Consider the following 142,636-nt stretch of genomic DNA (forward strand, 5'->3'; position numbering starts at 1 on the left):
TACTTTCCAGTCCCAGGGACTCTAAACTAACTCTTGATGGCCTTGGTTTGCAGTGAAATGGAGACAGCAAATTTTTTTGAAAGCTCACCTTCAAGCTTCTGGGCCGAAATATAGCCCACTTTACTTTAATACTGAAAAAGTAGCCGAGACCCCCTTACGCGCATCGTGCTTTTGACAAACTTCGGGTGGATTTCCCGGAACTTGGGGGATATTTTCCAGTCCCTTGGACGCTAAACTAGGTGCCGATGGCCTTGTTTTGCAGTGAAATGGACACAGCAAAGCTTTTTGAACGCTCACTTTCGAGGTTGTGGGCCGAAATATAGCCACACTTCACTTTAAGACTGAAACAGTAGCCGAGACCACGTTTCGCGCATCGTGATTTTGATCAACTTCGGCTCGATTTCCCCGAACTTGCGAAGTATTTTCCAGTCCCGGGGAGTGTAAACTAACTCGTGCTGGTTTTGGTTTGCAGTGAAACGGAAACAGAAAAAGTTTTTGAACGCATCCTTTCGAGCTTCTGGACCGAAATAGAAACCCACTTCACTTGAAGATTGAAAGAGTAGCCGAGAGCGCCTTACGTGCATCGTGATTTTGAGCAACTTCGGCTGGATTTGCCGGAACTAAGGGGATATATTCCAGTTCTGAGGACTCTAAACTAATTCCTGATGGCCTTGGTTTGCAGTAAAACGGACCCAGCAAAACTTTTTGAACGCTCAATTTCGAGCTTCTGGGCCAAAATATAGCCCCCAATTACTTTAACACTGAAAGAGTAGCCGAGACCGCCTTACGCGCATCGTGATTTTGACAAACTTCGGGTTGATTTCCCGTAACATGGGGGATATTTTCCAGTCCCGGGGACTCTCAACTAACTCCTGCTTGTCTTGGTTTGCAGTGAAATGGACAAAGCCAAAGTTTTTGAACGCTCACTCTCGAGCTTCTGGGCCGAAATAGAGCCCCATTTTACTTTAAGACTGAAAGAGTAGGCGAGACCGTCTTGGGCGAATCGTGATTTTGACCAATTTCGCGTTTATTTCCCGAAACTTGGGGGATATATTCCAGTCAAAGGGACTCTAAAGTAACTCCTGATGGCCTTGGTTTTCAGTTAAATGGACAGAGCACAACTTTGGAGCTTCTGGGAAGAAATATAGCCCCACTTTACTTTAAGACTGAAAGAGTAGATGAGAGCGCCTTACGCGCATCGTAATTTTGACGAACTTCGAATGGATTTTTCGGAACTTGGGGGATATTTTGCAGTCCCTTGGAGGCTAAACTAAGTCCTGATGGCCTTGTTTTGAAGTAAAATGGACACAACAAAACTTTTTGAACGCTCACTTTCTAGCTTGTGGGCCGAAATATAGCCACACTTCACTTTAGGACTGACACAGTAGCCGAGACCACGTTACGCGCATCATGAATTTGATCAACTTCGGCTCTATTTCCCGGGACTTGGGGGATATTGTCCTGTCCCAGGGACTCTAAACTAACTTCTGATGGCCTTGGTTTGCACTGAAAGTGACAGAGCAAAACTTTTTAAACACTCACTTTCGAGCTTCTGGGCCGAAATATTGCCCAACTTCAGTTTCAGAGTCAAAGAATAGCCGAGACCACCTTACGCACCTCGTGATTTTGACCAACTTCGGCTCGATTTTCCGGAACTTGGGGGATATTTTGCAGTCCCGAGGACTCTTAAGTAACCCCTGATGGCCTTGTTTTGCATTGAAATGGATACAGCAAAACTTTTTGAACGCTCAGTCTCGAGCTTCTGGGCCGAAATATAGCCCCACTTCACTTTAAGACTGAAAGAGTAGCCGAGACCGTCTTGCGCAAATCGTGATTTTTATCAACTTCGGGTCGGTTTCCCGGAACTTTGGGGATATATTCCATTTCCGCTGGCTCTAAACTAACTCCTGATGGCCTTGGTTTTCAGTGAAATGGACAAAGGAAAGCTTTTTGAGCACTCTCTTTGTAGCTTCTGGGCCGAAATAGAATCCCACTTTACTTTCAGACTGAAATAGTAGCCGAGACCGCCTCACGCGCATCGTGAGTTACACCAAATTCAGCTCGATTTCACGCAACTTTTGGGATATTTTCCAGTCCGGAGGACTGTAAACTAACTCCAGATGGCCTTCGTTTTCACTGGAATGGGCACAGCATAACTTTTTGAACGCCCACTTTGGAGCTTCTGGGCCGAAATATAGCCCCACTTCCCTTAAGACTGAAAGAGTAGCCGAGATCGCCTTACGCGCATCGTGATTTTGACCATTTTCGGATCGATTTCTCGGAACTTGGGGGATATTTTCCAGTCCCGGGGATTCTAAACTAACTCCTGATGGCCTTGTTTTGCAGTGAAATGGACACAGCAAAACTTTTTGAACGCTCCCTTTCGAGCTTGTGGGCCGAAATATAGCCACACTTGACTTTAAGACTGAAACAGTAGCCGAGACCGCATTTCGCGCATCGTGATTTTGATCAACTTCGGCTCGCTTTCCCGGAACTTGGGGAATATTTTCCAGTCCCGGGGACCCTAAACTAACTTTTGATAGCTTTGGTTTGCAGTAAAATGCACACAGCAAAACTTTTTGAACGCTCACTTTGGAGCTTCTGGACAGAAATATAGCCCGACTTTACTTTAAGAGTGAAAGAGTATCCGAAACCGCCTTACGTATATCGTAATTTTGACGAACTTCGAACGGATTTCCCGGAACTTGGGGTATATTTTCCAGTCCCTTGGACGCTAAACTAAGTCCTGATGGCCTTGTTTTGAAGTGAAAAGGACGCAGCAAAACTTTTTGAACGCTCACTCTCTAGCTTGTGGGCCGTAATATAGCCACACTTAACTTTAAGACTGAAACAGTAGCCGAGACCACGTTACGCGCATCATGAATTTGATCAACTTCGGCTCCAATTCCCGGGACTTGGGGGATATTTTCCAGTCCCGGGGACTGTAACCTAACTCCTGATGGCCTTCGTTTGCATTGAAATGGACACAGCACAATTTTTTGAACGGACACTTTCGACATTCTGCGCCGAAATATAGCCCCACTTCACTTAAGACTAAAAGAGTAGCCGAGAGCGCCCTGCTCGCATCGTGAGTTTGCAAACTTCGGTTCGATAATCTGGAACTCTGGGGATATTTTCCAGTCCCAAGAACTCTAAACTAACTCCTGGTGGCCTTGGTTTGCAGTGAAATGGACAGAGCAAAACTTTTTGAACGCTCACCTTCGAGCTACCTGGCCGAAATAAAGCCCCACTCTACTTTAAGACTTAAAGAGTAACCGAGACCGCCTTACGCGCATTGTGATTTTGACAAACTTCGGGTGGATCTCCCGGAACTTGGGGAACATTTTCCAGTCCCTTGGACTCTAAACTAAGTCCTGATGGTCTTGTTTTGCAGTGAAATGGACACAGGAAAACTTTTTGAACGCTCCCTTTCGAGCTTGTGGGCCGAAATATAGCCACACTTGACTTTAAGACTGAAACAGTACCCGAGACCGCATTTCGCGCATCGTGATTTTGATCAACTTCGGCTCGCTTTCCCGGAACTTGGGGAATATTTTTCAGTCCCGGGGACCCTAAACTAACTTTTGATAGCTTTGGTTTGCAGTAAAATGCACACAGCAAAACTTTTTGAACGCTCACTTTCGAGCTTGTGGGCCGAAATATAGCCACACTTTACTTTAAGACTAAAACAGTAGCCGAGACCGCATTTCGCGCATCGTGATTTTGATCAACTTCGGCTCGCTTTCCCGGAACTTGGGGAATATTTTCCAGTCCCGGGGACCCTAAACTAACTTTTGATAGCTTTGGTTTGCAGTGAAATGCACACAGCAAAACTTTTTGAACGCTGACTTTCGAGCTTCTGGACAGAAATATAGCCCCACTTCACTTTAAGACCGAAAGAGTAGCCGAGACCACTTTAGGGGCATCTTGATTTTGACATACCTCGGCTCAATTTCCCGGACCTTGGGGCATATTTTCTTGTCCCGGGGATGCTAAACTAACTCCTGATGGCCTTGGTTTGCAGTGAGATGAACACAGCAAAACTTGTTGAACGCTCACTTTCGGGCTTCTGGCCCGAAATATAGCCCCACTTCACTTTAAGACTGAAAGAGTAGCCGAGACTACCTTACGCAAATCGTGATTTTGACCAACTTCGGCTCGATTTCCCGGAAGTTGGGGGATATTTTCCAGTCCCGGGGACTCTAAACTAGCTCCTAATGACTTTAGTTTGCAGTGAAATAAACACAGGGAAACTTTTTGAACTCTCACTTTCAAGCTCCTGGGCAGGAATAAAGCCTCACTTCACTTTAAGACTGAAACAGTAAGCGAGACCGCCTAACGCGCACCGTGATTTTGACCAACTTCGGCTAAATTTCCCTGAACTTGGAGGATATTTTCCAGTCCCGAAGCCTCTTAAGTAACCCCTGGTGGCCTTCGTTTGCATTGAAATGGATACAGCAAAACTTTTTGAAGCTCACTTTTGACCGTCTGGGCCGAAATATAGCCCCACTTCACTTTAAGACTGAAAGACTAGCCAAGACCGTCTTGCGCGCATCGTGATTTTGACTAACGTCTTCTCCATTTTCCGGAACTTGGGAAATATATTGCAGTCCCGTGGACTCTAAACTAACTCCTGATGGCCTTAGTTTGCAGTGAAATGGACACAGCAAATTTTTTGCAGCGCTCACTTTGGAGCTTCTGGGCCGAAATAGAGCCCCAGTTCACTTTAAGACTGAAAGAGTAGCCGAGGCCGCCTTAGGCGCATTGTGATTTTGACCACCTTTGGCTTGAGTTGCCAGAACTTAAAAGATATTTTCCAGTCCCGGGGACTCTAAACTAATTCATGATGGCCTTGGTTTTCAGTGAAATTCAGAGAGGAAAACTTTTTGAACGCTCACTTTCGAGCTTCTGGACCGAAATATAGCCCTACTTCAGTTTAAGACTGAAAGAGTAGCCGAGACCGCCTTACGCGAATCGTTATTTTGACCAACTTCGTCTCGATTTCGCGGAACTTGGGGGATATTTTCCAGTTCCGGGCACTGTAAACTACTTCCTGAGGGCCTTGCTTTGCAGTGATATGGGCACAGCATAACTTTTTGAACGCTCACTTTCGAGCTTCTGGGCCGAAATATACAGCCACGTCACTTTAAGACTAAAGGAGTAGCCGAGACTGCTTTACGTGCATCGTGATTTTGACAAACTTCGGCTCAATTTCCCGGGACCTGGGGGATATTTTGATGTCCCGGAGACTGTAAACAATCTGCTGATGTGGCTTGGTTGGCGGTGAAATGGACACAGCAAAACCTTTTGAACTTTCACTTTCTAGCTTCTGGGCCGAAATATAGCCCCAGTTCACTTTAAGAATGAAAGACTAACCGAGACCGCCTTACGCGCATCGTGATTTTGACAAAATTCGGCTCAATTTCCCCGAACTTGGGCGATATTTTCAAGTCCCGGGGACTCTAAACCAACTCCTGATGGCTTTGGTTTGCAGTGAAATGGACGCAGGAACACTTTTTGAAGGCTCAGTTTCGAGCTTCTGGGCCGAAATACAACCGTATTTCACTTTAAGACTCAAATAGTAGCCGAGACCGCCTTACGAGCATCGCGATTTTGACCAAGTTCAGCTCGATTTCCCGGAATTTGGGGGATATTTTCCAGTCCGGGGGACTTTAAACCAAGACCTGATGGACTTGGTTTGCAGTTAAATGCAGAAAGCGTAACTTTTTAAAGGGTCACTTTCGAGCTTCTGGGCCGAAATATAGCCCCACTTTACTTTAAGACTGAAAGAGTAGCCGAGACCGTCTTACGCGCATCGTGATTTTGACCAACTTCCGTTCGATGTCCAGGAACTTCGGGGATATATTCCAGTCCCGGGGACTCTAAACTAACTGCTGATGGCCTTGGTTTGCAGTGAAATGGACACAGCACATTTTTTTGAACGCTCACTTTCGAGCTTCTCGGCCGAAATATAGCCCTACTTCACTTTAAGACTGAAAGAGTAGCCGAGACCGCCTTACGCGCATCGTAATTTTGACCAACTTCGGCTCGATTTCCCGGAAGTTGGCGAATATTTTCAATTTCCGGGGAAGCTAAACTAACTTCCGATGGCCTTAGTTTGCAGTTAAATGGACACAGCAAAACTTTTTGATCGCTCACTTTCGAGCTTATGGGTCGAAATATAGCCCCACTTAACTTTAAGACTGAAAGAGTAGCCGAGACCGCCTCACGCGCATCGTGATTTTGGGATACTTCGGCTCGATTTCCCGCAAATAGGGGGATATTTTCCAGTCCCCGGGAATCTAAACTAACTCCTGATGGCCTTGGTTTCCAGTGAAATGGACACAGGAACACTTTTTGAACGCGCACTTTCGAGCTTGCTGGCCGAAATATAGCCCTACTTCTTTTTAAGACTGAAAGAGTAGGCGGGAGCGCCTTACGCGCATTGTATGTTTGAGGATCTTCGGCTCGATCTGGCGAAACTTGGGCGATATTTTCCAGTCCCAAAGTCTCTAAACTCACTCCTGATTGTCTAAGATGTGAGTGAAATAGAGACAAAAACTTTTGAACCCTTACTTTCGAGCTTCTGGAGTTAAATCTAAGCCCACTTTACCTTAAGACTGAAAGAGTAGCCGAGACCCCCTTAAGCGCATCGTGATTTTGACTAACTTCGGGTGGATTTCCCGTAACTTGGGGGATATTTCCAGTCCCTTGGACGCTAAACTAAGTCGTGATGGCCTTGTTTTGCAGTGAAATGGACACAGCAAACTTTTTAAACACTCAGTTTCGAGCATCTGGGCCGAAATATTGCCTCACTTCACTTTAAGACTGAAAGAGTAGCCGAGACCGCCGTACGCGCGTCGTGATTTTGACCAACTTCGGTTAAGTTTCCCGGAACTTGGGGGATATTTTCCAGTCCCGGGGACTCTAAACTGACCCCCGACGTCCTTGGTCTGCAGTAAAATGGACACAGCAAAGCTTTTTGAACGCTCACTTTCGAGCTTCTGGACCGAAATAGAACCCCACTTCACTTGAAGACTGAAAGAGTAGCCGAGACCACCTTACGCACATCGTGATTGTGACCAACTTCGGCTCGATTTACCGTAACTTGGGGGATATTTTCGAGTCCTGAGGACTCTTAACTAACCCCTGATGGCCTTGGTTTGCATTGAAATGGATACAGCAAAACTTTTTGAAGGCTCACTTTTGAGCTTCTGGGCCGAAATATAGCCCCACTTCACTTTAAGACTGAAAGCGTAGCCGAGACCGTCTTACGCGCATCGTGATTTTGACCAACGTCTTCTCGATTTTCCGGAACTTCGGAAATACATTCCGCTCCCGGGGACTCTAAACTAACTACTAATAGCCTTGGTTTGCAGTGAAATGGAGACAGTAATTTTTTTTGAGCTTTGAGCTTGTGGGCCGAAATAGAGCCCCACTTCACTTCAAGACTGAAGGAGTAGCCGACACCGCCTTAAGCGCACCGTGATTTTGACCAACTTCGGCTCGATTTGCCAGAACTTGGGGGATATTTTCCAGTCCCGGGGACTCTAAACTGACCCCCGACGTCCTTGGTCTGCAGTAAAATGGAGACAGCAAAACTTTTTGGACGCTCAATTTTGAGCTTGTGGGCCGAAATATAGCTCCACTTCACTTTAAGAGTGAAAGAGTAGCCGAGACCGCCTTACGCCCATCGTAATTTTGGCAAAATTCGGGTCGATTTCCGGGAACTTGGGGGATATTTTCCAGTCCCGCGGACTCTAAAGTAACTCCTGATGGCCTTGCTCTGGAGTGAAATGGACACAGCACAACTTTTTGAACGCTCACTTTCCAGCTTCTGGGCGGAAATATTACCCCAGTTCACTTTAAGAATGAAAGAGTAACCGGGACCGCCTTACGCGCATCATGATTTTGACCGACTTTGGCTCGATTTCCCAAAAAATGGGGGATATTTTCCGGTACCGGGGACTCTAAACTAACTCCTGATTGCCTTGGTTTGCGGTGAAATGGACACAGCACAACTTTTTGAACGCTCACGTTTGAGCTTCTGGGCCGAAGCATAGCCCTACTTCACTTTAAGACTGAAAGACTAGCCGAGACCGCCTTACGCGCATCGTGATTTTGGGCTACTTCGGCTCGATTTCCCGGAACTTGGGAGATAATTCCCAGTCCCGGGCACTCTAAACTAATTCCTGATGGCCTTGGTTTTCAGTGAAATGGACACAGCCAAACTCTTTGAAGGTTCACTTTCGAGCTTCTGGGCCGAAATATAGCCCCACCTCACTTTAAGACTGAAAGAGTAGCCGGGACCGCCTTACGCGCATGGTAATTTTGTCGAACTTCGGCTTGATTTCCTGGGACTTGGGGGATATTTTCCAGTCCCGAAAGCTCTAAACTAACTCCTGAATGCCTTGGTTTTTAGTGAAATGGACACAGGTAAAAGGGGCGCACGCTGGGTTTCCAGGTTGTAGGCCGAAATATAGCCCCACTTTATTTTAAGACTGAAAGTGTACACGAAACCGCCTTAAGCGCATCGAAATTTTTTGCCACTATGGCTCGATCTGCCAAAACTTGGGGGATATTTTCCAGTCCCGGGGACTCTACCCTAACTCTTGATGGCCTTAGTTTTCAGTCAAATGGTCACAGGTTACCGGAGCGCACGCTCGGTGTCGAGTTTCTAGGCCGAAATATAGCCCCAGTTCATTTTAAGACTGAAAGAGTAAACGAAACTGCCGTACGCTTATCGTAGTTTTAAGAAAGTATGGCTCAATTTGCCGAAACTTGGAGGATAGCTTCCAGTCTCGAGGATTTTAAACTATCTCCTGATGGACTTAGTTCTCAGTGATATGGACACAGGTAAAAGGAGAGCACGCTCGGTGTCGAGCTTGTAGAACCGAAAAATAGCCCCACTTCATTTTCGGAGTAAACGAGTAGCCGAGACCGCGTTACGCGCATCGTGATTTTGAGCATCTTTGGCTCGATTTGAGGGAATTCGGGGAATATTTTCCAGTCCCGAGGACTCTATGCTAATTCCTGATGAACATAGTTTTCAGTGATATGTACACAGGCAAAAGGAGCGCACGCTCGGTGTTGAGCTTGTCGGCCGAAATATAGCCCCACTTCATTTTAAGACTGAAAGAGTAGCCGAGACCGCCTTATGCGCATGGTGATTTTGAGCAACTTTGGCTCGATCTGCCAGAATTTGGGAAATATTTTCCAGTCCCAAGAACTCTAAACTAACTCCTGATGGCCTAAGATGTCAGTGAAATGGACACAGGTAAAATTAGCGGAGGCCCGGTCTCGAGCTTCTATGTCGAAATATAGCGCCCCTTAATTTTAAGACTGAAAGAGTAGCCGAGACCGCCTTACGCGCATCGTGATTTTGGGCCACTTTTGCTCGATTTCCCGGAAGTTGGCGAATAATTTAAAGTCCCGGGGACGCTAAACTAACTCCCGATGACCTTGGTTTGCAGTTTAATGAACACAGCAAAACATTCTGAACGCTCACCTTCGAGCTTCAGGGCCGAAATATAGCCCTACTTAAATTTAAGACTGAAAGAATAGCCGAGAGCCCGTTACGCGCATCGTAATTTTCATCAACTTCGGCGCCATTTCCTGGAACTTGGAGAATGTTTTCCAGTCCCGGGGACTCTATACTAATTCCTGATGGCCTTGGTTTGCAGTGAAATGGACACAGCAAAACTTTTTGAACGCTCACTTTCGAGCTTGTGGGCCTATATGTAGCCACACTTCACTTTAAGACTGAAACAGTAGCCGAGACCGCGTTACGCGCATCGTGATTTTGATCAACTTCTGCTCGCTTTCCTGGAACTTGGGGAATATTTTCCAGTCCCGGGGACTCTAAGCTAACTCCTGATGGCCATGGTTTGCAGTGAAATTCACACAGCACAAGTTTTTGAACGCACACTTTGGAGCTTCTAGGCCGAAATATAGTCCCACATCACTTACGACTTAAAGAGTAGCCGAGACCGGCGTGCGCGCATCGTGATTTTGATCAACTTCGGGTCGATATTCCGGAAGTTGGGGGATACTTTCCAGTCCCAGGGACTCTAAACTAACTCTTGATGGCCTTGGTTTGCAGTGAAATGGAGACAGCAAAACTTTTTGAAAGCTCACCTTCAAGCTTCTGGGCCGAAATATAGCCCACTTTACTTTAATACTAAAAAAGCAGCCGAGACCGCCTTACGCGAATCGTGATTTTCACCAACTTCGGGTGGATTTTCCGGAACTTGGGGGATATTTTCCAGTCCCTTGGACGCTAAACTAGGTGCCGATGGCCTTGTTTTGCAGTGAAATGGACACAGCAAAACTTTTTGAACGCTCACTTTCGAGCTTGTGGGCCGAAATATAGCCATACTTCACTTTAAGACTGTAACAGTAGCCGAGACCACGTTTCGCGCATCGTGCTTTTGATCAACTTCGGCTCGATTTCCCGGAACTTGCGAAGTATTTTCCAGTCTCGGGGACTCTAAACTAACTCGTGCTGGTTTTGGTTTGTAGTGAAACGGAAACAGAAAAAGTTTTTGAACGCATACTTTCGAGCTTCTGGACCGAAATAGAAAACCACTTCACTTGAAGACTGAAAGAGTAGCCGAGACCGCCTTACGTGCATCGTGATTTTGAGCAACTTCGGCTGGATTTGCCGGAACTAAGCGGATATATTCCGGTTCTGGGACTCTAAACTAATTCCTGATGGCCTTGGTTTGCAGTAAAACGGACCCAGCAAAACTTTTTGAACGCTCAATTTCGAGCTTCTGGGCCAAAATATAGCCCCCCATTACTTTAACACTGAAAGAGTAGCCGAGACCGCCTTACGCGCATCGTGATTTTGACAAACTTCGGGTTGATTTCCCGTAACATGGGGGATATTTTCCAGTCCCGGGGACTCTCAACTAACTCCTGCTTGTCTTGGTTTGCAGTGAAATAGACACAGCGAAAGTTTTTGAACACTCACTCTCGAGCTTCTGGGCCGAAATAGAGCCCCATTTTACTTTAAGACTGAAAGAGTAGGCGAGACCGTCTTGGGCGAATCGTGATTTTGACCAATTTCGCGTTTATTTTCCGAAACTTGGGGGATATATTCCAGTCAAAGGGACTCTAAAGTAACTCCTGATGGCCTTGGTTTTCAGTTAAATGGACAGAGCACAACTTTGGAGCTTCTGAGCAGAAAGATAGCCCCACTTTACTTTAAGACTGAAAGAGTAGATGAGACCGCCTTACGCGCATCGTAATTTTGACGAACTTCAAATGGATTTCCCGGAGCTTGGGGGATATTTTGCAGTCCCTTGGACGCTAAACTAAGTCCTGATGGCCTTGTTTTGAAGTAAAATGGACACAACAAAACTTTTTGAACGCTCACTTTCTAGCTTGTGGGCCGAAATATAGCCACACTTCACCTTAGGACTGACACAGTAGCCGAGACCACGTTACGCGCATCATGAATTTGATCAACTTCGGCTCGATTTCCCGGCACTTGGGGGATATTCTCCAGTCCCGGGGACTCTAAACTAACTTCTGATGGCCTTGGTTTGCACTGAAAGTGACAGAGCAAAACTTTTTAAACACTCACTTTCGAGCTTTTGGGCCGAAATATTGCCCCACTTCACTTTAAGACTGAAAGAGTAGCCGAGACCACCTTACGCACATCGTAATTTTGACGAACTTCGGCTCGATTTACCGGAACTTTGGGGATATTTTCCAGTCCTGAGGACTCTTAAATAACCCCTGATGGCCTTGGTTTGCATTGATATAGATACAGCAAAACTTTTTGAAGATCACTTTTGAGCTTCTGGGCCGAAATATAGCCCCACTTCACTTTAAGACTGAAAGACTAGCCGACACTGCTTTAAGCGCACCGTGATTTTGACCAACGTGTTCTCGATTTGCCGGAACTTGGGAAATACATTCCACTCCCGGGGACTCTAAACTAACTCCTGATTGTCTTGGTTTTCAGTAAAATGGACACAGTGAAACTTTTTGAACGCTCACTCTCGAGCTTCTGGACCAAAATATAGCCCCACTTTACTTTAAGACTGAAAGAGTAGCCGAGACCGTCTTGCGCAAATCGTGATTTTGACCAACTTCGGGTCGGTTTCCCGGAACTTGGGGGATATATTCCATTTCGCGGGCTCTAAACTAACTCCTGGTGGCCTTAGTTTTTAGTGAAATGGACAAAGGAAAGCTTTTTGAACACTCTCTTTCTAGCTTCTGGGCCGAAATAGAATCCCACTTCACTTTCAGACTGAAATAGTAGCCGAGACCGCCTCACGCGCATCGTGAGTTAGACCAAGTTCAGCTCGATTTCACGCAACTTTTCGGATATTTTCCAGTCCCGGGGACTCTAAACTAACTCCGGATGGCCTTGGTTTGCACTGAAATGTGCAGAGCATAACTTTTTGAACGCCCACTTTGGAGCTTCTGGGCCGAAATATAGCCCCACTTCACTTAAGACTGAAAGAGTAGCCGAGATCGCGTTACGCGCATCGTGATTTTGACCATTTTCGGATCGATTTCTCGGAACTTGGGGGATATTTTCCAGTCCCGGGGACTCTAAACTAGCTCCTGATGGCTTTGGTTTGCAGTGAAATGAACGCAGGGAAACTTTTTGAACGCTCACTTTCAAGCTCCTGGGCAGGAATAAAGCCTCACTTCACTTTAAGACTGTAACACTAAGCGAGACCGCCTAACGCCCACCGTGATTTTGACCAACTTAGGCTAAATTTCCCTGAACTTGGGGGATATTTTCCAGTCCCGAAGACTCTTAAGTAACCCCTGATGGCCTTCGTTTGCATTGAAATGGCTACAGCAAAACTTTTTGAAGCTCACTTTTGAGCTTCTGGACCGAAGTATAGCCCCACTTCACTTTAAGACTGAAAGACTAGCCAAGACCGTCTTGCGCACATCGTGATTTTGACCAACGTGTTCTCGATTTTCCGGAACTTGGAAATATATTGCAGTCCCGGGGACTCTAAACTAACTCCTGATGGCCTTGGTTTGCAGTGAAATGGACACAGCAAATTGTTTCCAGCGCTCACTTTGGAGCTTCTGGGCCGAAATAGAGCCCCACTTATCTTTAAGACTGAAAGAGTAGCCGAGGCCGCCTTAGGCGCATCGTGATTTTGACCAACTTCGGCTTGAGTTGCCAGAACTTAAAAGATATTTTCCAGTCCCGGGGACTCTAAACTAACTCATGATGGCCTTGGTTTTCAGTGAAATTCAGAGAGGAAACTTTCTGAACGCTCACTTCGAGCGTCTGGACCGAAATATAGCCCTACTTCACTTTAAGACTGAAAGAGTAGCCGAGACCGCCTTACGCGAATCGTTATTTTGACCAACTTCGTCTCGCTTTCGCGGAACTTGGGGGATATTTTCCAGTTCCGGGCACTGTAAACTACTTCCTGAGGGCCTTGCTTTGCAGTGAAATGGGCACAGCATAACTTTTTGAACGCTCACTTTCGAGCTTGTGGGCCGAAATATACAGCCACGTCACTTTAAGACTAAAAGAGTAGCCGAGACTGCTTTACGCGCATCGTGATTTTGACAAACTTCGGCTCGATTTCCCGCAACTTGGGGGATATTTTGATGTCCCGGAGACTGTAAACTATCTCCGGATGTGGCTTGGTTCGCGGTGAAATGGACACAGCAAAACTTTTTGAACTTTCACTTTCGAGCTTCGGGGCCGAAATATAGCCCGAGTTCACTTTAAGAATGAAAGAATAGCCGAGACCGCCTTACGCGCATCGTGATTTTGACCAACTTTGCCTCGATTTCCCGGGAAATGGGGAATATTTTCCGGTACCGGGGACTCTAAAGTAACTCCTGATTGTCTTGGTTTGGATTGAAATGGAGAGAGAAAAACTTTTTCAACGCTCCCCTTCGGGCTTCTGAGCTGAAATATAGCCCCAATTCAGTTTAAGACTGAAAGAGTAGCCGACACCGTCTTACGCGCATCGTGATTTTGACTAACTTCGGCTCGATTTCCCGAAACTTCGGGTATATATTCAAGTCCCAAGGACTCTAAACTAACCCCTGATGGCCTTGGTCTGCAGTGAAATAGACAGAGCAAATTTTTTTCAACGCTTACTTTCGAAATTCTGGGCCGAAATATAGCCCCACTTCACTTTAAGACTGAAATAGTAGCCGAGACCGCCTTAGACGCATCGTGATTTTGACCAACGTCGGCTTGAGTTGCCAGAACTTAAGGGATATTTTCCAGTCCCGTGGACTCTAAAGTAACTCATGATGGCCTTGGTTTTCAATTAAATTGAGAGAGGAAAACTTTTTGAACGCTCACTTTCGAGCTTCTGGGCCGAAATATACAGTCACCTCACTTTACGGCTAAAAGAGTAGCCGAGACTGCTTTACGCGCATCGTGATTTTGACAAACTTCGGCTCGATTTCCCGCAACTTGGGGGATATTTTGATGTCCCGGAGACTGTAAACTATCTCCGGATGTGGCTTGGTTCGCGGTGAAATGGACACAGCAAAACTTTTTGAACTTTCACTTTCGAGCTTCGGGGCCGAAATATAGCCCGAGTTCACTTTAAGAATGAAAGAATAGCCGAGACCGCCTTACGCGCATCGTGATTTTGACCAAAATTTGGCTCGATTTCCCGGGAAATGGGGAATATTTTCCGGTACCGGGGACTCTAAAGTAACTCCTGATTGTCTTGGTTTGGATTGAAATGGAGAGAGAAAAACTTTTTCAACGCTCCCCTTCGGGCTTCTGAGCTGAAATATAGCCCCAATTCAGTTTAAGACTGAAAGAGTAGCCGACACCGTCTTACGGGCATCGTGATTTTGACTAACTTCGGCTCGATTTCCCGAAACTTCGGGTATATATTCAAGTCCCAAGGACTCTAAACTAACCCCTGATGGCCTTGGTCTGCAGTGAAATGGACAGAGCAAATTTTTTTCAACGCTTACTTTCGAAATTCTGGGCCGAAATATAGCCCCACTTCACTTTAAGACTGAAATAGTAGCCGAGACCGCCTTAGACGCATCGTGATTTTGACCAACGTCGGCTTGAGTTGCCAGAACTTAAGAGATATTTTCCAGTCCCGTGGACTCTAAAGTAACTCATGATGGCCTTGGTTTTCAATTAAATTGAGAGAGGAAAACTTTTTGAACGCTCACTTTCGAGCTTCTGGGCCGAAATATACAGCCACCTCACTTTAAGACTAAAAGAGTAGCCGAGACTGCTTTACGCGTATCGTGATTTTGAAAAGCTTCGGCTCGATTTCCCGGGACTTGGGGGATATTATGATGTCCCGAGGAGTGTAAACAATCTGCTGATGTGGCTTGGTTCGCGGTGAAATGGACAAAGCAAAACTTTTTGAACTTTCACTTTCTAGCTTCTCGGCCGAAATATAGCCCCAGTTCACTTTAAGAATGAAAGAGTAGCCGAGACCGCCTTACGCGCATCGTGATTTTGACAAAGTTCGGCTCGATTTCCCCGAACTTGGGCGATATTTTCCAGTCCCGAGGAGTCTAAACTAACTCCTGATGGCCTTGGTTTGCAGTGAAATGAACACTGCAAAACTTTTTGAACTTTCACTTTCTAGCTTCTCGGCCGAAATATAGCCCCTGTTAACTTTAAGAATGAAAGAGTAGCTGAGACCGCCTTACGCATATCGTCATTTTGACAAAATCCGGCTCGATTTTCCCGAACTTGGGCGATATTTTTCAGTCCCGAGAAGTCTAAACTAACTTCTGATCCCCATGGTTTGCAGTGAAATTCACACAGCACAAGTTTTTGAACGCACACTTTCGAGCTTCTAGGCCGAAATATAGTCCCACATCACTTACGACTTAAAGAGTAGCCGAGACCGGCGTGCGCGCATCGTGATTTTGACCAACTTCGGGTCGATATTCCGGAGCTTGGGGGATATTTTCCAGTCCCGAGGACTCTTTAGTAACCCCTGATGGCCTTGGTTTGCATTGAAATGGATACAGCAAAACTTTTTGAACGCTCACTTTTGAGCTTTTGGGCCGAAATATAGCCCCACTTCACTTTAAGACTGAAAGAGTAGCCGAGACCGTCTTGCGCGCATCGTGATTTTGACCAACGTCTTCTCGATTTTCCGGAACTTGGGAAATACATTCCACTCCCGGGGACTCTAAACTAACTCCTAATAGCCTTGGTTTGCAGTGAAATAGACACAGTAATTTTTTTGAGAGTTTGAGCTTGTGGGCCGAAATAGAGCCCCACTTCACTTTAAGACTGAAGGACTAGACGACACCGCCTTAAGCGCACCGTGATTTTGACCAACTTCGGGTCGGTTTCCCGGAACTTGGGGGATATATTCCATTTCCGCTGGCTCTAAACTAACTCCTGATGGCCTTGGTTTTCAGTAAAATGGACAAAGGAAAGCTTTTTGAACACTCACTTTGTAGCTTCAGGGCCGAAATAGAATCCCACCTCATTTTCAGACTGGAATAGTAGCCGAGACCGCCTCACGTGCATCGTGAGTTAGACCAAGTTCAGCTCGATTTCACGCAACGTTTGGGATATTTTCCAGTCCGGGGTACTCTAAACTGACTCCGGATGGCCTTGGTTTGCACTGAAATGCGCACAGCATAACTTTTAGAAGGCTCTCTTTGGAGCTTCTGGGTCGAAATATAGCCCCACTTCACTTTAAGACTGAAAGAGTAGCCGAGATCGCCTTACGCGCATCGTGATTTTGACCATTTTCGGATCGATTTCTCGGAACTTGGGGGATATTTTCCAGTCTCGGGGACTCTAAACTAACTCCTGATCGCCTTGCTTTGCATTGAAATGGACAGAGCAAAACTTTTTGAACGCTCCCTTTCGAGCTTGTGGGCCGAAATATAGCCACACTTTACTTTAAGACTGAAACAGTAGCCGAGACCGCATTTCGCGCATCGTGATTTTGATCAACTTCGGCTCGCTTTCCCGGAACTTGGGGAATATTTTCCAGTCCCGGGGACCCTAAACTAACTTTTGATAGCTTTGGTTTGCAGTGAAATGCACACAGCAAAACTTTTTGAACGCTCACTTTGGAGCTTCTGGACAGAAATATAGCCCCACTTCACTTTAAGACTGAAAAGGTAGCCGAGACCGCTTTCGGAGCATCTTGATTTTGACCTACTTCAGCTCGATTTACCGGAACTTGGGGAATATTTTCCAGTCCCAGGGACGCTAAACTAACTCGTGATGGCCTTGTTTTGCAGTCAAACAACACAGCAAAACTTTTTGAACGCTCACTTTCGGGCTTCTGGGCCGAAATATAGCCCCACTTCACTTTAAGACAGAAACAGTAGCCGAGACCACTTTAGGGACATCGTGATTTTGACCAACCTCGGCTCAATTTCCCGGACCTTGGGGCGTATTTTCTTCTCCCGGGGACGCTAAACTAACTCCTGATGGCCTTGGTTTGCAGTGAAATGAACACAGCAAAAATTTTTGAACGCTCACTTTCGGGCTTCTGGCCCGAGATATAGCTAAGACTGAAAGAGTAGCCGAGACTACCTTACGCAAATCGTGATTTTGACCAACTTCGGCTCGATTTCCCGGAAGTTGAGGGATATTTTCCAGTCCCGGGGACTCTAAACTAGCTCCTGATGGCTTTGGTTTGCATCGAAATAAACACAGGAAAACTTTTTGAACGCTCACTTTCAAGCTCCTGGGCAGGAATAAAGCCTCACTTCAATTCAAGACTGAAATAGTAAGCGAGACCGCCTAACGCGCACAGTGATTTTGACAAATTTCGCCTAATTTCCCTGAACTTGAGGGATATTTTCCAGTCCCGAAGACTCTTAAGTAACCCCTGATGGCCTTCGTTTGCATTGAAATGGATACAGCAAAACTTTTTGAAGCTCACTTTTGAGCTTCTGGGCCGAAATATAGCCCCACTTCACTTTAAGACTGAAAGACTAGCCAAGACCGTCTTGCGCACATCGTGATTTTGACCAACGTGTTCTCGATTTTCCGGAACTTGGGAAATATATTGCAGTCCCGGGGACTCTAAACTAACTCCTGATGGCCTTGGTTTGCAGTGAAATGGACACAGCAAATTTTTTGCAGCGCTCACTTTGGAGCTTCTGGGCCAAAATAGAGCCCCACTTCACTTTAAGACTGAAAGAGTAGCCGAGGCCGCCTTAGGCGCATCATGATTTTGACCAACTTCGGCTTGAGTTGCCAGAACTTAAAAGATATTTTCCAGTCCCGGGGACTCTAAACTAACTCATGATGGCCTTGGTTTTCAGTGAAATTCAAAGAGGAAAACTTTTTGAACGCTCACTTTCGAGCGTCTGGACCGAAATATAGCCCTACTTCAGTTTAAGACTGAAAGAGTAGCCGAGACCGCCTTACGCGAATCGTTATTTTGACCAACTTCGTCTCGATTTCGCGAAACTTGGGGGATATTTTGCAGTTCCGGGCACTGTAAACTACTTCCTGAGGGCCTTCCTTTGCAGTGAAATGGGCACAGCATAACTTTTTGAACGCTCACTTTCGAGCTCTCTGGGACGAAATATACAGCCACGTCACTTTAAGACTCACAGAGTAGCCGAGACTGCTTTACGCGCATCGTGATTTTGACAAACTTCGGCTCGATTTCCCGCAACTTGGGGGATATTTTGATGTCCCGGAGACTGGAAACTATCTCCTGATGTGGCTTGGTTCGCGCTGAAATGGACACAGCAAAACTTTTTGAACTTTCAGTTTCGAGCTTCGGGGCCGAAATATAGCCCGAGTTCACTTTAAGAATGAAAGAATAGCCGAGACCGCCTTACGCGCATCGGCATTTTGACTAACTTCGGCTCGATTTCCCGAAACTTCGGGTATATATTCAACTCCCAAGGACTCTAAACTAATCCCTGATGGCCTTGGTCTGAGGTGAAATGGACACAGCAAATTTTTTCAACGCTTACTTTCGAAATTCTGGTCCGAAATATAGTCCCACTTCACTTTAAGACTGAAATAGTAGCCGAGACCGCCTTAGACGCATCGTGATTTTGACCAACGTCGGCTTGAGTTGCCAGAACTTAAGGGATATTTTCCAGTCCCATGGACTGTAAACTAACTCATGATGGCCTTGGTTTTCAGTTAAATTGAGAGAGCAAAACTTTTTGAACAATCACTTTCGACCTTCTGGGCCGAAATATACAGCCACGTCACTTTAAGACTAAAAGAGTAGCCGAGACTGCTTTACGCGAATCGTGATTTTGACAAACTTCGGCTCGATTTCCCGGGACTTGGCGGATATTTTGATTTCCGGGACACTGTAAACAATCTCCTGATGTGGCTTGGTTTGCGGTGAAATGGACACAGGAAAACTTTTTGAACTTTCACTTTCTAGCTTCTGGGCCGAAATATAGCCCCAGTTCACTTTAAGAATGAAAGAGTCGCCGAAACCGCCTGACGCGCATCGTGATTTTGACAAAGTTCGGCTCGATTTCCCCGAACTTCGGCGATATTTTCCAGTCCCGAGGAGTCTAAACTAACTCCTGATGGCCTTGGTTTGAAGTGAAATGAACACAGCAAAACTTTTTGAACTTTCACTTTCTAGCTTCTTGGCCGAAATATAGCCCCAGTTCACTTTAAGAATGAAAGACTAGCCGAGACCGCCTTACGCGCATCGTGATTTTGACAAAATTCGGCTCGATTTCCCCGAAATTGGGCGATATTTTCAAGTCCCGGGACTCTAGAGCAACTCCTGATGGCCTTGGTTTGAAGTGAAATGGACGCAGGAATACTTTTTGAACGCTCAGTTTCGAGCTTCTGGGTCGAAATACAACCGTATTTCACTTTAAGACTGAATAGTAGCCGAGACCGCCTTACGAGCATCGTGATTTTGACCAAGTTCAGCTCGATTTCCCGGAACTTGGGGGTTATTTTCCAGTCCGGGGGACTTTAAACTAACTCCTGATGGCCTTGGTTTGCAGTTAAATGCAGAAAGCGTAACTTTTTAAAGGGTCACTTTCGAGCTTCTGGGCCGAAATATAGCCCCACTTTACTTTAAGACTGAAAGAGTAGCCGAGACCGTCTTACGCGCATCGTGATTTTGACCAACTTCCGTTCGATTTCCCGGAACTTCGGGGATATATTCCAGTCCCGGGGACTCTAAACTAACTGTTGATGGCCTTGGTTTGCAGTGAAATGGACACAGCACATTTTTTTGAACGCTCACTTTCGAGCTTCTCGGCCGAAATTCAGCGCTACTTCACTTTAAGATTGAAAGAGTAGCCGAGACCGCCTTACGCGCATCGTAATTTTGACTGACTTCGCCTCGATCTCCCGGAAGTTGGCGAATATTTTCAATTCCCGGGGAAACTAAACTTACTTCCGATGGCTTTAGTTTGCAGTTAAATGGACACAGCAAAACTTTTTGAACGATCACTTTCGAGCTTATGGCTCGAAATATAGCCCCACTTAACTTTAAGACTGAAAGAGTAGCCGAGACCGCCTTACGCGCATCGTGATTTTGGGATACTTCGACTGGATTTTCCGCAAATAGGGGGATATTTTCCAGTCCCGGGGACTCTAAACTAACTCCTGATGGCCTTGGTTTCCAGTGAAATGGACACAGGAACACTTTTTGAACGCGCACTTTCGAGTTTGCTGGCCGAAATATAGCCCTACTTCTTTTTAAGACTGAAAGAGTAGGCGGGAGCGCCTTACGCGCATTGTGTGTTTGAGGATCTTCGGCTCGATCTGGCGAAACTTGGGAGATATTTTCCAGTCCCAAAGTCTCTAAACTCACTCCTGATTGTCTAAGATGTGAGTGAAATAGAGACAAATTTTTGAACCCTTACTTTCGAGCTTCTGGAGTTAAATCTAAGCCCACTTTACCTTAAGACTGAAAGAGTAGCCGAGACCCCCTTAAGCGCATCGTGATTTTGACTAACTTCGGGTGGATTTCCCGTAACTTGGGGGATATTTCCAGTCCCTTGGACGCTAAACTAAGTCGTAATGGCCTTGTTTTGCAGTGAAATGGACACAGCAAAACTTTTTAAACACTCAGTTTCGAGCATCTGGGCCGAAATATTGCCCCACTTCACTTTAAGACTGAAAGAGTAGACGAGACCGCTGTACGCGCGTCGTGATTTTGACCAACTTCGGTTAAATTTCCCGGAACTTGGGGGATATTTTCCAGTCCCGGAGACTCTAAACTGACCCCCGACGTCCTTGGTCTGCAGTAAAATGGACATAGCAAAACTTTTTGAACGCTCACTTTCGAGCCTCTGGGCGGAAATATTGCCCCAGTTCACTTTAAGAATGAAATAGTATCCGGGACCGCCTTACGCGCATCCCGATTTTGGGCGACTTCGGCTCGACTTCCCGGAATTTGAGAGATAATTCCCAGTCCCGGGCACTCTAAACTACTTCCTAATTGGTTTTCAGTGAAATGGACACAGCCAAACTCTTTGAACGTTCACTTTCCAGCTTCTGGGCCGAAATATAGCCCCACTTCACTTTAAGACTGAAAGAGTAGCCGTGACCGCCTTACGCGCATGGTAATTTTGTCGAACTTCGGCTTGATTTTCTGGGACTTGGGGGATATTTTCCAGTCCCGGAAGCTCTAAACTAACTCCTGAATGCCTTGGTTTTTAGTGAAATGGACACAGGTAAAAGGGGTGCACGCTAGGTTTGCAGGTTGTAGCCCGAAATATAGCCCCACTTTATTTTAAGACTGAAAGTGTACACGAAACCGCCTTAAGCGCATCGAAATTTTTAGCCACTATGGCTCGATCTGCCAAAACTTGGGGGATATTTTCCAGTCCCGGGGACTCTGCCCTAACTCTTGATGGCCTTAGTTTTCAGTCAAATGGTCACAGGTAACAGGAGCGCACCCTCGGTGTCGAGCTTCTAGGCCGAAATGTAGCGCCAGTTCATTTTAAGACTGAAAGAGTAAACGAAACTGCCGTACGCTTATCGTAGTTTTAAGAAAGTATGGCTCAATTTGCCGAAACTTGGAGGATAGCCTCCAGTCTCGAGGATTCTAAACTATCTCCTGATGGACTTAGTTCTTAGTGAAATGGACACAGGTAAAAGGAGAGCACGCTCGGTGTCGAGCTTGTAGAACCGAAATATAGCCCCACTTCATTTTCGGAGTAAACGAGTAGCCGAGACCGCCTTACGCGCATCGTGATTTTGAGCATCTTTGGCTCGATTTGCCGGAATTCGGGGAACACTTTCCAGTCCCGAGGACTCTATGCTAACTCCTGATGAACATAGTTTTCAGTGATATGTACACAGGCAAAAGGAGCGTACGCTTGGTGTTGAGCTTGTTGGCCGAAATATAGCCCCACTTCATTTTAAGACTGAAAGAGTAGCCGAGACCGCATTACGCGCATGGTGATTTTGAGATACCTTGGCTCGATCTGCCAGAATTTGGGAAATATTTTCCAGTCCCAAGGACTCTAAACTAACTCCTGATGGCCTAAGATGTCAGTGAAATGGACACAGGTAAAATTAGCGCACGCCCGGTCTCGAGCTTCTAGGTCGAAATATAGCGCCCCTTAATTTTAACACTGAAAGAGTAGCCAAGACCGCCTTATCCGCATCGTGATTTTGGGCCACTTTTGCTCGATTCCCGGAAGTTGGCGAATAATGTAAATTCCCGGGGACGCTAAACTAACTCCCGATGACCTTGGTTTGCAGTTTCATGAACACAGCAAAACATTCTGAACGCTCACCTTCGAGCTTCAGGGCCGAAATATAGCCCTACTTAAATTTAAGACTGAAAGAATCGCCGAGAGCCCGTTACCCGCATCGTAATTTTCATCAACTTCGGCGCCATTTCCTGGAACTTGGAGAATATTTTCCAGTCCCGGGGACTCTATACTAACTCCTGATGGCCTTGGTTTGCAGTGAAATGGACACAGCAAAACTTTTTGAACGCTCATTTTCGAGCTTGTGGGCCTATATATAGTCACACTTCACTTTAAGACTGATACAGTAACCGAGACCGCGTTACGCGTATCGCGATTTTGATCAACTTCTGCTCGCTTTCCTGGAACTTGGGGAATATTTTCCAGTCCCGGGGACTCTAAACTAACTCCTCATTGCCATGGTTTGCAGTGAAATTCACACAGCACAAGTTTTTGAACGCACACTTTGGAGCTTCTAGGCCCAAATATAGTCCCACATCACTTACGACTTAAAGAGTAGCCGAGACCGGCGTGCGCGCATCGTGATTTTGACCAACTTCGGGTCGATATTCCGGAACTGGGGGGGATATTTTCCAGTCCCAGGGACTCTAAACTAACTCTTGATGGCCTTGGTTTGCAGTGAAATGGAGACAGCAAAACTTTTTGAACGCTCACCTTTAAGCTTCTAGGCCGAAATATAGCCCACTTTACTTTAATACTGAAAAAGTAGCCGAGACCGCCTTACGCACATCGTAATTTTGACGAACTTCGGGTGGATTTCCCGGAGCTTGGGGGATATTTTCCAGTCCCTTGGACGCTAAACTAAGTCCTGATGGCCTTGTTTTGAAGTAAAATGGACACAACAAAACTTTTTGAACGCTCACTTTCGAGCTTGTGGGCCGAAATATAGCCACACTTCACTTCAGGACTGACACAGTAGCCGAGACCACGTTACGCGCATCATGAATTTGATCAACTTCGGCTCGATTTCCCGGGACTTGGGGGATATTCTTCTGTCCCAGGGACTCTACACTAACTTCTGATGGCCTTGGTTTGCACTGAAAGTGAAAGAGCAAAACTTTTTAAACGCTCACTTTCGAGCTTCTGGGCCGAAATATTGCCCCACTTCACTTTAAGACTGAAAGAGTAGGCGAGACCACCTTACGCACATCGTGATTTTGACCAACTTCGGCTCGATTTTCCGGAACTTGGGGGATATTTTCCAGTCGCGAGGACTCTTAAGTAACCCCTGATGGCCTTGTTTTGCATTGAAATGGATACAGCACAACTTTTTGAACGGTCACTTTTGAGCTTCTGTACCGAAATATAGCCCCACTTCACTTTAAGACTGAAAGACTAGCCGAGACCGTCTTACGCGCATCGTGATTTTGACCAACGTCTTCTCGATTTTCCGCAACTTGGGAAATACATTCCACCACCGGGGACTCTAAACTAACTCCCGATAGCCTTGGTTTGCAGCGAAATAGACACGGTAATTTTTTTTGAGCTTTGAGCTTGTGGGCCGAAATAGAGCCCCACTTCACTTTAAGACTGAAGGAGTAGCCGACACCGCCTTAAGCGCACCGTGATTTTGAACAACTTCGGCTCGAATTGCCGGAACTTGGGGGGATATTTTCCAGTCCCGGGGACTCTAAACTAACTCCTGATTGTCTTGGTTTTCAGTGAAATGGACACAGCGAACCTTTTTGAACGCTCACTCTCGAGCTTCTGGACCGAAATATAGCCCCACTTTACTTTAAGACTGAAAGAGTAGCCGAGACCGTCTTGCGCAAATCGTGATTTTGACCAACTTCGGGTCGGTTTCCCGGAACTTGGGGGATATATTCCATTTCCGCGGGCTCTAAACTAACTCCTGACGGCCTTGGTTTTCAGTGAAATGGACAAAGGAAAGCTTTTTGAACACTCACTTTGTAGCTTCAGGGCCGAAATAGAATCCCACTTCACTTTCAGACTGAAATAGTAGCCGAGACCGCCTCACGCGCATCGTGAGTTAGACCAAGTTCAGCTCGATTTCACGCAACTTTTGGGATATTTTCCAGTCCGGAGGAGTCTAAACTAACTCCGGATGGCCTTGGTTTGCATTGAAATGCGCACAGCATAACTTTTTGAACGCCCACTTTGGAGCTTCTGGGCCGAAATATAGCCCCACTTCACTTTAAGACTGAAAAAGTAGCCGAGACCGTCTTACGCGCATCGTGATTTTGACCATTTTCGGATCGATTTCTCGGAACTTGGGGAATATTTTCCGGTCCCGGGGACTCTAAACATATTCCTGATCGCCTTGCTTTGCATTGAAATGGACAGAGCAAAACTTTTTGACCCCTCACCTTCGAGCTTCCTGGCCGAAATAAAGCCCCATTTTACTTTAAGACTTAAAGAGTAACCGAGACCACCTTCCGCGCATTGTGATTTTGACAAACTTCGGGTGGATCTTCCGGAACTTGGGGAACATTTTCCAGTCCCTTGGACCCTAAACTAAGTCCTGATGGCCTTGTTTTGCAGTGAAATGGACACAGGAAAACTTTTTGAACGCTCATTTTCGAGTTTGTGGGCCGAAATATAGCTACACTTTACTTTAAGACTGAAACAGTAGCCGAGACCGCATTTCGCGCATCGTGATTTTGGTCAACTTCGGCTCGCTTTCCCGGAACTTGGGGAATATTTTTCAGTCCCGGGAACCCTAAACTAACTTTTGATAGCTTTGGTTTGCAGTGAAATGCACACAGCAAAACTTTTTGAACGGTCACTTTCGAGCTTCTGGAGAGAAATATAGCCCCACTTCACTTTAAGACTGAAAAGGTAGCCGAGACCGCTTTGGGAGCATCGTGATTTTGACCAACTTCAACTCGATTTACCGGAAGTTGGGGAACATTTTCCAGTCCCAGGGACGCTAAACTAGCTCGTGATGGCCTTGTTTTTTAGTCAAAGAACAGAGGAAAACTTTTTGAACGCACACTTTCAGGCGTCTGGGCCGAAATATAGCCCCACTTCAGTTTAAGACTGAAACAGTAGCCGATACTGCATTTCGCGCATCGTGATTTTGACAAACTTCGGCTCGATTTCCCGCAACTTGGGGGATATTTTGATATCCCGGAGACTGTAAACTATCTCCTGATGTGGCTTGGTTCGCGGTGAAATGGACACAGCAAAACTTTTTGAACTTTCACTTTCGAGCTTCTGGGCCGAAATGTAGCCCGAGTTCACTTTAAGAATGAAAGAATAGCCGAGACCGCCTTACGCGCATTGTGATTTTGACCAACTTTGGCTCGATTTCCCGGGAAATGGGGAATATTTTCCGGTACCGGGGACTCTAAAGTAACTCCTGATTGCTTTGGTTTGCATTGAAATGGAGAGAGCAAAACTTTTTCAACGCTCCCCTTCGGGCTTCTGAGCCGAAATATAGCCCCAATTCAGTTTAAGACTGAAAGAGTAGCCGACACCGTCTTACGCGCATCGTAATTTTGACTAACTTCGGCTCGATTTCCCGAAACTTCGGGTATATATTCAAGTCCCAAGGACTCTAAACTAACCCCTGATGGCCTTGGTCTGCAGTGAAATGGACACAGCAATTTTTTAGAACGCTTACTTTCGAAATTCTGGGCCGAAATATAGCCCCACTTCACTTTAAGACTGAAATAGTAGCCGAGACCGCCTTAGACGCATCGTGATTTTGACCAACGTCGGCTTGGGTTGCCAGAACTTAAGGGATATTTTCCAGTCCCGTGGACTTTAAACTAACTCATGATGGCCTTGGTTTTTAGTTAAATTGAGAGAGCAAAACGTTTTGAACGATCACTTTCGACCTTCTGGGCCGAAATATACAGCCACGTCACTTTAAGACTCACAGAGTAGCCGAGACTGCTTTACGCGCATCGTGATTTTGACAAACTTCGGCTCGATTTCCCGGGACTCGGGGGATATTTTGATGTCCCGGACACTGTAAACAATCTGCTGATGTGGCTTGGTTTGCGGTGAAATGGACACAGCAAAACTTTTTGAACTTTCACTTTCTAGCTTCTGGGCCGAAATATAGCCCCAGTTCACTTTAAGAATGAAAGAGTAGCCGAGACCACCTTACGCGCATCGTGATTTTGACAAAGTTCGGCTCGGTTTCCCCGAACTTGGGCAATATTTTCCAGTCCCGAGGGGTCTAAACTAACTCCTGATGGTCTTGGTTTGCAGTGAAATGAACACAGCAAAACTTTTTGAACTTTCACTTCCTAGCTTCTGGGCCGAAATTAAGCCCCAGTTCACTTTAAGAATGAAAGAGTAGCCGAGACCGCCTTACGCACATCGTGATTTTGACAAAATTCGGCTGGATTTCCCCGAACTTGGGCGATATTTTCCAGTCCCGAGGAGTGTAAACTAACTCCTGATGGCCTTGGTTTGCTGTGAAATGAACACAGTAACACTTTTCGAAGGCTTATTTTCGAGCTTCTGGGATGAAATATAGCCCCACTTCACTTTAAGACTGAAAGAGTAGGCGAGACCGCCTTACGCGCATCGTGATTTTGAGCAACTTCCGCTCGATTTTCTAGATTTTGGCGATATTCTCCAGTCCCGGGGACTCTAAACTAACTCCTGATGGCCTTGGTTTGCAGTGAAATAAACGCAGGAAAACTTTTAAACGCTTATCGTAATTTTAAGAAAGTATGGCTGAATTTGCCGAAACTTGGAGGATAGCTTCCAGTCTCGAGGATTCTAAACTATCTCCTGATGGACTTAGTTCTTAGTGAAATGGACACAGGTAAAAGGAGAGCACGCTCGGTGTCGAGACCGCCTTACGCGCATCGTGATTTTGAGCATATTTGGCTCGATTTGAGGGAATTCTGGGAATATTTTCCAGTCCCGAGGACTCTATGCTAACTCCTGATGAACTTAGTTTTCAGTGATATGTACACAGGCAAAAGGAGCGTACGCTTGGTGTTGAGCTTCTCGGCCGAAATATAGCCCCACTTCATTTTAAGACTGAAAGAGTAGCCGAGACCGCATTACGCGCATGGTGATTTTGAGATACCTTGGCTCGATATGCCAGAATTTGGGAAATATTTTCCAGTCCCAAGGACTCTAAACTAACTCCTGATGGCCTAAGATGTCAGTGAAATGGACACAGATAAAATTAGCGCACGCCCGGTCTCGAGCTTCTAGGTCGAAATATAGCGCCCCTTAATTTTAACACTGAAAGAGTAGCCGAGACCGCCTTACGCGCATCGTGATTTTGGGCCACTTTTGCTCGATTTCCCGGAAGTTGGCGAATAATTTAAAGTCCCGGGGACGCTAAACTAACTCCCGATGACCTTGGTTTGCAGTTTCATGAACACAGCAAAACATTCTGAACGCTCACCTTCGAGCTTCAGGGCCGAAATATAGCCCTACTTAAATTTAAGACTGAAAGAGTAGCCGAGAGCCCGTTACGCGCATCGTAATTTCGATCAACTTCGGCGCCATTTCCTGGAACTTGGAGAATATTTTCCAGTCCCGGGGACTCTATACTAACTCCTGATGGCCTTGGTTTGCAGTGAAATGGACACAGCAAAACTTTTTGAACGCTCACTTTCGAGCTTGTGGGCCTAAATATAGCCACCCTTCACTTTAAGACTGAAACAGTAGCCGAGACCGCGTTACGCGCATCGTGATTTTGATGAACTTCTGCTCGCTTTCCTGGAACCTGGGGAATATTTTCCAGTCCCGGGGACTCTAAACTAACTCCTGATGGCCATGGTTTGCAGTGAAATTCACACACCACAGGTTTTTGAACGCACACTTTCGAGCTTCTAGGCCGAAATATAGTCCCACATCACTTACGACTTCAAGAGTGGCCGAGATCGGCGTGCGCGCATCGTGATTTTGACCAACTTCGGGTCGACATTCCGGAACTGGGGGGGATATTTTCCAGTCCCAGGGACTCTAAACTAACTCTTGATGGCCTTGGTTTTCAGTGAAATGGAGACAGCAAAACTTTTTGAACGCTCACCTTGAAGCTTCTGGGCCGAAATATAGCCCACTTTACTTTAATACTGAAAGAGTAGCCGAGACCGCCTTACGTGCATCGTGATTTTGAGCAACTACGGCTGGATTTGCCGAAACTAAGGGGATATATTCCAGTTCTGAGGACTCTAAACTAATTCCTGATGGCCTTGGTTTGCAGTAAAATGGACCCAGCAAAACTTTTTGAACGCTCAATTTCGAGCTTCTGGGCCAATATATAGCCCCCCATTACTTTAACACTGAAAGAGTAGCCGAGACCGCCTTACGCGCATCGTGATTTTGACAAACTTCGGGTTGATTTCCCGGAACTTGGGGGATATTTTCCAGTCCCGGGGACTCTCAACTAACTCCTGCTTGTCTTGGTTTGCAGTGAAATGGACACAGCGAAAGTTTTTGAACGCTCACTCTCGAGCTTCTGGGCCGAAATAGAGCCCCGTTTTACTTTAAGACTGAAAGAATAGGCGAGACCGTCTTGAGCGAATCGTGATTTTGACCAATTTCGCGTTTATTTCCCGAATCTTTGGGGATATATTCCAGTCAAAGGGACTCTTAAGTAACTCCTGATGGCCTTGGTTTTCAGTGAAATGGACAGAACACAACTTTGGAGCTTCTGGGCAGAAATATAGCCCCACTTTACTTTAAGACTGAAAGAGTAGATGAGACCGCCTTACGCGCATCGTAATTTTGACGAACTTCGAATGGATTTTTCGGAACTTGGAGGATATTTTGCAGTCCCTTGGACGCTAAACTAAGTCCTGATGGCCTTGTTTTGAATTAAAATGGACACAACAAAACTTTTTGAACGCTCACTTTCTAGCTTGTGGACCGAAATATAGCCACACTTCACTTTAGGACTGACACAGTAGCCGAGACCACGTTACGCGCATCATGAATTTGATCAACTTCGGCTCAATTTCCCGGGACCGTCCCGGGAAATCGAGAGACTTAGAGACTTTGGGACTGGAAAATATCTCCCAAGTTTCGCCAGATCGAGCTGAAGATCCTCAAAATCACAATGCGCGTAAGGCGCTCCCGCCTACTCTTTCAGTCTTAAAAAGAAGTAGGGCTATATTTCGGCCAGCAAGCTCGAAAGTGCGCGTTCAAAAAGTGTTCCTGTGTCCATTTCACTGGAAACCAAGGCCATCAGGAGTTAGTTTAGAGTCCCCGGGACTGGAAAATATCCCCCTATTTGCGGGAAATCGAGCCGAAGTTGGTCAAAAGTACGATGCGCGTAAGGCGGTCTCAGCTACTCTTTCAATCTTAAAGTGAAGTAGGGCTATATTTCGGCGAGCAAGCTCGAAAGTGCGCGTTCAAAAAGTGTTCTTGTGTCCATTTCACTGGAAACCAAGGCATGAGGAGTTAGTTTAGAGTCCCCGGGACTGGAAAATATCCCCCTATTTGCGGGAAATCCAGCCGAAGTATCCCAAAATCACGATGCGCCTGAGGCGGTCTGGGCTACTCTTTCAGTCTTAAAGTTAAGTGGGGCTATATTTCGACCGATAAGCTCGAAAGTGAGCGTTCAAAAAGTTTTGCTGTGTCCATTTAACTGCAAACTAAGGCCATCGGAAGTTAGTTTACCTTCCCCGGGAATTGAAAATATTCGCCAACTTCCGGGAAATCGAGCCGAACTTGGTCAAAATTACGATGCGCGTAAGGCGGTCTCGGCTACTCTTTCAGTCTTAAAGTGAAGTAGGGCTATATTTCGGCCGAGAAGCTCGAAAGTGAGCATTCAAAAAAATGTGCTGTGTCCATTTCACTGCAAACCAAGGCCATCACCAATTAGTTTAGTGTCCCCGGGACTAGAAAATATCCCCCAAGTTTCGGGAAATCTAACTGAACTTGGTCAAAATCACGATGCTCGTAAGGCGGTCTCGGCTACTATTTCAGTCTTAAAGTAAAGTACGGTTGTATTTTTGCCCAGAAGCTCGAAACTGAGCGTTCAAAAAGTTTTCCTGCGTTTATTTCACTGCAAACCAAGGCCATCAGGAGTTAGTTTAGAGTCCCCGGGACTGGAGAATATCGCCAAAATCTAGAAAATCGAGCGGAAGTTGCTCAAAATCACGATGCGCGTAAGGCGGTCTCGCCTACTCTTTCAGTCTTAAAGTGAAGTGGGGCTATATTTCATCCTAGAAGCTCGAAAATAAGCCTTCGAAAAGTGTTACTGTGTTCATTTCACAGCAAACCAAGGCCATCAGGAGTTAGTTTACACTCCTCGGGACTGGAAAATATCGCCCAAGTTCGGGGAAATCCAGCCGAATTTTGTCAAAATCACGATGCGCGTAAGGCGGTCTCGGCTACTCTTTCATTCTTAAAGTGAACTGGGGCTTAATTTCGGCCCAGAAGCTAGGAAGTGAAAGTTCAAAAAGTTTTGCTGTGTTCATTTCACTGCAAACCAAGACCATCAGGAGTTAGTTTAGACCCCTCGGGACTGGAAAATATTGCCCAAGTTCGGGGAAATCGAGCCGAACTTTGTCAAAATCACGATGCGCGTAAGGTGGTCTCGGCTACTCTTTCATTCTTAAAGTGAACTGGGGCTATATTTCGGCCCAGAAGCTAGAAAGTGAAAGTTCAAAAAGTTTTGCTGTGTCCATTTCACCGCAAACCAAGCCACATCAGCAGATTGTTTACAGTGTCCGGGACATCAAAATATCCCCCGAGTCCCGGGAAATCGAGCCGAAGTTTCTCAAAATCACGATACGCGTAAAGCAGTCTCGGCTACTCTTTTAGTCTTAAAGTGACGTGGCTGTATATTTCGGCCCAGAAGGTCGAAAGTGATCGTTCAAAAAGTTTTGCTCTCTCAATTTAACTGAAAACCAAGGCCATCATGAGTTAGTTTACAGTCCACGGGACTGGAAAATATCCCTTAAGTTCTGGCAACCCAAGCCGACGTTGGTCAAAATCACGATGCGTCTAAGGCGGTCTCGGCTACTATTTCAGTCTTAAAGTGAAGTGGGGCTATATTTCGGCCCAGAATTTCGAAAGTAAGCGTTCTAAAAAATTGCTGTGTCCATTTCACTGCAGACCAAGGCCATCAGGGGTTAGTTTAGAGTCCTTGGGACTTGAATATATACCCGAAGTTTCGGGAAATCGAGCCGAAGTTGGTCAAAATCACGATGCGCGTAAGACGGTGTCGGCTACTCTTTCAGTCTTAAACTGAATTGGGGCTATATTTCGGCTCAGAAGCCCGAAGGGGAGCGTTGGAAAAGTTTTGCTCTCTCCATTTCAATGCAAACCAAGGAAATCAGGAGTTACTTTAGAGTCCCCGGTACCGGAAAATATTCCCCATTTCCCGGGAAATCGAGCCAAAGTTGGTCAAAATCACGATGCGCGTAAGGCGGTCTCGGCTATTCTTTCATTCTTAAAGTGAACTCGGGCTACATTTCGGCCCAGAAGCTCGAAAGTGAAAGTTCAAAAAGTTTTGCTGTGTCCATTTCACCGCGAACCAAGCCACATCAGGAGATAGTTTACAGTCTCCGGGATATCAAAATATCCCCCAAGTTGCGGGAAATCGAGCCGAAGTTTGTCAAAATCACGATGCGCGAAATGCGGTATCGGCTACTGTTTCAGTCTTAAACTGAAGTGAGGCTATATTTCGGCCCAGACGCCTGAAAGTGTGCGTTCAAAAAGTTTTCCTCTGTTCTTTGACTGAAAAACAAGGCCATCACGAGCTAGTTTAGCGTCCCTGGGACTGGAAAATATTCCCCAACTTCCGGTAAATCGAGTTGAAGTTGATCAAAATCACGATGCTCCCAAAGCGGTCTCGGCTACCTTTTCAGTCTTAAAGTGAAGTGGGGCTATATTTCTCTCCAGAAGCTCGAAAGTGACCGTTCAAAAAGTTTTGCTGTGTGCATTTCACTGCAAACCAAAGCTATCAAAAGTTAGTTTAGGGTTCCCGGGACTGAAAAATATTCCCCAAGTTCCGGGAAAGCGAGCCGAAGTTGACCAAAATCACGATGCGCGAAATGCGGTCTCGGCTACTGTTTCAGTCTTAAAGTAAAGTGTAGCTATATTTCGGCCCACAAGCTCGAAAATGAGCGTTCAAAAAGTTTTCCTGTGTCCATTTCACTGCAAAACAAGGCCATCAGGACTTAGTTTAGGGTCCAAGGGACTGGAAAATGTTCCCCAAGTTCCGGAAGATCCACCCGAAGTTTGTCAAAATCACAATGCGCGGAAGGTGGTCTCGGTTACTCTTTAAGTCTTAAAGTAAAATGGGGCTTTATTTCGGCCAGGAAGCTCGAAGGTGAGGGGTCAAAAAGTTTTGCTCTGTCCATTTCAATGCAAAGCAAGGCGATCAGGAATATGTTTAGAGTCCCCGGGACCGGAAAATATTCCCCAAGTTCCGAGAAATCGATCCGAAAATGGTCAAAATCACGATGCGCGTAAGACGGTCTCGGCTACTTTTTCAGTCTTAAAGTGAAGTGGGGCTATATTTCGGCCCAGAAGCTCCAAAGTGGGCGTTCAAAAAGTTATGCTGTGCGCATTTCAATGCAAACCAAGGCCATCCGGAGTTAGTTTAGACTCCTCCGGACTGGAAAATATCCCAAAAGTTGCGTGAAATCGAGCTGAACTTGGTCTAACTCACGATGCGCGTGAGGCGGTCTCGGCTACTATTTCAGTCTGAAAGTGAAGTGGGATTCTATTTCGGCCCTGAAGCTACAAAGTGAGTGTTCAAAAAGCTTTCCTTTGTCCATTTCACTGAAAACCAAGGCCGTCAGGAGTTAGTTTAGAGCCCGCGGAAATGGAATATATCCCCCAAGTTCCGGGAAACCGACCCGAAGTTGGTCAAAATCACGATTTGCGCAAGACGGTCTCGGCTACTCTTTCAGTCTTAAAGTAAAGTGGGGCTATATTTCGGTCCAGAAGCTCGAGAGTGAGCGTTCAAAAAGGTTCGCTGTGTCCATTTCACTGAAAACCAAGACAATCAGGAGTTAGTTTAGAGTCCCCGGGACTGGAAAATATCCCCCAAGTTCCGGCAATTCGAGCCGAAGTTGGTCAAAATCACGGTGCGCTTAAGGCGGTGTCGGCTACTCCTTCAGTCTTAAAGTGAAGTGGGGCTCTATTTCGGCCCACAAGCTCAAAGCTCAAAAAAAATTACCGTGTCTATTTCGCTGCAAACCAAGGCTATCGGGAGTTAGTTTAGAGTCCCCGGTGGTGGAATGTATTTCCCAAGTTGCGGAAAATCGAGAAGACGTTGGTCAAAATCACGATGCGCGTAAGACGGTCTCGGCTAGTCTTTCAGTCTTAAAGTGAAGTGGGGCTATATTTCGGTACAGAAGCTCAAAAGTGACCGTTCAAAAAGTTGTGCTGTATCCATTTCAATGCAAAACAAGGCCATCAGGGGTTACTTAAGAGTCCTCGCGACTGGAAAATATCCCCCAAGTTCCGGAAAATCGAGCCGAAGTTGGTCAAAATCACGATGTGCGTAAGGTGGTCTCGCCTACTCTTTCAGTCTTAAAGTGAAGTGGGGCAATATTTCGGCCCAGAAGCTCGAAAGTGAGTGTTTAAAAAGTTTTGCTCTGTCACTTTCAGTGCAAACCAAGGCCATCAGAAGTTAGTGTAGAGTCCCTGGGACAGAAGAGTATCCCCCAAGTCCCGGGAAATCGAGCCGAAGTTGATCAAATTCATGATGCGCGTAACGTGGTCTCGGCTACTGTGTCAGTCCTGAAGTGAAGTGTGGCTATATTTCGGCCCACAAGCTAGAAAGTGAGCGTTCAAAAAGTTTTGTTGTGTCCATTTTACTTCAAAACAAGGCCATCAGGACTTAGTTTAGCGTCCAAGGGACTGGAAAATATCCCCCAAGCTCCGGGAAATCCACCCGAAGTTCGTCAAAATTACGATGCACGTAAGGCGGTGTCGGCTACTTTTTCAGTATTAAAGTAAAGTGGGCTATATTTCGGCCTAGAAGCTTAAAGGTGAGCGTTCAAAAAGTTTTGCTGTCTCCATTTCACTGCAAACCAAGGCCATCAAGAGTTAGTTTAGAGTCCCTGGGACTGGAAAGTATCCCCCCCAGTTCCGGAATATCGACCCGAAGTTGGTCAAAATCACGATGCGCGCACGCCGGTCTCGGCTACTCTTTAAGTCGTAAGTGATGTGGGACTATATTTCGGCCTAGAAGCTCCAAAGTGTGCGTTCAAAAACTTGTGCTGTGTGAATTTCACTGCAAACCATGGCAATCAGGAGTTAGTTTAGAGTCCCCGGGACTGGAAAATATTCCCCAAGTTCCAGGTAAGCGAGCAGAAGTTGATCGAAATCACGATGCGCGTAACGCGGTCTCGGCTACTGTTTCAGTCTTAAAGTGAAGTGTGGCTATATTTTGGCCCACAAGCTCGAAAGTGAGCGTTCAAAAAGTTTTGCTGTGTCCATTTCACTGCAAACCAAGGCCATCAGGAGTTAGTATAGAGTCCCCGGGACTGGAAAATATTCTCCAAGTTCCAGGAAATGGCGCCGAAGTTGATGAAAATTACGATGCGCGTAACGGGCTCTCGGCGATTCTTTCAGTCTTAAATTTAAGTAGGGCTATATTTCGGCCCTGAAGCTCGAAGGTGAGCGTTCAGAATGTTTTGCTGTGTTCATTAAACTTCAAACCAAGGTCATTGGGAGTTAGTTTAGCGTCCCCGGGAATTTAAATTATTCGCCAACTTCCGGGAATCGAGCAAAAGTGGCCCAAAATCACGATGCGGATAAGGCGGTCTCGGCTACTCTTTCAGTGTTAAAATTAAGGGGCGCTATATTTCGACCTAGAAGCTCGAGACCGGGCGTGCGCTAATTTTACCTGTGTCCATTTCACTGACATCTTAGGCCATCAGGAGTTAGTTTAGAGTCCTTGGGACTGGAAAATATTTCCCAAATTCTGGCAGATCGAGCCAAGGTATCTCAAAATCACCATGCGCGTAAGGCGGTCTCGGCTACTCTTTCAGTCTTAAAATGAAGTGGGGCTATATTTCGGCCGACAAGCTTAACACCAAGCGTGCGCTCCTTTTGCCTGTGTACATATCACTGAAAACTAAGTTCATCAGGAGTTAGCATAGAGTCCTCGGGACTGGAAAGTGTTCCCCGAATTCCGGCAAATCGAGCCAAAGATGCTCAAAATCACGATGCGCGTAAGGCGGTCTCGGCTACTCGTTTACTCCGAAAATGAAGTGGGGCTATATTTCGGTTCTACAAGCTCGACACCGAGCGTGCTCTCCTTTTACCTGTGTCCATTTCACTAAGAACTAAGTCCATCAGGAGATAGTTTAGAATCCTCGAGACTGGAAGCTATCCTCCAAGTTTTGGCAAATTGAGCCATACTTTCTTAAAACTACGATAAGCGTACGGCAGTTTCGTTTACTCTTTCAGTCTTAAAATGAACTGGCGCTACATTTCGGCCTAGAAGCTCGACACCGAGCGTGCGCTCCTGTTACCTGTGACCATTTGACTGAAAACTAAGGCCATCAAGAGTTAGGGTAGAGTCCCCGGGACTGGAAAATATCCCCCAAGTTTTGGCAGATCGAGCCATAGTGGCTAAAAATTTCGATGCGCTTAAGGCGGTTTCGTGTACACTTTTAGTCTTAAAATAAAGTGGGGCTATATTTCGGGCTACAACCTGCAAACCTAGCGTGCACCCCTTTTACCTGTGTCCATTTCACTAAAAACCAAGGCATTCAGGAGTTAGTTTAGAGCTTCCGGGACTGGAAAATATCTCCCAAGTCCCAGAAAATCAAGCCGAAGTTCGACAAAATTACCATGCGCGTAAGGCGGTCACGGCTACTCTATCAGTCTTAAAGTGAAGTGGGGCTATATTTCGGCCCAGAAGCTGGAAAGTGAACGTTCAAAGAGTTTAGCTGTGTCCATTTCACTGAAAACCAATTAGGAATTAGTTTAGAGTGCCCGGGACTGGGAATTATCTCTCAAATTCCGGGAAGTCGAGCCGAAGTCGCCCAAAATCGGGATGCGCGTAAGGCGGTCCCGGATACTATTTCATTCTTAAAGCGAACTGGGGCAATATTTCCGCCCAGAGGCTCGAAAGTGAGCGTTCAAAAAGTTTTGCTATGTCCATTTTACTGCAGACCAAGGACGTCGGGGGTCAGTTTAGAGTCCCCGGGACTGGAAAATATCCCCCAAGTTCCGGGAAATTTAACCGAAGTTGGTCAAAATCACGACGCGCGTACAGCGGTCTCGTCTACTCTTTCAGTCTTAAAGTGAAGTGGGGCAATATTTCGGCCCAGATGCTCGAAACTGAGTGTTTAAAAAGTTTTGCTGTGTCCATTTCACTGCAAAACAAGGCCATTACGACTTAGTTTAGCGTCCAAGGGACTGGAAATATCCCCCAAGTTACGGGAAATCCACCCGAAGTTAGTCAAAATCACGATGCGCTTAAGGGGGTCTCGGCTACTCTTTCAGTCTTAAGGTAAAGTGAGCTTAACTCCAGAAGCTCGAAAGTAAGGGTTCAAAAATTTGTCTCTATTTCACTCACATCTTAGACAATCAGGAGTGAGTTTAGAGACTTTGGGACTGGAAAATATCTCCCAAGTTTCGCCAGATCGAGCCGAAGATGCTCAAAATCACAATGCGCGTAAGGCGCTCCCGCCTACTCTTTCAGTCTTAAAAAGAAGTAGGGTTATATTTCGGCCAGCAAACTCGAAAGTGCGCGTTCAAAAAGTGTTCCTGTGTCCATTTCACTGGAAACCAAGGCCATCAGGAGTTAGTTCAGAGTCCCCGGGACTGGAAAATATCCCCCTATTTGCGGAAAATCCAGTCGAAGTATCCCAAAATCACGATGCGCGTAAGGCGGTCTCGGCTACTCTTTCAGTCTTAAAGTTAAGTGGGGCTATATTTCGAGCCATTAGCTCGAAAGTGATCGTTCAAAAAGTTTTGCTGTGTCCATTTAACTGCAAACTAAAGCCATCGGAAGTTAGTTTAGTTTCCCCGGGAATTGAAAATATTCGCCAACTTCCGGGAGATCGAGGCGAAGTTGGTCAAAATTACGATGCGCGTAAGGCGGTCTCGGCTACTCTTTCAATCTTAAAGTGAAGTAGCGCTGAATTTCGGCCGAGAAGCTCGAAAGTGAGCGTTCAAAAAAATGTGCTGTGTCCATTTCACTGCAAACCAAGGCCATCAACAGTTAGTTTAGAGTCCCCGGGACTGGAATATATCCCCGAAGTTCCGGGAAATCGAACGGAAGTTGGTCAAAATCACGATGCGCGTAAGACGGTCTCGGCTACTCTTTCAGTCTTAAAGTAAAGTGGGGCTATATTTCGGCCCAGAAGCTCGAAAGTGACCCTTTAAAAAGTTACGCTTTCTGCATTTAACTGCAAACCAAGGCCATCAGGAGTTAGTTTAAAGTCCCCCGGACTGGAAAATAACCCCCAAGTTCCGGGAAATCGAGCTGAACTTGGTCAAAATCACGATGCTCGTAAGGCGGTCTCGGCTACTATTCAGTCTTAAAGTGAAATACGGTTGTATTTCGACCCAGAAGCTCGAAACTGAGCGTTCAAAAAGTATTCCTGCGTCCATTTCACTTCAAACCAAGGCCATCAGGAGTTGCTCTAGAGTCCCGGGACTTGAAAATATCGCCCAATTTCGGGGAAATCGAGCCTAATTTTGTCAAAATCACGATGCGCGTAAGGCGGTCTCGGCTAGTCTTTCATTCTTAAAGTGAACTGGGGCTATATTTCGGCCGAGAAGCTAGAAAGTGAAAGTTCAAAAAGTTTTGCTGTGTTCATTTCACTTCAAACCAAGGCCATCAGGAGTTAGTTTAGACTCCTCGGGACTGGAAAATATCGCCCAAGTTCGGGGAAATCAAGCCGAATTTTGTCAAAATGACGATGCGCGTCAGGCGGTTTCGGCGACTCTTTCATTCTTAAAGTGAACTGGGGCTATATTTCGGCCCAGAAGCTAGAAAGTGAAAGTTCAAAAAGTTTTCCTGTGTCCATTTCCCCGCAAACCAAGCCACATCAGCAGATTGTTTACAGTGTCCCGGACATCAAAATATACCCCAAGTCCCGGGAAATCGAGCCGAAGTTTGTCAAAATCACAATTCGCGTAAAGCAGTCTCGGCTACTCTTTTAGTCTTAAAGTGACGTGGCTGTATATTTCGGCCCAGAAGGTCGAACGTGATCGTTCAAAAAGTTTTGCTCTCTCAATTTAACTGAAAACCAAGGCCATCATGAGTTAGTTTACAGTCCATGGGACTGGAAAATATCCCTTAAGTTCTGGCAACTCAAGCCGACGTTGGTCAAAATCACGATGCGTCTAATGCGGTCTCGGCTACTATTTCAGTCTTAAAGTGAAGTGGGACTATATTTCGGACCAGAATTTCGAAAGTAAGCGTTGAAAAAATTTGCTGTGTCCATTTCACTTCAGACCAAGGCCATCAGGGATTAGTTTAGAGTCCTTGGGAGTTGAATATATACCCGAAGTTTCGGGAAATCGAGCCAAATTTGGTCAAAATGACGATGCGCGTAAGGCGGTCTCGGCTATTCTTTCATTCTTAAAGTGAACTCGGGCTATATTTCGGCCCAGAAGCTCGAAAGTGAAAGTTCAAAAAGTTTTGCTGTGTCCATTTCACCGCGAACCAAGCCACATCAGGAGATAGTTTACAGTCTCCGGGACATCAAAATATCCCCCAAGTTGCGGGAAATCGAGCCGAAGTTTGTCAAAATCACGATGCGCGTAAAGCAGTCTCGGCTACTCTTTTAGTCTTAAAGTGACGTGGCTGTATATTTCGGCCCAGAAGCTCGAAAGTGAGCGTTCAAAAAGTTATGCTGTGCCCATTTCACTGCAAAGAAAGGCCCTTAGGAAGTAGTTTACAGTGGCCAGAACTGCAAAATATCCCCAAAGTTCCGCGAAATCGAAACGAAGTTTGTCAAAATAACGATTCGCGTAAGGCGGTCTCGGCTACTCTTTCAGTCTTAAACTGAAGTAGGGCTATATTTCGGTCCAGACGCTCGAAGTGAGCGTTCAGAAAGTTTCCTCTCTGAATTTCACTGAAAACCAAGGCCATCATGAGTTAGTTTAGAGTCCCCGGGACTGGAAAATATCTTTTAAGTTCTGGCAACTCAAGCCGAAGTTGGTCAAAATCACGATGCGCCTAAGGCGGCCTCGGCTACTCTTTCAGTCTTAAAGATAAGTGGGGTTCTATTTCGGCCCAGAAGCTCCAAAGTGAGCGCTGCAAAAAATTTGCTGTGTCCATTTCACTGCAAACCAAGGCCATCAGGAGTTAGTTTAGAGTCCCCGGGACTGCAATATATTTCCCAAGTTCCGGAAAATCGAGAACACGTTGGTCAAAATCACGATGTGCGCAAGACGGTCTTGGCTAGTCTTTCAGTCTTAAAGTGAAGTGGGGCTATACTTCGGTCCAGAAGCTCAAAAGTGAGCTTCAAAAAGTTTTGCTGTAACCATTTCAATGCAAACGAAGGCCATCAGGGGTTACTTAAGAGTCTTCGGGACTGGAAAATATCCCCCAAGTTCAGGGAAATTTAGCCGAAGCTGGTCAAAATCACGGTGCGCGTTAGGCGGTCTCGCTTAGTGTTACAGTCTTAAAGTGAAGTGAGGCTTTATTCCTGCCCAGGAGCTTGAAAGTGAGCGTTCAAAAAGTTTCCCTGCGTTCATTTCACTGCAAACCAAAGCCATCAGGAGCTAGTTTAGAGTCCCCGGGACTGGAAAATATCCCCCAAGTTCCGAGAAATGGATCCGAAAATGGTCAAAATCACGATGCGCGTAACGCGATCTCGGCTACTCTTTCAGTCTTAAGTGAAGTGGGGCTATATTTCGGCCCAGAAGCTCCAAAGTGGGCGTTCAAAAAGTTATGCTCTGCACATTTCAGTGCAAACCAAGGCCATCCGGAGTTAGTTTAGAGTCCCCGGGACTGGAAAATATCCGAAAAGTTGCGTGAAATCGAGCTGAACTTGGTCTAACTCACGATGCGCGTGAGGCGGTCTCGGCTACTATTTCAGTCTGAAAGTGAAGTGGGATTCTATTTCGGCCCAGAAGCTAGAAAGAGAGTGTTCAAAAAGCTTTCCTTTGTCCATTTCACTAAAAACTAAGGCCACCAGGAGTTAGTTTAGAGCCCGCGAAATGGAATATATCCCCCAAGTTCCGGGAAACCGACCCGAAGTTGGTCAAAATCACGATTTGCGCAAGACGGTCTCGGCTACTCTTTCAGTCTTAAAGTAAAGTGGGGCTATATTTTGGTCCAGAAGCTCGAGAGTGAGCGTTCAAAAAGTTTCACTGTGTCCATTTTACTGAAAACCAAGACAATCAGGAGTTAGTTTAGAGTCCCCGGGAGTGGAATGTATTTCCCAAGTTCCGGCAAATCGAGAACACGTTGGTCAAAATCACGGTGCGCTTAAGGCAGTGTCGGCTAGTCTTTCAGTCTTAAAGTGAAGTGGGGCTATATTTCGGCCCAGAAGCTCAAAAGTGATCTTCAAAAAGTTTTGCTGTATCTATATCAATGCAAACCAAGGCCATCAGGGGTTATTTAAGAGTCCTCAGGACTGGAAAATATCCCCAAAGTTCCGGTAAATCGAGCCGAAGTTCGTCAAAATTACGATGTGCGTAAGGTGGTCTCGGCTACTCTTTCAGTCTTAAAGTGAAGTGGGGCAATATTTCGGCCCAAAAGCTCGAAAGTGAGTGTTTAAAAAGTTTTGCTCTGTCACTTTCAGTGCAAACCAAGGCCATCAGAAGTTAGTTTAGAGTCCCCGGGACTGGAGAATATCCCCCAAGTGGCGGGAAATCGAGCCGAAGTTGATCAAATTCATGATGCGCGTAACGTGGTCTCGGCTACTGTGTCAGTCCTAAAGTGAAGTGTGGCTATATTTCGGCCCACAAGCTAGAAAGTGAGCGTTCAAAAAGTTTTGTTGTGTCCATTTTAGTTCAAAACAAGGCCATCAGGACTTAGTTTAGCGTCCAAGGGACTGCAAAATATCCCCCAAGCTCCGGGAAATCCATTTGAAGTTCGTCAAAATTACGATGCGCGTAAGGCGGTCTCATCTACTCTTTCAGTCTTAAAGTAAAGTGGGGCTATCTTTCTGCTCAGAAGCTCCAAAGTTGTGCTCTGTCCATTTAACTGAAAACCAAGGCCATCAGGAGTTACTTTAGAGTCCCTTTGACTGGAATATATCCCCCAAGTTTCGGAAAATAAACGCGAAATTGGTCAAAATCACGATTCGCCCAAGACGGTCTCGCCTACTCTTTCAGTCTTAAAGTAAAATGGGGCTCTATTTCGGCCCAGAAGCTCGAGAGTGAGTGTTCAAAAACTTTCGCTGTGTCCATTTCACTGCAAAACAAGACAAGCAGGAGTTAGTTGAGAGTCCCCGGGACTGGAAAATATCCCCCATGTTACGGGAAATCAACCCAAAGTTTGTCAAAATCACGATGCTCGTAAGGCGATCTCGGCTACTCTTTCAGTGTTAAAGTAATGGGGGGCTATATTTTGGCCCAGAAGCTCGAAATTGAGCGTTCAAAAAGTTTTGCTGGGTCCGTTTTACTGCAAACCAAGGCCATCAGGAATTAGTTTAGAGTCCCAGAACTGGAATATATCCCCTTAGTTCCGGCAAATCCAGCCGAAGTTGCTCAAAATCACGATGCACGTAAGGCGGTCTCGGCTACTCTTTCAGTCTTCAAGTGAAGTGGGTTTTTATTTCGGTCCAGAAACTCGAAAGTATGCGTTCAAAAACTTTTTCTGTTTCCGTTTCACTACAAACCAAAACCAGCACGAGTTAGTTTAGAGTCCCCGAGACTGGAAAATACTTCGCAAGTTCCGGGAAATCGAGCCGAAGTTGATCAAAAGCACGATGCGCGAAACGTGGTCTCGGCTACTGTTTCAGTCTTAAAGTGAAGTATGGCTATATTTCGGCCCACAAGCTCGAAAGTGAGCGTTCAAAAAGTTTTGCTGTGTCCATTTCACTGCAAAACAAGGTCATCGGCACCTAGTTTAGCGTCCAAGGGACTGGAAAATATCCCCCAAGTTCCGGAAAATCCACCCGAAGTTGGTGAAAATCACGATTCGCGTAAGGCGGTCTCGGCTACTCTTTCAGTATTAAAGTAAAGTGGGCTATATTTCGGCCCAGAAGCTTGAAGGTGAGCTTTCAAAAAGTTTTGCTGTCTCCATTTCACTGCAAACCAAGGCCATCAAGAGTTAGTTTAGAGTCCCTGGGACTGGAAAGTATCCCCCAAGTTCCGGAATATCGACCCGAAGTTGGTCAAAATCACGATGCGCGCACGCCGGTCTCGGCTACTCTTTAAGTCGTAAGTGATGTGGGACTATATTTCGGCCTAGAAGCTCCAAAGTGTGCGTTCAAAAACTTGTGCTGTGTGAATTTCAATGCAAACCATGGCCATCAGGAGTTAGCTTAGAGTCCCCGGGACTGGAAAATATTCCCCAAGTTCCAGGAAAGCGAGCAGAAGTTGATCAAAATCACGATGCGCGTAACGCGGTCTCGGCTACTGTTTCAGTCTTAAAGTGAAGTGTGGCTACATATAGGCCCACAAGCTCGAAAGTGAGCGTTCAAAAAGTTTTGCTGTGTCCATTTCACTGCAAACCAAGGCCATCAGGAATTAGTATAGAGTCCCCGCGACTGGAAAACATTCTCCAAGTTCCAGGAAATGGCGCCGAGGTTGATGAAAATTACGATGCGCGTAACGGGCTCTCGGCTATTCTTTCAGTCTTAAATTTAAATAGGGCTATATTTCGGCCCTGAAGCTCGAAGGTGAGCGTTCAGAATGTTTTGCCGTGTTCATTAAACTGCAAACCAAGGTCATCGGGAGTTAGTTTAGCGTCCCCGGGACGTTAAATTATTCGCCAACTTCCGGGAAATCGAGCAAAAGTGGCCCAAAATCACGATGCGCGTAAGGCGGTCTCGGCTACTCTTTCAGTCTTAAAATTAAGGGCGGCTATATTTCGACCTAGAAGCTCGAGACCGGGCGTGCGCTCATTTTACCTGTGTCCATTTCACTGCCATCTTAGGCCATGAGGAGTTAGTTTAGAGTTCTTGGGACTGGAAAATATTTCCCAAATTCTGGCAGATCGAGCCAAAGTTGCTCAAAATCACCATGCGCGTAAGGCGGTCTCGGCTACTCTTTCAGTCTTAAAATGAAGTGGGGCTATATTTCGGCCGACAAGCTCAACACCGAGCGTGCGCTCCTTTTGCCTGTGTACATATCACTGAAAACTAAGTTCATCAGGAATTAGCATAGAGTCCTCGGGACTGGAAAATATTCCCAGAATTCCCTCAAATCGAGCCAAAGATGCTCAAAATCACGATGCGCGTAACGCGGTCTCGGCTACTCGTTTACTCCGAAAATGAAGTGGGGCTATTTTTCGGTTCTACAAGCTCGACACCGAGCGTGCTCTCCTTTTACCTGTGTCCATTTCACTGAGAACTAAGTCCATCAGGAGATAGTTTAAAATCCTCGAGACTGGAGGCTATCCTCCAAGTTTCGGCAAATTGAGCCATACTTTCTTAAAACTACGATAAGCGTACGGCAGTTTCGTTTACTCTTTCAGTCTTAAAATGAACTGGGGCTATATTTCGGCCTAGAAACTCGACACCGAGCGTGCGCTCCGGTAACCTGTGACCATTTGACTGAAAACTAAGGCCATCAAGAGTTAGGGTAGAGTCCCCGCGACTGGAAAATATCCCCCAAGTTTTGGCAGATCGAGCCATAGTGGCTAAAAATTTCGATGCGCTTAAGGCGGTTTCGTGTACACTTTCAGTCTTAAAATAAAGTGGGGCTATATTTCGGCCTACAACCTGGAAACCCAGCGTGCGCCCCTTTTACCTGTGTCCATTTCACTAAAAACCAAGAAATTCAGGAGTTAGTTTAGAGCTTCCGGGACTGGAAAATATCCCCCAAGTCCCAGGAAATCAAGCCGAAGTTCGACAAAATTACCATGCGCGTAAGGCGGTCCCGGCTACTCTTTCAGTCTTAAAGTGAGGTGGGGCTATATTTCGGCCCAGAAGCTCGAAAGTGAACCTTCAAAGAGTTTGGCTGTGTCCATTTCACTGAAAACCAAGGCCATCAGGAATTAGTTTAGAGTGCCCGGGACTGGGAATTATCTCCCAAGTTCCGGGAAATCGAGCTGAAGTAGCCCAAAATCACGATGCGCGTAAGGCGGTCTCGGCTAGTCTTTCAGTCTTAAAGTGAAGTAGGGCTATGCTTCGGCCCAGAAGCTCAAACGTGAGCGTTCAAAAAGTTGTGCTGTGTCCATTTCACCGCAAACCAAGGCAATCAGGAGTTAGTTTAGAGTCCCCGGTACCGGAAAATATCCCCCATTTTTCGGGAAATCGAGCCAAAGTCGGTCAAAATCATGATGCGCGTAAGGCGGTCCCGGTTACTCTTTCATTCTTAAAGTGAACTGGGGTAAAATTTCCGCCCAGAAGCTGGAAAGTGAGCGTTCAAAAAGTTGTGCTGTGTCCATTTCACTCCAGAGCAAGGCCATCAGGAGTTACTTTAGAGTGCGCGGGACTGGAAAATATCGCCCAAGTTCCCGGAAATCGAGCCGAATTTTGCCAAAATTACAATGGGCGTAAGGCGGTCTCGGCTACTCTTTCACTCTTAAAGTGAAGTGGAGCTATATTTCGGCCCACAAGCTCAAAATTGAGCGTCCAAAAAGTTTTGCTGTGTCCATTTTACTGCAGACCAAGGATGTCGGGGGTCAGTTTAGAGTCCCCGGGACTGGAAAATATCCCCCAAGTTCTGGCAAATCGAGCCGAAGTTGGTCAAAATCACGGTGCGCTTAAGGCGGTGTCGGCTACTCCTTCAGTCTTAAAGTGAAGTGGGGCTCTATTTCGGCCCACAAGCTCAAAGCTCAAAAAAAATTACTGTCTCCATTTCACTGCAAACCAAGGCTATTAGTAGTTAGTTTAGAGTCCCCGGGAGCGGAATGTATTTCCGAAGTTCCGGAAAATCGAGAAGACGTTGGTCAAAATCACGATGCGCGTAAGACGGTCTCGGCTACGCTTTCAGTCTTAAAGTGAAGTGGGGCTATATTTCGGCCCAGAAGCTCAAAAGTGAGCCTTCAAAAAGTTTTGCTGTATCCATTTCAATGCAAACCAAGGCCATTAGGGGTTAGTTAAGAGTCCTCAGGACTCGAAAATATCCCCCAAGTTACGGTAAATCGAGCCGAAGTTGGTCACAATCACGATGTGCGTAAGGTGGTCTCGGCTACTCTTTCAGTCTTCAAGTGAAGTGGGGTTCTATTTCGGTCCAGAAGCTCGAAAGTGAGCGTTCAAAAAGTTTTCCTCTGTCCATTTTACTGCAGACCAAGGACGTCGGGGGTCAGTTTAGAGTCCCCGGGACTGGAAAATATCCCCCAAGTTCCGGGAAACTTAACCGAAGTTGGTCAAAATCACGACGCGCGTACGGCGGTCTCGGCTACTCTTTCAGTCTTAAAGTGAAGTGAGGCAATATTTCGGCCCAGATGCTCGAAACTGAGTGTTTAAAAAGTTTTGCTGTGTCCATTTCACTGCAAAAAAAGGCCATCACGACTTAGTTTAGCGTCCAAGGGACTGGAAATATCCCCGAAGTTACGGGAAATCCACCCGAAGTTAGTCAAAATCACGATGCGCTTAAGGGGGTCTCGGCTACTCTTTCAGTCTTAAGGTAAAGTGGGCTTAGATTTAACTCCAGAAGCTCGAAAGTAAGGGTTCAAAAGTTTTTGTCTCTATTTCACTCACATCTTAGACAATCAGGAGTGAGTTTAGAGACTTTGGGACTGGAAAATATCGCCCAAGTTTCGCCAGATCGAGCCGAAGATCCTCAAACACACAATGCGCGTAAGGCGCTCCCGCCTACTCTTTCAGTCTTAAAAAGAAGTAGGGCTATATTTCGGCCAGCAAGCTCGAAAGTGCGCGTTCAAAAAGTGTTCCTGTGTCCATTTCACTGGAAACCAAGGCCATCAGGAGTTAGTTTAGATTCCCGGGGACTGGAAAATATCCCCCTATTTGCGGGAAATCGAGCCGAAGTATCCCAAAATCACGATGCGCGTGAGGCGGTCTCGGCTACTCTTTCAGTCTTAAAGTTAAGTGGGGCTATACTTCGACCAATAAGCTCGAAAGTGAGCGTTCAAAAAGTTTTGCTGTGTCCATTTAACTGCAAACTAAGGCCATCGGAAGTTAGTTTAGCTTCCCCGGAAATTGAAAATATTCGCCAACTTCCGGGAAATCGAGCCGAAGTTGGTCAAAATTACGATGCGCGTAAGGCGGTCTCGGCTACTCTTTCAGTCTTAAAGTGAAGTAGGGCTATATTTCGGCCGAGAAGCTCGAAAGTGAGCGTTCAAAAAAATGTGCTGTGTCCATTTCACTGGAAACCAAGGCCAGCAGCAGTTAGTTTAGAGTCCCCGGGACTGGAATATATCCCCAAAGTTCCTGGACATCGAACGGAAGTTGGTCAAAATCACGATGCGCGTAAGACGGTCTCGGCTACTCTTTCAGTCTTAAAGTAAAGTGGGGCTATATTTCGGCCCAGAAGCTCGAAAGTGACCCTTTAAAAAGTTACGCTTTCTGCATTTAACTGCAAACCAAGTCCATCAGGTCTTGGTTTAAAGTCCCCCGGACTGGAAAATAACCCCCAAATTCCGGGAAATCGAGCTGAACTTGGTCAAAATCGCGATGCTCGTAAGGCGGTCTCGGCTACTATTTCAGTCTTTAAGTGAAATACGGTTGTATTTCGGCCCAGAAGCTCGAAACTGAGCCTTCAAAAAGTGTTCCTGCGTCCATTTCACTGCAAACCAAAGCCATCAGGAGTTGGTTTAGAGTCCCCGGGACTTGAAAATATCGCCCAAGTTCGGGGAAAGCGAGCCGAAGTTGATCAAAATCACGATGCGCGAAATGCGGTCTCGGCTACTGTTGCAGTCTTAAAGTAAAGTGTGGCTATATTTCGGCCCACAAGCTCGAAAGTGAGCGTTCAAAAAGTTTTGCTGTGTGCATTTTACTGCAAACCAAAGCTATCAAAAGTTAGTTTAGGGTCCCCGGGACTGGAAAATATTCCCCAAGTTCCGGGAAAGCGAGCCGAAGTTGATCAAAATCACGATGCGCGAAATGCGGTCTCGGGTACTGTTTTAGTCTTAAAGTCAAGTGTGGCTATATTTCGGCCCACAAGCTCGAAAGGGAGCGTTCAAAAAGTTTTGCTGTGTCCATTTCACTGCAAAACAAGGCCATCAGGACTTAGTTTAGGGTCCAAGGGACTGGAAAATGTTCCCCAAGTTCCGGGAGATCCACCCGAAGTTTGTCAAAATCACAATGCGCGTAAGGTGGTCTCGGTTACTCTTTAAGTCTTAAAGTAGAGTGGGGCTTTATTTCGGCCAGGTAGCTCGAAGGTGAGCGTTCAAAAAGTTTTGCTCTGTCCATTTCACTGCAAACCAAGGCCATCAGGAGTTAGTTTAGAGTTCTTGGGACTGGAAAATATCCCCAGAGTTCCAGATTATCGAACCGAAGTTTGCAAACTCACGATGCGAGCAGGGCGCTCTCGGCTACTCTTTTAGTCTTAAGTGAAGTGGGGCTATATTTCGGCGCAGAATGTCGAAAGTGTCCGTTCAAAAAATTGTGCTGTGTCCATTTCAATGCAAACCAAGGCTATCAGGAGTTAGGTTACAGTCCCCGGGACTGGAAAATATCCCCCAAGTCCCGAGAATTGGAGCCGAAGTTGATCAAATTCATGATGCGCGTAACGTGGTCTCGGCTACTGTTTCAGTCTTAAAGTCAAGTGTGGCTATATTACGGCCCACAAGCTAGAGAGTGAGCGTTCAAAAAGTTTTGCTGCGTCCTTTTCACTTCAAAACAAGGCCATCACGACTTAGTTTAGCGTCCAAGGGACTGGAAAATATACCCCAAGTTCCGGGAAATCCGTTCGAAGTTCGTCAAAATTACGATATACGTAAGGCGGTTTCGGATACTCTTTCACTCTTAAAGTAAAGTCGGGCTATATTTCTGTCCAGAAGCTCCAAAGTGAGCGTTCAAAAAGTTTTGCTGTGTGCATTTTACTGCAAACCAAAGCTATCAAAAGTTAGTTTAGGGTCCCCGGGACTGGAAAATATTCCCCAAGTTTCGGGAAAGCGAGCCGAAGTTGATCAAAATCACGATGCGCGAAATGCGGTCTCGGCTACTGTTTCAGTCTTAAAGTTAAGTGTGGCTATATTTCGGCCCACAAGCTCGAAAGGGAGCGTTCAAAAAGTTTTGCTGTGTCCATTTCACTGCAAAACAAGGCCATCAGGAGTTAGTTTAGAATCCCCGGGACTGGAAAATATCCCCCAAGTTCCGAGAAATCGATCCGAAAATGGTCAAAATCACGATGCGCGTAAGGCGATCTCGGCTACTCTTTCAGTCTTAAGGGAAGTGGGGCTATATTTCGGCCCAGAAGCTCCAAAGTGGGCGTTCAAAAAGTTATGCTGTGCCCATTCCAGTGAAAACGAAGGCCATCTGGAGTTAGTTTACAGTCCTCCGGACTGGAAAATATCCCAAAAGTTGCGTGAAATCGAGCTGAACTTGGTGTAACTCACGATGCGCGTGAGGCGGTCTCGGCTACTATTTCAGTCTGAAAGTAAAGTGGGATTCTATTTCGGCCCAGAAGCTACAAAGAGAGTGTTCAAAAAGCTTTCCTTTGTCCATTTCACTGAAAACCAAGGCCATCAGGAGTTAGTTTAGAGCCAGCGGAAATGGAATATATCCCCCAAGTTTCGGGAAACCGACCCGAAGTTGATCAAAATCACGATTTGCGCAAGACGGTCTCGGCTACTCTTTCAGTCTTAAAGTGAAGTGGGGCTATATTTCGGCCCAGAAGCTCGAGAGTGAGCGTTCAAAAAGTTTTGCTGTATCCATTTCAATGCAAACCAAGGCCATCAGGGGTTACTTAAGAGTCCTCGGGACTGCAAAATATCCTCCAAGTTCCGGAAAATCGAGCCGAAGTTGGTCAAAATCACGATGTGCGTAAGGTGGTCTCGGCTATTCTTTGACTCTTAAACTGAAGTTGGGCAATATTTCGGCCCAGAAGCTCGAAAGTGAGTGTTTAAAAAGTTTTGCTCTGTCACTTTCAGTGCAAACCAAGGCCATCAGAAGTTAGTTTAGAGTCCCTGGGACAGGACAATATCCCCCAAGTCCCGGGAAATAGAGCCGAAGTTGATCAAATTCATGATGCGCGTAACGTGGTCTCGGCTACTGTGTCAGTCCTAAAGTGAAGTGTGGCTATATTTCGGCCCACAAGCTAGAAAGTGAGCGTTCAAAAAGTTTTGTTGTGTCCATTTTACTTCAAAACAAGGCCATCAGGACTTAGTTTAGCCTCCAAGGGACTGCAAAATATCCCCCAAGTTCCGGGAAATCCATTCGAAGTTCGTCAAAATTACGATGCGCGTAAGGCGGTCTCATCTACTCTTTCAGTCTTAAAGTAAAGTGGGGCTATATTTCTGCCCAGAAGCTCCAAAGTTGTGCTCTGTCCATTTAACTGAAAACCAAGGCCATCAGGAGTTACTTTAGAGTCCCTTTGACTGGAATATATCCCCCAAGTTTCGGGAAATAAACGCGAAATTGGTCAAAATCACGATTCGCCCAAGACGGTCTCGCCTACTCTTTCAGTCTTAAAGTAAAATGGGGCTCTATTTCGGCCCAGAAGCTCGAGAGTGAGCGTTCAAAAACTTTCGCTTTGTCCATTTCACTGCAAACCAAGACAAGCAGGAGTTAGTTGAGAGTTCCCGGGACTGGAAAATATCCCCCAAGTTCCGGGAAATCAACCCGAAGTTTGTCAAAATCACGATGCGCGTAAGGCGGTCTCGGCTACTCTTTCAGTGTTAAAGTAATTGGGGGCTATATTTTGGCCCAGAAGCTCGAAATTGAGCGTTCAAAAAGTTTTGCTGGGTCCGTTTTACTGCAAACCAAGGCCATCAGGAATTAGTTTAGAGTCCTCAGAACTGGAATATATCCCCTTAGTTCCGGCAAATCCAGCCGAAGTTGCTCCAAATTACGATGCACGTAAGGCGCTCTCGGCTACTCTTTCAATCTTCAAGTGAAGTGGGTTTCTATTTCGGTCCAGAAGCTCGAAAGTATGCGTTCAAAAACTTTTTCTGTTTCCGTTTCACTGCAAACCAAAACCAGCACGAGTTAATTTACACTCCCCGGGACTGGAAAATATTTCGCAAGTTCGGGGAAATCGAGCCGAAGTTGATCAAAATCACGATGCGCGAAACGTGGTCTCGGCTACTGTTTCAGTCTTAAAGTGAAGTGTGGCTATATTTCGGCCCACAACTTCGAAAGTGAGCGTTCAAAAAGCTTTGCTGTGTCCATTTCACTGCAAAACAAGGCCATCGGCACCTAGTTTAGCGTCCAAGGGACTGGAAAATATCCCCCAAGTTCCGGGAAATCCACCCGAAGTTTGTCAAAAGCACGATGCGCGCAAGGGGGTCTCGGCTACTTTTTCAGTATTAAAGTAAAGTGGGCTATATTTCGGCCCAGACGCTTGAAGGTGAGCGTTCAAAAAGTTTTGCTGTCTCCATTTCACTGCAAACCAAGGCCATCAAGAGTTAGTTTAGAGTCCCTGGGACTGGAAAGTATCCCCCAAGTTCCGGAATATCGACCCGAAGTTGATCAAAATCACGATGCGCGCACGCCGGTCTCGGCTACTCTTTAAGTCGTAAGTGATGTGGGACTATACTTCGGCCTAGAAGCTCCAAAGTGTGCGTTCAAAAACTTGTGCTGTGTGAATTTCACTGCAAACCATGGCAATGAGGAGTTAGTTTAGAGTCCCCGGGACTGGAAAATATTCCCCACGTTCCAGGAAAGCGAGCAGAAGTTGATCAAAATCGCGATACGCGTAACGCGGTCTCGGCTACTGTATCAGTCTTAAAGTGAAGTGTGACTATATATAGGCCCACAAGCTCGAAAATGAGCGTTCAAAAAGTTTTGCTGTGTCCATTTCACTGCAAACCAAGGCCATCAGGAGTTAGTATAGAGTCCCCGGGACTGGAAAATATTCTCCAAGTTCCGGGAAATGGTGCCGAAGTTGATGAAAATTACGATGCGCGTAACGGGCTCTCGGCTATTCTTTCAGTCTTAAATTTAAGTAGGGCTATATTTCGGCCCTGAAGCTCGAAGGTGAGCGTTCAGAATGTTTTGCTGTGTTCATTAAACTGCAAACCAAGGTCATCGGGAGTTAGTTTAGATTCCCCGGGACTGGAAAATATTCTCCAAGTTCCGGGAAATGGTGCCGAAGTTGATGAAAATTACGATGCGCGTAACGGGCTCTCGGCTATTCTTTCAGTCTTAAATTTAAGTAGGGCTATATTTCGGCCCTGAAGCTCGAAGGTGAGCGTTCAGAATGTTTTGCTGTGTTCATTAAACTGCAAACCAAGGTCATCGGGAGTTAGTTTAGCGTCCCCGGGACTTTAAATTATTCGCCAACTTCCGGGAAATCGAGCAAAAGTGGCCCAAAATCACGATGCGCGTAAGGCGGTCTCGGCTACTCTTTCAGTCTTAAAATGAAGTGTGGCTATATTTCGGCCGACAAGCTCAACACCGAGCGTGCGCTCCTTTTGCCTGTGTACATATCACTGAAAACTAAGTTCATCAGGAGTTAGCATAGAGTCCTCGGGAGTTGAAAATATTCCCCGAATTCCGGCAAATCGAGCCAAAGATGTTCAAACTTACGATGCGCGTAAGGCGGTCTCGGCTACTCGTTTACTCCGAAAATGAAGTGGGGCTATATTTCGGTTCTACAAGCTCGACACCGAGCGTGCTCTCCTTTTACCTGTGTCCATTTCACTAAGAACTAAGTCCATCAGGAGATAGTTTAGAATCCTCGAGACTGGAAGCTATCCTCCAAGTTTCGGCAAATTGAGCCAAACTTTCTTAAAATTACGATAAGCGTACGGCAGTTTCGTTTACTCTTTCAGTCTTAAAATGAACTGGGGCTACATTTCGGCCTAGGCAATCAGGAGTTAGTTTAGAGTCCCCGGTACCGGAAAATATCCCCCATTTCCCGGGAAATCGAGCCAAAGTTGGTCAAAATCACGATGCGCGTAAGGCGGTCCCGGTTACTCTTTCATTCTTAAAGTGAACTGGAGCAATATTTCCGCCCAGAAGCTGGAAAATGAGCGTTCAAAAAGTTGTGCTGTGTCTATTTCACTCCAGAGCAAGGCCATCAGGAGTTATTTTAGAGTCCGCAAGACTGGAAAATATCCCCCAAGTTCCGAAAAATCGAGCCGAATTTTGTCAAAATTACGATGGGCGTAAGGCGGTCTCGGCTACTATTTCACTCTTAAAGTGAAGTGGAGCTATATTTCGGCCCAGAAGCTCAAAAGTGAGCGTTCAAAAAGTTTTCCTCTGTCCATTTTACTGCAGACCAAGGACGTCGCGGGTCAGTTTAGAGTCCCCGGGACTGGAGAATATCCCCAAAGTTCCGGGAAACTTAACCGAAGTTGGTCAAAATCACGACGCGCGTACGGCGGTCTCGGCTACTCTTTCAGTCTTAAAGTGAAGTGGGGCAATATTTCGGCCCAGAAGCTCGAAACTGAGTGTTTAGAAAGTTTTCCTGTGTCCATTTCACTGCAAAACAAGGCCATCACGACTTAGTTTAGCGTCCAAGGGACTGGAAATATCCCCCAAGTTACGGGAAATCCACCCGAAGTTAGTCAAAATCACGATGCGCTTAAGGGGGTCTCGGCTACTCTTTCAGTCTTAAGGTAAAGTGGGCTTAGATTTAACTCCAGAAGCTCGAAAGTAAGGGTTCAAAAGTTTTTGTCTCTATTTCACTCACATCTTAGACAATCAGGAGTGAGTTTAGAGACTTTGGGACTGGAAAATATCTCCCAAGTTTCGCCAGATCGTGCCGAAGATCCTCAAAAACACAATACGCGTAAGGCGCTTCCGCCTACTCTTTCAGTCTTAAAAAGAAGTAGGGCTATATTTCGGCCAGCAAGCTCGAAAGTGCGCGTTCAAAAAGTCTTCCTGTGTCCATTTCACTGGAAACCAAGGCCATCAGGAGTTAGTTTAGAGTGCCCAGGACCGGAATATATCCCCCTATTTGCGGGAAATCGAGCCGAAGTATCCCAAAATCACGATGCGCGTAAGGCGGTCTCGGCTACTCTTTCAGTCTTAAAGTTAAGTGGGGCTATATTTCGACCCATAAGCTCGAAAGTGAGCGTTCAAAAAGTTTTGATGTGTGCATTTAACTGTAAACTAAAGCCATCGGAAGTTAGTTTAGCTTCCCCGGGAATTGAAAATATTCGCCAACTTCCGGGAGATCGAGCCGAAGTTGGTCAAATTACGTTGCGCGTAAAGCGGTCTCGGCTACTCTTTCAGTCTTAAAGTGAAGTAGGGCTATATTTGGGCCAAGAAGCTCGAAAGTGAGCGTTCAAAAAAATGTGCTGTGTCCATTTCACTGCAAACCAAGGCCAGCAGCAGTTAGTTTAGAGCCCCCGGGACTGGAATATGTCCCCGAAGTTCCGGGAAATCGAACGGAAGTTGGTCAAAATCACGATGCGCGTAAGACGGTCTCGGCTACTCTTTCAGTCTTAAAGTAAAGTGGGGCTATATTTCGGCCCAGAAGCTCGAAAGTGACCCTTTAAAAAGTTAGGCTTTCTGCATTTAACTGCAAACCAAGGCCATCAGGAGTTAGTTGAAGTCCCCCGGACTGGAAAATATCCCCCAAGTTCCGGGAAATCGAGCTGAACTTGGTCAAAATCACGATGCTCGTAAGGCGGTCGCGGCTACTATTTCAGTCTTAAAGTGAAATACCGCTGTATTTCGGCCCAGAAGCTCGAAACTGAGCGTTCAAAAAGTGTTCCTGCGTCCATTTCACTGCAAACCAAGGCCATCAGGAGTTAGTTTAGACTCCTCGGACTGGAAAATATCGCCCAAGTTCGGGTAAATTGAGCCGAATTTTGTCAAAATCACGATGCGCGTAAGGCGGTCTCGGCTACTCTTTCATTCTTAAAGTGAACTGGGGCTATATTTCGGCCGAGAAGCTAGAAAGTGAAAGTTCAAAAAGTTGTGCTGTGTTCATTTCACTGCAAACCAGGGCCATCAGGAGTAAGTTTAGACTCCTCGGGACTGGAAAATATCGCCCAAGTTCTGGGAAATCGAGCCGAATTTTGTCAAAACACGATGCGCGTAAGGCGGTCTCGGCTACTCTTTCATTCTTAAAGTGAACTGGGGCTATATTTCGGCCGAGAAGCTAGAAAGTGAAAGTTCAAAAAGTTTTGCTGTGTCCATTTTAACGCAAACCAAGCCACATCAGCAGATTGTTTACAGTGTCCGGGACATCAAAATATCCCCCAAGTCCCGGGAAATCGAGCCGAAGTTTCTCAAAATCACGATGCGTGTAAAGCAGTCTCGGCTACTCTTTTAGTCTTAAAGCGACGTGGCTGTATATTTCGGCCCAGAAGCTCGAAAGTGAGCGTTTAAAAAGTTTTGCTCTCTCAATTTACCTGAAAACCAAGGCCATCATTTGTTAGTTTAGAGTCCACGGGACTGGAAAATATCCCTTAAGTTCTGGCAACTCAAGCCGAAGTTGGTCAAAATCACGATGCGTCTAAGGCGGTCTCGGCTACTATTTCAGTGTTAAAGTGAAGTGGGGCTATATTTCGGCCCAGAATTTCGAAAGTAAGCGTTCAAAAAAAACTTGCTGTGTCCATTTCACTGCAGACCTAGGCCATCAGGGGTTAGTTTAGAGTCCTTGGGACTTGAATATATCCCCGAAGTTTCGGGAAATCGAGCCGAAGTTCGTCAAAATCACGATGCGCCTAAGACGGTGTCGGCTACTCTTTCAGTCTTAAACTGAAGTGGGGCTATATTTCGGCTCAGAAGCCCGAAGGAGAGCGTTGAAAAAGTTTTGCTCTCTCCATTTCAATGCAAACCAAGGCAATCAGGAGTTACTTTAGAGTCCCCGGTACCGGAAAATATTCCCCATTTCCCGGGAAATCGAGGCAAAGTTGGTCAAAATCACGATGCGCGTAAGGCGGTCTCGGCTATTCTTTCATTCTTAAAGTGAACTGGGGCTATATTTCGGCCCAGAAGCTCGAAAGTGAAAGTTCAAAAAGTTTTGCTGTGTCCATTTCACCGCGAACCAAGCCACATTAGGAGACAGTTGACAGTCTCCGGGACATCAAAATATCCCCCAAGTTCCGGGAGATCGAGCCGAAGTTTGTCAAAATCACGATGCGCGTAAAGCAGTCTCGGCTACTCTTTGAGTCTTAAAGTGACGCGGCTGTATATTTCGGCCCAGAAGCTCGAAAGTGAGCGTTCAAAAAGTTATGCTGTGCCCATTTCACTGCAAAGGAAGGCCCTCAGGAAGTAGTTTACAGTGCCCGGACCTGGAAATATCCCCCAAGTTCCGCGAAATCGAGACGAAGTTGGTCAAAATAACGATTCGCGTAAGGCGGTCTCGGCTACTCTTTCAGTCTTAAAGTTAAGTAGCGCTATATTTCGGTCCAGAAGCTCCAAAGTGAGCGTTCAAAAAGTTTTCCTCTCTGAATTTCACTGAAAACCAAGGCCATCATGAGTTAGTTTAGAGTCCCCGGGACTGGAAAATATCTTTTAAGTTCTGGCAGATCAAGCCGAAGTTGGTCAAAATCACGATGCGCCTAAGGCGGACTCAGCTACTCTTTCAGGCTTAAAATGAAGTTGGGCTCTATTTCGGCCCAGAAGCTCCAAAGTGAGCGCTGCAAAAAATTTGCTGTGTCCATCTCACTGCAAACCAAGGCCATCAGGAGATAGTTTAGAGTCTCCGGGACTGCAATATATTTCCCAGGTTCCGGAAAATGGAGAAGACGTTGGTCAAAATCACGATGCGCGCAAGACGGTCTTGGCTACTCTTTCAGTCTTAAAGTGAAGTGGGGCTATATTTCGGCCCAGAAGCTCAAAAGTGAGCGTTCAAAAAGTTTTGCTGTATCCATTTCAATGCAAACGAAGGCCATCAGGGGCTACTTGAGAGTCTTCGGGACTGGAAAATATCCCCCAAGTTCAGGGAAATTTAGCCGAAGTTGGTCAAAATTACGGTGCGCGTTAGGCGGTCTCACTTACTGTTTCAGTCTTAAAGTGAAGTGAGGCTTTATTCCTGCCCAGGAGCTTGAAAGTGAGCGTTCAAAAAGTTTCCCTGTGTTTATTTCACTGCAAACCAAAGCCATCAGGAGCTAGTTTAGAATCCCCGGGACTGGAAAATATCCCCCAACTTCCGGGAAACCGAGCCGAAGTTCGTCAAAATAACGATTCGCGTAAGGCGGTCTCGGCTACTCTTTCAGTCTTAAAGTGAAGTGGGGCTATATTTCGGGCCAGAAGCCCGAAAGTGAGCGTTCAAAAAGTTTTGCTGTGTTCTTTGACTGAAAAACAAGGCCATCAGGACTTAGTTTAGCGTCCCTGGGACTGGAAAATATTCCCCAAGTTCCGGTAAGTCGAGCTGAAGTTGGTCAAAATCACGATGCTCCCAAAGCGGTCTCGGCTACCCTTTCAGTCTTAAAGTGAAGTGGGGCTATATTTCTGTCCGGAAGCTCGAAAGTGAGCGTTCAAAAACTTTTGCTGTGTGCATTTTACTGAAAACCAAAGCTATCAAAAGTTAGTTTAGGGTCCCCGGGACTGGAAAATATTCCCCAAGTTCCGGGAAAGCGAGCCGAAGTTGATCAAAATCACGATGCGCGAAATGCGGTCTCGGCTACTGTTGCAGTCTTAAAGTAAAGTGTGGCTATATTTCGGCCCACAAGCTCGAAAGGGAGCGTTCAAAAAGTTTTGCTCTGTCCATTTCAATGCAAAGCAAGGCGATAAGGAGTTAGTTTAGAGTCCCGGGGACTGGAAAATATCCCCCAAGTTCCGAGAAATTGATCCGAAAATGGTCAAAATCACGATGCGCGTAAGGCGATCTCGGCTACTCTTTCAGTCTTAAAGTGAAGTGGGGCTATATTTCAGCCCACAAACTCCAAAGTGGGCATTCAAAAAGTTATGCTCTGCACATTTCAGTGCAAACCAAGGCCATCCGGAGTTAGTTTAGAGTCCCCCGGACTGGAAAATATCCCAAAAGTTTCGTGAAATCGAGCTGAACTTGGTGTAACTCACGATGCGCGTGAGGCGGTCTCGGCTACTATTTCAGTCTGAAAGTGAAGTGGGATTCTATTTCGGCCCAGAAGCTCGAAAGGGAGCGTTCAAAAAGCTTTCCTTTGTCCATTTCACTGAAAACCAAGGCCATCAGGAGTTAGTTTAGAGACAGGGGAAATGGAATATATCCCCCAAGTTCCGGGAAACCGACCCGAAGTTGGTCAAAATCACGATTTGCGTAAGACGGTCTCGGCTACTCTTTCAGTCTTAAAGTGAAGTGGGGCTATATTTCGGCCCACAAGCTCAAAAGTGAGCGTTCAAAAAGTTTTGCTGTATCCATTTCAATGCAAACCAAGGCCATCAGGGGTTACTTAAGAGTCCTCGCGACTGGAAAATATCCCCCAAGTTCCGGTAAATCCAGCCGAAGTTGGTCAAAATTAGGATGTGCGTAAGGTGGTCTTGGCTACTCTTTCAGTCTTAAAGTGAAGTGGGGCAATATTTCGGCCCAGAAGCTCGAAAGTGAGCGTTTAAAAAGTTTTGCTCTCTCACTTTCAGTCCAAACCAAGGCCATCAGAAGTTAGTTTAGAGTCCCCGGGACTGGAGAATATCCCCCAAGTCCCGAGAAATCGAGCCGAAGTTGATCAAATTCATTATGCGCGTAACGTGGTCTCGGCTACTTTGTCAGTCCTAAAGTGAAGTGGGGCTATATTTCGGCGCACAAGCTAGAAAGTGAGCGTTCAAAAAGCTTTGTTGTGTCCATTTTACTTCAAAACAAGGCAATCAGGACTTAGTTTAGCGTCCAAGGGACTGGAAATATCCCCCAAGTTACGGGAAATCCACCCGAAGTTAGTCAAAATCACGATGCGCTTAAGGGGGTCTCGGCTACTCTTTCAGTCTTAAGGTAAAGTGGGCTTAGATTTAACTCCAGAAGCTCGAAAGTAAGGGTTCAAAAATTTTTGTCTCTATTTCACTCACATCTTAGACAATCAGGAGTGAGTTTAGAAACTTTGGGACTGGAAAATATCTCCCAAGTTTCGCCAGATCGACCCAAAGATCCTCAAAATCACAATGCGCTTAAGGCGCTTCCGGCTACTCTTTCAGTCTTAAAAAGAAGTAGGGCTATATTTCGGCCAGCAAACTCGGAAGTGCGCGTTCAAAAACTGTTCCTGTGTCAGTTTCACTCGAAACCAAGGCCATCAGGAGTTAGTTTAGAGTCCCCGGGACTTGAAAATATCGCCAAAATTCTAGAAAATCGAGCGAAAGTTGCTGAAAATCACGATGCGCGTAAGGCGGTCTCGCCTACTCTTTCAGTCTTAAAGTGAAGTGGGGCTATATTTCATCCCATACGCTCGATAATAAGCGTTCAAAACGTGTTACTGTGTTCATTTTACTGGAAACCAACGCCATCAGGAGTTAGTTTACACTCCTCGGGACTGGAAAATATCGCCCAAGTTCGGGGAACACGAGCCGAATTTTGTCAAAATCACGATGCGCGTAAGGCGGTCTCGGCTACTCTTTCATTCTTAAAGTGAACTGGGGCTATATTTCGGCCCAGAAGCTACAAAGTGAAAGTGCAAAAAACGTTTTGCTGTGTCCATTTCACCGCAAACCAACCCACATCAGCAGATTTTTTACAGTGTCCGGAACATCAAAATATCCCCCAAGTCCCGGGAAATCGAGCCGAAGTTTCTCAAAATCACGATGCGCGTAAAGAAGTCTCGGCTACTCTTTTAGTCTTAAAGTGACGTGGCTGTATATTTCGGCCCAGAAGCTCGAAAGTGAGCGTTCAAAAAGTTTTGCTCTCTCAATTTACCTGAAAACCAAGGCCATCATGAGTTAGTTTAGAGTCCACGGGACTGGAAAATATCCCTTAAGTTCTGGCAACTCAAGCCGAAGGTTGTCAAAATCACGATGCGCGTAAGAAGGTGTCGGCTACTCTTTCAGTCTTAAACTGAAGTGGGGCTATATTTCGACTCAGAAGCCCGAAGGGGAGCGTTGAAAAAGTTTTGCTCTCTCCATTTCAATGTAAACCAAAGCAATCAGGAGTTACTTTAGAGTCCCCGGTACCGGAAAATATTCCCCATTTCCCGGGAAATCGAGCCAAAGTTGGTCAAAATCACGATGCGCGTAAGGCGGTCTCGGCTATTCTTTCATTCTTAAAGTGAACTGGGGCTATACTTCGGCTCAGAAGCTCGAAAGTGAAAGTTCAAAAAGTTTTGCTGTGTCCATTTCACCGCGAACCAAGCCACATAAGGAGATAGTTTACAGTGTCCGGGACATCAAAATATCCCCCAAGTTGCGGGAGATCGAGCCGAAGTTTGTCAAAATCACGATGCGCGTAAAGCAGTCTCGGCTACTCTTTTAGTCTTAAAGTGACGCGGCTGTATATTTCGGCCCAGAAGCTCGAAAGTGAGCGTTCAAAAAGTTATGCTGTGCCCATTTCACTGCAAAGGAAGGCCTTCAGGAAGTAGCTTACAGTGCCAGGAACTGGAAAATATCCCCCAGCTTCCGGGAAATCGAGACGAAGTTCGTCAAAATAACGATTCGCGTAAGGCGGTCTCGGCTACTGTTTCAGTCTTAAAGTAAAGTAGGGCTATATTTCGGTCCAGAAGCTCCAAAGTGAGCGTTCAAAAAGTTTTCCTGTGTTCATTTCACTGAAAACCAAGGCCATCAGGAGTTAGTTTAGACTCCTCGGGACTGGAAAATATCTTTTAAGTTCTGGCAACTCAAGCCGAAGTTGGTCAAAATCACGATGCGCCTAAGGCGGCCTCGGCTACTCTTTCAGTCTTAAAGTGAAGTGGGGCTCTATTTCGGCCCAGAAGCTCCAAAGTGAGCGCTGCAAAGAATTTGCTGTGTCCATTTCACTGCAAACCAAGGCCATCAGGAGTTAGTTTAGAGTCCCCGGACTGCAATATATTTCCCAAGTTCCGGAAAATGGAGAAGACGTTGGTCAAAATCACGATGCGCGCAAGACGGTCTTGGCTACTCTTTCAGTCTTAAAGTGAAGTGGGGCTATATTTCGGCCCAGAAGCTCAAAAGTGAGCTTCAAAAACTTTTGCTGTATCCATTTCAATGCAAACGAAGGCTATCAGGGGTTACTTAAGAGTCTTCGGGACTGGAAAATATCCCCCAAGTTCAGGGATATTTAGCCGAAGTTGGTCAAAATCACGGTGCGCGTTAGGCGGTCTCACTTACTGTTTCAGTCTTAAAGTGAAGTGAGGCTTTATTCCTGCCCAGAAGCTTGAAAGTGAGCGTTCAAAAAGTTTCCCTGCGTTTATTTCACTGCAAACCAAAGCCATCAGGAGCTAGTTTAGAGTCTCCGGGACTGGAAAATATCCCCCAACTTCCGGGAAATCGAGCCGAAGTTGGTCAAAATCACGATTTGCGTAAGGTAGTCTCGGCTACTCTTTCAGTCTTAAAGTGAAGTGGGGCTGTATTTCGGGCCAGAAGCCCGAAAGTGAGCGTTCAAAAAGTTTTGCTGTGTTCATTTCACTGCAAACCAAGGCCATCAGGACTTAGTTTAGCGTCACCGGGACAAGAAAATATGCCACAAGGTCCGGGAAATTGAGCCGAGGTTGGTCAAAATCACGATGCACGTAAGACGGTCTCTGCTACTCTTTCAGTCTTCAAGTGAAGTGGGGTTCTATTTCGGTCCAGAAGCTCGAAAGTATGCGTTCAAAAACTTTTTCTGTTTCCGTTTCACTGCAAACCAAGACCAGGACGACGTAGTTTAGAGTCCCCGGGACTGGAAAATATTTCGCAAGTTCGGGGAAATCGAGCCGAAGTTGATCAAAATCACGATGCGCGAAACGTGGTCTCGGCTACTGTTTCAGTCTTAAAGTGAAGTGTGGCTATATTTCGGCCCACAACCTCGAAAGTGAGCGTTCAAAAAGCTTTGCTGTGTCCATTTCACTGCAAAACAAGGCCATCGGCACCTAGTTTAGCGTCCAAGGGACTTGAAAATATCCCCCAAGTTCCGGGAAATCCACCCCAAGTTTGTCAAAATCACGATGCGCGTAAGGCGGTCTCGGCTACTTTTTCAGTATTAAAGTAAAGTGGGCTATATTTCGGCCCAGAAGCTTGAAGGTGAGTTTTCAAAAAGTTTTGCAGTCTCCATTTCACTGCAAACCAAGGCCATCAAGAGTTAGTTTAGAGTCCCTGGGACTGGAAAGTATCCCCCAAGTTCCGGAATATCGACCCGAAGTTGATCAAAATCACGATGCGCGCACGCCGGTCTCGGCTACTCTTTAAGTCGTAAGTGATGTGGGACTATATTTCGGCCTAGAAGGTCGAAAGTATGCTTCAAAAACTTGTGCTGTGTAAATTTCACTGCAAACCATGGCTATTGGGAGTTAGTTTAGAGTCCCCGGGACTGAAAAATATTCCCCAAGTTCCAGGATAGCCAGGAGAATGTTTTCCAAATCACGATGCGCGTAACGCGGTCTCGGCTACTGCTTAATTCTTAAAGTGAAGTGTGGCTATATTTAGGCCCACAAGCTCAAAAGTAAGCGTTCAAAAAGTTTTGCTGTGTCCATTTTACTGCAGACCAAGGACGTCGCGGGTCAGTTTAGAGTCCCCGGGACTGGAAAATATCCCCCAAGTTCCGGGAAATTTAACCGAAGTAGGTCAAAATCGCGACGCGCGTACGGGGGTGTCGGCTACTCTTTCAGTCTTAAAGTGAAGTGGGGCAAGATTTCGGCCCAGAAGCTCGAAACTGAGTGTTTAGCAAGTTTTGCTGTGTCCATTTCACTGCAAAACAAGGCCATCACGACTTAGTTTAGCGTCCAAGGGACTGGAAATATCCCCCAAGTTACGGGAAATCCACCCGAAGTTAGTCAAAATCACGATGCGCTTAAGGGGGTCTCGGCTACTCTTTCAGTCTTAAGGTAAAGTGGGCTTAGATTTAACTCCAGAAGCTCGAAAGTAAGGGTTCAAAAATTTTTGTCTCTATTTCACTCACATCTTAGACAATCAGGAGTGAGTTTAGAGACTTTGGGACTGGAAAATATCTCCCAAGTTTCGCCAGATCGTGCCGAAGATCCTCAAAAACACAATACGCGTAAGGCGCTTCTGCCTACTCTTTCAGTCTTAAAAAGATGTAGGGCTATATTTCGGCCAGCAAGCTCGAAAGTGCGCGTTCAAAAAGTCTTCCTGTGTCCATTTCACTGGGAACCAAGGCCATCAGGAGTTAGTTTAGAGTGCCCAGGACCGGAATATATCCCCCTATTTCCGGCAAATCGAGCCGAAGTATCCCAAAATCACGATGCGTAAGGCGGTCTCGGCTACTCTTTCAGTCTTAAAGTTAAGTGGGGCTATATTTCGACCCATAAGCTCGAAAGTGAGCGTTCAAAAAGTTCTGCTGTGTCCATTTAACTGCAAACTAAGGCCATCGGAAGTTAGTTTAGCTTCCCCGGGAATTGAAAATATTCGCCAACTTCCGGGAAATCGAGCCGAAGTTGGTCAAAATTGTGAAGCGCGTAAGGCGGTCTCGGCTACTCTTTCAGTCTTAAAGTGAAGTAGGGCTATATTTCGGCCGAGAAGCTCTAAAGTGAGCGTTCAAAAAAATGTGCTGTGTCCATTTCACTGCAAACCAAGGCCATCAGCAGTTAGTTTAGAGTCCCCGGGACTGGAATATATCCTCGAAGTTCCGGGAAATCGAGCTGAACTTGGTCAAAATCACGATGCTCGTAAGGCGGTCGCGGCTACTATTTCAGTCTTAAAGTGAAACACGGTTGTATTTCGGCCTAGAAGCTCGAAACTGAGCGTTCAAAAAGTGTTCCTGCGTCCATTTCACTGCAAACCAAGGCCATCAGGAGTTAGTTTAGACTCCTCGGGACTGGAAAATATCGCCCAAGTTCGGGTAAATCCGGCCGAATTTTGTCAAAATCACGATGCGCGTAAGGCGGTCTCGGCTACTCTTTCATTCTTAAAGTGAACTGGGGCTATATTTCGGCCGAGAAGCTAGAAAGTGAAAGTTAAAAAAGTTTTCCTGTGCTCATTTCACTGCAAACCAAGGCCATCAGGAGTTAGTTTAGACTCCTCGGGACTGGAAAATATCGCCCAAGTTCGGGAAATCGAGCCGAATTTTCTCAAAATCACGATGCGCGTAAGGCGGTCTCGGCTACTCTTTCATTCTTAAAGTGAACTGGGGCTATATTTCGGCCCAGAAGCTAGAAAGTGAAAGTTCAAAAAGTTTTGCTGTGTCCATTTCACCGCAAACCAAGCCACATCAGCAGATTGTTTACAGTGTCTGGGACATCAAAATATCCGCCAAGTCCCGGGAAATCGAGCCGAAATTTGTCAAAATCACGATGCGCGTAAAGCAGTCTCGGCTACTCTTTTAGTCTTAAAGAGACGTGGCTGTATATTTCGGCCCAGAAGCTCGAAAGTGAGCGTTCTAAAAGTTTTGCTCTCTCAATTTACCTGAAAACCAAGGCCATCACGAGTTAGTTTAGAGTCCGCGGGACTGGAAAATATCCCTTAAGTTCTGGCAACTCAAGCCGAAGTTGGTCAAAATCACGATGCGTCTAAGGCAGTCTCGGCTACTATTTCAGTGTTAAAGTGAAGTGGGGCTATATTTCGGCCCAGAATTTCGAAAGTAAGCGTTCAAAAAAACTTGCTGTGTCATTTTCACTGCAGAGGAAGGCCATCACTGGTTAGTTTAGAGTCCTTGGGACTTGAATATATCCCCGAAGTTTCGGGAAATCGAGCCGAAGTTGGTCAAAATTACGATGCGCGTAAGAAGGTGTCGGCTACTCTTTCAGTCTTAAACTGAAGTGGGACTATATTTCGGGTCAGAAGCCCGAAGGAGAGCGTTGAAAAAGTTTTGCTCTATCCATTTCAATGTAAACCAAGGCAATCAGGAGTTACTTTAGAGTCCCCGGTACCGGAAAATATCCCCCATTTCGCGGGAAATCGAGCCAAAGTTGGTCAAAATCACGATGCGCGTAAGGCGGTGTCGGCTATTCTTTCATTCTTAAAGTGAACTGGGGCTATATTTCGGCCCAGAAGCTCGAAAGTGAAAGTTCAAAAAGTTTTGCTGTGTCCATTTCACCGCGAACCAAGCCACATAAGGAGATAGTTTACAGTGTCCGGGACATCAAAATATCCCCCAAGTTCCGGGAAATCGAGCCGAAGTTTGTCAAAATCACGATGCGCGTAAAGCAGTCTCCGCTACTCTTTTAGTCTTAAAGAGACGTGGCTCTATATTTCGGCCCACAAGCTCGAAAGTGAGCGTTCAAAAAGTTATGCTGTGCCCATTTCACTTCAAAGGAAGGCCCTCAGAAAGTAGTTTACAGTGCTCGGAACTGTAAAATATCCCGCAAGTTCCGCGAAAGCGAGACGAAGTTGGTCAAAATAACGATTCGCGTAAGGCGGTCTCGGCTACTCTTTCAGTCTTAAAGTTAAGTAGGGCTATATTTCGGTCCAGACGCTCGAAAGTGAGCGTTCAAAAAGTTTTCCTCTCTGAATTTCACTGAAAACCAAGGCCATCATGAGTTAGTTTAGAGTCCCCGGGACTAGAAAATATCTTTTAAGTTCTGGCAACTCAAGCCGAAGTTGGTCAAAATCACGATACGCCTAAGGCGGCCTCGGCTACTCTTTCAGTCTTAAAGTGAAGTGGGGCTCTATTTCGGCCCAGAAACTCTAAAGTGAGCGCTGCAAAAAATTTGCTGTGTCCATTTCACTGCAAACCAAGGCCATCATGAGTTAGTTTAGAGTCCCCGGGCCTGCAATATATTTCCCAAGTTCCGGAAAATGGAGAAGACGTTGGTCAAAATCACGATGCGCGCAAGACGGTCTTCGCTAGTCTTTCAGTCTTAAAGGGAAGTGGGACTACATTTCGGCCCAGAAGCTCAAAAGTGAGCTTCAAAAAGTTTTATTGTATCCATTTCAATTCAAACGAAGGCTATCAGGGGTTACTTAAGAGTCTTCGGGACTGGAAAATATCCCCTAAGTTCAGGGAAATTTAGCCGAAGTTGGTCAAAATCACGGTGCGCGTTAGGCGGTCTCGCTTACTGTTTCAGTCTTAAAGTGAAGTGAGGCTTTATTCCTGCCCAGGAGCTTGAAAGTGAGCGTTCAAAAAGTTTCCCTGTGTTTATTTCACTGCAAACCAAAGCCATCAGGAGCTAGTTTAGAATCCCCGGGACTGGAAAATATCCCCCAACTTCCGGGAAATCCAGCCGAAGTTGGTCAAAATCACGATTTGCGTAAGGTAGTCTCGGCTTCTCTTTCAGTCCTAAAGTGAAGTGGGGCTATATTTCGGGCCAGAAGCCCGAAAGTGAGCGTTCAAAAAGTTTTGCTGCGTTCATTTCACTGCAAACCAAGGCGATCAGGACTTAGTTTAGCATCCCCGGGACAAGAAAATATGCCCCAAGGTCCGGGAAATTGAGCCGAGGTTGGTCAAAATCACGATGCCCCTAAAGTGGTCTCGACTACTCTTTCTGTATTAAAGTGAAGTGGGGCTATATTTCGGGCCAGAAGCCCGGAAGTGAACGTTCAGAAAGTTTCGCTGTGTCCCTTTCAATGCAAAGCAAGGCGATCAGGAGTTAGTTTAGAGTCCCCGGGAGTGGAAAATATCCCCCAAGTTCGGAGAAATCGATCCGAAAATGGTCAAAATCACGATGCGTGTAAAGCGATCTCGGCTACTCTTTCAGTTTTAAAGTGAAGTGGGGCTATATTTCGGTCCAGAAGCTCCAAAGTGAAAGTTCAAAAAGTTTTGCTGTGTCCATTTCACCGCAAACCAAGCCACATCAGCAGATTGTTTACAGTGTCCGGGACATCAAAATATCCACCAAGTTTCGGGGAATCGAACCGAAGTTGATCAAAATCAGGATGAACGAAATCCCGTATCGGCTACTGTTTCAGTCTTAAAGTGAAGTGGGGCTATATTTCGGCCCAGACGCCCGAAAGTGAGCGTTAGGCGTTAGTTTAGGGTCCCCGGAACTGGAAAATATTCCCCAAGTTCCGGGAAAGCGAGCCGAAGTTGATCAAAATCACGATGCGCGAAATGCGGTCTCGGCTACTGTTTCAGTCTTAAAGTAAAGTGTGGCTATATTTCGGCCCACAAGCTCGAAAGTGAGCGTTCAAAAAGTTTTCCTGTGTCCATTTCACTGCAAAACAAGGCCATCAGGAGTTAGGTTAGCGTCCAAGGGACTGGAAAAAGTTCCCCAAGTTCCGGGACATCCACCCGAAGTTTGTCAAAATCACGATGCGCGTAAGGTGGTCTCGGTTACTCTTTAAGTCTTAAAGTAAAGAGGGGCTTTATTTCGGGCATGAAACTCGAAGGTGAGCGTTCAAAAAGTTTTGCTCTGTCCATTTCACTGCAAACCAAGCCCATGAGGAGTTAGTTTAGAGTTCCTGGGACTGGAACATATCCCCCAAGTTCCGAAATATCGATCCGAAGTTTGCCAAACTCACGATGCGAGCAAGGCGGTCTCGGCTACTCTTTCAGTCTTAAGTGAAGTGGGGCTATATTTTGGCCCAGAATCTCGAAAGTGTGCTTTCAAAAAATTGTGCTGTCCATTTCAATGCAAACCAAGGCCATCAGGAGTTAGTTTAGAGTCCCCAGGACTGGAAAATATCCTCCAGGTCCCGGGAATTGGAGCCGAAGTTGATCAAATTCATGATGCGCGTAACGTGGTCTCGGCTACTTTTTCAGTCTTAATGTCAAGTGTGCCTATATTTCGGCCCAAAAGCTAGAAAGTGAGGGTTCAAAAAGTTTTGCTGTGTCCATTTCACTTCAAAACAAGGCCATCAGGACTTAGTTTAGCGTTCAAGGGACTGGAAAATATCCCCCAAGTTCCGGGAAATCCATTCGAAGTTCGTCAAAATTACGATATACGTAAGGCGGTTTTGGCTACTCTTTCAGTCTTAAAGTAAAAGTGAACCTTCAAAAAGTTTTGCTGTGTGCATTTCACTGAAAACCAAAGCTATCAAAGTTAGTTTAGGGTCACCGGGACTGGAAAATATTCCCCAAGTTGCGGCAAAACGAATCGAAATGCGGTCTCGGCTACTGTTTCAGTCTTAAAGTAAAGTGTGGCTATATTTCGCCCCACAAGCTCGAGAGTGAGCGTTCAAAAAGTTTTACTCTGTCCATTTCAATGCAAAGCAAGGCGATCAGGAGTTAGTTTAGAGACCCCGGGACTGGAAAATATCCCCCAAGTTCCGAGAAATCCATCCGAAAATCGTCAAAATCACGATGCGCGTAAGGCAATCTCGGCTAACCAAGCCACATCAGCAGATTGTTTACAGTGTCCGGGACATCAAAATATCCCCCAAGTTCCGGGGAATCGAACCGAAGTTGATCAAAATCAGGATGCGCGAAATCCGGTATCGGCTACTGTTTCAGTCTTAAAGTGAAGTGGGGCTATATTTCGGCCCACAAGCTCCAAAGGGAGCGTTCAAAAAGTTATGCTCTGCGCATTTCAGTGCAAACCAAGGCCATCCGGAGTTAGTTTAGAGTCCCCCTGACTGGAACATATCCCAAAAGTTGCGTGAAATCGACCTGAACTTGGTCTAACTCACGATGCGCGTTAGGCGGTCTCGGCTACTATTTTAGTCTAAAAGTGAAGTGGGATTCTAATTCGGCCCAGAAGCTACAAAGAGAGTGTCCAAAAAGCTTTCCTTTGTCCATTTCACTGAAAACCAAGGCCATCAGGAGTTAGTTTAGAGCCCGCAGAAATGGAATATATCCCCCAAGTTCCGGGAAACCGACCCGAACTTGGTCAAAATCACGATTTGCGCAAGACGGTCTCGGCTACTCTTTCAGTCTTAAAGTAAAGTGGGGCTATATTTCGGTCCAGAAGCTCGAGAGTGAGCGTTCAAAAAGTTTCGCTGTGTCCATTTCACTGAAAACCATGACAATTAGGAGTTAGTTTAGAATCCCCGGGACTGGAAAATATCCCCCAAGTTCCGAGAAATCGATCCGAAAATGGTCAAAATCACGATGCGCGTAAGGCGATCTCGGCTACTCTTTCAGTCTTAAGGGAAGTGGGGCTATATTTCGGCCCAGAAGCTCCAAAGTGGGCGTTCAAAAAGTTATGCTGTGCCCATTCCAGTGAAAACGAAGGCCATCTGGAGTTAGTTTACAGTCCTCCGGACTGGAAAATATCCCAAAAGTTGCGTGAAATCGAGCTGAACTTGGTGTAACTCACGATGCGCGTGAGGCGGTCTCGGCTACTATTTCAGTCTGAAAGTAAAGTGGGATTCTATTTCGGCCCAGAAGCTACAAAGAGAGTGTTCAAAAAGCTTTCCTTTGTCCATTTCACTGAAAACCAAGGCCATCAGGAGTTAGTTTAGAGCCAGCGGAAATGGAATATATCCCCCAAGTTTCGGGAAACCGACCCGAAGTTGATCAAAATCACGATTTGCGCAAGACGGTCTCGGCTACTCTTTCAGTCTTAAAGTGAAGTGGGGCTATATTTCGGCCCAGAAGCTCGAGAGTGAGCGTTCAAAAAGTTTTGCTGTATCCATTTCAATGCAAACCAAGGCCATCAGGGGTTACTTAAGAGTCCTCGGGACTGCAAAATATCCTCCAAGTTCCGGAAAATCGAGCCGAAGTTGGTCAAAATCACGATGTGCGTAAGGTGGTCTCGGCTATTCTTTGACTCTTAAACTGAAGTTGGGCAATATTTCGGCCCAGAAGCTCGAAAGTGAGTGTTTAAAAAGTTTTGCTCTGTCACTTTCAGTGCAAACCAAGGCCATCAGAAGTTAGTTTAGAGTCCCTGGGACAGGACAATATCCCCCAAGTCCCGGGAAATAGAGCCGAAGTTGATCAAATTCATGATGCGCGTAACGTGGTCTCGGCTACTGTGTCAGTCCTAAAGTGAAGTGTGGCTATATTTCGGCCCACAAGCTAGAAAGTGAGCGTTCAAAAAGTTTTGTTGTGTCCATTTTACTTCAAAACAAGGCCATCAGGACTTAGTTTAGCCTCCAAGGGACTGCAAAATATCCCCCAAGTTCCGGGAAATCCATTCGAAGTTCGTCAAAATTACGATGCGCGTAAGGCGGTCTCATCTACTCTTTCAGTCTTAAAGTAAAGTGGGGCTATATTTCTGCCCAGAAGCTCCAAAGTTGTGCTCTGTCCATTTAACTGAAAACCAAGGCCATCAGGAGTTACTTTAGAGTCCCTTTGACTGGAATATATCCCCCAAGTTTCGGGAAATAAACGCGAAATTGGTCAAAATCACGATTCGCCCAAGACGGTCTCGCCTACTCTTTCAGTCTTAAAGTAAAATGGGGCTCTATTTCGGCCCAGAAGCTCGAGAGTGAGCGTTCAAAAACTTTCGCTTTGTCCATTTCACTGCAAACCAAGACAAGCAGGAGTTAGTTGAGAGTTCCCGGGACTGGAAAATATCCCCCAAGTTCCGGGAAATCAACCCGAAGTTTGTCAAAATCACGATGCGCGTAAGGCGGTCTCGGCTACTCTTTCAGTGTTAAAGTAATTGGGGGCTATATTTTGGTCCAGAAGCTCGAAATTGAGCGTTCAAAAAGTTTTGCTGGGTCCGTTTTACTGCAAACCAAGGCCATCAGGAATTAGTTTAGAGTCCTCAGAACTGGAATATATCCCCTTAGTTCCGGCAAATCCAGCCGAAGTTGCTCCAAATTACGATGCACGTAAGGCGCTCTCGGCTACTCTTTCAATCTTCAAGTGAAGTGGGTTTCTATTTCGGTCCAGAAGCTCGAAAGTATGCGTTCAAAAACTTTTTCTGTTTCCGTTTCACTGCAAACCAAAACCAGCACGAGTTAATTTACACTCCCCGGGACTGTTTCAGTCTTAAAGTGAAGTGTGGCTATATTTCGGCCCACAACTTCGAAAGTGAGCGTTCAAAAAGCTTTGCTGTGTCCATTTCACTGCAAAACAAGGCCATCGGCACCTAGTTTAGCGTCCAAGGGACTGGAAAATATCCCCCAAGTTCCGGGAAATCCACCCGAAGTTTGTCAAAAGCACGATGCGCGCAAGGGGGTCTCGGCTACTTTTTCAGTATTAAAGTAAAGTGGGCTATATTTCGGCCCAGACGCTTGAAGGTGAGCGTTCAAAAAGTTTTGCTGTCTCCATTTCACTGCAAACCAAGGCCATCAAGAGTTAGTTTAGAGTCCCTGGGACTGGAAAGTATCCCCCAAGTTCCGGAATATCGACCCGAAGTTGATCAAAATCACGATGCGCGCACGCCGGTCTCGGCTACTCTTTAAGTCGTAAGTGATGTGGGACTATACTTCGGCCTAGAAGCTCCAAAGTGTGCGTTCAAAAACTTGTGCTGTGTGAATTTCACTGCAAACCATGGCAATGAGGAGTTAGTTTAGAGTCCCCGGGACTGGAAAATATTCCCCACGTTCCAGGAAAGCGAGCAGAAGTTGATCAAAATCGCGATACGCGTAACGCGGTCTCGGCTACTGTATCAGTCTTAAAGTGAAGTGTGACTATATATAGGCCCACAAGCTCGAAAATGAGCGTTCAAAAAGTTTTGCTGTGTCCATTTCACTGCAAACCAAGGCCATCAGGAGTTAGTATAGAGTCCCCGGGACTGGAAAATATTCTCCAAGTTCCGGGAAATGGTGCCGAAGTTGATGAAAATTACGATGCGCGTAACGGGCTCTCGGCTATTCTTTCAGTCTTAAATTTAAGTAGGGCTATATTTCGGCCCTGAAGCTCGAAGGTGAGCGTTCAGAATGTTTTGCTGTGTTCATTAAACTGCAAACCAAGGTCATCGGGAGTTAGTTTAGATTCCCCGGGACTGGAAAATATTCTCCAAGTTCCGGGAAATGGTGCCGAAGTTGATGAAAATTACGATGCGCGTAACGGGCTCTCGGCTATTCTTTCAGTCTTAAATTTAAGTAGGGCTATATTTCGGCCCTGAAGCTCGAAGGTGAGCGTTCAGAATGTTTTGCTGTGTTCATTAAACTGCAAACCAAGGTCATCGGGAGTTAGTTTAGCGTCCCCGGGACTTTAAATTATTCGCCAACTTCCGGGAAATCGAGCAAAAGTGGCCCAAAATCACGATGCGCGTAAGGCGGTCTCGGCTACTCTTTCAGTCTTAAAATGAAGTGTGGCTATATTTCGGCCGACAAGCTCAACACCGAGCGTGCGCTCCTTTTGCCTGTGTACATATCACTGAAAACTAAGTTCATCAGGAGTTAGCATAGAGTCCTCGGGAGTTGAAAATATTCCCCGAATTCCGGCAAATCGAGCCAAAGATGTTCAAACTTACGATGCGCGTAAGGCGGTCTCGGCTACTCGTTTACTCCGAAAATGAAGTGGGGCTATATTTCGGTTCTACAAGCTCGACACCGAGCGTGCTCTCCTTTTACCTGTGTCCATTTCACTAAGAACTAAGTCCATCAGGAGATAGTTTAGAATCCTCGAGACTGGAAGCTATCCTCCAAGTTTCGGCAAATTGAGCCAAACTTTCTTAAAATTACGATAAGCGTACGGCAGTTTCGTTTACTCTTTCAGTCTTAAAATGAACTGGGGCTACATTTCGGCCTAGGCAATCAGGAGTTAGTTTAGAGTCCCCGGTACCGGAAAATATCCCCCATTTCCCGGGAAATCGAGCCAAAGTTGGTCAAAATCACGATGCGCGTAAGGCGGTCCCGGTTACTCTTTCATTCTTAAAGTGAACTGGAGCAATATTTCCGCCCAGAAGCTGGAAAATGAGCGTTCAAAAAGTTGTGCTGTGTCTATTTCACTCCAGAGCAAGGCCATCAGGAGTTATTTTAGAGTCCGCAAGACTGGAAAATATCCCCCAAGTTCCGAAAAATCGAGCCGAATTTTGTCAAAATTACGATGGGCGTAAGGCGGTCTCGGCTACTATTTCACTCTTAAAGTGAAGTGGAGCTATATTTCGGCCCAGAAGCTCAAAAGTGAGCGTTCAAAAAGTTTTCCTCTGTCCATTTTACTGCAGACCAAGGACGTCGGGGGTCAGTTTAGAGTCCCCGGGACTAGAAAATATCCCCCAAGTTCCGGGAAACTTAACCGAAGTTGGTCAAAATCACGACGCGCGTACGGCGGTCTCGGCTACTCTTTCAGTCTTAAAGTGAAGTGGGGCAATATTTCGGCCCAGAAGCTCGAAACTGAGTGTTTAGAAAGTTTTCCTGTGTCCATTTCACTGCAAAACAAGGCCATCACGACTTAGTTTAGCGTCCAAGGGACTGGAAATATCCCCCAAGTTACGGGAAATCCACCCGAAGTTAGTCAAAATCACGATGCGCTTAAGGGGGTCTCGGCTACTCTTTCAGTCTTAAGGTAAAGTGGGCTTAGATTTAACTCCAGAAGCTCGAAAGTAAGGGTTCAAAAGTTTTTGTCTCTATTTCACTCACATCTTAGACAATCAGGAGTGAGTTTAGAGACTTTGGGACTGGAAAATATCTCCCAAGTTTCGCCAGATCGTGCCGAAGATCCTCAAAAACACAATACGCGTAAGGCGCTTCCGCCTACTCTTTCAGTCTTAAAAAGAAGTAGGGCTATATTTCGGCCAGCAAGCTCGAAAGTGCGCGTTCAAAAAGTCTTCCTGTGTCCATTTCACTGGAAACCAAGGCCATCAGGAGTTAGTTTAGAGTGCCCAGGACCGGAATATATCCCCCTATTTGCGGGAAATCGAGCCGAAGTATCCCAAAATCACGATGCGCGTAAGGCGGTCTCGGCTACTCTTTCAGTCTTAAAGTTAAGTGGGGCTATATTTCGACCCATAAGCTCGAAAGTGAGCGTTCAAAAAGTTTTGATGTGTGCATTTAACTGTAAACTAAAGCCATCGGAAGTTAGTTTAGCTTCCCCGGGAATTGAAAATATTCGCCAACTTCCGGGAGATCGAGCCGAAGTTGGTCAAATTACGTTGCGCGTAAAGCGGTCTCGGCTACTCTTTCAGTCTTAAAGTGAAGTAGGGCTATATTTCGGCCGAGAAGCTCGAAAGTGAGCGTTCAAAAAAATGTGCTGTGTCCATTTCACTGCAAACCAAGGCCAGCAGCAGTTAGTTTAGAGCCCCCGGGACTGGAATATGTCCCCGAAGTTCCGGGAAATCGAACGGAAGTTGGTCAAAATCACGATGCGCGTAAGACGGTCTCGGCTACCCTTTCAGTCTTAAAGTAAAGTGGGGCTATATTTCGGCCCAGAAGCTCGAAAGTGACCCTTTAAAAAGTTAGGCTTTCTGCATTTAACTGCAAACCAAGGCCATCAGGAGTTAGTTGAAGTCCCCCGGACTGGAAAATATCCCCCAAGTTCCGGGAAATCGAGCTGAACTTGGTCAAAATCACGATGCTCGTAAGGCGGTCGCGGCTACTATTTCAGTCTTAAAGTGAAATACCGCTGTATTTCGGCCCAGAAGCTCGAAACTGAGCGTTCAAAAAGTGTTCCTGCGTCCATTTCACTGCAAACCAAGGCCATCAGGAGTTAGTTTAGACTCCTCGGACTGGAAAATATCGCCCAAGTTCGGGTAAATTGAGCCGAATTTTGTCAAAATCACGATGCGCGTAAGGCGGTCTCGGCTACTCTTTCATTCTTAAAGTGAACTGGGGCTATATTTCGGCCGAGAAGCTAGAAAGTGAAAGTTCAAAAAGTTGTGCTGTGTTCATTTCACTGCAAACCAGGGCCATCAGGAGTAAGTTTAGACTCCTCGGGACTGGAAAATATCGCCCAAGTTCTGGGAAATCGAGCCGAATTTTGTCAAAACACGATGCGCGTAAGGCGGTCTCGGCTACTCTTTCATTCTTAAAGTGAACTGGGGCTATATTTCGGCCGAGAAGCTAGAAAGTGAAAGTTCAAAAAGTTTTGCTGTGTCCATTTTAACGCAAACCAAGCCACATCAGCAGATTGTTTACAGTGTCCGGGACATCAAAATATCCCCCAAGTCCCGGGAAATCGAGCCGAAGTTTCTCAAAATCACGATGCGTGTAAAGCAGTCTCGGCTACTCTTTTAGTCTTAAAGCGACGTGGCTGTATATTTCGGCCCAGAAGCTCGAAAGTGAGCGTTTAAAAAGTTTTGCTCTCTCAATTTACCTGAAAACCAAGGCCATCATTTGTTAGTTTAGAGTCCACGGGACTGGAAAATATCCCTTAAGTTCTGGCAACTCAAGCCGAAGTTGGTCAAAATCACGATGCGTCTAAGGCGGTCTCGGCTACTATTTCAGTGTTAAAGTGAAGTGGGGCTATATTTCGGCCCAGAATTTCGAAAGTAAGCGTTCAAAAAAAACTTGCTGTGTCCATTTCACTGCAGACCTAGGCCATCAGGGGTTAGTTTAGAGTCCTTGGGACTTGAATATATCCCCGAAGTTTCGGGAAATCGAGCCGAAGTTCGTCAAAATCACGATGCGCCTAAGACGGTGTCGGCTACTCTTTCAGTCTTAAACTGAAGTGGGGCTATATTTCGGCTCAGAAGCCCGAAGGAGAGCGTTGAAAAAGTTTTGCTCTCTCCATTTCAATGCAAACCAAGGCAATCAGGAGTTACTTTAGAGTCCCCGGTACCGGAAAATATTCCCCATTTCCCGGGAAATCGAGGCAAAGTTGGTCAAAATCACGATGCGCGTAAGGCGGTCTCGGCTATTCTTTCATTCTTAAAGTGAACTGGGGCTATATTTCGGCCCAGAAGCTCGAAAGTGAAAGTTCAAAAAGTTTTGCTGTGTCCATTTCACCGCGAACCAAGCCACATTAGGAGACAGTTGACAGTCTCCGGGACATCAAAATATCCCCCAAGTTGCGGGAGATCGAGCCGAAGTTTGTCAAAATCACGATGCGCGTAAAGCAGTCTCGGCTACTCTTTGAGTCTTAAAGTGACGCGGCTGTATATTTCGGCCCACAAGCTCGAAAGTGAGCGTTCAAAAAGTTATGCTGTGCCCATTTCACTGCAAAGGAAGGCCCTCAGGAAGTAGTTTACAGTGCCCGGACCTGGAAATATCCCCCAAGTTCCGCGAAATCGAGACGAAGTTGGTCAAAATAACGATTCGCGTAAGGCGGTCTCGGCTACTCTTTCAGTCTTAAAGTTAAGTAGCGCTATATTTCGGTCCAGAAGCTCCAAAGTGAGCGTTCAAAAAGTTTTCCTCTCTGAATTTCACTGAAAACCAAGGCCATCATGAGTTAGTTTAGAGTCCCCGGGACTGGAAAATATCTTTTAAGTTCTGGCAGATCAAGCCGAAGTTGGTCAAAATCACGATGCGCCTAAGGCGGACTCAGCTACTCTTTCAGGCTTAAAATGAAGTTGGGCTCTATTTCGGCCCAGAAGCTCCAAAGTGAGCGCTGCAAAAAGTTTGCTGTGTCCATCTCACTGCAAACCAAGGCCATCAGGAGATAGTTTAGAGTCTCCGGGACTGCAATATATTTCCCAGGTTCCGGAAAATGGAGAAGACGTTGGTCAAAATCACGATGCGCGCAAGACGGTCTTGGCTACTCTTTCAGTCTTAAAGTGAAGTGGGGCTATATTTCGGCCCAGAAGCTCAAAAGTGAGCGTTCAAAAAGTTTTGCTGTATCCATTTCAATGCAAACGAAGGCCATCAGGGGCTACTTGAGAGTCTTCGGGACTGGAAAATATCCCCCAAGTTCAGGGAAATTTAGCCGAAGTTGGTCAAAATCACGGTGCGCGTTAGGCGGTCTCACTTACTGTTTCAGTCTTAAAGTGAAGTGAGGCTTTATTCCTGCCCAGGAGCTTGAAAGTGAGCGTTCAAAAAGTTTCCCTGTGTTTATTTCACTGCAAACCAAAGCCATCAGGAGCTAGTTTAGAATCCCCGGGACTGGAAAATATCCCCCAACTTCCGGGAAACCGAGCCGAAGTTCGTCAAAATAACGATTCGCGTAAGGCGGTCTCGGCTACTCTTTCAGTCTTAAAGTGAAGTGGGGCTATATTTCGGGCCAGAAGCCCGAAAGTGAGCGTTCAAAAAGTTTTGCTGTGTTCTTTGACTGAAAAACAAGGCCATCAGGACTTAGTTTAGCGTCCCTGGGACTGGAAAATATTCCCCAAGTTCCGGTAAGTCGAGCTGAAGTTGGTCAAAATCACGATGCTCCCAAAGCGGTCTCGGCTACCCTTTCAGTCTTAAAGTGAAGTGGGGCTATATTTCTGTCCGGAAGCTCGAAAGTGAGCGTTCAAAAACTTTTGCTGTGTGCATTTTACTGAAAACCAAAGCTATCAAAAGTTAGTTTAGGGTCCCCGGGACTGGAAAATATTCCCCAAGTTCCGGGAAAGCGAGCCGAAGTTGATCAAAATCACGATGCGCGAAATGCGGTCTCGGCTACTGTTGCAGTCTTAAAGTAAAGTGTGGCTATATTTCGGCCCACAAGCTCGAAAGGGAGCGTTCAAAAAGTTTTGCTCTGTCCATTTCAATGCAAAGCAAGGCGATAAGGAGTTAGTTTAGAGTCCCGGGGACTGGAAAATATCCCCCAAGTTCCGAGAAATTGATCCGAAAATGGTCAAAATCACGATGCGCGTAAGGCGATCTCGGCTACTCTTTCAGTCTTAAAGTGAAGTGGGGCTATATTTCAGCCCACAAACTCCAAAGTGGGCATTCAAAAAGTTATGCTCTGCACATTTCAGTGCAAACCAAGGCCATCCGGAGTTAGTTTAGAGTCCCCCGGACTGGAAAATATCCCAAAAGTTGCGTGAAATCGAGCTGAACTTGGTGTAACTCACGATGCGCGTGAGGCGGTCTCGGCTACTATTTCAGTCTGAAAGTGAAGTGGGATTCTATTTCGGCCCAGAAGCTCGAAAGGGAGCGTTCAAAAAGCTTTCCTTTGTCCATTTCACTGAAAACCAAGGCCATCAGGAGTTAGTTTAGAGACAGGGGAAATGGAATATATCCCCCAAGTTCCGGGAAACCGACCCGAAGTTGGTCAAAATCACGATTTGCGTAAGACGGTCTCGGCTACTCTTTCAGTCTTAAAGTGAAGTGGGGCTATATTTCGGCCCACAAGCTCAAAAGTGAGCGTTCAAAAAGTTTTGCTGTATCCATTTCAATGCAAACCAAGGCCATCAGGGGTTACTTAAGAGTCCTCGCGACTGGAAAATATCCCCCAAGTTCCGGTAAATCCAGCCGAAGTTGGTCAAAATTAGGATGTGCGTAAGGTGGTCTTGGCTACTCTTTCAGTCTTAAAGTGAAGTGGGGCAATATTTCGGCCCAGAAGCTCGAAAGTGAGCGTTTAAAAAGTTTTGCTCTCTCACTTTCAGTCCAAACCAAGGCCATCAGAAGTTAGTTTAGAGTCCCCGGGAGTGGAGAATATCCCCCAAGTCCCGAGAAATCGAGCCGAAGTTGATCAAATTCATTATGCGCGTAACGTGGTCTCGGCTACTTTGTCAGTCCTAAAGTGAAGTGGGGCTATATTTCGGCGCACAAGCTAGAAAGTGAGCGTTCAAAAAGCTTTGTTGTGTCCATTTTACTTCAAAACAAGGCAATCAGGACTTAGTTTAGCGTCCAAGGGACTGGAAATATCCCCCAAGTTACGGGAAATCCACCCGAAGTTAGTCAAAATCACGATGCGCTTAAGGGGGTCTCGGCTACTCTTTCAGTCTTAAGGTAAAGTGGGCTTAGATTTAACTCCAGAAGCTCGAAAGTAAGGGTTCAAAAATTTTTGTCTCTATTTCACTCACATCTTAGACAATCAGGAGTGAGTTTAGAAACTTTGGGACTGGAAAATATCTCCCAAGTTTCGCCAGATCGACCCAAAGATCCTCAAAATCACAATGCGCTTAAGGCGCTTCCGGCTACTCTTTCAGTCTTAAAAAGAAGTAGGGCTATATTTCGGCCAGCAAACTCGGAAGTGCGCGTTCAAAAACTGTTCCTGTGTCAGTTTCACTCGAAACCAAGGCCATCAGGAGTTAGTTTAGAGTCCCCGGGACTTGAAAATATCGCCAAAATTCTAGAAAATCGAGCGAAAGTTGCTGAAAATCACGATGCGCGTAAGGCGGTCTCGCCTACTCTTTCAGTCTTAAAGTGAAGTGGGGCTATATTTCATCCCATACGCTCGATAATAAGCGTTCAAAACGTGTTACTGTGTTCATTTTACTGGAAACCAACGCCATCAGGAGTTAGTTTACACTCCTCGGGACTGGAAAATATCGCCCAAGTTCGGGGAACACGAGCCGAATTTTGTCAAAATCACGATGCGCGTAAGGCGGTCTCGGCTACTCTTTCATTCTTAAAGTGAACTGGGGCTATATTTCGGCCCAGAAGCTACAAAGTGAAAGTTCAAAAAACGTTTTGCTGTGTCCATTTCACCGCAAACCAACCCACATCAGCAGATTTTTTACAGTGTCCGGAACATCAAAATATCCCCCAAGTCCCGGGAAATCGAGCCGAAGTTTCTCAAAATCACGATGCGCGTAAAGAAGTCTCGGCTACTCTTTTAGTCTTAAAGTGACGTGGCTGTATATTTCGGCCCAGAAGCTCGAAAGTGAGCGTTCAAAAAGTTTTGCTCTCTCAATTTACCTGAAAACCAAGGCCATCATGAGTTAGTTTAGAGTCCACGGGACTGGAAAATATCCCTTAAGTTCTGGCAACTCAAGCCGAAGGTTGTCAAAATCACGATGCGCGTAAGAAGGTGTCGGCTACTCTTTCAGTCTTAAACTGAAGTGGGGCTATATTTCGACTCAGAAGCCCGAAGGGGAGCGTTGAAAAAGTTTTGCTCTCTCCATTTCAATGTAAACCAAAGCAATCAGGAGTTACTTTAGAGTCCCCGGTACCGGAAAATATTCCCCATTTCCCGGGAAATCGAGGCAAAGTTGGTCAAAATCACGATGCGCGTAAGGCGGTCTCGGCTATTCTTTCATTCTTAAAGTGAACTGGGGCTATACTTCGGCTCAGAAGCTCGAAAGTGAAAGTTCAAAAAGTTTTGCTGTGTCCATTTCACCGCGAACCAAGCCACATAAGGAGATAGTTTACAGTGTCCGGGACATCAAAATATCCCCCAAGTTGCGGGAGATCGAGCCGAAGTTTGTCAAAACCACGATGCGCGTAAAGCAGTCTCGGCTACTCTTTTAGTCTTAAAGTGACGCGGCTGTATATTTCGGCCCAGAAGCTCGAAAGTGAGCGTTCAAAAAGTTATGCTGTGCCCATTTCACTGCAAAGGAAGGCCTTCAGGAAGTAGCTTACAGTGCCAGGAACTGGAAAATATCCCCCAGCTTCCGGGAAATCGAGACGAAGTTCGTCAAAATAACGATTCGCGTAAGGCGGTCTCGGCTACTGTTTCAGTCTTAAAGTAAAGTAGGGCTATATTTCGGTCCAGAAGCTCCAAAGTGAGCGTTCAAAAAGTTTTCCTGTGTTCATTTCACTGAAAACCAAGGCCATCAGGAGTTAGTTTAGACTCCTCGGGACTGGAAAATATCTTTTAAGTTCTGGCAACTCAAGCCGAAGTTGGTCAAAATCACGATGCGCCTAAGGCGGCCTCGCCTACTCTTTCAGTCTTAAAGTGAAGTGGGGCTCTATTTCGGCCCAGAAGCTCCAAAGTGAGCGCTGCAAAGAATTTGCTGTGTCCATTTCACTGCAAACCAAGGCCATCAGGAGTTAGTTTAGAGTCCCCGGACTGCAATATATTTCCCAGGTTCCGGAAAATGGAGAAGACGTTGGTCAAAATCACGATGCGCGCAAGACGGTCTTGGCTACTCTTTCAGTCTTAAAGTGAAGTGGGGCTATATTTCGGCCCAGAAGCTCAAAAGTGAGCTTCAAAAACTTTTGCTGTATCCATTTCAATGCAAACGAAGGCTATCAGGGGTTACTTAAGAGTCTTCGGGACTGGAAAATATCCCCCAAGTTCAGGGATATTTAGCCGAAGTTGGTCAAAATCACGGTGCGCGTTAGGCGGTCTCACTTACTGTTTCAGTCTTAAAGTGAAGTGAGGCTTTATTCCTGCCCAGAAGCTTGAAAGTGAGCGTTCAAAAAGTTTCCCTGCGTTTATTTCACTGCAAACCAAAGCCATCAGGAGCTAGTTTAGAGTCTCCGGGACTGGAAAATATCCCCCAACTTCCGGGAAATCGAGCCGAAGTTGGTCAAAATCACGATTTGCGTAAGGTAGTCTCGGCTACTCTTTCAGTCTTAAAGTGAAGTGGGGCTGTATTTCGGGCCAGAAGCCCGAAAGTGAGCGTTCAAAAAGTTTTGCTGTGTTCATTTCACTGCAAACCAAGGCCATCAGGACTTAGTTTAGCGTCACCGGGACAAGAAAATATGCCACAAGGTCCGGGAAATTGAGCCGAGGTTGGTCAAAATCACGATGCACGTAAGACGGTCTCTGCTACTCTTTCAGTCTTCAAGTGAAGTGGGGTTCTATTTCGGTCCAGAAGCTCGAAAGTATGCGTTCAAAAACTTTTTCTGTTTCCGTTTCACTGCAAACCAAGACCAGGACGAGGTAGTTTAGAGTCCCCGGGACTGGAAAATATTTCGCAAGTTCGGGGAAATCGAGCCGAAGTTGATCAAAATCACGATGCGCGAAACGTGGTCTCGGCTACTGTTTCAGTCTTAAAGTGAAGTGTGGCTATATTTCGGCCCACAACCTCGAAAGTGAGCGTTCAAAAAGCTTTGCTGTGTCCATTTCACTGCAAAACAAGGCCATCGGCACCTAGTTTAGCGTCCAAGGGACTTGAAAATATCCCCCAAGTTCCGGGAAATCCACCCCAAGTTTGTCAAAATCACGATGCGCGTAAGGCGGTCTCGGCTACTTTTTCAGTATTAAAGTAAAGTGGGCTATATTTCGGCCCAGAAGCTTGAAGGTGAGTTTTCAAAAAGTTTTGCTGTCTCCATTTCACTGCAAACCAAGGCCATCAAGAGTTAGTTTAGAGTCCCTGGGACTGGAAAGTATCCCCCAAGTTCCGGAATATCGACCCGAAGTTGATCAAAATCACGATGCGCGCACGCCGGTCTCGGCTACTCTTTAAGTCGTAAGTGATGTGGGACTATATTTCGGCCTAGAAGGTCGAAAGTATGCTTCAAAAACTTGTGCTGTGTAAATTTCACTGCAAACCATGGCTATTGGGAGTTAGTTTAGAGTCCCCGGGACTGAAAAATATTCCCCAAGTTCCAGGATAGCCAGGAGAATGTTTTCCAAATCACGATGCGCGTAACGCGGTCTCGGCTACTGCTTAATTCTTAAAGTGAAGTGTGGCTATATTTAGGCCCACAAGCTCAAAAGTAAGCGTTCAAAAAGTTTTGCTGTGTCCATTTTACTGCAGACCAAGGACGTCGCGGGTCAGTTTAGAGTCCCCGGGACTGGAAAATATCCCCCAAGTTCCGGGAAATTTAACCGAAGTAGGTCAAAATCGCGACGCGCGTACGGGGGGGTCGGCTACTCTTTCAGTCTTAAAGTGAAGTGGGGCAAGATTTCGGCCCAGAAGCTCGAAACTGAGTGTTTAGCAAGTTTTGCTGTGTCCATTTCACTGCAAAACAAGGCCATCACGACTTAGTTTAGCGTCCAAGGGACTGGAAATATCCCCCAAGTTACGGGAAATCCACCCGAAGTTAGTCAAAATCACGATGCGCTTAAGGGGGTCTCGGCTACTCTTTCAGTCTTAAGGTAAAGTGGGCTTAGATTTAACTCCAGAAGCTCGAAAGTTAGGGTTCAAAAATTTTTGTCTCTATTTCACTCACATCTTAGACAATCAGGAGTGAGTTTAGAGACTTTGGGACTGGAAAATATCTCCCAAGTTTCGCCAGATCGTGCCGAAGATCCTCAAAAACACAATACGCGTAAGGCGCTTCCGCCTACTCTTTCAGTCTTAAAAAGATGTAGGGCTATATTTCGGCCAGCAAGCTCGAAAGTGCGCGTTCAAAAAGTCTTCCTGTGTCCATTTCACTGGGAACCAAGGCCATCAGGAGTTAGTTTAGAGTGCCCAGGACCGGAATATATCCCCCTATTTCCGGCAAATCGAGCCGAAGTATCCCAAAATCACGATGCGTAAGGCGGTCTCGGCTACTCTTTCAGTCTTAAAGTTAAGTGGGGCTATATTTCGACCCATAAGCTCGAAAGTGAGCGTTCAAAAAGTTCTGCTGTGTCCATTTAACTGCAAACTAAGGCCATCGGAAGTTAGTTTAGCTTCCCCGGGAATTGAAAATATTCGCCAACTTCCGGGAAATCGAGCCGAAGTTGGTCAAAATTGTGAAGCGCGTAAGGCGGTCTCGGCTACTCTTTCAGTCTTAAAGTGAAGTAGGGCTATATTTCGGCCGAGAAGCTCTAAAGTGAGCGTTCAAAAAAATGTGCTGTGTCCATTTCACTGCAAACCAAGGCCATCAGCAGTTAGTTTAGAGTCCCCGGGACTGGAATATATCCTCCAAGTTCCGGGAAATCGAGCTGAACTTGGTCAAAATCACGATGCTCGTAAGGCGGTCGCGGCTACTATTTCAGTCTTAAAGTGAAACACGGTTGTATTTCGGCCTAGAAGCTCGAAACTGAGCGTTCAAAAAGTGTTCCTGCGTCCATTTCACTGCAAACCAAGGCCATCAGGAGTTAGTTTAGACTCCTCGGGACTGGAAAATATCGCCCAAGTTCGGGTAAATCCGGCCGAATTTTGTCAAAATCACGATGCGCGTAAGGCGGTCTCGGCTACTCTTTCATTCTTAAAGTGAACTGGGGCTATATTTCGGCCGAGAAGCTAGAAAGTGAAAGTTAAAAAAGTTTTCCTGTGCTCATTTCACTGGAAACCAAGGCCATCAGGAGTTAGTTTAGACTCCTCGGGACTGGAAAATATCGCCCAAGTTCGGGGAAATCGAGCCGAATTTTCTCAAAATCACGATGCGCGTAAGGCGGTCTCGGCTACTCTTTCATTCTTAAAGTGAACTGGGGCTATATTTCGGCCCAGAAGCTAGAAAGTGAAAGTTCAAAAAGTTTTGCTGTGTCCATTTCACCGCAAACCAAGCCACATCAGCAGATTGTTTACAGTGTCTGGGACATCAAAATATCCGCCAAGTCCCGGGAAATCGAGCCGAAATTTGTCAAAATCACGATGCGCGTAAAGCAGTCTCGGCTACTCTTTTAGTCTTAAAGAGACGTGGCTGTATATTTCGGGCCAGAAGCTCGAAAGTGAGCGTTCTAAAAGTTTTGCTCTCTCAATTTACCTGAAAACCAAGGCCATCACGAGTTAGTTTAGAGTCCGCGGGACTGGAAAATATCCCTTAAGTTCTGGCAACTCAAGCCGAAGTTGGTCAAAATCACGATGCGTCTAAGGCAGTCTCGGCTACTATTTCAGTGTTAAAGTGAAGTGGGGCTATATTTCGGCCCAGAATTTCGAAAGTAAGCGTTCAAAAAAACTTGCTGTGTCATTTTCACTGCAGAGGAAGGCCATCACTGGTTAGTTTAGAGTCCTTGGGACTTGAATATATCCCCGAAGTTTCGGGAAATCGAGCCGAAGTTGGTCAAAATTACGATGCGCGTAAGAAGGTGTCGGCTACTCTTTCAGTCTTAAACTGAAGTGGGACTATATTTCGGGTCAGAAGCCCGAAGGAGAGCGTTGAAAAAGTTTTGCTCTATCCATTTCAATGTAAACCAAGGCAATCAGGAGTTACTTTAGAGTCCCCGGTACCGGAAAATATCCCCCATTTCGCGGGAAATCGAGCCAAAGTTGGTCAAAATCACGATGCGCGTAAGGCGGTGTCGGCTATTCTTTCATTCTTAAAGTGAACTGGGGCTATATTTCGGCCCAGAAGCTCGAAAGTGAAAGTTCAAAAAGTTTTGCTGTGTCCATTTCACCGCGAACCAAGCCACATAAGGAGATAGTTTACAGTGTCCGGGACATCAAAATATCCCCCAAGTTCCGGGAAATCGAGCCGAAGTTTGTCAAAATCACGATGCGCGTAAAGCAGTCTCGGCTACTCTTTTAGTCTTAAAGAGACGTGGCTCTATATTTCGGCCCACAAGCTCGAAAGTGAGCGTTCAAAAAGTTATGCTGTGCCCATTTCACTTCAAAGGAAGGCCCTCAGAGAGTAGTTTACAGTGCTCGGAACTGTAAAATATCCCGCAAGTTCCGCGAAAGCGAGACGAAGTTGGTCAAAATAACGATTCGCGTAAGGCGGTCTCGGCTACTCTTTCAGTCTTAAAGTTAAGTAGGGCTATATTTCGGTCCAGACGCTCGAAAGTGAGCGTTCAAAAAGTTTTCCTCTCTGAATTTCACTGAAAACCAAGGCCATCATGAGTTAGTTTAGAGTCCCCGGGACTAGAAAATATCTTTTAAGTTCTGGCAACTCAAGCCGAAGTTGGTCAAAATCACGATACGCCTAAGGCGGCCTCGGCTACTCTTTCAGTCTTAAAGTGAAGTGGGGCTCTATTTCGGCCCAGAAACTCCAAAGTGAGCGCTGCAAAAAATTTGCTGTGTCCATTTCACTGCAAACCAAGGCCATCATGAGTTAGTTTAGAGTCCCCGGGCCTGCAATATATTTCCCAAGTTCCGGAAAATGGAGAAGACGTTGGTCAAAATCACGATGCGCGCAAGACGGTCTTCGCTAGTCTTTCAGTCTTAAAGGGAAGTGGGACTACATTTCGGCCCAGAAGCTCAAAAGTGAGCTTCAAAAAGTTTTATTGTATCCATTTCAATTCAAACGAAGGCTATCAGGGGTTACTTAAGAGTCTTCGGGACTGGAAAATATCCCCTAAGTTCAGGGAAATTTAGCCGAAGTTGGTCAAAATCACGGTGCGCGTTAGGCGGTCTCGCTTACTGTTTCAGTCTTAAAGTGAAGTGAGGCTTTATTCCTGCCCAGGAGCTTGAAAGTGAGCGTTCAAAAAGTTTCCCTGTGTTTATTTCACTGCAAACCAAAGCCATCAGGAGCTAGTTTAGAATCCCCGGGACTGGAAAATATCCCCCAACTTCCGGGAAATCCAGCCGAAGTTGGTCAAAATCACGATTTGCGTAAGGTAGTCTCGGCTTCTCTTTCAGTCCTAAAGTGAAGTGGGGCTATATTTCGGGCCAGAAGCCCGAAAGTGAGCGTTCAAAAAGTTTTGCTGCGTTCATTTCACTGCAAACCAAGGCGATCAGGACTTAGTTTAGCATCCCCGGGACAAGAAAATATGCCCCAAGGTCCGGGAAATTGAGCCGAGGTTGGTCAAAATCACGATGCCCCTAAAGTGGTCTCGACTACTCTTTCTGTATTAAAGTGAAGTGGGGCTATATTTCGGGCCAGAAGCCCGAAAGTGAGCGTTCAAAAAGTTTTGCTGCGTTCATTTCACTGCAAACCAAGGCGATCAGGACTTAGTTTAGCATCCCCGGGACAAGGAAATATGCCCCAAGGTCCGGGAAATTGAGCCGAGGTTGGTCAAAATCACGATGCCCCTAAAGTGGTCTCGACTACTCTTTCTGTATTAAAGTGAAGTGGGGCTATATTTCGGGCCAGAAGCCCGGAAGTGAACGTTCAGAAAGTTTCGCTGTGTCCCTTTCAATGCAAAGCAAGGCGATCAGGAGTTAGTTTAGAGTCCCCGGGAGTGGAAAATATCCCCCAAGTTCGGAGAAATCGATCCGAAAATGGTCAAAATCACGATGCGTGTAAAGCGATCTCGGCTACTCTTTCAGTTTTAAAGTGAAGTGGGGCTATATTTCGGTCCAGAAGCTCCAAAGTGAAAGTTCAAAAAGTTTTGCTGTGTCCATTTCACCGCAAACCAAGCCACATCAGCAGATTGTTTACAGTGTCCGGGACATCAAAATATCCACCAAGTTTCGGGGAATCGAACCGAAGTTGATCAAAATCAGGATGAACGAAATCCCGTATCGGCTACTGTTTCAGTCTTAAAGTGAAGTGGGGCTATATTTCGGCCCAGACGCCCGAAAGTGAGCGTTAGGCGTTAGTTTAGGGTCCCCGGAACTGGAAAATATTCCCCAAGTTCCGGGAAAGCGAGCCGAAGTTGATCAAAATCACGATGCGCGAAATGCGGTCTCGGCTACTGTTTCAGTCTTAAAGTAAAGTGTGGCTATATTTCGGCCCACAAGCTCGAAAGTGAGCGTTCAAAAAGTTTTCCTGTGTCCATTTCACTGCAAAACAAGGCCATCAGGAGTTAGGTTAGCGTCCAAGGGACTGGAAAAAGTTCCCCAAGTTCCGGGACATCCACCCGAAGTTTGTCAAAATCACGATGCGCGTAAGGTGGTCTCGGTTACTCTTTAAGTCTTAAAGTAAAGAGGGGCTTTATTTCGGGCATGAAACTCGAAGGTGAGCGTTCAAAAAGTTTTGCTCTGTCCATTTCACTGCAAACCAAGCCCATGAGGAGTTAGTTTAGAGTTCCTGGGACTGGAAAATATCCCCCAAGTTCCGAAATATCGATCTGAAGTTTGCCAAACTTACGATGCGAGCAAGGCGGTCTCGGCTACTCTTTCAGTCTTAAGTGAAGTGGGGCTATATTTTGGCCCAGAATCTCGAAAGTGTGCTTTCAAAAAATTGTGCTGTCCATTTCAATGCAAACCAAGGCCATCAGGAGTTAGTTTAGAGTCCCCAGGACTGGAAAATATCCTCCAGGTCCCGGGAATTGGAGCCGAAGTTGATCAAATTCATGATGCGCGTAACGTGGTCTCGGCTACTTTTTCAGTCTTAATGTCAAGTGTGCCTATATTTCGGCCCAAAAGCTAGAAAGTGAGGGTTCAAAAAGTTTTGCTGTGTCCATTTCACTTCAAAACAAGGCCATCAGGACTTAGTTTAGCGTTCAAGGGACTGGAAAATATCCCCCAAGTTCCGGGAAATCCATTCGAAGTTCGTCAAAATTACGATATACGTAAGGCGGTTTTGGCTACTCTTTCAGTCTTAAAGTAAAAGTGAACCTTCAAAAAGTTTTGCTGTGTGCATTTCACTGAAAACCAAAGCTATCAAAGTTAGTTTAGGGTCACCGGGACTGGAAAATATTCCCCAAGTTGCGGCAAAACGAATCGAAATGCGGTCTCGGCTACTGTTTCAGTCTTAAAGTAAAGTGTGGCTATATTTCGCCCCACAAGCTCGAGAGTGAGCGTTCAAAAAGTTTTACTCTGTCCATTTCAATGCAAAGCAAGGCGATCAGGAGTTAGTTTAGAGACCCCGGGACTGGAAAATATCCCCCAAGTTCCGAGAAATCCATCCGAAAATCGTCAAAATCACGATGCGCGTAAGGCAATCTCGGCTAACCAAGCCACATCAGCAGATTGTTTACAGTGTCCGGGACATCAAAATATCCCCCAAGTTCCGGGGAATCGAACCGAAGTTGATCAAAATCAGGATGCGCGAAATCCGGTATCGGCTACTGTTTCAGTCTTAAAGTGAAGTGGGGCTATATTTCGGCCCACAAGCTCCAAAGGGAGCGTTCAAAAAGTTATGCTCTGCGCATTTCAGTGCAAACCAAGGCCATCCGGAGTTAGTTTAGAGTCCCCCTGACTGGAACATATCCCAAAAGTTGCGTGAAATCGACCTGAACTTGGTCTAACTCACGATGCGCGTTAGGCGGTCTCGGCTACTATTTTAGTCTAAAAGTGAAGTGGGATTCTAATTCGGCCCAGAAGCTACAAAGAGAGTGTCCAAAAAGCTTTCCTTTGTCCATTTCACTGAAAACCAAGGCCATCAGGAGTTAGTTTAGAGCCCGCAGAAATGGAATATATCCCCCAAGTTCCGGGAAACCGACCCGAAGTTGGTCAAAATCACGATTTGCGCAAGACGGTCTCGGCTACTCTTTCAGTCTTAAAGTAAAGTGGGGCTATATTTCGGTCCAGAAGCTCGAGAGTGAGCGTTCAAAAAGTTTCGCTGTGTCCATTTCACTGAAAACCAAGACAATCAGGAGTTAGTTTAGAGTCCCCGGGACTGGAAAATATCCCCCAAGTTCCAGCAATTCGAGCCGAAGTTGGTGAAAATCACGGTGCGCTTAAGGCGGTGTCGGCTACTCCTTCAGTCTTAAAATGAAGTGGGGCTCTATTTCGGCCCACAAGCTCAAAGCTCAAAAAAAATTACTGTGTCTATTTCACTGCAAACCAAGGCTATCAGGAGTTAGTTTAGAGTCCCCGGGAGTGGAATGTATTTCCCAAGTTCCGGAAAATCGAGAAGACGTTGGTCAAAATCACGATGCGCGTAAGACCTTCTGGGCTACTCTTTCAGTCTTAAAGTGAAGTGGGGCTATATTTCGGGCCAGAAGCTCAAAAGTGAGCGTTTAAAAGCTTTTGCTGTATCCATTTCAATGCAAACCAAGGCCATCAGGGGTTACTTAAGAGTACTCGGGACTGGAAAATATCCCCCAAGTTCCGGTAAATCCAGCCGAAGTTGTTCAAAATCACGATGTGCGTACGGTGGTCTCGGCTGCTCTTTCAGTCTTAAAGTGAAGTGGGACAACATTTCGGCCCAGAAGCTCGAAAGTGAGCGTTCAAAAAGTTTTGCTCTGTCACTTTCAGTGCAAACCAAGGCCATCAGAAGTTAGTTTAGAGTCCCCGGGACTGGAAAATATCCCCCAAGTCCCGGGAAATCGAGCCGAAGTTGATCAAATTCATGATGCGCGTAACATAGTCTCGGCTACCGTTTCAGTCCTAAAGTGAAGTGTGGCTATATTTCGGCCCACAAGCTAGAAAGTGAGCGTTCAAAAAGTTTTGTTGTGTCCATTTTACTTCAAAACAAGGCCATCAGGGCTTAGTTTAACGTCCAAGGGACTGCAAAATATCCCTCAAGTTCCGGGAAATCCATTCGAAGTTCGTCAAAATTACGATGCGCGTAAGGCGGTCTCATCTACTCTTTCAGTCTTAAAGTAAAGTAGGGCTATATTTCTGCCCAGAAGCTCCAAAGTTGTGCTCTGTCCATTTCACGGAAAACCAAGGCCATCAGGAGTTACTTTAGAGTCCCTTTGACTGGAATATATCCCCCAAGTCTCGGGAAATAAACGCGAAATTGCTCAAAATCACGATTCGCTCAAGACGGTCTCGCCTACTCTTTCAGTCTTAAAGTTAAATGCGGCTCTATTTCGGCCCAAAAGCTCGAGAGTGAGCATTCAAAAACTTTCGCTGTGTCCATTTCACTGCAAACCAAGACAAGCAGGAGTTAGTTGAGAGTCCCCGGGACTGGAAAATATCCCCCAAGTTCCGGGAAATCAACCCGAAGTTTGTCAAAATCACGATGCGCGTAAGGCGGTCTCGGCTACTCTTTCAGTGTTAAAGTAATTGGGGGCTATATTTTGGCCCAGAAGCTCGAAATTGAGCGTTCAAAAAGCTTTGCTGGGTCCATATTACTGTGAACCAAGGCCATCAGGAATTAGTTTAGAGTCCTCAGAACTGGAATATATCCCCTTAGTTCCGGCAAATCGAGCCGAAGTTGCTCAAAATCACGATGCACGTAAGGCGGTCTCGGCTACTCTTTCAGTCTTCAAGTGAAGTGGGGTTCTATTTCGGTCCAGAAGCTCGAAAGTATGCGTTCAAAAACTTTTTCTGTTTCCGTTTCACTGCAAACCAAGACCAGCACGAGTTAGTTTAGAGTCCCCGGGACTGGAAAATATTTCGCAAGTTCCGGGAAATCGAGCCGAAGTTGATCAAAATCACGATGCGCGAAACGTGGTCTCGGCTACAGTTTCAGTCTTAAAGTGAAGTATCGCTATATTTCGGTCCACAAGCTCGAAAGTGAGCGTTCAAAGAGCTTTGCTGTGTCCATTTCACTGCAAAACAAGGCCATCGGCACCTAGTTTAGCGTCCAAGGGACTTGAAAATATCCCCCAAGTTCTGGGAAATCCACCGGAAGTTTGTCAAAATCACGATGCGCGTAAGGCGGTCTCGGCTACTTTTTCAGTATTAAAGTAAAGTGGGCTATATTTCGGCCCAGAAGCTTGAAGGTGAGCGTTCAAAAAGTTTTGCTGTCCCCAGTAGTAATGGACGCTCATATGTGCGGTAACCAATCAGGAGCCGAGAAAGACAATAGGCTATTGTTTGGAGAACAATGGACGCTATTGTTTTCCACATCCAAGATGGCCGCCACAAATTTCAGCCAATTAGGAGCCGAATTAAGAACAATGGATGCTATTGTTTTCCAATTCCAAGATGGCCGCCACAAATTTCAGCCAATCAGGAGCCGAATTAAGAATTCAAGATGGCGGTGCTCACGAAAGTCGGCCATGTTGGAAAACAGCCCACCAGCCTCGACGGAGGACTGGGATCGGTCTCACGGATTTCCATGGCGACACACCGGTATCCAATCAGAGGAAAGAAATCAGAATGAATTAAAAACAGTGGCTTCCCCAGTCCCCCTCTCTTAAGGAGAGCACTAAACCCCGAGCGTGTCGATAAGTGGGGCACTCCCGGAGGGCTGGTTACCCTGGCTCGTGGATGAAATCCCGGACCAATCGGCACTCCCGGGGTGGGTATCATCGAGGCGCCACCTCGACTCTTTGTGGCCGGGAACTATCTACCAAAAACTATGTACAAAAACTCAAAGTCCCGACCCTTCCCTAATCGAGCTTTGTCCCGCGGGCTAAGCGATCCGTCCAAAGACGCGCCAGCTCGCTAGGGGTAAAACTATGTACAAAAAACTATTTACAAGGTGCCGGGGGTGTTGCCGGACTTTGGAAAACAAAACCATTTACAATTCCAACAAGGTTTCAGCATTTTCCATGTCCACATCATTAAACCCAGATGGTATGTATCCATAAGGATAGGACTTGAAGGTGTCCGGATCGACCACACGTTTGTCAAACACCAATCCATATCTTTTGGTGCGTGGACCCACTTTGAGCTGTTTGGTGGCCGGATGTCTGGTGAAGAAATTGGGATTGACGACGTCGATGTTTCTACGTTCGTCAAGAGGATCCGTCAATTCATCTAGAAGGTTCTGGTGCATGATGTTGTAGTTAAGTTGTTGTTGACCACGAACATTTAGGGTGAACCCACGCACTTTGCAGCACACTTTACCATTTTTCGTCTTGTATCCATAATTCTTTGGTCCTGCTGAGGTGAAATCGATGATGTAATCGCCATCGTCCAATTCGTTGGTCATTTCACCTAGAAAGTCTCCCAGAGGAATGTTGGGTTGGCCAGGCTTCAACGAGAAAATGACAGAGTCGGTGTCGAAGTATAAGACTTGTTGTTGTAGCTGCTCTAGATAGGAGTACAACTTTAAACGGGCCCAACAGGTAGTGAAGGCAGCAATGAAAATGTTGACACGTCCGTTGTCCGGCTGGGTTTCTCTTAGATTCGAATAGACCACTTCCAAGGAATCTTGTGAACAAATGCGGACCGTATGAATGTCTGTGAAGGTGTTTGACACTAGAGCAAAGAGATGAGCGGGTGTGGTGACTGCCTCAGTGGTTTTCTTGTGAAGATTTTCGCCAAACTTGCCCCAAAAGGAATTTAGCATTAACTTTGCCGTAGCTTTACGCCCTGGATTTTTTTCGATGAGGAGAGGATCTAAGGTGATGCCTTCTTTGTCGAAGTAGTCACGGACGTATTGCTGTTTTTGTTCCTCAGTCTGCGCCCATCCAGGATACCCGGCTGATTCTTGTTTTATTTTTAACCACGTGTTGACATAGTCAGCAAAGAGCCCTTCTTGACGTTGTTCTTCTGGAGAATGCCAGACCTCGTGGATGTGTACGATGCGGTACCCGACCTCTACTGCTTTGACGAGTTCAGGGGTGCACCACGTACCCCTAAGAAGTCGTTCTTCTGGCGAGTGAGGACAACGATGAGATTTTTCCAAGAGGTCCTTGGTCATCTCCTCTTCCATGCAGGTTCTGCAAAGAGGTAATGTCAGTTTACCACGATGTCGGAAGGGCAAGACGGGATGATACAAATGATAGGGAGAAATCACATCTACTTTTGCTACACCAAAGTACGCATGAATGTCTTGGTTCCCCGGGTTGGTGATGATGATGGGATGACCAATGGGATACTGTTGTGTCTTGTTAACCCACGGGTACAAGGAGGTCACGTCCACGTATTTGATTTGTTCACCCTGGGTCTCGTTGGCCACATGATGGAGGCGAACGGCGTTGGTACGTCCCCCAAAGAAGGCATGTCTTGGATTAAGAGGTTCGACCATCTCGTACGATGCTAGGAACTGTTTGAGATCTTCATTGCTTTTGACTTCACGATCCCAATCACATTCCCACATGATTTGAAGGTTGTACCCGTGCTGACGCAAAAGACGGTGTTTCTGTTGAGTGACTTCATACAATTCTTGGATGGTACGATCAGGATGGAATTTTGAATGTCGGTCACGATGATGGGGATGGCAACGAGGACAGCCGTGCCATAGACATCCGTGAAATTCATAGACAGTGTGAGTCTGTACATCAAGGCCATCTACCAGGAAGTGGAGCACTCTCTGTTCGCCGCCATTGCTCGCATTTTGAATGCGGTCTGCTTGAGGCTCGTCGTTAGGGGAAGAGAGACTGTGACGACGAAGAAGGTGTTCCTGCCATGCTAGCCACTTGTACGCTTTTACGGATTGGTTGGAACGAGCTCCTTGCCATCCTTGCATGGGTTCTGTGGCTATGCTGTTGGGAGTCAGGAGTTTCCTCCGCCAGAACCGATTGCACGCAGACGCTATGGTTACACACTTCTCGATGGGGTCAAATTCGGCATGTTGCTGGAATTCTTTTCTGAACTTTTGACGTCCGGCTTTTAGGAGTTTGACATCTGACTCACAGTAGGCTCTCATTTCTGTTTTAAGATTGAAGATATAGTTGTTTCTGACCTTCTCTGCATACCACTGCTCAAATTGTGCCTTCTTTTTAGCCGACATGCCATCAGGATCATACATCTCAGCAGGAGGCATGGGTCCTTCATAGTCTTGATTTTCACGCGTGTTGATTTGTGAGGAAAGAACCCTTTGACTAATTCTTGGATGCCAAAGGTAGAAGGGAAGTTAACAAGAGGAAAGGGAAGGAAGCAGAGTGAATCTTTGAAGGTCAATCGGTCTGATTTGAAGGACAGCACTTTGGTGCCGACGGTGATCTGATCCGTGACTTCCCGATGCTTCGCGTAGCAATGCTGCAACAGGAACATCCCGTCATATCCTTTGAGGTTAAGGAAGACAGCAATCACGTAGGGTCAGTGTTGAATAAGGATTTATATCAATAGCTCTTACTTACCTCTTACTAGGTGCGTTCTGTAAGTCACAGACCGAGGCTTTTTCCCTTCGGTTAATGGCTCAAGCGCAAAGAAATTGCACACCAGCGTCTTCCATGTCTCTAAATCCGTCTTGTCACGCCCCGTAGCAATAATGAATCGTAGTGGGGGGATTTACAAACAATTCTTCCAAGTGATCCAAGAGTAACGACTCGGTAAAACAAGTCTTGCCACAACCAGAAGGGCCCACGATCAAAATACTGGAGGGTGTCTTGAACCGAAACGCTTCTCCCATTTCTATTCTACTAGGGATCCCATGGTGCTATTCGGTAGGAAATGTGATATTTGGGACATCTCGTGTCTTTTCTGATCCCCTGCTTTGACAACTATGTTTTTCGTGACGAATTCTACTGTCTGCACGAGAGAATTGTCTATGACAATATCGACAATAAAGGGACATGACTCCTTGCTAGTTTGACTCAAAACGAATTGAGACAGTTAATGCCTTAGTTTTATACATGATTAATGATGGAGTTGACGAGTGTGGTGGAGGTGGTCACGGCGATGGTGGTGGTGGTGGCGGTGGTGGTGGTGGCGGTGGTAAATGTGGTGGTGGTGGTGGATGCAGTGGTAATGCTGGTGGTGGTGGTGGTGGTGGTGGTGATGGTGAATGTGGTGGTGGTGGATGTGGTGGTGGTGGTGGTAAATGTGGTGGTGGTGGCGGTGGTAAATGTGGTGGTGGTGGTAAATGTGGCGGTGGTGGTGGTGGTGGATGCAGTGGTGGTGGTGGTGGTGGTGGCGGTGGTGGTGGTGGCGGTGGCGGTGGTAGTGGTGGTGATGGTGAATGTGGTGGTGGTAAATGTGGTGGTGATGGAGGAGGTGGTGGTGGTAAATGCAGTGGTGGTGTAGGTGGTGGGGTGGTGGTGGATGCAGTGGTGTTGGTGACGGTGGTGGTGACGGTGGTGGTGGTGGCAGTGGTGGTGGTGGTGTGGTGGTGATGGTGAATGTGGTGGTGGTGGTGGATGTGGTGGTGGCGGTGGTAAATGTGGTGGTGGTGGTGGATGAGGTAGTTGTGGTGGTGGTGGATGTGGCGGTGGTGGTGGTGGTGAATGTGGTGGATGTGGTGGTGGTGGCGGTGGTGGTGGTGAATGTGGTGGATGTGGTGGTAGTGGCGGTGGTGACGGTGGCGGTGGTGGTGAATGTGGTGGTGGCGGTGGATGTGGTGTCGTAAAAGATGGTATGAAAACAACAAGGAACGACTCGCCAGCAGCCAGAGAGCCTATTGTCAACAGAACAAGGAGCACATCAGAAATTATCGAAGACAATACTGTAAAAACAACAGGGAACGGATCAACGAGTATTGGAGAAGTTACTATGCCAAGAATAAGGAACGGATCAGGCAAAGACTTCATGACCAAAAGCAAAGAAAACTAGGGCAGAATATCGTGCGTTTTGGGGCCAGGGACCAAGAGTCTGTGAAACTGGAAACGAGTTTAGTTTCCAACACTTTGTGGAATACCGACGGTCAAGAGTTAAAGAGTTAAAAATTGTAACCAATTCTCTTTCGGAGCTCATGTTATTATTTTTATTATCATTATTCAATAAACGTTATAAAGACTCAGACTCTTTGTTTTTGTTTTACGAGTTTTTCGAGTTACAATAAAAGTTACACGTTACACCCAAGCTGTATCTTCAGGGTAAATGGGGGTTGAAAAAGATGACTGAAGAGTTAATCTGTTGATAATCACTTCATCCTCAACGTCGTAGTGCAGCCACGACAGGAACAATAACCTAAACTTTACTTCGCGTACGCAGAGCATTACTTCCGTTGGGATGTTTCTACTGAACATTTCATACACCGTCTGTCTTATTGATTGAGTAATGGTCATCCACGGCAAGTTGACATAGGCATGGATGTACAGGGTAGCGTTTCCCCTTTGCTGCACGAAGATGGTGAGTCTTGTGTAAAATTCAAACCAGATGGAAAGATTCGCATGGTACGGCAAGGTCCTCCACGAAACAATATTACGAGTGTGAATATGATTAGGCCGTCCCCCTCGCCGATACCTATTGATGGCATTCGTTGCGTTGGTAATCCTCTCTCGTACCACCTCCTCCCAAGGTGAAAGTTGTGCCTCATCTTCATTCCCCCGAGGATTTGAGGTTTTGCAATGTCCGCACTTATCTGAGTATTGTAACTCCTGTTGCAAACATCTCTTGTGCAAAAATTTTCCACAGCAATAAGTTTTCGCACTACATCGAGTCAAGGAGTCAATGACAAGGTCGCCTTGACAGATGAAACATTTGTCCTTGAACTCATCTACTTCGGGGTCAATCCTAGTAGTCTTCGACTTCTTCTAACTTCCATTTCCTGAGTCAAGAAACTTTGTTTTGGTCCTTTTCAAAACGTGTGAAGGTTTTAAATAGCAGACTAAGAGGAAGTACCCCCTTATCCCTATTTTACCCCTTTGGGCGAGAAGGGAGTGGGACAAATCTAGGATTTGGAATGGGGAGTACCTCCTCACCCCAATTTTTACCCCTTCGACTGCGAAGGGAGTGGGGCAAGTCTAAGATTGGTTCCCGATGATGTCATCAGCCCAGGATGCTTTGGAACGGGGAGTACCCCCTTACCCCTATTTTTACCCCTTCGACTGTGAAGGGAGTGGCGCAAGTCTAGGATTGGTTCCCGATGAGGTCACCGTCCCAGGATGCTTTGGAACGAATAGAAAGGTATATAAGTGCCTCGGACACAAGTCTCTCAGTCTCCATCATGGCCGCTTGTTGGATGGACCTCTGTCGTTTAGGACCACAGGACACTGTAAGTATCGATTTTAAAGTTGCATGACATTTTTTGCGTGACCCTGGCGTGATTTGTGTCGCCATGGAAATCCGTGAGACCGATCCCAGTCCTCCGTCGAGGCTGGTGGGCTGTTTTCCAACATGGCCGACTTTCGTGAGCGCCGCCATCTTGAATTCTCAATTCGGCTCCTGACTGGTTGAAATTTGTGGCGGCCATCTTGGATTTGGAAAACAATAGCATCCATTGTTCTTAATTCGGCTCCTGATTGGCTGAAATTTGTGGCGGCCATCTTGGATGTGGAAAACAATAGCGTCCATTGTTCTCCAAACAATAGCCTATTGTCTTTCTCGGCTCCTGATTGGTTACCGCTCATATGAGCGTCCATTACTACTGTCTCCATTTCACTGCAAACCAAGGCCATCAAGAGTTAGTTTAGAGTCCCTGGGACTGGAAAGTACCCCCCAAGTTCCGGAATATCGACCCGGAGTTGGTCAAAATCACGATGCGCGCACGGCGGTCTCGGCTACTCTTTAAGTCGTAAGTGATGTGGGACTATATTTCGGCCTAGAAGCTCGAAAGTGTGCGTTCAAAAACTTGTGCTGTGTGAATTTCACTGCAAACCATGGCCATCAGGAGTTAGTTTAGAGTCCCCGAGCCTGGAAAATATTCCCCAAGTTCCAAGAAAGCGAGCAGAAGTTCATCAAAATCACGATGCGCGTAACGCGGTCTCGGCTACTGTTTCAGTCTTAAAGTGAAGTCTGGCTATATTTAGGCCCACAAGCTCGAAAGTGAGCGTTCAAAAAGTTTTGCTGTGTCCATTTCACTGCAAACCAAGGCCATCACGAGTTAGTTTAAAGTCCCCGGGACTGGAAAATATTCTCCAAGTTCCAGGAAATGGCGCCGAAGTTGATGAAAATTACGATGCGCGTAACGGGCTCTCGGCTATTGTTTCAGTCTTAAATTTAAATAGGGCTATATTTCGGCCCTGAAGCTCGAAGGTGAGCGTTCAGGATGTTTTCCTGTGTTTCTTCAACTGCAAACCAAGGTCATCGGGAGTTAGTTTAGCGCCTCCGTCGCCCAACTTCCGGAAAATCGAGCAAAAGTGGCCCAAAATCACGATGCGCATAAGGCGGTCTCGGCTACTCTTTCAGTCTTAAAATTAAGGGGCGCTATATTTCGACCTAGAAGCTCGAGACCGGGCGTGCGCTAATTTTACCTGTGTCCATTTCACTGACATCTTAGGCCATCAGGAGTTAGTTTAGAGTCCTTGGGACTGGAAAATATTTCCCAAATTCTGGCAGATCGAGCCAAGGTATCTCAAAATCACCATGCGCGTAAGGCGGTCTCGGCTACTCTTTCAGTCTTAAAATGAAGTGGGGCTATATTTCGGCCGACAAGCTCAACACCGAGCGTGCGCTCCTTTTGCCTGTGTACATATCACTGAAAACTAAGTTCATCACGAGTTAGCATAGAGTCCTCGGGACTGGAAAATATTCTCCGAATTCCGGCAAATCGAGCCAAAGATGCTCAAAATCACGATGCGCGTAAGGCGGTCTCGGCTACTCGTTTACTCCGAAAATGAAGTGAGGCTATATTTCGGTTCTACAAGCTCGACACCGAGCGTGCTCTCCTTTTACCTGTGTCTATTTCACTAAGAACTAAGTCCATCAGGAGATAGTTTAGAATCCTCGAGACTGGAAGCTATCCTCCAAGTTTCGGCAAATTGAGCCATACTTTCTTAAAACTACGATAAGCGTACGGCAGTTTCGTTTACTCTTTCAGTCTTAAAATGAACTGGGGCTACATTTCGGCCTAGGCAATCAGGAGTTAGTATAGAGTCCCCGGTACCGGGAAATATCCCCCATTTCCTGGGAAATCGAGCCAAAGTTGGTCAAAATAACGATGCGCGTAACGCGGTCCCGGTTACTCTTTCATTCTTAAAGTGAACGGGGGCATTGTTTCCGCCCAGAAGCTCGAAAGTGACCGTTCAAAAACTTGTGCTGTGTCCATTTCACTCCAGAGCAAGGCCATCAGGAGTTACTTTAGAGTCCGCGGGACTGAAAAATATCCCCCAAGTTCCGAAAAATCGAGACGTAGTTCGTCAAAATTACGATGGGCGTAAGACGGTCTCGGCTACTCTTTCACTCTTAAAGTGAAGTGGAGCTATATTTCGGCCCAGAACCTCAAAAGTGAGCGTTCAAAAAGTTTTGCTGTGTCCATTTTACTGCATACCAAGGACGTCGGGGGTCAGTTTAGAGTCCCCGGGACTGGAAAATATCCCTCAAGTTCCGGGAAATTTAACCGAAGTTGGTCAACATCACGACGCGCGTACGGCGGTCTCGGCTACTCTTTCAGTCTTAAAGTGAAGTGGGGCAATATTTCGGCCCAGAAGCTCGAAAGTGAGCGTTCAAAAAGTTTTCCTCTCTGAATTTCACTGAAAACCAAGGCCATCACGAGTTAGTTTAGCGTCCCGGGGACTGGAAAATATTCCCCAAGTTCCGGTATATTGAGCTGAAGTTGGTCAAAATCACGATGCTCCCAAAGCGGTCTCGGTACCCTTTCAGTCTTAAAGTGAAGTGGGGCTATATTTGTGTCCAGAAGCTCGAAAGTGAGCGTTGAAAAAGTTTTGCTGTGTGCATTTCACTGAAAACCAAAGCTATCAAAAGTTAGCTTAGGGTCCCCGGGACTGGAAAATATTCCCCAAGTTCCGGGAAAGCGAGCCGAAGTTGATCAAAATCACAATGCGCGAAATGCGGTCTCGGCTACTGTTTCAGTCTTAAAGTAAAGTGTGGCTATATTTCGGCCCACAAGCTCGAAAGTGAGCGTTCAAAAAGTTTTGCTGTGTCCATTTCACTGCAAAACAAGGCCACCAATACTTAGTTTAGCGTCCAAGGAACTGGAAAATGTTCCCCAAATTCCGGGAGATCCACCCGAAGTTTGTCAAAATCACAATACGCGTAAGGTGGTCTCGGTTACTCTTTAAGTCTTAAAGTAAAGTGGGGTTTTATTTCGGCCAGGAAGCTCGAAGGTGAGCGTTCAAAAAGTTTTGCTCTGTCCATTTCACTGGAAACCAAGTCCATCAGGAGTTAGTTTAGAGTTCCTGGGACTGGAAAATATCCCCCAAGTTCCGGAATATCGACCGGAAGTTTGTCAAACTCACGATGCGAGCAAGGCGGTCTCGGCTACTCTTTCAGTCTTAAGTGAAGTGGGGCTATATTTTGGCCCAGAATCTGGAAAGTGTGCTTTCAAAAAATTGTGCTGTGTCCATTTCAATGCAAACCAAGGCAATCAGGAGTCAGTTTAGAGTCCCGAGGACTAGAAAATATCCCCCAAGTCCCGGGAAATCGAGCCGAAGTTGATCAAAATCACAATGCGCGTAAGGCGGTCTCGGCTAGTCTTTCAGTCTTAAAGTGAAGTAGGGCTATGCTTCGGCACAGAAGCTCAAAATTCAGCCTTCAAAAAGTTGTGCTGTGTCCATTTCACTGCAAACCAAGGCAATCAGGAGTTCGTTTAGAGTCCCCGGTACCGGAAAATATCCCCCATTTCCCGGGAATTGGAGCCGACGTTGATCAAATTCATGATGCGCGTAACGTGGTCTCCGGTACTGTTTCAGTCTTAAAGTCAAGTGTGCCTATATTTCGGCCCAAAAGCTAGAAAGTGAGCGTTCAAAAAGTTTTCCTGTGTCCATTTCACTCCAGAGCAAGGCCATCAGGAGTTACTTTAGAGTCCGCGGGACTAGAAAATATCCCCCAAGTTCCGGGAAATCGAGCCGAATTTAGTCAAAATTACGATGGGCGTCAGGCGGTCTCGGCTACTCTTTCAGTCTTAAAGTGAAGTGGAGCTATATTTCGGCCCAGAAGCTCAAAACTGAGCGTTCAAAAAGTTTTGCTGTGTCCACTTTACTGCAGAGCAACGACGTCGGGGGTCAGTTTAGAGTCCCCGGGCCTGGAAAATATCCCCCAAGTTCCGGGATATTTAACCGAAGTTGGTCAAAATCACGACGCGCGTACGGCGGTCTCGGCTACTCTTTCAGTCTTAAAGTGAAGTGGGGCAATATTTCGGCCCAGAAGCTCGAAACTGAGTGTTTAAAAAGTTTTGCTGTGTCCATTTTACCGCAAAACAAGGCCAAAATGACTTAGTTTAGCGTCCAAGGGACTGGAAATATCCCCCAAGTTACGGGAAATCCACCCGAAGTTAGTCAAAATCACGATGCGCTTAAGGGGATCTCGGCTATTCTTTCAGTCTTAAGGTAAAGTGGGCTTAGATTTAACTCCAGAAGCTCGAAAGTAAGGGTTCAAAATTTTTTGTCTCTATTTCACTCACATCTTAGACAATCAGGAGTGAGTTTAGAGACTTTGGGACTGGAAAATATCTCCCAAGTTTCGCCAGATCGAGCCGAAGATCCTCAAAATCACAATGCGCGTAAGGCGCTCCCGCCTACTCTTTCAGTCTTCAAAAGAAGTAGGGCTATATTTCGGCCAGCAAGTTCGAAAGTGCGCGTTCAAAAAGTGTTCCTGTGTCCATCTCACTGGAAACCAAGGCCATCAGGAGTTAGTTTAGAGTCCCCGGGACTGGAAAATATCCCCCTATTTGCGGGAAATCGAGCCGAAGTATCCCAAAATCACGATGCGCGTAAGGCGGTCTCGGCTACTCTTTCAGTCTTAAAGTTAAGTGGGGCCATATTTCGACCCATAAGCTCGAAAGTGAGCGTTCAAAAAGTTTTGCTGTGTCCATTTAACTGCAAACTAAGGCCATCGGAAGTTAGTTTAGCTTCCCCGGGAATTGAAAATATTCACCAACTTGCGGGAAATCGAGCCGAAGTTGGTCAAAATCACGATGCGCGTAAGGCGGTCTCGGCTACTCTTTCAGTCTTAAAGTGAAGTAGGGCAATATTTCGGCCGAAAAGCTCGAAAGTGAGCGTTCAAAAAGTTTTCCTCTCTCAATTTAACTGAAAACCAAGGCCATCATGAGTTAGTTTAGAGTCCACGGGATTGAAAAAGATCCCTTAAGTTCTGGCAACTAAAGCCGAAGTTGGTCAAAATCACGATGCGTCTAAGGCGGTCTCGGCTACTATTTCAGTCTTAAACGGAAGTGGGGCTATATTTCGGCTCAGAAGCCCGAAGGGGAGCGTTGAAAATATTTTCCTCTCTCCATTTCAATGCAAACCAAGGCAATCAGCAGTTACTTTAGAGTCCCCGGTACCGAAAAATATTCCCCATTTCCCGGGAAATCGAGCCAAAGTTCGTCAAAATCACGTTGCGCGTAAGGCGGTCTCGGCTATTCTTTCATTCTTAAAGTGAACTCGGGCTATATCTCGGCCCAGAAGCTCGAAAGTGAAAGTGCAAAAAGTTTCGCTGTGTCCATTTCACAGCGAACCAAGCCACATCAGGAGATAGTTTACAGTCTCCGGGACATCAAAATATCCCCAGAGTTCCGGGAAATCGAGCCGAAGTTTGTCAAAATCACGATGCGCGTAAAGCAGTCTCGGCTACTCTTTGAGTCTTAAAGTGACGTGGCTGTATATTTCGGCCCAGAAGCTCGAAAGTGAGCGTTCAAAAAGTTATGCTGTGCCCATTTCACTGCAAAGCAAGGCCCTCAGGAAGTAGTTTACAGTGCCCGGAACTGGAAAATATCCCCCAACTTCCGCGAAATCGAAACGAAGTTGGTGAAAATAACGATTCACGTAAGGCGGTCTCGGCTACTCTTTCAGTCTTAAAGTGAAGTAGGGCTATATTTCAGTCCAGAAGCTCCAAAGTGAGCGTTCAAAAAGTTTTCCTCTCTCAATTTCACAGAAAACCAAAGCCATCATGAGTTAGTTTAGAGTCCACGGGACTGGAAAATATCTTTTAAGTTCTGGACACTCAAGCCGAGGTTGGTCAAAATCACGATCCGCCTAAGGCGGCCTCGGCTACTCTTTCAGTCTTAAAGTGAAGTGGGGCTATATTTCGGCCCAGAAGCTCAAAAGTGAGCGTTCAAAAAGTTTTGCTGTATCCATTTCAATGCAAACGAAGGCTATCAGGGGTTACTTAAGAGTCTTCGGGACTGGAAAATATCCCTCAAGTTCAGGGAAATTTAGCCGAAGTTGGTCAAAATCACGGTGCGCGTTAGGCGGTCTCGCTTACTGTTTCAGTCTTAAAGTGAAGTGAGGCTTTATTCCTGCCCAGGAACTTGAAAGTGAGCGTTCAAAAAGTTTCCCTGTGTTTATTTCACTGCAAACCAAAGCCATCAGGAGCTAGTTTAGAGTTCCCGGGACTGGAAAATATCCCCCAACTTCCGGGAAATCGAGCCGAAGTTGGTCAAAATCACGATTTGCGTAACGTAGTCTCGGCTACTCTCTCAGTCTTCAAGTGAAGTGGGGCTATATTTCGGGCCAGAAACCCGAAAGTGAGCGTTCAAAACGTTTGCTGTGTTCATTTCACTGCAAACCAAGGCGATCAGGACTTAGTTTAGCGTCCCTGGGACAAGAAAATATGCCCCAAGGTCCGGGAAATTGAGCCGAGGTTGGTCAAAATCACGATGCCCTTAAAGTGGACTCGGCTACTCTTTCTGTCTTAAAGTGAAATGGGGCAATATTTCGGGCCAGAAACCCGAAAGTGAGCGTTCAAAAAGTTTTGCTGTGTCCATTTCACTGCAAAACAAGGCCATGAGGGGTTAGTTTAGAGTCCCCGGGACTGAAAAATATTGCCCAAGTTCCGGGGAATCGAACCGAAGTTGATCAAAATCACGATGCGCGAAATGCGGTATCGGCTACTGTTTCAGTCTTAAAGTGACGTGGGGCTATATTTCGGCCCAGAAGCCCGAAAGTGAGCGTTGATAAAAGTTTTGCTGTGTTCTTTGACTGAAAAACAAGACCATCACGAGTTATTTTAGCGTCCCTGGGACTGGAAAATATTCCCCAAGTTCCGGTAAGTCGAGCTGAAGTTGGTCAAAATCACGATGCTCCCAAAGCGGTCTCGGCTACCCTTTCAGTCTTAAAGTGAAGTGGGGCTATATTTCTGTCCAGAAGCTCGAAAGTGAGCGTTCAAAAAGTTTTGCTGTGTGCATTTCACTGCAAACCAAAGCTATCAAAAGTTAGTTTAGGGTCCTAGGAACTGGAGGAATATTCCCCAAGTTCCGGGAAAGCGAGCCGAAGTTGATCAAAATCACGATGCGCGACATGCGGTCTCGGCTACTGTTTTAGTCTTGAAGTAAAGTGTGGCTATAATTCGGCCCACAAGCTCGAAAGTGAGCGTTCAAAAAGTTTTGCTCTGTTCATTTCACTGCAAAACAAGGCCATCAGGACTTAGTTTAGCGTCCACGGGACTAGAAAATGTTCCCCAAATTCCAGGAGATCCACCCGAAGTTTGTCAAAATCACAATGCGCGTAAGGTGGTCTCGGTTACTCTTTAAGTCTTAAAGTAAAGTGGGGCTTTATTTCGGCCAGGAAGCTCGAAGATGAGCGTTCAAAAAGTTTTGCTCTGTCCATTTCACTGCAAACCAAGGCCATCAGGAGTTAGTTTAGAGTTCCTGGGACTGGAAAACATCCCCCAAGTTCCGGAATATCGACCCGAAGTTTGTCAAACTCACGATGCGAGCAAGGCGGTCTCGGCTCCTCTTTCAGTCTTAAGTGAAGTGGGGCTATATTTCGGCCCAGAATCTCGAAGGTGTGCTTCCAAAAAATTGTGCTGTGTCCATTTCAATGCAAACCAAGGCCATCAGGAGTTAGTTTATGGTCCCCGGGACTGGAAAATATCCCCCAACTTCCGGTAATTGGAGCCGAAGTTGATCAAATTCATGATGCGCGTAACGTGGTCTCGGCTACTGTTTCAGTCTTAAAGTCAAGTGTGCCTATATTTCGGCCCACAAGCTAGAAAGTGAGCGTTAGAAAAGTTTTGCTGTGTCCATTTCACTTCAAAACAAGGTTATCAGGACTTAGTTTAGCGTCCAAGGGACTGGAAACTATCCCCCAAGTTCCGGGAAATCCATTCGAAGTTCGTCAAAATTACGATATACGTAAGGCGGTTTCGGCTACTCTTTCAGTCTTAAAGTAAAGTCGGGCTATATTTCTGTCCAGAAGCTCGAAAGTGAGCGTTCAAAAAGTTTTGCTGTGTGCATTTCACTGCAAACCAAAGCCATCAAAAGTTAGTTTAGGGTCCTCGGGACTGGAAAATATTCCCCAACTTCAGGGAAAGCGAGCGAAAGTGAGCGTTCAAAAAGTTTTGCTCTGTCTATTTCAATGCAAAGCAAGGCGATCAGTAGTTAGTTTAGATTCCCCGGGACTGGAAAATATCCCCCAAGTTCCGAGAAATCGATCCGAAAATGGTCAAAATCACGATGCGCGTAAGGCGATCTCGGCTACTCTTTCAGTCTTAAAGTGAAGTGGGGCTATATTTCGCCCCACAAGCTCCAAAGTGGGTGTTCAAACGGTTATGCTCTGCGCATTTCAGTGCAAACCAAGGCCATCCGGAGTTAGTTTAGAGTCCCCCGGACTGGAAAATATCCCAAAAGTTGCGTGAAATCGAGCTGAACTTGGTGTAACTCACGATGCGCGTGAGGCGGTCTCGGCTACTATTTCAGTCTGAAAATGAAGTGGGATTCTATTTTGTTCCAGAAGCTCCAAAGAGAGTGTTCAAAAAGCTTTCCTTTCTCCATTTCACTGAAAACCAAGGCCATCAGGAGTTAGTTTAGAGCCCGCGGAAATGGAATATATCCCCCAAGTTCCGGGAAACCGACCCGAACTTGGTCAAAATCACGATTTGCGCAAGACGGTCTCGGCTACTCTTTCAGTCTTAAAGTAAAGTGGGGCTATATTTCGGTCCAGAAGCTCGAGAGTGAGCGTTGAAAAAGTTTCGCTGTGTCCATTTCACTGAAAACCAAGACAATCAGGAGTTAGTTTAGAGTCCCCGCGACTGGAAAATATCCCCCAAGTTCCGGCTAATCGAGGCGAAGTTGGTGAAAATCACGGTGCGCTTAAGGCGGTGTCGGCTACTCCCTCAGTCTTAAAGTGAAGTGGGGCTCTATTTCGGCCCACAAGGTCAAAGCTCAAAAAAAATTACTGTGTCTATTTCACTGCAAACCAAGGCTATCAGGAGTTAGTTTAGAGTCCCCGGGAGTGGAATGTTTTTCCCAAGTTCCGGAAAATCGAGAAGACGTTGGTCAAAATCACGATGCGCGTAAGACGGTCTCGGCTACTCTTTCAGTCTTAAAGTGTAGTGGGGCTTTATTTCGGCCAAGAAGCTCAAAAGTGAGCGTTCAAAAAGTTTTGCTGTATCCATTTCAATGCAAACCAAGGCCATCAGGGGTTACTTAAGAGTCCTCGCGACTGGAAAATATCCCCCAAGTTCCGGTAAATCCAGCCGAAGTTGGTCAAAATCACGCTGTGCGTAAGGTGGTCACGGCTACTCTTTCAGTCTTAAAGTGAAGTGGGGCAATATTTCGGCCCAGAAGCTCGAAAGTGAGTGTTTAAAAAGTTTTGCTCTGTCACTTTCAGTGCAAACCAAGGCCATCAGAAGTTACTTTAGAGTCCCCGGGACTGGAGAATATCCCCCAAGTCCCGGGAAATCGAGCCGAAGTTGATCAAATTCATGATGCGCGTAACGTGGTCTCGCCTACTGTGTGAGTTCTAAAGTGAAGTGTGGCTATATTTCGGCCCACAAGCTAGAAAGTGAGCGTTCAAAAAGTTTTGTTGTGTCCATTTTACTTCAAAAAAAGGCCTTCAGGACTTAGTTTAGCGTCCAAGGGACTGCAAAATATCCCCCAAGCTCCGGGAAATCCATTTGAAGTTCCTCAAAATTACGATGTGCGTAAGGCGGTCTCATCTACTCTTTCAGTCTTAAAGTAAAGTAGGGCTATATTTCTGCCCAGAAGCTCCAAAGTTGTGCTCTGTCCATTTCACTGAAAACCAAGGCCATGAGGAGTTACTTTAGAGTCCCTTTGACTGGAATATATCCCTCAAGTTTCGGGAATTGGACGCGAAATTGGTCAAAATCACGATTCGCTCAAGACGGTCTCGCCTACTCTTTCAGTCTTTAAGTAAAATGGGGCTCTATTTCAGCCCAGAAGCTCGAGAGTGAGCGTTCAAAAACTTTCGCTGTGTCCATTTCACTGCAAACCAAGACAAGCAGGACTTAGGTGATAGTCCCCGGCACTGGAAAATATCCCCCATTTTCCGGGAAATCCACCCGAAGTTTGTCAAAATCAAGATGCGCGTAACGCAGTCTCGGCTACTGTTTCAATCTTAAAGTGAAGTGTGGCTATATTTAGGCCAACAAGCTCGAAAGTGAGCGTTCAAAAAGTTTTCCTGTGTCCATTTCACTGTAAACCAACGCCATCAGGAGTTAGTTTAGAGTCCCCGGGACTGGAAAATATTCTCCAAGTTCCAGGAAATGGCGCCGAAGTTGATGAAAATTACGATGCGCGTAACGGGCTTACGGCTATTGTTTCAGTCTTAAATTTAAGTAGGGCTATATTTCGGCCCTGAAGCTCGAAGGTGAGCGTTCAGAATGGTTTGCTGTGTTCATTAAACTGCAAACCAAGGTCATCGGGAGTTAGTTTAGCGTCCCCGGGACTTTAAATTATTCGCCAACTTCCGGGAAATCGAGCAAAAGTGGCCCAAAATCACGATGCGCGTAAGGCGGTCTCGCCTACTCTTTCAGTCTTAAAATTAAGGGCGGCTATATTTCGACCTAGAAGCTCGAGACCGGGCGTGCGCTAATTTTACCTGTGTCCATTTCACTGACATCTTAGGCCATCAGGAGTTAGTTTAGAGTCCTTGGGACTGGAAAATATTTTCCAAATTCTGACAGATCGAGCCAAAGTTGCTCAAAATCACGATGCGCGTAAGGCGGTCTCGGCTACTCTTTCAGTCTTAAAATGAAGTGGGGCTATATTTCGGCCGACAAGCTCAACACCGAGCGTGCGCTCCTTTTGCCTGTGTACATATCACTGAAAACTAAGTTCATCAGGAATTAGCATAGAGTCCTCGGGACTGGAAAATATTCCCCGAATTCCGGCAAATCGAGCCAAAGATGCTCAAAATCACGATGCGCGTAAGGCGGTCTCGGCTACTCGTTTACTCCGAAAATGAAGTGGGGCTATATTTCGGTTCTACAAGCTCGACACCGAGCGTGCTCTCCTTTTACCTGTGTCCATTTCAATAAGAACTAAGTCCATCAGGAGAAAGTTTAGAATCCTCGAGACTGGAAGCTATCCTCCAAGTTTCGGCAAATTGAGCCATACTTTCTTAAAATTACGATAAGCGTACGGCAGTTTCGTTTACTCTTTCAGTCTTAAAATGAACTGGGGCTACATTTCGGCCTAGAAGCTCGACACCGAGCGTGCGCTCCTGCTACCTGTGACCATTTTACTTAAAACTAAGGTTATCAGAAGTTAGGGTAGAGTCCCCGGGACTGGAAAATATCCCCCAAGTTTTGGCAGATCGAGCCATAGTGGCTAAAAATTTCGATGCGCTTAAGGCGGTTTCGTCTACCCTTTCAGTCTTAAAATAAAGTGCGGCTACATTTCGGCCTACCACGTGGAAACCTAGCGTGCGCTGCCTTTACCTGTGTCCATTTCACTGAAAACCAAGGCATTCAGGAGTTAGTTTAGAGCTTCCGGGACTGGAAAATATCCCCCAAACCCCGAGATTCAAGCCGAAGTTGGACAAATTTACCATGCGCGTAAGGCGGTCTCTGCTACTCTTTCAGTCTTAAAGTGAAGTGGGGCTATATTTCGGCCCAGAAGCTCGAAAGTGAACGTTCAAAAAGTTTGCCTGTGTCCATTTCACTGAAAACCAAGGTCATCAGGAATTAGTTTAGAGTGCCCGGGACTGGGAATTATTTCCCAAGTTCCGGGAAATCGAGCCGAAGTAACCCAAAATCACGATGCGCGTAAGCCAATCTCAGCTACTCTTTCAATTTTAAAGTGAAGTAGGGCTATGCTTCGGCCCAGAAGCTCGAAAGTGAGCGTTCAAAAAGTTATCCTGTGTCCATTTCACTGCAAACCAAAGCCATCAGGAGTTAGTTTAGAGTCCCCGGAACTAGAAAATATCCCCCAAGTTCCGCGAAATCGAGACGAAGTTGGTCAAAATCACTATGCGCGTAGGTCGGTCTCGGCTACTCTTTTAGTCTTAAAGTGAAGTAGGGCTATATTTCGGTCCAGAAGCTCGAAAGTGAGCGTTCAAAAAGTTTTGCTTTCTCCATTTAACTGTAAACCAAGGCATCGTGAGTTAGTTTAGAGTCCCCGGGACTGAAAAATATCCCTTAAGTTCCCGAAACTCGAGCCGAAGTTGGTCAAAATCACGATGCGCCTAAGGCGGTCTCGGCTACTCTTGCAGTTTTTAAGTGAAGTGGGGCTATATTTCTCCCCAGAACTTCGAAAGTATTCGTTCAAAAAAATTGGCTGTGTCCATTTCACTGCAAACCAAGGCCATCAGGAAATACTTTAGAGTCCTTGGGACTGGAATATATCCCCGAAGTTTCGGGAAATCTAGCCGAAGTTGGTCAAAACCACGATGAGCGTAAGACGGTCGTGGCTACTCTTTCAGTCTCAAACTGAAGTGGGGCTATATTTCGGCTCAGAAGCTCGAAGGGGAGCGTTCAAAAAGTTTTTCTCCCTCCATTTCAATGCAAACCAAGGCAATCAGGAGTTACTTTAGAGTCCCCGGTACCGGAAAATATCCCCCATTTCCCGGGAAATCGAGCCAAAGCTGGTCACAATCACGATAAGCGTAAGGCGGTCTCGGCTACTCTTTCATTCTTAAAGTGAACTGGGGCAATATTTCCGCCCAGAAGCTTGAAAGTGAGCGTTCAGAACGTTTTGCTGTGTCCATTCAACTCCAAAGCAAGGCCATCAGGAGTTACTTTAGAGTCCGCGGGACTAGAAACTATCCCCCAACTTCCGGGAAATCGAGCCGAAGTTGGTCAAAATTACGATGCGCGTAAGCCGGTCTCGCTTACTCTTTCAATCTTAAAGTAAAGTGGAGCTATATTTCGGCCCAGAAGCTCGAAAGTGAGCGTTCAAAAAGTTTTGCTGTGTCCATTTTACTGCAGACCAAGGACTTCGGGGGCCAGTTTAGAGTCCCCGGGTATGGAAAATATCCCCAAGTTCCGGGAAATTTAGCAAAAGTTGGTCAAAATCACGACGCGCGTACGGCGGTCTCGGCTACTCTTTCAGTCTTAAAGTGAAGTAGGGCAATATTTCGGCCCAGAAGCTCGAAACTGAGTGTTTAAAAAGTTTTGCTGTGTCAATTTCACTGCAAACCAAGGCCATCAGGAGTTAGTTTAGAGTCCCCCTGACTGGAAAATATCCCCCAAGCTCCGGGAAATCGACCCGAAGTTGGTCAAAATCACGATTCGCGCAAGACGGTTTCGGCTACTCTTTCAGTCTTAAAGTAAAGTGGGCTATATTTCGGGCCAGAAGCTCGAAAGTGAGCGTTCAAAAAGTTTCGCTCTGTCCATTTCAATGCAAACCAAGACGATCAGGAGTTAGTTTAGAGTCTCCGGGACTGGAAACTATCCCCCAAATTCCGGGAAATCGAGCCGAAGTTGCTCAAAATCACGATGCGTGCAAGTCGGTCTCAGCTATTCTGTCAGTCTTAAAGTGAAGTTGGGCTATATTTTAGGCCAGAAGCTCGAAGATAAGCGTTCAAAAAGTTTTGCTGTGTCAATTTCACTGCAAACCAAGGCCATCAGGAATAAGTTTAGAGTCCACAGAACTGGAAAATATTCCCTAATTTCCGGCAAATCGAGCCGAAGTTGGTCAAAATCACGATGCGTGTAAGGCAGACTCGACTCATCTTTTACTCTTCAAGTGAAGTGGGGCTATGTTTCGGCCCAGAAGCTCGAAAGGAAGCGTTCAAAAAGTTTGGCTGTTTCCATTTCACTGCAAAACAAGGCCATCCGGACTTAGTTTAGAGTCCCCGGGACTGGAATATATCCCCCAAGTTCCGGGAAATCGAGCCAAATTTGGTCAAAATCACCATACGCGTAAGCCGGTCTCGGCTACTCTATCAGTCTTAAAGTAAAGTTGGGCTATATTTTGTTCCAGAAACTCACAAGTGAGCGTTTAAAAAGTTCTCCTAAGTCCACTTCACTACAAACCACGACAATGAGGAGTTAGTTTAGAAATCCCGGGACTGGAAAATATCCTCGAAGTTGCGGGAAATCGAGCCGACGTTGGTGAAAATCACGATGCGCGGAAGGCGTTCTTTGCTACTCTTTCCGTCTTAAAGTGAAGTGGGGCTATATTTCGGCCTAGAAGCTCCACACCGAGCGAGCGCTCCTTTTATCTGTGTCCATTTTAGTAAAAATTAAGGCCATCAGAAGTTAGTTTAGAGTCCCCGAGACTGTAAAATATCAACCAAAATCCGGCAAATCAACCAAAGTTGCTGAAAATCACGATGTGGGTAAGAGTTTATGGTACTCTTACCGTTTTAAATTAAAGTGGGGCTATATTTCGGCCTAGAAGCTCCACACCTAGCGTCCACTTCGTTTACCTCTCTGCTTTTCACTTAATAATACGGATATCAGGAGTTAGTTTAGAGTCCCCGGGACTGAAAAATATCCCCCTAGTCCCCGCAAATCCAGTCAAAGATGCTAAAAAAACACCATCCGCGTAAGGCGGTCTCGCCTACTCTTTCAGTCTTAAAGTAAAATGGGGCTCTATTTCGGCCCAGAAGCTCGAGAGTGAGCGTTCAAAAACTTTCGCTGTGTTTATTTCACTGCAAACCAAGACAAGCAGGAGTTAGTTGAGAGTCCCCGGGAATGGAAAATATCCCCCAAGGTCCGGGAAATCAACCCGAAGTTTGTCAAAATCCCGATGCGCGTAAGGCGGTCTCGGCTACTCTCTCAGTGTTAAAGTAATGGGGGGCTATATTTTGGCCCAGAAGCTCGAAATTGAGCGTTCAAAAAGTTTTGCTGGGTCCATTTTACTGCAAACCAAGGCCATCAGGAATTAGTTTAGAGACCTCAGAACTGGAATATATCCCCTTAGTTCCAGCAAATCCAGCCGAAGTTGCTCAAAATCACGATGCAGGTAAGGCAGTCTCGGCTACTCTTTCAGTCTTCAAGTGAAGTGGGGTTCTATTTCGGTCCAGAAGCTCGAAAGTATGCGTTCAAAAACTTTTTCTGTTTCCGTTTCACTGCAAACCAAGACCAGCACGAGTTAGTTCAGAGTCGCCGGGACTAGAAAATATTTCGCAAGTTCCGGGAAATCGAGCCGAAGTTGATCAAAATCACGATGCGCGAAACGTGGTCTCGGCTACTGTTTCAGTCTTAAAGTAAAGTATGGCTATATTTCGGCCCACGACCTCGAAAGTGAGCGTTCAAAAAGCTTTGTTGTGTCCATTTCACTGCAAAACAAGGCCATCGGCACCTAGTTTAGCGTCCAAGGGACTGGAAAATATCCCCCAAGTTCCGGGAAATCAACCCCAAGTTTGTCAAAATCACGATGCGCGTAAGGCGGTCTCGGCTACTCTTTCAGTGTTAAAGTAACGGGGGACTATATTTTGGCCCAGAAGCTCGAAATTGAGCGTTCAAAAAGTTTTGCTGGGTCCATTTTACTGCAAACCAAGGCCATCAGGAATTAGTTTAGAGTCCTCAGAACTGGAATATATCCCCTTAGTTCCGGCAAATCCAGCCGAAGTTGCTCAAAATCACGATGCACGTAAGGCGGTCTCGGCTACTCTTTCAGTCTTCAAGTGAAGTGGGGTTCTATTTCGGTCCAGAAGCTCGAAAGTATGCGTTCAAAAACTTTTTCTGTTTCCGTTTCACTGCAAACCAAGACCAGCACGAGTTAGTTTAGAGTCCCCGGGACTAGAAATTATTTCGCAAGTTCCGGGAAATCGAGCCCAAGTTGATCAAAATCACGATGCGCGAAACGTGGTCTCGGCTACTGTTTCACTCTTAAAGTAAAGTATGGCTATATTTCGGCCCACGAGCTCGAAAGTGAGCGTTCAAAAAGCTTTGCTGTGTCCATTTCACTGCAAAACAAGGCCATCGGCACCTAGTTTAGCGTCCAAGGGACTGCAAAATATCCCTCAAGCTCCGGGAAATCAACCCCAAGTTTGTCAAAATCACGATGCGCGTAAGGCGCTGTCGGCTACTCTTTCAGTGTTAAAGTAATTGGGGGCTATATTTTGGCCCAGAAGCTCGAAATTGAGCGTTCAAAAAGTTTTGCTGGGTCCATATTACTGTGAACCAAGGCCATCAGGAATTAGTTTAGAGTCCTCAGAACTGGAATATATCCCCTTAGTTCCGGCAAATCCAGCCGAAGTTGCTCAAAATCACGATGCACGTAAGGCGGTCTCGGCTACTCTTTCAGTCTTCAAGTGAAGTGGGGTTCTATTTCGGTCCAGAAGCTCGAAAGTATGCGTTCAAAAACTTTTTCTGTTTCCGTTTCACTGCAAACCAAGACCAGCACGAGTTAGTTTAGAGTCCCCGGGACTAGAAAATATTTCGCAAGTTCCGGGAAATCGAGCCGAAGTTGATCAAAATCACGATGCGCGAAACGTGGTCTCGGCTACTGTTTCAGTCTTAAAGTAAAGTATGGCTATATTTCCGCCCACAAGCTCGAAAGTGAGCGTTCAAAGAGCTTTGCTGTGTCCATTTCACTGCAAAACAAGGCCATCGGCACCTAGTTTAGCGTCCAAGGGACTGGAAAATATCCCCCAAGTTCCGGGAAATCAACCCGAAGTTTGTCAAAATCACGATGCGCGTAAGGCGGTCTCGGCTACTTTTTCAGTATTAAAGTAAAGTGGGCTATATTTCGGCCTACAAGCTTGAAGGTGAGCGTTCAAAAAGGTTTGCAGTCTCCATTTCACTGCAAACCAAGGCCATCAAGAGTTAGTTTAGAGTCCCTGGGACTGGAAAATATCGCCCAAGTTCCGGAATATCGATTCGAAGTTGGTCAAAATCACGATGCGCGCACGCCGGTCTCGGCTACTCTTTAAGTCGTAAGTAATGTGGGACTATATTTCGGCCTAGAAGCTCGAAAGTGTACGTTCAAAAACTTGTGCTGTGTGAATTTCACTGCAAACCATGGCCATCAGGAGTTAGTTTAGAGTTCCCGGGACTGGAAAATATCCCCCTATTTGCGGGAAGTCGAGCCGAAGTATCCCAAAATCACGATGCGCGTACGGCGGTCTCGGCTACTCTTTCAGTCTTAAAGTTTAGTGGGGCTATATTTCGAGCCATAAGCTCGAAAGTGAGCGTTCATAAAGTTTTGCTGTGTCCATTTAACTGCAAACTAAGGCCATCGGAAGTTAGTTTAGCTTCCCCGGGAATTGAAAATATTCGCCAACTTCCGGGAAATCGAGCCGAAGTTGGTCAAAATTACGATGCGCGTAAGGCGGTCTCGGCTACCCTTTCAGTCTTAAAGTGAAGTAGGGCTATATTTCCGCCGAGAAGCTCGAAAGTGGGCGTTCATAAAGTTTTGCTGTGTCCATTTAACTGCAAACTAAGGCCATCGGAAGTTAGTTTAGCTTTCCCGGGAATTAAATATATTCGCCAACTTCCGGGAAATCGAGCCGAAGTTGGTCAAAATTACGATGCGCGTACGGCGGTCTCGGCTACTATTTCAGTCTTAAAGTTTGGTGGGGCTATATTTCGAGCCATAAGCTCGAAAGTGAGCGTTCAAAAAGTTTTGCTGTCTGCATTTCACTGCAAACAAAAGCTATCAAAAGTTAGTTTAGGGTCCCCGGGACTGGACAATATTCCCCAATTTCGGGGAAAGCGAGCCGAAGTTGATCAAAATCACGATGCGCGAAATGCGGTCTCGGCTACTGTTTCAGTCTTAAAGTAAAGTGGGGCTATATTTCGGCCCACAAGCTCGAAAGTGACCGTTCAAAAAAGTTTTGCTGTGTCCATTTCACTTCAAAACAAGGCCCTCAGGACTTAGTTTAGCGTCCAAGGGACTGGAAAATGTTCCCCAAGTTCCGGAACATCCACCCGAAGTTTGTCAAAATCACAATGCGCGTAAGGTGGTCTCGGTTACTCTTTAAGTCTTAAAGTAAGAAGGGGGTATATTTCGGCCAGGAAACTCGAAGGTGAGCGTTCAAAAAGTTTTGCTGGGTTCTTTGACTGAAAAACAAGGCCATCACGAGTTAGTTTAGAGTCCCTGGGACTGGAAAATATTCCCCAAGTTCCGGTAAATCTAGCTGAAGTTGGTCAAAATCACGATGCTCCCAAAGCGGTCTCGGCTATCCTTTCAGTGTTAAAGTGAAGTGGGGCTATATTTCTGTCCAGAAGCTCGAAAGTGAGCGTTCAAAAAGTTTTGCTGTGTGCATTTCACTGTAAACCAAAGCAATCAAAAGTTAGTTTAGGGTCCCCGGGACTGGAAAATATTCCCCAAGATTCGGGAAAGCGAGCCGAAGTTGATCAAAATCACGGTGCGTGAAATGCGGTCTTGGCTACTGTTTCAGTCTTAAAGTAAAGTGTGGCTATATTTCGGCCCACAAGCTCGAAAGTGAGCGTTCAAAAAGTTTTGCTGTGTCCATTTCACTGCAAAACAAGGCCATCAGGACTTAGTTTAGCGTCCAAGGGACTGGAAAATGTTCCCCAAGTTCCGGGAGATCCACCCGAAGTTTGTCAAAATCACAATACGCGTAAGGTGGTCTCGGTTACTCTTTAAGTCTTAAAGTAAAGTGGGGCTTTATTTCGGCCACGAAGCTCGAAGGCGAGCGTTCAAAAAGTTTTGCTCTGTCCATTTCACTGCAAACCAAGGCCATGAGGAGTTAGTTTAGTGTCCCTGGGACTGGAAAATATCCCCCAAGTTCCGGAATATCGACCGGAAGTTTGTCAAACTCACGATGCGAGCAAGGCAGTCTCGGCTACTCTTTCAGTCTTAAGTCAAGTGGGGCTATATTTCGGCCCAGAATCTCGAAAGTGTGCGTTCAAAAAATTGTGCTGTGTCCAATTCAATGCAAACCAAGGCCATCAGGAGTTAGTTTAGAGTCCCCGGGACTGGAACATATCCCCCATTTCCCGGGAATTGGAGCCGAAGTTGATCAAATTCATGATGCGCGTAACGTGGTCTCGGCTACTGTTTCAGTCTTAAAGTAAAGTGTGCCTATATTTCGGCCCACAAGCTAGAAAGTGAGCGTTCAAAAAGTTTTGCTGTGTCCATTTCACTTCAAAACAAGGCCATCAAAACTTAGTTTAGGGTCCCCGGGACTGGAAAATATTCCCCAAGTTCCGGGAAAGCGAGCCGAAGTTGATCAAAATCACGATGCGCGAAATGCGGTCTCGGCTACTGTTTCAGTCTTAAAGTAAAGTGTGGCTATATTTCGGCCCACAAGCTCGAAAGTGAGCGTTCAAAAAGTTTTGCTCTGTCCATTTCAATGCAAAGCAAGGCGATGAGGAGTTAGTTTAGAGTCCCCGGGACTGGAAAATATCCCTTAAGTTCCGAGAAATCGATCCGAAAATGGTCAAAATCACGATGCGCGTAAGGCGATCTCGGCTACTCTTTCAGTCTTAAAGTGAAGTGTGGCTATATTTCGGCCTAGAAGCTCCAAAGTGGGCGCTCAGAAATTTATGCTGTGCGCATTTCAGTACAAACCAAGGCCATCCGGAGTTAGTTTAGAGTCCCCCGGACTGGAAAATATCCCAAAAGTTGCGTGAAATCGAGCTGAACTTGGTCTAACTCACGATGCGCGTGAGGCGGTCTCATCTACTATTTCAGTCTGAAAGTGAAGTGGGATTGTATTTCGGCCCAGAAGCTACAAAGAGAGTGTTCAAAAAGCTTTCCTTTGTCCATTTCACTGCAAACCAAGAACATCAGGAGTTAGTTTAGAGTCCCCGCAACTGGAAAATATTCTCCAAGTTCCAGGAAATGGCACCGAAATTGATGAAAATTACGATGCGCGTAACGGGCTCTCGGTTATTCTTTCAGTCTTAAATTTAAGTAGGGCTATATTGCGGCCCTGAAGCTCGAAGGTGAGCGTTCAGAATGTTTTGCTGTGTTCATTAAACTGCAAACCAAGGTCATCGGGAGTTAGTTTAGCGTCCCCGGGACTTTAAATTATTCGCCAACTTCCGGGAAATGAGCAAAAGTGGCCCAAAATCACGATGCGCGTAAGGCGGTCTCGGCTACTCTTTCAGTCTTAAAAATAAGGGGGGCTATATTTCGACCTAGAAGCTCGAGACCGGGCGTGCGCTAATTTTACCTGTGTCCATTTCACTGACATCTTAGGCCATCAGGAGTTAGTTTAGAGTCCTTGGGACTGGAAAATATTTCCCAAATTCTGGCAGATCGAGCCAAAGTTGCTCAAAATCACGATGCGCGTAAGGCGGTCTCGGCTACTCTTTGAGTCTTAAAATGAAGTGGGGCTATATTTCGGCCGACAAGCTCAACACCGAGCGTGCGCTCCTTTTGCCTGTGTACATATCAATGAAAACTAAGTTCATCAGGAGTTAGCATAGAGTCCTCGGGACTGGAAAATATTCCCCGAATTCCGGCAAATCGAGCCAAAGATGCTCAAAATCACGATGCGCGTAAGGCGGTCTCGGCTACTCGTTTACTCCGAAAATGAAGTGGGGCTATATTTCGGTTCTACAAGCTCGACACCGAGCGTGCTCTCCTTTTACCTGTGTCCTTTTCAACTAAGAACTAAGTCCATCAGGAGATGGCTTAGAATCCTCGAGACTGGAAGCTATCCTCCAAGTTTCGGCAAATTGAGCCATACTTTCTTAAAGTTACGATAGGCGTACGGCAGTTTCGTTTACTCTTTCAGTCTTAAAATGAACTGGGGCTACATTTCGGCCTAGAAGCTCGACACCGAGCGTGCGCTCCTGTTACCTGTGACCATTTGACTGAAAACTAAGGCCATCAAGAGTTAGGGTAGAGTCCCCGGGACTGGAAAATATCCCCCAAGTTTTGGCAGATCGAGCCATAGTGGCTAAAAATTTCGATGCGCTTAAGGCGGTCTCGTGTACACTTTCAGTCTTAAAATAAAGTGGGGCTATATTTCGGCCTACAACCTGGAAACCGAGCGTGCGCTCCTTTTACCTGTGTCCATTTCACTAAAAACCAAGGCATTCAGGAGTTAGCTTAGAGCTTGCGGGACTGGAAAATATCCCCCAAGTCCCAGGAAATCAAGCCGAAGTTCGACAAAATTACCATGCGCGTAAGGCGGTCCCGGTTACTCTTTCATTCTTAAAGTGAACTGGGGGAATGTTTCCCCCCAAAAGCTCGCAAGTGAGCGTTCAAAAAGTTGTCCTGTGTCCATTTCACTCCAGAGCAAGGCCATCAGGACTTACTTTAGAGTCCGCGGGACTGGAAAATATTCCCCAAGTTCCGGAAAATCGAGCCGAAGTTGCTCAAAGTTACAATGGGCGTAAGGCGGTCTTGGCTACTCTTTCACTCTTAAAGTGGAGTGGAGCTATATTTCGGCCCAGAAGCTCAAAAGTGAGCGTTCAAAAAGTTTTGCTGTGTCCATTTCACTGCAGACCAAGGACGTCGGGGGTCAGTTTAGAGTCCCCGGGACTTGAAAATATCCCCCAAGTTCCGGGAAATTTAACCGAAGTTGGTAAAAATCACGACGCGCGTACGGCAGTCTCGTCTACTCTTTCAGTCTTAAAGTGAATTGGGGCAATATTTCGGCCCAGAAGCTCGAAACTGAGTGTTTAAAAAGTTTTGCTGTGTCCATTTCACTGCAAAACAAGGCCATCACGACTTAGTTTAGCGTCAAAGGAAGTGGAAATATCCCCCAAGTTACGGGAAATCCACCCGAAGTTAGTCAAAATCACGATGCGCTTAAGGGGGTCTCGGCTACTCTTTCAGTCTTAAGGTAAAGTGGGCTTAGATTTAACTCCAGAAGCTCGAAAGTAGGAGTTCAAAAATTTTTGTGTCTATTTCACTCACATCTTAGACAATCAGGAGTGAGTTTAGAGACTTTGGGACTGGAAAATATCTCCCAAGTTTCGCCAGATCGAGCCGAAGATCCTCAAAATCACAATGCGCGTAAGGCGCTCCCGCCTACTCTTTCAGTCTTAAAAAGAAGTAGGGCTATATTTCGGCCAGCAAGCTCGAAAGTGCGCGTTCAAAAAGTGTTCCTGTGTCCATTTCACTGGAAACCAAGGCCACCAGGAGTTAGTTTAGAGTCCCTGGGACTGGAAAGTATTCCCCTATTACCGGGAAATCGAGCCGAAGTATCCCAAAATCACGATGCGCGTACGGCGGTCTCGGCTACTCTTTCAGTCTTAAAGTTAAGTGGGGCTATATTTCGAGCCATAAGCTCGAAAGTGAGCGTTCAAAAAGTTTTGCTGTGTCCATTTAACTGCAAACTAAGGCCATCGGAAGTTAGTTTAGCTTCCCCGGGAATTGAAAATATTCGCCACCTTCCGGGAAATCGAGCCGAAGTTCGTCAAAATTACGATGCGCGTAAGGCGGTCTCGGCTACCCTTTCAGTCTTAAAGTGAAGTAGGGCTATATTTCGGCCGGGAAGCTCGAAAGTGAGCGTTCAGAAAATGTGCTGTGTCCATTTCACTGCAAACCAAGGCCATCAGCAGTTAGTTTAGAATCTCCGAGACTGGAATATATCCCCGAAGTTCCGGGTAATCGAACGGAAGTTGGTCAAAATCACGATGCGCGTAAGACGGTCTCGGCTACTCTTTCAGTCTTCAAGTAAAGTGGGGCTATATTTCGGCCCAGAAGCTCGAAAGTGACCGTTTAAAAAGGTACGCTTTGTGCAGTTAACTGGAAACCAAGGCAATCAGGAGTTAGTTTAGAGTCCCCGGGACTTCAAAATATCGCCAAAGTTCTAGAAAATCGAGCGGAAGTTGCTCAAAATCACGATGCTCGTAAGGCGGTCTCGCCTACTCTTTTAGTCCTAAAGTGAAGTGGGGCTATATTTCATCCCAGAAGCTCGAAAATAAGCGTTCAAAAAGTGTTACCTTGTTTATTTCACTGCAAACCAAGGCCATGAGGAGTTAGTTTAGACTGCCCGGGACTGGAAAATATCGCCCAAGTTCGGGGAAATCGAGCCGAATTTTGTCAAAATCACGATGCGCGTAAGGCGCTCTCGGCTAATCTTTGATTCTTAAAGTGAACTGGGGCTATATTTCGGCCGAGAAGCTAGAAAGCGAAAGTTCAAAAAGTTTTGTTGTGTTCATTTCACTGCAAACCAAGGCCATCAGGAGTTAGTTTAGACTCCTCGGGACTGGAAAATATCGCCCAAGTTCGGGGAAATCGAGCCGAATTTTGTCAAAATCACGATGAGCGTAAGGCGGTCTCGGCTAGTCTTTGATTCTTAAAGTGAAATGGGGCTATATTTTGGCCCAGAAGCTCGAAAGTGACCGTTCAAAAAGTTATATTGTGCCCATTCCACTGCAAGGCAAGGCCCTCGGAAGTAGTTTACAGTCCCCGGAACTGGAAAATATCCTACAAGTTCCGCGCAATCGAGACGAAGTTGGTCAAAATAACGATTCGCGTAAGGCGGTCTCCGCTACTCTTTCAGTCTGAAAGTGAAGTAGGGCTATATTTCGGTCCAGAAGCTCGAAAGTGAGCGTTCAAAAAGTTTTCCTCTCTCAATTTCACTGAAAACCAACGCCATCCCATCATGAGTTAGTTTAGAGTCCCCGGGAGTGGCAAATATCTTTTAAGTTCTGGCAACTCAAGCCGAAGTTGGTCAAAATCACGATGCGCCTAAGGCGGCCTCGGCTACTCTTTCAGTTTTAAAGTGAAGTGCGGCTCTATTTCGGCCCAGAAGCGCCAAACTAAGTGCTGCAACAAATTGGCTGTGTCCATTTCACTGCAAACCAAGGCCATCAGGAGTTAGTTTAGAGTCCCCGGGACTGCAATATATTTCCCAAGTTCCGGAAAATCGAGAAGACGTTGGTCAAAATCACGATGCGCGCAAGACGGTCTTGGCTAGTCTTTCAGTCTTAAAGTGAAGTGGGGCTATATTTCGGCCCAGAAGCTCAAAAGTGAGCTTCAAAGAGTTTTGCTGTATCCATTTCAATGCAAACGAAGGCCTACAGGGGTTACTTAAGAGTCTTCTGGACTGGAAAATATCCCCCCAAGTTCAGGGAAATTTAGCCGAAGTTGGTCAAAATCACGGTGCGCGTTAGGCGGGCTCGCTTGCTGTTTCAGTCTTAAAGTGAAGTGAGGCTTTATTCCTGCCCAGGAGCTTAAAAGTGAGCGTTCAAAAAGTTTCCCTGTGTTTATTTGACTGCAAACCAAAGCCATCAGGAGCTAGTTTAGAGTCCCCGGGACTGGAAAATAGCCCCCAAGTTCCGGGAAATCGAGCCGAAGTTGGTCAAAATCACGATTTGCGTAAGGGAGTGTCGGCTACTCTTTCAGTCTTAAAGTTAAGTGGGGCTATATTTCGAGCCATAAGCTCGAAAGTGAGCGTTCAAAAAGTTTTGCTGTGTCCATTTAACTGCAAACTAAGGCCATCGGAAGTTAGTTTAGCTTCCCCGGGAATTGACAATATTCGCCAACTTCCGGGAAATCGAGCCGAAGTTCGTCAAAATTACGATGCGCGTAAGGCGCACTCGGCTACTCTTTTAGTCTTAAAGTGAAGTAGGGCTATATTTCGGCCGAGAAGCTCGAAAGTGAGCGTTCAAAAAAATGTGCTGTGTCCCTTTCACTGCAAACCAAGGCCATCAGCAGTTAGTTTAGAGTCCCCGGGACTGGAATATATCTCCGAAGTTCCGGGAAATCGAACGGAAGTTGGTCAAAATCACGATGCGCGTAAGACTTTCTCGGCTACTCTTTCAGTCTTAAAGTAAAGTGGGGCTATATTTCGGCCCAGAAGCTCGAAAGTGAACCTTTAAAAAGTTACGCTTTGTGCATTTAACTGCAAACCAAGGCTCTCAGGAGTTAGTTTAAAGTCCCCCGGACTGGAAAATATCCCCCAAGTTCCGAGAAATCGAGCTGAACTGGGTCAAAATCAGGATGCACGTAAGGAGGTCTCGGCTACTATTTCAGTCTTAAAGTGAAGTACGGTTGAATTTCGGCCCAGAAGCTCGAAACTGAGTGTTCAAAAAGTTTTCCTGCGTCCATTTCACATCAAACCAAGGCCATCAGAAGTTAGTTTAGAGTCCCCGACACTGGAAAATATCCCCCAAGTTCCGGGAAATCGAGCCGAAGTTGGTCAAAATCACGATTTGCGTAAGGTAGTGTCGGCTAGTCTTTCAGTCTTAGAATGAAGTGGGGCTATATTTCGGGCGAGACGCCCGAAAGTGAGCGTTCGAAAAGTTTTGCTGTGTTCATTTCACTGCAAACCAAGGCCATCAGGAGTTAGTTTAGCGTCCCCGGGACAAGAAAATATGCCCCAAGGTCCGGGAAATTGAGGCGAGGCTGGTCAAAATCACGATGCCCCTAAAGTGGTCTCTGCTACTCTTTCTGTCTCAAAGTGAAGTGGGGCTATATATCGGGCCAGAAGCCCGAAAGTGAGCGTTCAAAAAGTTTTGCTGTGTCCATTTCACTGCAAACCAAGGCCGTCAGGGGTTAGTTTAGAGTCCCCGGGACTGAAAAATATTGCCCAAGTTCCGGGGAATCGAACCGAAGTTGATCAAAATCACGATGTGCGAAATGCGGTATCGGCTACTCTTTCAGTCTTAAGTGAAGTGGGGCTATATTTCGGCCCAGAAGCCCGAAAGTGAGCGTTCAAAGAGTTTTGCTGTGTTCTTTGACTGAAAAACAAGTCCATCACGAGTTAGTTTAGCGTCCATGGGACTGGAAAATATTCCCCAAGTTCCGGTAAAGCGAGCTGAAGTTGGTCAAAATCACGATGCTCCCAAAGCGGTCTCGGCTACCCTTTCAGTCTTAAAGTGAAGTGGGGCTATATTTCGGCCCAGAAGCCCGAAAGTGAGCGTTCAAAAAGTCTTGTTGTGTTCCTTGACTGAAAAACAGGCCATCACGAGTTAGTTTAGAGTCCCTGGGACTGGAAAATATTCCCCAAGTTCCGGTAAAGCGAGCTGAAGTTGGTCAAAATCACGATGCTCACAAAGCGGTCTCGCCTACCCTTTCAGTCTTAAAGTGAAGTGGGGCTATATTTCTGTCCAGAAGCTCGAAAGTGAGCGTTCAAAAAGTTTTGCTTTGTCCATTTCACTGCAAACCAAAGCTATCAACAGTTAGTTTAGGGTCCCCGGGACTTGAAAATATTCCCCAAGTTCCGCGAAAGCGAGCCGAAGTTGATCAAAATAACGATGCGCGAAATGCGGTCTCGGCTACTGTTTCAGTCTTAAAGTAAAGTGTGGCTATATTTCGGCCCACAAGCTCGAAAGTGAGCGTTCAAAAAGTTTTGCTGTGTCCATTTCACTGCAAAACAAGGCCATCAGGACTTAGTTTAGCGTCCAAGGGACTGGAAAATGTTCCCCAAGCTCCGGGAGATCCACCCGAAGTTTGTCAAAATCACAATGCGCGTAAGGTGGTCTCGGTTACTCTTTAAGTCTTAAAGTAGAGTGGGGCTTTATTTCGGCCACGAAGCTCGAAGGTGAGCGTTCAAAAAGTTTTGCTCTGTCCATTTCACTGCAAACCAAGGCCATGAGGAGTTAGTTTAGAGTTCCTGGGACTGGAAAATATCCCCCAAGTTCCGGAATATCGACCGGAAGTTTGTCAAACTCACGATGCGAGCAAGGCGGTCTCGGCAACTCTTTCAGTGTTAAGTGAAGTGGGGCTATATTTCGGCCCAGAATCTCGAAAGTGTGCGTGCAAAAAATTGTGCTGTGTCCAATTCAATGCAAACCAAGGCCATCAGGAGTTAGTTTAGAGTCCCCGGGACTGGAACATATCCCCCAAGTCCCGGGAATCGGAGCCGAAGTTAATCAAATTCATGATGCGCGTAACGTGGTCTCGGCTACTGTTTCAGTCTTAAGGTCAAGTGTGCCTATATTTCGGCCCACAAGCTAGAAAGTGAGCGTTCAAAAAGTTTTGCTTTGTCCATTTCACTTCAAAAAAAGGCCATCAGGACTTAGTTTAGGGTCACCGGGACTGGATAATATTTCCCAAGTTCCGGGAAAGCGAGCCGAAGTTGATCAAAATCACGATGCGCGAAATGCGGTCTCGGCTACTGTTTCAGTCTTAAAGTAAAGTGTGGCTATATTTCGGCCCACAAGCTCGAAAGTGAGCGTTCAAAAAGTTTTGCTGTGTCCATTTCACTGCAAAACAAGGCCATCAGGACTTAGTTTAGCGTCCAAGGGACTGGAAAATGTTCCCCAAGCTCCGGGAGATCCACCCGAAGTTTGTCAAAATCACAATGCGCGTAAGGTGGTGTCGGTTACTCTTTAAGTCTTAAAGTAGAGTGGGGCTTTATTTCGGCCACGAAGCTCAAAGGTGAGCGTTCAAAAAGTTTTGCTCTGTCCATTTCACTGCAAACCAAGGCCATCCGGAGTTAGTTAAGAGTTCCCCGGACTCGAAAATATCCCCCAAGTTCCGGCAAATCGAGCCGAAGTTGGTCAAACTCACGGTGCGCTTAAGGCGGTGTCGGCTACTCCTTCAGTCTTAAAGTAAGGTGGGGCTCTATTTCGGCCCACAAGCTCAAAGCTCAAAAAAAAATTACTGTGTCTATTTCACTGCAAACCAAGGCTATCAGTAGTTAGTTTAGAGTCCCCGGGGGTGGAATGTATTTCCCAAGTTCCGGAAAATCGAGAAGACGTTCGTCAAAATCACGATGCGCGTAAGACGGTCTCGGCTACTCTTTCAGTCTTAAAGTGAAGTGGGGCTATATTTCGGCCCAGAAGCTCAAAAGTGAGCGTTCAAAAAGTTTTGCTGTATCCATTTCAATGCAAACCGAGGCCACCAGGGGTTACTTAAGAGTCCTCGGGACTGGAAAATATCCCCCAAGTTCCGGTAAATCCAGCCGAAGTTGGTCAAAATCACGATGTGCGTAAGGTGGTCTCGGCTACTCTTTCAGTCCTAAAGTGAAGTGGGGCTATATTTCGGCCCAGAAGCTCGAAAGTGAGTGTTTAAAAAGTTTTGCTCTGTCACTTTCAGTGCAAACCAAGGCCATCAGAAGTTAGTTTAGAGTCCCCGGGACTGGAGAATATCCCCCAAGTTCCGGGAAATCGAGCCGAAGTTGATCAAATTCATGATGCGCGTAACGTGGTCTCGGCTACTGTGTGAGTCTTAAGGTGAAGTGTGGCTATATTTCGGCCCACAAGCTAGAAAGTGAGCGTTCAAAAAGTTTTGTTGTGTCCATTTTACTTCAAAACAAGGCCATCAGGACTTAGTTTAGCGTCCAAGGGACTGCAAAATATCCCCCAAGTTCCGGGAAATCCATTCGAAGTTCGTCAAAATTACGATGCGCGTAAGGCGGTCTCATCTACTCTTTCAGTCTTAAAGTAAAGTGGGGCTATATTTCTGCCCAGAAGCTCCAAAGTTGTGCTCTGTCCATTTCACTGAAAACCAAGGCCATCAGGAGTTACTGTAGAGTCTCTTTGACTGGAATATATCCCCCAAGTTTCGAGAAATAAACGCGAAATTTGTCAAAATCACGATTCGCTCAAGACGGTCTCGCCTACTCTTTCAGTCTTAAAGTAAAATGGGGCTCTATTTCGGCCCAGAAGCTCGAGAGTGAGCGTTCAAAAACTTTCGCTTTGTCCATTTCACTGCAAACCAAGGCAAGCAGGAGTTAGTTGAGAGTCCCCGGGACTGGAAAATATCCCCCAAGTTCCGGGAAATCAACCCGACGTTTGTCAAAATCACGATGCACGTAAGGCGGTCTCGGCTACTCTTTCAGTGTTAAAGTAACGGGGGACTATATTTTGGCCCAGAAGCTCGAAATTGAGCGTTCAAAAAGTTTTGCTGGGTCCATTTTCCTGCAAACCAAGGCCATCAGGAATTAGTTTAATGTCCTCAGAACTGGAATATATCCCCTTAGTTCCGGCAAATCCAGCCGAAGTTGCTCAAAATCACGATGCACGTAAGGCGGTCTCGGCTACTCTTTCAGTCTTCAAGTGAAGTGGGGTTCTATTTCGGTCCAGAAGCTCGAAAGTATGCGTTCAAAAACTTTTTCTGTTTCCGTTTCACTGCAAACCAAGACCAGCACGAGTTAGTTCAGAGTCGCCGGGACTGGAAAATATTTCGCAAGTTCCGGGAAATCGAGCCCAAGTTGATCAAAATCACGATGCGCGAAACGTGGTCTCGGCTACTGTCTGAGTCTTAAAGTGAAGTATGGCTATATTTCGGCCCAGAAGCTCGAAAGTGAGCGTTCAAAAAGCTTTGCTGTGTCCATTTCACTGTAAAACAAGGCCATCGGCACCTAGTTTAGCGTTCAAGGGACTGGAAAATATCCCCCAAGCTCCGGGAATTCCACCCGAAGTTTGTCAAAATCACCATGCGCGTAAGGCGCTCTCGGCTACTTTTTCAGTATTAAAGTAAAGTGGGCTATATTTCGGCCCAGAAGCTTGAAGGTGAGCGTTCAAAAAGTTTTGCTGTCTCCATTTCACTGCAAACCAAGGCCATCAAGACTTAGTTTAGAGTCCCTGGGACTGGAAAATGTCCCCCAAAATCCGGAATATCGACCCGAAGCTGGTCAAAACCAGGATGCGCGCACGCCGGTCTCGGCTACTCTTTAATTCGTAAGTGATGTGGGATTATATTTCGGCCTAAAAGCTCGAAAGTGTTCGTTCAAAAACTTGTGGTGTGTAAATTTCACTGCAAACCATGGCCATCAGGAGTTAGTTTAGAGTCCCCGGGACTGGAAAATATTGCCCAAGTTCCAGGAAAGCGAGCAGAAGTTGCTCAAAATCACGATGCGCGTAACGCGGTCTCGGCTACTGTTTCAGTCTTAAAGTGCAGTGTGGCTATATTTAGGCCCACAAGCTCGAAAGTGAGCGTTCAAAAAGTTTTGCTGTGTCCATTTCACTGCAAACCAAGGCCATCAGGAGTTAGTTTAGATTCCTCGAAACTAGAAAACATTCTCCAAGTTCCAGGAAATGGCGCCGAAGTTGATGAAAATTACGATGCGCGTAACGGGCTCTCGGTTATTCTTTCAGCCTTAAATTTAAGTAGGGCTATATTGCGGCACTGAAGCTCGAAGGTGAGCGTTCAGAATGTTTTGCTGTGTTCATTAAACTGCAAACCAAGGTCATCGGGAGTTAGTTTAGCGTCCCCGGGACTTTAAATTATTCGCCAACTTCCAGGAAATGGAGCAAAAGTGGCCCAAAATCACGATGCGCGTAAGGCGGTCTCGGCTACTCTTTCAGTCTTAAAAATAAGGGGGGCTATATTTCGACCTAGAAGCTCGAGACCGGGCGTGCGCTAATTTTACCTGTGTCCATTTCACTGACATCTTAGGCCATCAGGAGTTAGTTTAGAGTCCTTGGGACTGGAAAATATTTCCCAAATTCTGGCAGATCGAGCCAAAGTTGCGCAAAATTACGATGCGCGTAAGGCGGTCTCGGCTACTCTTTCAGTCTTAAAATGAAGTGGGGCTATATTTCGGCCGACAAGCTCAACACCGAGCGTGCGCTTCTTTTGCCTGTGTACATATCACTGAAAACTAAGTTCATCAGGAGTTAACATAGAGTCCTCGGGACTGGAAAATATTCCCCGAATTCCGGCAAATAGAGCCAAATATGCTCAAAATCACGATGCGCGTAAGGCGGTCTCGGCTACTCGTTTATTCCGAAAATGAAGTGGGGCTATATTTCGGTTCTACAAGCTCGACACCGAGCGTGCTCTCCTTTTACCTGTGTCCATTTCACTAAAAACCAAGGCATTCAGGAGTTAGTTTAGAGCTTCCGGGACTGGAAAATATCCCCCAAGTCCCAGGAAATCAAGCCGAAGTTCGACAAAATTACCATGCGCGTAAGGCGGTCCCGGCTACTCTTTCAGTCTTAAAGTGAAGTGAGCTATATTTCGGCCCAGAAGCTCGAAAGTGAACGTTCAAAAAGTTTGGCTGTGTCCATATCACTGGAAAGCAAGGGACACAGGAATTAGTTTAGAGTGCCCGAGACTGGCAATTATCTCCCAAGTTCCGGGAAATCGAGCCGAAGTAGCCCAAAATCACGATGTGCGTAAGGCGGTCTCGGCTAGTCTTTCAGTCTTAAAGTGAAGTAGGGCTATGCTTCGGCCCAGAACCTCAAAAGTGAGCGTTCAAAAAGTTGTGTTGTGTCCATTTCACTGCAAACCGAGGAAATCGGGAGTTAGTTTAGAGTCCCCGGTACCGGAAAATATCCCCCATTTCCCGGGAAGTCGTGCCAAAGTTGGTCAAAATCACGTTGCTCGTAAGGCGGTCCCGGTTACTCTTTCATTCCTAAAGTGAACTGGGGCAATATTTCCCCCCAGAAGCTCGAAAATGAGCGTTCAAAAAACTGTGCTGTGTCCGTTTCACTCCAGAGCAAGGCCACCAGGAGTTACTTTAGAGTCCCTGGGACTGGAAAATATCCCCCAAGTTCCGGGAAATCGAGCGGAAGTTGATCAAAATTACGATGGACGTAAGGCGGTCTCGGCTACTCTTTCACTCTTAAAGTGAAGTGGAGCTATATTTCGGCCCAGAAGCTCAAAAGTGAGCGTTCAAAAAGTTTTGCTGTGTGCATTTCACTCCAGAGCAAGGTCATCACGAGTTACTTTAGAGTGCGCGGGACTGGAAAATATCCCCCAAGTTCCGGGAAATCGAGCCGAAGTTGGTCAAAATCACGACGCGCGTACGGTGGACTCGGCTACTCTTTCAGTCTTAAAGTGAATTGGGGCAATATTTCGGCCCAGAAGCTCGAAACTGAGTGTTTAAAAAGTTTTGCTGTGTCCATTTCACTGCAAAACAAGGCCATCACGATTTACTTTAGCGTCAAAGGAACTGGAAATATCCCCCAAGTTACGGGAAATCCACCCGAAGTTAGTCAAAATCACGTTGCGCTTAAGGGGTTCTCGGCTACTCTTTCAGTCTTAAGGTAAAGTGGGCTTAGATTTAACTCCAGAAGCTCGAACGTAAGGGTTCAAAAATTTTTGTCTCTATTTCACTCACATCTTAGACAATCAGGAGTGAGTTTAGAGACTTTGGAACTGGAAAATATCTCCCAAGTTTCGCCAGATCGAGCCGAAGATCCTCAAAATCACAATGCGAGTAAGGCGCCCCCGCCTACTCTGTCAGCCTTAAAAAGAAGTAGGGCTATATTTCGGCCAGCAAGCTCGAAAGTGCGCGTTCAAAAAGTCTTCCTGTGTCAATTTCACTGGAAACCAAGGCCATCAGGAGTTAGTTTAGAGTCCCCGGGACTGGAAAATATCCCCCTATTACCGCGAAATCGAACCGAAGTATCCCAAAATCACGATGCGCGTAAGGCGGTCTCGGCTACTCTTTCAGTCTTAAAGTTAAGTGGGGCTATATTTCGAGCCATAAGCTCGAAAGTGAACGTTCAAAAAGTTTTGCTGTGTCCATTTAACTGCAAACTAAGGCCATCGAAAGATAGTTTAGCTTCCCCGGGAATTGAAAATATTTGCGAACTTCCGGGAAATCGAGCCGAAGTTCGTCAAAATTACGATGCGCGTAAGGCGGTCTCGGCTACTCTTTCAGTATTAAAGTGAAGTAGGGCTATATTTCGGCCGGGAAGCTCGAAAGTGAGCGTTCAAAAAAATATGCTGTGTCCATTTCACTGCAAACCAAGGCCATCAGCAGTTAGTTTAGAGTCCCCGGGACTGGAATATATCCCCGAAGTTCCGGGAAATCGAACGGAAGTTGGTCAAAATCACGATGCGCGTAAGACGGTCTCGGCTACTCTTTCAGTCTTAAAGTAAAGTGGGGCTATATTTCGGCCCAGAAGCTCGAAAGTGAACCTTTAAAAAGTTACGCTTTGTGCATTTAACTGCAAACCAAGGCTCTCAGGAGTTAGTTTAAAGTCCCCCGGACTGGAAAACATCCCCCAAGTTCCGAGAAATCGAGCTGAACTGGGTCAAAATCACGATGCTCGTAAGGAGGTCTCGGCTACTATTTCAGTCTTACAGTGAAGTACGGTTGTATTTCGGCCCAGAAGCTCGAAACTGAGCGTTCAAAAAGTTTTCCTGCCTCCATTTCACATCGAACCAAGGCCATCAGGAGTTAGTTTAGAGTCCGTGGGACTTGAAAATATGGCCAAAATTCTAGAAAATCGAGCGGAAGTTGCTTAAATCACGATGCGTGTAAGGCGGTCTCGCCTACTCTTTCAGTCTTAAAGTGAAGTGGGGCTATATTTCATCCCAGAAGCTCGAAAATAAGCCTTCAAAAAGTGTTACCTTGTTCATTTCACTGCAAACCAAGGCCATCGGGGGTTAGTTTAGACTGCTCGGGACTGGAAAATATCGCCCAAGTTCGGGGAAATCGAGCCGAAGTTGGTCAAAATTACGATGCGCGTAAGGCGGTCTCGGCTACTCTTTCAGTATTAAAGTGAAGTAGGGCTATATTTCGGCCGAGAAGCTCGAAAGTGAGCGTTCAAAAAAATATGCTTTGTCCACTTCACTGCAAACCAAGGCCATCACCAGTTAGTTTAGAGTCCCCGGGACTGGAATATATCCCCGAAGTTCCGGGAAATCGAACGGAAGTTGGTCAAAATCACGATGCGCGTAAGGCGGTCTCGGCTACTCTTTCAGTCTTAAAGTAAAGTGGGGCTATATTTCGGCCCAGAAGCTCGAAAGTGAACCTTTAAAAAGTTACGCTTTGTGCATTTAACTGCAAACCAAGGCTCTCACGAGTTAGTTTAAAGTCCCCTGGACTGGAAAATATCGCCCAAGTTCGGGGAAATCGAGCCAAAGATGGTCAAAATCACGATGCGCGTAAGGCGGTCTCGGCTATTCTTTCATTCTTAAAGTGAACTCGGGCTATATTTCGGCCCAGAAGCTCGAAAGTGAAAGTTCAAAACGTTTTGCTGTGTCCATTTCACCAAGAACCAAGCCGCATCAGGAGATAGTTTACAGTCTCCGGGACATCAAAATATCCCCCAAGTTCCGGCAAATCGAGCCGAAGTTTGTCAAAATCACGATGCGCGTAAAGCAGTCTCGGCTACTGTTTTAGTCTTAAAGTGACGTGGCTGTATATTTTGGCCCAGAAGCTCGAAAGTGAGCGTTCAAAAAGTTATGCTGTGCCCATTTCACTGCAACGCAAGGCCCTCGGAAGTAGTTTACAGTCCCCGGAACTGGAAAATGTCCTCCAAGTTCCGCGAAATGGACACGAAGTTGGTCAAAATAACGATTCGCGTAAGGCGGTCTCGGCTACTCTTTCAGTGTGAAAGTAAAGTAGGGCTATATTTCGGTCCAGAAGCTCGACACTGAGCGTTCAAAAAGTTTTCCTCTCTGAATTTCACTGAAAACCAAGGCCATCATGAGTTAGTTCAGAGTCCCCGGGAGTGGAAAATATCTTTTAAGTTCTGGCAACTCAAGCCGAAGTTGGTCAAAATCACGATGCGCCCAAGGCGGCCTCGGCTACTCTTTCAGTCTTAAAGTGAAGTGGGGCTCTATTTCGGCCCAGAAGCTCCAAAATGAGAGCTGGAAAAAATTTGCTGTGTCCATTTCACTGCAAACCAAGGCCATCAGGAGTTAGTTTAGAGTCCCTGGGACTGCAATATATTTCCCAAGTTTCGGAAAATCGAGAAGACGTTGGTCAAAATTACGATGCGCGCAAGACGGTCTTGGCTAGTCTTTCAGTCTTAAAGTGAAGTGGGGCTATATTTCGGCCCAGAAGCTCAAAAGTGAGCTTTAAAAAATTTTGCTGTATCCATTTCAATGCAAACGAAGGCCTACAGGGGTTACTTAAGAGTCTTCGGGACTGGAAAATATCTCCCCAAGTTCAGGGAAATCTAGCCGAAGTTGGTCAAAATCACGGTGCGCGTTAGGTGGTCTCGATTACTGTTTCCGTCTTAAAGTGAAGTGAGGCTTTATTCCTGCCCAGGAGCTTGAAAGTGAGCGTTCAAAAAGTTTCCCTGTGTTTCTTTGACTGCAAACCAAAGCCATCAGGAGCTAGTTTAGAGTCCCCGGGACTGGAAAGTATCCCCCAAGTTCCGGGAAATCGAGCCGAAGTTGGTCAAAATCACGATTTGGGTAAGGTAGTGTCGGCTACTCTTTCAGTCTTAAAGTGAAGTGGGGCTATATTTCGGGCGAGGCAGCCGAAAGTGAGCGTTCAAAAAGTTTTGCTGTGTTCATTGCACTGCAAAGCAAGGCCATCAGGAGTTAGTTTAGCGTCCCCGGGACAAGAAAATATGCCCCAAGGTCCGGGAAATTGAGCCGAGGTTGGTCAAAATCACGATGCCCCTAAAGTGGTCTCGGCTACTCTTTCTGTCTTAAAGTGAAGTGGGGCTATATTTCGGGCCAGAAGCCCGAAGGTGAGCGTTCAAAAAGTTTTCCTGTGTCCATTTCACTGCAAACCAAGGCCATCAGGGGTTAGTTTAGAGTCCCCAGGACTGAAAATATTGCCCAAGTTCCGGGGAGTCGAACCGAAGTTGATCAAAATCACGATGCGCGAAATGCGGTATCGGCTACTTTTTCAGTCTTAAAGTGAAGTGGGGCTATATTTCGGCCCAGAAGCCCGAAAGTGAGCGTTCAAAAAGTTTTGCTGTGTTCTTTGACTAAAAAACAAGGCTATCACGAGTTAGTTTACCGTCCCTGGGACTGGAAAATATTCCCCAAGTTCCGGTAAATCGAGCTGAAGTTGGTCAAAATCACGATGCTCCCAAAGCAGTCTCGGCTACCCTTTCAGTCTTAAAGTGAAGTGGGGCTATATTTCTGTCCAGAAGCTCGAAAGTGAGTGTTCAAAAAGTTTTGCTTTGTGCATTTCACTGCAAACCAAAGCTATCAAAAGTTAGTTTAGGGTCCCCAGGACTGGAAAATATTCCCCAAGTTCCGGGAAAGCGAGCCGAAGTTGATCAAAATCACGATGCGCGAAATGCGGTCTCGGCTACTGTTGCAGTCTTAAAGTAAAGTGTGGCTATATTTCGGCCCACAAGCTAGAAAGTGAGCGTTCAAAAAGTTTTGTTGTGTCCATTTTACTTCAAAACAAGGCCATCAGGACTTAGTTTAGCGTCCAAGGGACTGCAAAATATCCCCCAAGTTCCGTGAAATCCATTCGAAGCTCGTCAAAATTACGATGCGCGTAAGGCGGTCTCATCCACTCTTTCAGTCTTAAAGTAAAGTGGGGCTATATTTCTGCCCAGAAGCTCCAAAGTTGTGCTCTGTCCATTTCACTGAAAACCAAGGCCATCAGGAGTTACTGTAGAGTCTCTTTGACTGGAATATATCCACAAGTTTTGGGAAATAAACGCGAAATTGCTCAAAATCACGATTCGCTCAAGACGGTCTCGCCTACTCTTTCAGTCTTAAAGTAAAATGGGGCTCTATTTCGGCCCAGAGGCTCGAGAGTGAGCGTTCAAAAACTTTCGCTGTGGCCATTTCACTGCAAACCAAGACAAGCAGGAGTTAGTTGAGAGTCCCCGGGACTGGAAAATATCCCCCATGTTCCGGAAAATCAACCCGAAGTTTGTCAAAATCACGATGCACGTAAGGCGGTCTCGGCTACTCTTTCAGTGTTAAAGTAATGGGGGGCTATATTTTGGCCCAGAAGCTCGAAATTGAGTGTTCAAAAAGTTTTGCTGGGTCCATTTTACTGCAAACCAAGGCCATCAGGAATTAGTTTATAGTCCTCAGAACTGGAATATATGCCCTTAGTTCCGGCAAATCGAGCCGAAGTTGCTCAAAATCACGATGCACGTAAGGCGGTCTCGGCTACTCTTTCAGTCTTCAAGTGAAGTGGGTTTCTACTTCGGTCCAGAAGCTCGAAAGTATGCGTTCAAAAACTTTTTCTGTTTCCGTTTCACTGCAAACCAAGACCAGCACGAGTTAGTTTAGAGTCCCCGGCTACTGTTTCAGTCTTAAAGTAAAGTAGGGCTGTATTTCGGCCCACAACCTCAAAAGTGAGCGTTCAAAAAGCTTTGCTGTGTCCATTTCACTGTAAAACAAGGCCATCGGCACCTAGTTTAGCATCCAAGAGACTGGAAAATATCCCCCAAGTTCCGGGAAATCCACCCGAAGTTTTTCAAAATCACCATGCGCGTAAGGCGCTCTCGGCTACTTTTTCAGTATTAAAGTAAAGTGGGCTATATTTCGGCCCAGAAGCTTGAAGGTGAGCGTTCAAAAAGTTTTGCTGTCTCCATTTCACTGCCAACCAAGGCCATCAAGAGTTAATTTAGAGTCCCTGGGACTGGAAAGTATCCCCCAAGTTCCGGAATATCGACCCGAAGTTGGTCAAAATCAGGATGCGCGCACGCCGGTCTCGGCTACTCTTTAAGTCGTAAGTGATGTGGGACTATATTTCGGCCTAAGAGCTCGAAAGTGTCGTTCAAAAACTTGTGATGTCTGAATTTCACTGCAAACCATGGCAATCAGGAGTTAGTTTAGAGTCCCCGGGACTGGAAAATATTCCCCAAGTTCCAGGAAAGCGAGCAGAAGTTGCTCAAAATCACGATGCGCGTAACGCGGTCTCGGCTACTGTTTCAGTCTTAAAGTGGAGTGTGGCTATATTTAGGCCCACAAGCTCGAAAGTGAGCGTTCAAAAAGTTCTGCTGTGTCCATTTTACGGCAAACCAGGGCAATCAGGAGTTAGTTTAGATTCCCCGGAACTGGAAAATATTCTCCAAGTTCCAGGAAATGGCGCCGAAGTTGATGAAAATTACGATGCGCGTAACGGCCTTTCGGTTATTCTTTCAGTCTTAAATTTAAGTAGGGCTATATTGCGGCACTGAAGCTCGAAGGTGAGCGTTCAGAATGTTTTGCTGTGTTCATTAAACTGCAAACCAAGGTCATCGGGAGTTAGTTTAACGTCCCCGGGACTTTAAATTATTCGCCACCTTCCAGGAAATGGAGCAAAAGTGGCCCAAAATCACGATGCGCGTAAGGCGGTCTCGGCTACTCTTTCAGTCTTAAAATTAAGGGGCGCTATATTTCGACCTAGAAGCTCGAGACCGGGCGTGCGCTAATTTTACCTGTGTCTATTTCACTGACATCTTAGGCCATCAGGAGTTAGTTTAGAGTCCTTGGGACTGGAAAATATTTCCCAAATTCTGGCCGATCCAGGCAAAGTTACTCAAAATCACGATGCACGTAAGGCGGTCTCGGCTACTCTTTCAGTCTTAAAATGAAGTGGGGCTATATTTCGGCCGACAAGCTCAACACCGAGCGTGCGCTCCTTTTGTCTGTGTACATATCACTGAAAACTAAGTTCATCTGGAGTTAACATAGAGTCCTCGGGACTGGAAAATATTCCCCGAATTCCGGCAACTCGAGCCAAATATGCTCAAAATCACGATGCGCGTAAGGCGGTCTCGGCTACTCGTTTACTCCGAAAATGAAGTGGGGCTATATTTCGGTTCTACAAGCTCGACACCGAGCGTGCTCTCCTTTTATCTGTGTCCATTTCACTAAGAACTAAGTCCATCAGGAAATAGTTTAGAATCCTCGAGACTGGAAGCTATCCTCCAAGTTTCGGCAAATTGAGCCATACTTTCTTAAAAATACGATAAGCGTACGGCAGTTTCGTTTACTCTTTCAGTCTTAAAATGAACTGGGGCTACATTTCGGCCTAGAAGCTCGACACCGAGCGTGCGCTCCTGTTACCTGTGACCATTTGACTGAAAACTAAGGCCATCAAGAGTTAGGGTAGAGTCCCCGGGACTGGAAAATATCCCCCAAGTTTTGGCATATCGGGGCATAGTGGCTAAAAATTTCGATGCGCTTAAGGCGGTTTCGTGTACACTTTCAGTCTTAAAATAGAGTGTGGCTATATTTCGCCCTACAACCTGGAAATCGAGCGTGCGCTCCTTTTACCTGTGTCCATTTCACTAAAAACCAAGGTATTCAGGAGTTAGTTTAGAGCTTCTGGGACTGGAAAATATCCCCCAAGTCCCAGGAAACCAAGCCGAAGTTCGACAAAATTACCATGGGCGTAAGGCGGTGCCGGCCACTCTTTCAGTCTTAAAGTGAAGTGGGGCTATATCTCGGCTCAGAAGCTCGAAAGTGAACGTTCAAAAAGTTTGGCTGTGTCCATTTCACTGAAAACCAAGGCCATCAGGAATTAGTTTAGAGTGCCCGGGACTGGCAATTATCTCCCAAGTTGCGGGAAATCGAGCCGAAGTAGCCCAAAATCACGATGCGCGTAAGGCGGTCTTGCCTAGTCTTTCAGTCTTAAAGTGAAGTAGGGCTATGCTTCGGCCCAGAACCTCAAAAGTGAGCGTTCAAAAAGTTGTGCTGTGTCCATTTCACTGCAAACCGAGGAAATCAGGAGTTAGTTTAGAGTCCCCGGTGCCGGAAAATATCCCCCATTTCCCGGGATATCGAGCCAAAGTTGGTCAAAATCACGATGCGCGTAAGGCGGTCCCGGTTACTCTTTCATTCCTAAAGTGAACTGGGGCAATATTTCCCCCCAGAAGCTCGAAAGTGAGCGTTCAAAAAGTTGTGCTGCGTCCATTTCACTGCAGAGCAAGGCCATCAGGAGTTACTTTAGAGTCCGCAGGACTGGAAAATATCCCCCAAGATCCGGGAAATCGAGCCGAAGTTGGTCAAAATTACGATGCGCGTAAGGCGGTCTCGGCTACTCTTTCACTGTTAAAGTGAAGTGGAGCTATATTTCGGCCCAGAAGCTCAAAAGTGAGCGTTCAAAAAGTTTTGCTGTGTCCATTTTACTGCAGACCAAGGACGTCGGGGGTCAGTTTAGACTCCCCGGGACTGGAAAATATCCCCCAAGTTCCGGGAAACTTAACCGAAGTTGCTCAAAATCACGACGCGCGTACGGCGGTCTCGGCTACTCTTTCAGTCTTAAAGTGAATTGGGGCAATATTTCGGTCCAGAAGCTCGAAACTGAGTGTTTAAAAAGTTTTGCTGTGTCCATTTCACTGCAAAACAAGGCCATCACGACTTACTTTAGCGTCAAAGGAACTGGAAATATCCCCCAAGTTACGGGAAATCCACCCGAAGTTAGTCAAAATCACGTTGCGCTTAAGGGGGTCTCGGCTACTCTTTCAGTCTTAAGGTAAAGTGGGTTTAGATTTAACTCCAGAAGCTCGAAAGTAAGGGTTCAAAAATTTTTGTCTCTATTTCACTCACATCTTAGACAATCAGGAGTGAGTTTAGAGACTTTGGGACTGGAAAATATCTCCCAAGTTTCGCCAGATCGAGCCGAAGATCCTCAAAATCACAATGCGCGTAAGGCGCTCCCGCCTACTCTTTCAGTCTTCAAAAGAAGTAGGGCTATATTTCGGCCAGCAAGCTCGAAAGTGCGCGTTCAAAAAGTCTTCCTGTGTCCATTTCACTGGAAACCAAGGCCATCAGGAGTTAGTTTAGAGTCCCCGGGACTGGAAAATATCCCCCTATTTGCGGGAAATCGAGCCGAAGTATCCCAAAATCACCATGCGCGTAAGGCGGTCTCGGCTACTCTTTCAGTCTTAAAGTTAAGTGGGGCTATATTTCGACCCATAAGCTCGAAAGTGAGCGTTCAAAAAGTTTTGCTGTGTCCATTTAACTGCAAACTAAGGCCATCGGAAGTTAGTTTAGCTTCCCCGGGAATTGAAAATATTCGCCAACTTCTGGGAGGTCTAGCCGAAGTTCGTGAAAATTACGATGCGCGTAAGGCGGTCTCGGCTACTCTTTCAGTCTTAAAGTGAAGTAGGGCTATATTTCGGTCGAGAAGCTCGAAAGTGAGCGTTCAAAAAAATGTGCTGTGTCCATTTCACTGGAAACCAAGGCCATCAGCAGTTAGTTTAGAGTCCCCGGGAATGGAATATATCCCCGAAGTTCCGGGAAATCGAACGGAAGTTGGTCAAAATCACGATGCGCGTAAGACGGTCTCGGCTACTCTTTCAGTCTTAAAGTAAAGTGGGGCTATATTTCGGCCCAGAAGCTCGAAAGTGAACCTTTAAAAAGTTACGCTTTGTGCATTTAACTGCAAACCAAGGCTCTCAGGAGTTAGTTTAAAGTCCCCCGGACTGGAAAATATCCCCCAAGTTCCGAGAAATCGAGCTGAACTGGGTCAAAATCACGATGCTCGTAAGGAGGTCTCGGCTACTATTTCAGTCTTAAAGTGAAGTACGGTTGTATTTCGGCCCAGAAGCTCGAAACTGAGCGTTCAAAAAGTCTTCCTGCGTCCATTTCACATCAAACCGAGGCCATCAGAAGTTAGTTTAGAGTCCCCGGGACTTGAAAATATCGCCAAAATTCTAGAAAATGGAGCGGAAGTTGCTCAAAATCAGGATGCGCGTAAGGCGGTCTCGCCTACTCTTTCAGTCTTAAAGTGAAGTGGGGCTATATTTCATCCCAGAAGCTCGAAAATAAGCCTTCAAAAAGTGTTACCTTGTTCATTTCACGGCAAACCAAGGCTATCAGGAGTTAGTTTAGACTGCTCGGGACTGGAAAATATCGCCCAAGTTCGGGTAAAGCGAGCCGAATTTTGTCAAAATCACGATGCGCGTAAGGCGGTCTCGGCTACTCTTTGATTCTTAAAGTGAACTGGGGCTATATTTCGGCCGAGAAGCTAGAAAGTGAAAGTTCAAAAAGTTTTGCTTTGTTCATTTCACTGCAAACCAAGGCCATCAGGAGTTGGTTTAGACTCCTCGGGATTGGAAAATATCGCCCAAGTTCGGGGAAAGCGAGCCGAATTTTGTCAAAATCACGATGCGCGTAAGGCGGTCTCGGCTACTCTTTCATTCTTAAAGTGAACTGGGGCTATATTTCGGCCCAGAAGCTAGAAAGTGAAAGTTCAAAAAGTTTTGCCGTGTCCATTTCACCGCAAACCAAGCCACATCAGCAGATTGTTTACAGTGTCCGGGACATCAAAATATCCCCCAAGTCCCGGGAAACCGAGCCGAAGTTTGTCAAAATCACGATGCGCGTAAAGCAGTCTCGGCTACTCTTTTAGTCTTAAAGTGACGTGGCTGTATGTTTCGGCCCAGAAGCTCGAAAGTGAGCGTGAAAAAGTTTTGCTCTCTCAACTTAACTTAAAACCAAGGCGATCATGAGTTAGTTTAGAGTCCGCTGGACTAAAAAATATCCCTTAAGTTCTGGCAACTCAAGCCGAAGTTGGTCAAAATCACGATGCGTCTAAGGCGGTCTCGGCTACTATTTCAGTCTTAAAGTGAAGTGGGGCTATATTCCGGCAAAGAATTTCGAAAGTAAGCGTTCAAAAAAAATTGCTGTGTCCATTTCACTGCAGACCAAGGCCATCAGGGGTTAGTTTAGAGTCCTTGGAACTTGAATATATGCCCGAAACTTCGGGAAATCCAGCCCAAGTTGGTCAAAATCACGATGCGCGTAAGACGGTGTCAGCTACTCTTTCAGTCTTAAACTGAAGTGGGGCTATATTTCGGCTCAGAAGCCCGAAGGGGAGCGTTGAAAAAGTTTTGCTCTCTTCATTTCAATGCAAACCAAGGCAATCAGGAGTTACTTTAGAGTCCCCGGTACCGGAAAATATTCCCCATTTCCTGGGAAATCGAGCCAAAGTTGGTCAAAATCACGATGCGCGTAAGGCGGTCTCGGCTATTCTTTCATTCTTAAAGTGAAGTTTGGCTCTGTGTCCATTTCACTGCAAACCAAGGCCATCAGGAGTTAGTTTAGAGTCCCCGGGACTGCAATATATTTCCCAAGTTCCGGAAAATGGAGAAGACGTTGGTCAAAATCACGATGCGCGCAAGACGGTCTTGGCTAGTCTTTCAGTCTTAAAGTGAAGTGGGGCTATATTTCGGCCCAGAAGCTCAAAAGTGAGCTTCAAAAAGTTTTGCTGTATGCATTTCAATGCAAACGAAGGCCATCAGGAGTTACTTAAGAGTCTTCGGGACTGGAAAATATCCTCCCAAGTTCAGGGAAATTTAGGCGAAGTTGGTCAAAATCACGGTGCGCGTTAGGCGGTCTCGCTTACTGTTTCAGTCTTAAAGTGAAGTGAGGCCTTATTCCTGCCCAGGAGCTTGAAAGTGAGCGTTCAAAAAGTTTCCCTGTGTTTATTTGACTGCAAACCAAAGCCATCAGGAGCTAGTTTAGAGTCCCCGGAACTGGAAAATATCCCCCAAGTTCCGGGAAATCGAGCCGAAGTTGGTCAAAATCACGATTTGCGTAAGGTAGTGTTGGCTACTCTTTCAGTCTTAGAGTGAAGGGGGGCTTTATTTCGGGCGAGAAGCCCGAAAGTGAGCGTTCAAAAAGTTTTGCTGTGTCCATTTCACTGCAAAACAAGGCCATCAGGACTTAGTTTAGGGTCCAAGGGACTGGACAATGTTCCCCAAGTTCCGGGAGATGCACCCGAAGTTTGTCAAAATCACAATGCGCGTAAGGTGGTCTCGGTTACTCTTTAAGTCTTAAAGTAAGGTGGGGCTTTATTTCGGCCAGGAAGCTCGAAGGTGAGCGTTCAAAATGTTTTGCTCTGTCCATTTCACTGCAAACCAAGGCGATGAGGAGTTAATTTAGAGTTCCTGAGACTGGAAAATATCCCCCAAGTTCCGGAATATCGACCGGAAGTTTGTCAAACTCACGATGCGAGCAAGGCGGTCTCGGCTACTCTTTCAGTCTTAAGTGAAGTGGGGCTATATTTCGGCCCAGAATCTCAAAAGTGTGCGTTCAAAAAATTGTGCTGTGTCCATTTCAATGCAAACCAAGGCCATCAGGAATTATTTTAGAGTCCCCGGGACTGGAACATATCCCCCAAGTTCCGGGAATTGGAGCCGAAGTTGATCAAATTCATGATGCGCGTAACGTGGTCTCGGCTACTGTTTCAGTGTTAAAGTCACGTGCGCCTATATTTCGGCCCACAAGCTAGAAAGTGAGCGTTCAAAAAGTTTTCCTGTGTCCATTTCACTTCAAAACAAGGCCATCAGGACTTAGTTTAGAGTCCCCGGGACTGGAAAATTGTATATCTCCTTAGTTCCGGCAAATCGAGCCGAAGTTGCTCAAAATCACGATGCACGTAAGGCGGTCTCGGCTACTCTTTCAGTCTTCAAGTGAAGTGGGGTTCTATTTCGGTCCAGAAGCTCGAAAGTATGCGTTCAAAAACTTTTTCTGTTTCCGTTTCACTGCAAACCAAGACCAGCACGAGTTAGTTTAGAGTCCCCGGGACTGGAAAATATTTCGCAAGTTCCGGGAAATCGAGCCGAAGTTGATCAAAATCACGATGCGCGTGATTTTGCTCTGTCGATTTCACTGCAAACCAAGGCAATCAGGAGTTAGTTTAGAGTCCCCGGGACTGGAAAATATTCTCCAAGTTCCAGGAAATGGCGCCGAAGTTGATGAAAATTGCGATGCGCGTAACGGGCTCTCGGTTATTCTTTCAGTCTTAAATTTAAGTAGGGCTATATTGGGCACTGAAGCTCAAAGGTGATCGTTCAGAATGTTTTGCTGTGTTCATTAAACTGCAAACCAAGGTCATCGGGAGTTAGTTTAGATTCCCCGGGACTTTAAATTATTCGCCAACTTCCGGGAAATCGAGCAAAAGTAGCCCAAAATCACGATGCGCGTAAGGCGGTCTCGGCTACTCTTTCAGTCTTAAAATGAAGTGGGGCTATATTTCGGACGACAAGGTCAACACCGAGCGTGCGCTCCTTTTGTCTGTGTACATATCACTGAAAACTAAGTTCATCAGGAGTTAACATAGAGTCCTCGGGACTGGAAAATATTCCCCGAATTCCGGCAACTCGAGCCAAATATGCTCAAAATCACGATGTGCGTAAGGCGGTCTCGGCTACTCGTTTACTCCGAAAATGAAGTGGGGCTATATTTCGGTTCTACAAGCTCGACACCGAGCGTGCTCTCCTTTTACCTGTGTCGATTTCACTAAGAACTAAGTCCATCAGGAGATAGTTTAGAATCCTCGAGACTGGAAGCTATCCTCCAAGTTTCGGCAAATTGAGCCATACTTTCTTAAAATTACCATAGGCGTATGGCAGTTTCGTTTACTCTTTCAGTCTTAAAATGAACTGGGGCTACATTTCGGCCTAGAAGCTCGACACCGAGCGTGCGCTCCTGTTACCTGTGACCATTTGACTGAAAACTAAGGCCATCAAGAGTTAGGGTAGAGTCCCCGGGACTGGAAAATATCCCCCAAGTTTTGGCATATCGAGCTATAGTGGCTAAAAATTTCGATGCGCTTAAGACGGTTTCGTGTACACTTTCAGTCTTAAAATAAAGTGGGGCTATATTTCGCCCTACAACCTGGAAACCGAGCGTGCACTCCTTTTACCTGTGTCCATTTCACTAAAAACCAAGGCATTCAGGAGTTAGTTTAGAGCTTCCGGGACTGGAAAATATCCCCCAAGTCCCAGGAAATCAAGCCGAAGTTCGACAAAATTACCATGGGCGTAAGGCGGTGCCGGCTACTCTTTCAGTCTTAAAGTGAAGTTGGGCTATATTTCGGCCCAGAAGCTCGAAAGTAAACGTTCAAAAAGTTTGGCTGTGTCCATTTCACTGAAAACCAACGCCATCAGGAATTAATTTAGTGTGCCCGGGACTGGCAATTATCTCCCAAGTTTCAGGAAATCGAGCCGAAGTAGCCCAAAATCACAATGCGCGTAAGGCGGTCTCGGCTAGTCTTTCAGTCTTAAAGTGAAGTAGGGCTATGCTTCGGCCCAGAACCTCAAAAGTGAGCGTTCAAAAAGTTGTGCTGTGTTTATTTCATTGCAAACCGAGGAAATCAGGTGTTAGTTTAGAGTCCCCTGTAGCGGAAAATATCCCCCATTTCTCGGGAAATCGAGCCAAAGTTGATCAAAATCACGCTGCGCGTAAGGCGGTCCCGGTTACTCTTTCATTCCTAAAGTGAACTGGGGCAATATTTCCCACTAGACGCTCGAAAGTGAGCGTTCAAAAAGTTGTGCTGTGTCCATTTCACTCCAGAGCAAGGCCATCAGGAGTTACTTTAGAGTCCGCGGGACTGGAAAATGTGTCCCAAGTTCCGGGAAATCGAGTCGAAGTTGGTCAAAATTACGATGCGCGTAAGGCGGTCTCGGCTACTCTTTCCGTCTTAAAGTAAAGTGGGGCTATATTTCGGTCCAGAAGCTCGAGAGTGAGCGTTCAAAAAGTGTCGCTGTGTCCATTTCACTGAAAACCAAGACAATCAGAAGTTAGTTTAGAGTCCCCGAGACTGGAAAATATCCTCCAAGTTACGGTAAATCGAGCCGAAGTTGGTCAAAATCACGATGTGCGTAAGGTGGTCTCGGCTACTCTTTCAGTCTTCAAGTGAAGTGGGGTTCTATTTCGGTCCAGAAGCTCGAAAGTGAGCGTTCAAAAAGCTTTGCTGTGTCCAGTTTACTGCAGACCAAGGACGTCGGTGGTCAGTTTAGACTCCCCGGGACTGGAAAATATCCCCCAAGTTCCGGGAAACTTAACCGAAGTTGCTCAAAATCACGACGCGCGTACGGCGGTCTCGGCTACTCTTTCAGTCTTAAAGTGAA

Source organism: Orbicella faveolata, unplaced genomic scaffold (assembly GCF_042242905.1).
Source record: "Orbicella faveolata isolate gen_17 unplaced genomic scaffold, um_ofav_v1 contig_47, whole genome shotgun sequence".
Taxonomy (NCBI): domain Eukaryota; kingdom Metazoa; phylum Cnidaria; class Anthozoa; order Scleractinia; family Merulinidae; genus Orbicella; species Orbicella faveolata.